The 136,015-nt window shown below is 38.0% G+C and overlaps 5 protein-coding genes across 5 annotated transcripts in view; 2 read left to right on the top strand and 3 right to left on the bottom strand.

Annotated features, from left to right (window-relative positions):
• Nucleotides 1-29,698, top strand: part of LOC140339946 (protein FRA10AC1 homolog) — a 30,775-nt gene extending 1,077 nt beyond the window's left edge. Inside the window, exons 2-14 of the mRNA XM_072424872.1 lie at nucleotides 1,313-1,386; nucleotides 8,181-8,276; nucleotides 8,361-8,406; nucleotides 11,018-11,094; nucleotides 11,776-11,859; nucleotides 14,184-14,268; nucleotides 15,301-15,346; nucleotides 20,792-20,944; nucleotides 23,345-23,431; nucleotides 25,781-25,879; nucleotides 26,737-26,772; nucleotides 28,514-28,604; nucleotides 29,617-29,698. Of these exons, the coding sequence (XP_072280973.1) occupies nucleotides 1,313-1,386; nucleotides 8,181-8,276; nucleotides 8,361-8,406; nucleotides 11,018-11,094; nucleotides 11,776-11,859; nucleotides 14,184-14,268; nucleotides 15,301-15,346; nucleotides 20,792-20,944; nucleotides 23,345-23,431; nucleotides 25,781-25,879; nucleotides 26,737-26,772; nucleotides 28,514-28,604; nucleotides 29,617-29,659 (1,017 nt within the window). The 3' untranslated portion in view covers nucleotides 29,660-29,698. The remainder of the gene's footprint in view (nucleotides 1-1,312; nucleotides 1,387-8,180; nucleotides 8,277-8,360; nucleotides 8,407-11,017; nucleotides 11,095-11,775; nucleotides 11,860-14,183; nucleotides 14,269-15,300; nucleotides 15,347-20,791; nucleotides 20,945-23,344; nucleotides 23,432-25,780; nucleotides 25,880-26,736; nucleotides 26,773-28,513; nucleotides 28,605-29,616) is intronic.
• A 2,608-nt stretch (nucleotides 29,699-32,306) lies between these two features.
• On the bottom strand, nucleotides 32,307-72,620 carry PDE6C (phosphodiesterase 6C). Its single transcript, XM_072424798.1, is given in 22 exon segments — nucleotides 32,307-32,527; nucleotides 39,491-39,647; nucleotides 41,583-41,666; nucleotides 42,909-42,983; nucleotides 45,563-45,626; nucleotides 45,726-45,833; nucleotides 47,490-47,590; nucleotides 48,555-48,642; nucleotides 48,723-48,832; nucleotides 49,284-49,391; nucleotides 50,440-50,586; nucleotides 50,738-50,803; nucleotides 50,889-51,071; nucleotides 51,945-52,004; nucleotides 52,341-52,368; nucleotides 53,067-53,165; nucleotides 53,261-53,325; nucleotides 54,386-54,460; nucleotides 55,382-55,522; nucleotides 56,898-56,987; nucleotides 57,072-57,224; nucleotides 71,946-72,620. Coding segments are annotated over 22 exon segments (2,544 nt in total). The 5' UTR covers nucleotides 72,423-72,620; the 3' UTR covers nucleotides 32,307-32,462.
• Nucleotides 72,621-77,543: 4,923 nt separating this feature from the next.
• On the top strand, nucleotides 77,544-82,641 carry RBP4 (retinol binding protein 4). The gene is made up of 6 exons (XM_072424797.1): nucleotides 77,544-77,694; nucleotides 78,422-78,567; nucleotides 80,180-80,316; nucleotides 80,962-81,068; nucleotides 81,814-82,026; nucleotides 82,374-82,641. Exons 2-6 carry the CDS (start codon nucleotides 78,451-78,453, stop codon nucleotides 82,394-82,396), a joined length of 597 nt encoding a protein of 198 aa, XP_072280898.1. The 5' UTR covers nucleotides 77,544-77,694; nucleotides 78,422-78,450; the 3' UTR covers nucleotides 82,397-82,641.
• FFAR4 (free fatty acid receptor 4) lies at nucleotides 82,403-97,141 on the bottom strand. The gene is made up of 3 exons (XM_072424796.1): nucleotides 96,389-97,141; nucleotides 86,538-86,666; nucleotides 82,403-85,629 (listed from the first exon to the last, which is right to left on the bottom strand). Exons 1-3 carry the CDS (start codon nucleotides 96,911-96,913, stop codon nucleotides 85,237-85,239), a joined length of 1,047 nt encoding a protein of 348 aa, XP_072280897.1. The 5' UTR covers nucleotides 96,914-97,141; the 3' UTR covers nucleotides 82,403-85,236.
• A 13,660-nt stretch (nucleotides 97,142-110,801) lies between these two features.
• CEP55 (centrosomal protein 55) lies at nucleotides 110,802-130,786 on the bottom strand. Its single transcript, XM_072424871.1, has 8 exons — nucleotides 130,678-130,786; nucleotides 129,054-129,232; nucleotides 125,577-125,798; nucleotides 119,067-119,214; nucleotides 117,648-117,958; nucleotides 116,154-116,225; nucleotides 115,663-115,788; nucleotides 110,802-113,742 (listed from the first exon to the last, which is right to left on the bottom strand). Exons 2-8 carry the CDS (start codon nucleotides 129,216-129,218, stop codon nucleotides 113,539-113,541), a joined length of 1,248 nt encoding a protein of 415 aa, XP_072280972.1. The 5' UTR covers nucleotides 129,219-129,232; nucleotides 130,678-130,786; the 3' UTR covers nucleotides 110,802-113,538.
• Nucleotides 130,787-136,015: the final 5,229 nt, after the last annotated feature.

Below are 136,015 nucleotides of genomic sequence, written 5' to 3'. Positions count from 1 at the left end.
TGGTGCCAGCATGCCCTGCCAGGCAGTATACATAGCAGCGATAACCCCCTGGTGCCAGCATGCCCTGCCAGGCAGTATACATAGCAGTGATGACCCCTTGGTGCCAGCATGCTCTGCCAGGTAGTATACAGAGCAAAAATGACCCCCTTGTGCCAGCATGCTCTGCCAGGTAGTATACATAGCAGTGATGACCCCTTGGTGCCAGCATGCCCTGACAGGCAGTATACATAGCAGCGAAAACCCCCTGGTGCCAGCATGTCCTGTCAGGCATTATACATAGCAGTGATACCCCCCTAGTGCCAGCGTGCTCTGTCAAGCAAGCAATGAAACAGAGGAATATGAACTGGCTGATTGATGCCTCTGGATTCTACTGAAATATTTTAGGCAGATTCAAAACAAACAGTCCAGACAAAGTAAACAACAAACATCTTACAGCTAAAAGAATTTTGCATAAAAGAGTGATTAAAAAATGTTGAGTTATATAAAAACACTAAAATAAAAAAATTAGCCCAATGAGGCCAAGGATGTACTAACTTTTCTCCCACAGTATTCTATTACCCTCTTTAAGTCTTTATCTTTTTATTTATAGTAACCATTTGAATAAAAATCTAATGTTTGCCTATTTATGTGTTTAGAACAAGTTAAATAAACAAATTCCTGGGATCTACTTAATTTTTACAATGAATATATTTGTGACATTGTATTGGAGCTGTCCAGTCCTGAACTTTGTAAAGCAAAATTCCACTTACCGCCACAAATGGATAAACATCAGCTAGAGGATTATTATTATTATTATTATTATTAATAAACAGGATTTATATAGCGCCAACATATTACGCAGCGCTGTACATTAAATAGGATTCCAGGTGAATCTCTTTTGAACCCATCTAAAGTCTGGTGCTGTTCCAGGTTGTTTTGCTAGTAGATTTGTACTAATTCATCGCCCTCAGTCCACAAGAACTGAACTGTGGTAAACGTCTTGCACAGAATACAATTTTTGCACAAGTCATTTTTAATGTTAATAGGTTGCATTAAGTAAAGAGCTCATTTAAAATTGTGCATTGCTGGGACATGCATTACAACACAACAAATGATGATACCCCAATGTACTATACAGTAGCACCCTGCACAGCTCACATACCTGTGTGATAGAGAAAACTGGTACAGCGTTTGGACTGCCCCAACATAACTCACATGGCGATGCATAGACATTATTCAACCTTAAAAGTTACTTATTTTAAAAGGATTCCATCAGGGTAGTTGTTACCTGTCATGTTCAAGTCCTTCACAATATTTTATTTTTTTAATGCAGGCACATGGGTATCGAGAATATGATTCGGATTTTAGTGACGAAGAAGAACCAGACAAAAATGCCAAGAGAAAACGGTAATTGGTTATCAGATGTCTATTTTTTATGTTTAATGTCTTCCTGTACAATCCACTATAGTCAGATTACAAGTTCTGATTGCAGTTGAGGTAGAAGATGATTGTACCCATCTTGTATGAGTTTCATGCAGTGTATATTCAATGGGAGGGCCACTTTCTTGATATCAAAATAAATCATACTTCCTCAGAACTTTGACTCACTTATGGTGTATTTGTTGTTCCATTAATGTTTATTCAATGATCTGGTGCACTGTAAAAAAAAAACAGGGTTCTAAAAAACATTTCCTAAGGCAATGGTCCCCAAATTTTCTGACATTGAATAAAATTTTCCCTGGCTGGGTATATGTACAGTTTACACTACTCTGCTATTCTCAGCAGGTCGGCCTCCTGTCAGCACACTAGCTGAGAATAGCAGAGTAGTGTAATGGAGCTGGATTGCTGTCAGGCACCAGAGGTGCTGAGAATGGCAGAAAAGTAAGCCTTACATACATTGCTCTGCCATTCTCAGCAGCTCCTGTGTAAGTAGTGTGAGGAGAGCTGCCCCGCATTCCCGCTGGTTGCGCTCCTGCTGTCACTAGCTTTAGAGCAGTGTAAGTAGGGAATGGTGTCGACTATAATAGATTGTGTCCCACTAATTGCATATCAGAAAGATTCTTGGCTATTGGGTTTGTCATCAGGAGTAAATACTGTCCAACTTTACATGTAAATTAGTAGAGGTAGGTGTGTTGGATAACAGGAATTCTCAGCAGAGAGGCTAAGCATCCCCTAAATACTACTCTAAGCCCAACTGAACCGCCTTAATTTATTACTGAAATAAAGTCAAGCTACATAAACTTATTTTTCCACTTTTTTTATCTGCTAAGTACTCCAGCAAAGCCTGAAAAGGTGATCCTCACAATCCTGAACATTACCAAATTAACAGAACTCCTCAGGGACCTCAGGCAAGCCTGATTATTAGACATTATTGTAATACATACAATGAGGATCCAGTTGGGCATTAGGAACTTTCAGCCATAGGGTCCTGGAATGGATTTCCTAAAAGTCATTTGCTATTTGATAGCAAATGTTTTTAATTCTGAACCAGATCCATTCCAGGTTTGCTGAATCACCCAGCTTCACTGGTGAAAGTGTATTCTCTCCAGCCTTGGAGAGCTTTAATAAATCAGGGCCATAGTCTTTGGATAGAATGAAATTCATTTCCGATATTTATTAAACGTACCTTTGCAGATGAGTGTAACCAGTTAGAATTTGTTGTGCTCTGAGTTTCTTATTAGGGTGTAGTATAAGGCTATACTATGTATTTATAATTTCTTCAGGGCAATAAATGGTGAGGCAACTGAGAAGGGTGGCAGTTAAAGTTGATGTTCAATCTGATAATATTTTGCTTTCCTTTATCCCCCCACCACCACCTCATCAACATGCAAATTATTTTTTTAAACCTTTGGTAAAATTAAAATCTTTTTTATATGACAAATCTTATGATAGACCCAGTAACCTCATGGCTACATCTTTGTCTTCCTGTGCACAATGCTAGCAGATCATGGCTGGTGTTAATGGCCAGAAGGTTGCTGTACATAGCTTTCTGAAAACATCACAGCACCCTGTTTAATGCAGACTGCCCTAGTCCCCTGAAGGGAAAGATGGAGTTCAGATATAAGTAAACTTGTCACTTGCATGAACAAACTACAGGTATGTTTTATAGGCTTGGGTGGTTTTTGTTAAGGGTTTGTTTTTAAATATTTGGTGTTAAAGTAGGGAAATATTTAGGGGTTGTGTAGTTGTCTGTGTTGTGAGGTTTGCACACAAATTAACCATTGACTCCGGGCACTGAGAGAACATTTATCACAGACTATTGGTTCACATGTTACATATGTATTCTAGATCAGTGTCTAAGTAATGTATATAAACAAGACGATCAGCTTGGCAGACACATGTCTAGTATTTTCATACTGCAGTCAGCATTGGCACGCTTCCTATTTCTTTCACAACAGGTTTACTTTGATTAGGACAGATCAGGCTGAAGTTACAGCTCACAGTTCATTTGCCTGATTACAAGAAAATATGAGGAAATCTGTCCTTCAGACAGACTATGTACCTCCTTAATCATTATACCTCCTTAACTTTAAGTAAAAAAACACAAAAACGGGAGATGGCAAAATCTATTTCGCTGTACTAAGGTCAAACAAGCCAAGCCTTAATTTAATACAGTCATATAAATGGGGCCTTTAGAAACCTAAACATATCAAATGAGAGATGAAAAATAGGCTTAATGGGTTTAGTTTGGTCCTCAGTTGTGTTGCTGTCAGTTTGTGTTAAATATTTGGAGCTGAGTCCACACAGACTTTTTAGTCCATCTGTTCCCAGCATCACTCATTAGATCTCTCATCCACATATAATTCACTGCAGGATTCTGTCATCACTTAGAAGGATGAAATACAACAAAATCTATTCTGTAATATTTTTTTCAGAACTGTTCAGTACAACATATGGGTATCATTTTGAATCTACAAAGTGCTGTTTGTGAAATGCACCAGAAAGACAACCTGACATATTACGTTCTAGACTAGCTTGAATGAGCTGAAGCCTAAAAGTTTCTGAAAATGCTAGTTGTCCACCTGTTTAATATCTGACATTATTTTTTATTATTATGATGATAGCTTGTATTTTAATAGCATCAACATATTACGCAGCACAAAGTCATATCACTAACTCTCCCTTAGTGGGCTCACAATCTTTTATCCCTACCATAGTCATTACACAGTCTAAGGCCAATTTTTAAGGGAAAGCCAATTATTCTACCAGCATGTTTTTGGGATGTGGGAAGAAAACCATAGTGTCTGGAGGAGACCCACACAAACACAGGGAAAACATGCAAACTCTGTGCAAATATTGTCCTGGTCTAGTTATAAACCCGGGACCTCAGTGTTGCAAAGGCATTGGGCCTAATTTATTAAAGCTCTCCAAGGCTGGAGAGGATACACTTTCATCAGTGAAGCTGGGTGATCCAGCAAACCTGGAATAGAGTTCTTAAAAGTCATTAGCTATTTGCTAATAAATGTTTTCAATCCTGGACCAGATCCATTCCAGGTTTGCTGTGTCACCCAGCTTCACTGATGAAAGCATATTCTTTCCAGCCTTGGAGAGCTTTAATAAATCAGGCCCACTGAGCGAACCATTTCACCTTCAGTGCTTTCTAAATTGCTGACTTAGATTAAGTAAATAGACCAAGAGTTGTGACTTGCATGCTTTACTCTTGTTGGTATTTATGTTTTCAATTTATAAATGGATTTTGATGGCACCAAATTTCCACAATTTTATCTGCTAGACACCAATTATTCCTAAATACATAATTTATTATACATTTACAAGAAAAAAAATTCTATAGACATAAGATCAGAGTATATAGTTTTTGTTGTTACAAATTCTATTAAAGATAATTTATTAATTTTCCTATTTTCATTTCTTGAAGCGTTACGCAATGCATATTGCTTCTTTAGGAGACATTGGAGACTAAAAAAACAATTGTTTAATCTCTTTCAATCTTATGTCCAACAGTACAATCAATCAATGTGTCTAGAAAACTTTGCAGGATCTTATCCAGATCCTGCACTACATAGCTGAACCCAGCTTACTGCCTTTGTGTAACCTTATTTTTAGTGCTTTTTGAAGAAGTTATACTTCCCCATACATAAGGATCGCTTTGCATTTATGAAAATTAGGAAATTTAAACTCCCTCCGTGGATCTAAGATCCATCCTCAGTCTCCCGTCCTCTCACTCAAGTGCAGTCTGCCAATTGCAAGTATCTTTACTCTTTTTCCTTGGTTTGTGACTCTGAAACTGTTGTAGCCATTGGATAAAAGCGACAGCAAAATATCGATCAATTTCAGAACGAGGTTGGCAGTCTACACAAACATCTCCCATGTGTAGCGAGTCTTAGTAATTATTCACAGGCAATTGAAGCAAGGCATATACTTAAAAAGAATGCTATAAAAGTGGATAATATTTTATGCCGATTTAAAAACACCTTACATACTCTGGAATTAGTAAATTGATCAAAAATCATTTTGAGACCATTTAATTGGACAAAGAAAGGGACCAAGAAGGGATCTTAAAGTGTAAACACAAGTGACAACACATATACGGTATAAACTTGCAGCCACACTAAGTTTTGGGTATTTTTGTTCATACTGCTGTTTATTTATATCAGGATATTTTTACAGATTGGAGACTTAGGTTCTTCAGGTGGCTACGCTTACTTTTAGGGTGTTTTGGAACCCTTCTGTAGCCACCAGAATATTGACATTCCACCCAGGGACTACAGACAGATGTAAAACCACTTTCCCTGTCTGATCTATGAAAGATCTCCAGTAGGATACACATTCATCAGTGAAGCTAGAATAGATCTGGTGCAGGATTCAAAACAATTACCAACAAATAGCAAATTATGTTTAAGAAAGCTATTCTAGGTTTGTTGGATCACCCAGCTTTACTGATGAAAATGTATCATTTCCAGCCTTTGAGAGCTTTAATGAATCAGGCCCAATGAATGAATAGATATGTAATCATGAGGTGGGAAAGGTTCTAAGTGAAATTCATCAAGGCAGTGATGAGGGGGTTTCAGGCTGCCACTGTTCAAATATTAAAAAAAAAAACAGCTTAAACTTAATAATCTTTTAATATATTTGTTTATTGGGCTATGCTTAAATGGTCCTAAATAAAAAAACAGAGGCTTTAGTACTACTTGAGGAAAAACTGTGTACATAAATGTGAAACATGGAAAACATAAATGCTTTTGTGGTGTCAGATCCCTGATGATTTCCTAATTAGGTTTGTGGTTTCTAATGCACCTTGGAGATCTTTCGGCTTGCTTCTGTGAAAGCCTCATAAATAATTTTTGCTTATTGTATCTGTCAATTACGTTAATATGTTTATTCAGTTAGAAAATTAAAATCAGCTTTCTAATTATAGAAAGAAAATAAGATATGGAGAGATTGTTCGTAGGCTAGCTAGCAACAAAGAAAGGAGCTCAGCAAAGTTGTATTCTGCTTTTTTTTGTATCAAAAACATTATTAGAAATTTCTCACAATTGGTAAAGAGCTATTTATACTGAACTAGAAAAAAAAAAGGCCGAAAATATGTGATAATTCTTGTTTTGTCTCGTAATTGCTTCATTTTGGGTTTTGAATTAAGGTGGTGGTAATAAATCCTGTCACTTTCACCTGTGCAACATCTCCAAAATCTTCCCCACCTGTCCCCAGAGACCACCAAACTCCTTGCACACATTCTTATCATCTCTTGTCTGGACTACTGTAACATCCTCCTCTCTGGTATTCCACTAACCTGACTCTCTCCTCTACAATCTATTATGAATCCTGCAGCCAGACTCATCCATCCTTACCACCGCTCCTCGTCTGCTGCATCTCTTTGCAGATCTCTACACTGGCTTCCATTTCACCTGAGAATCAAATTCAAGCTCCTGTGCATTGCCTTCAAATCCCTACACAGTTCTTGTCCCACTTACCTTTCTGCTGCTCTCTTCACTCCTCTAATGACCTACTACTGACTTCCTCAGTTATAACCTAATCACACATACAGCTCCAAGACTTCTCTAGAGCTGGCCCAGCTCTCTAGAATGGTCTTCCTCGTCCCATTCAGCTTCCAACTTTCTTCACATTTAAAAGGGCTCTCAAAACCCATCTTTTCAAACTTCCCTACCCGTCTTCTTCTGTCTCCTAAAATGCCCTATACGTACCCACCACTTCATATTTCCCCCTCCGATTGTATGGTACTTCCCCCACCTCCTAGATTGTAAGCTTTCAGCGCTGGGTCTTCTTCTCCTCCTGTGTCACTGTCAATGGCTGTCTGTCATTTGCAACCCCTATATATTTAAAGTATAGCGCTGCGTAATATGTTGGCGCTCAATAAATCCTGTTTATTACTCAATAATTATAATAATATTGACTTCTGTGTTATTTTTTTACCCACTTTTTGTACAGCAGTGCTACACACAGCTGTTTACACACAGTTCAGATCCATGTATATATTATAAAGCAAAACCCTATTTGCTGCATTTCTGGTGCTATTTACAGGATTTGCATCTGCCAAAAGTGCAGTTTACTTAATAACTAGTCCTAGGTGTGATTGGGACCTTAGTTTGTTGAAGAGCATGATGTCCCTTTTTGTGATGTACTACGGTGCCATTATGCTGGGTGCAATTACCTACTGTTCACATTGAATTTCTAGCACTACCGTGAAGACAACCAGAGCAAAAGTAGGTCTTTAACACTTAGAAAACCACAGTAGTACACCAGGCTTATAGCAGCAGGCTCATACACAACATCCACAATCCCCCCTTTTCCCCTTGTGATTTCTCCTATAGTAAAGACACGCTTTAGGATATACAGTAAATCAGTATCCTAATGCCTCCTATGTGTTATTTTTTCATAATGATGGCTTCAGCACCAAAGGACTGATGTCCCCTGTCTGTTGCTGCCATATTTATTTTGGGTAATCTTTAGACATTATTTATCTGGAAATTTGAATTTTCACAAATAGCCAGATACAATGACCCTAAAGGAGAATCCGGCTGCTATATTATCTCTAGAAGTGCTACCATATAATATGATCAACTAATAATGGTTCCCAGCACAAAGAAATGCCTCCCCAGCCTAAGCACTTGGCATGTTCTAATGCCCCAGATTCAAGAAAACCTATACATTTATTTTTTCACATTTTGGTGGCCTTTGTCTTTGTATCATTCAATATTAACTTATTCCTGCTCGTCCCAATACAGCAGCAAAGAAGATGAAGCCTTGCTTAAGAAACCATTCCAGAAAGAGAGACATGGGAAAGTGGCACACAAGCGGGTTGCAGCAGAGGAATGGGACAGGTAAATATTAGAATTCTTATGTCATGCCATAATAACAGCCCACTCTGTACAAACTAACACGTTTCCTGCTTTATATACAAACAGGGAGGAAGCTCGAAACCGACGATTTCACCTAATATCTATGGATGCCGTATCCTTTGTTTGCCATCCAGTCACATAATTGTTAGTTCCAGTGCATTCATTAAACCTTCTGCAGGCTTTGTTGTGACATGAAATGAAATTGCTATTTATCCTAAACTGCTTTATTTAGGATGTAGAAAGAAACAACTGCACATTCCAAAGACATTTTAGAAAATCAAATTACTGACTAATATGGCAAAAACTTATAGGAATTTAAAAAAGAGTGATTGTGAGACTGGAATACACGGATTACATGTTTTGTGTTTATGCATATGAAAATAAATGTGCACTTAAATTCAGTAATAAATGTTATATTTAGGTATTCCTACATAAAACAATCTAGTCCACATGTCAAACTCCATGGGCCTGATTAAATAAAGTTCTCCAAGGCTGGAGATTGAAAACATTTGCTAGCAAATAGCAAATGACTTTAAAGAAATACATTCCAGGTTTGCTAAATCACCCAGCTTCACTAGTGAAAGTGTATCCTCTCCAGCCTTTAAGAGCTTTAATAAATCAGGCCAATTTTGTGTATATATCAAAATAGATCAGATATGGCTAAGAACACAATCATTGTTCATGGTAGAATATCCTCTGCTTTGAATGAAGGCACTCCAATACAATTGGACAAGGCAATGCACTTTAGCTGTACTGCAGTATTTAGGGTAAGGGTCCTGCATATTGTATGCGCAGCACAACTGTTTTTCCTCTTTATTTCTGTTTCTGCTTTACATGAAATTAAGCATTTGTACCATAAACATTGAGCTTTGTAAATATAAAAACTTCCAATTCCTGCTGCACCCTCAATTTAATATACAGATAATATATATATATGTATATATATATATATATATATATATTATTACTTTGGATCCACACAACCTCTAAAATGGTAGTTTAACTTATTTTGCTTTTTTCCCTTCGTTGTCTGTCTGAAGCCAGTTGAAAGCAGTTGTCATTTTCAGCAATATGAAATGTAAAAATAGCCGTAAAATGTGTTTCTAATTTGTAACATAAAGAAGACATCATATCCTGGTATTAAATAATGCTGTCCAGATCATGATGAGCTCACTGAAGACCGATCATTTTCCCATCCAAATAAACAAGCTAGTTTTGGCGGGATCCACATTTAATTAAAGCTGAGAAAGTTCAGAGGGTTCATCCAACTTTCTATCTTTTGCTTAACAGAGCATTGCAGATTAAGGTTGCCAAACTGTGTGGGCTAAGCACTGCTACCCGTACTATATAACCTGGTGTACTTAGAGTAAACCTGGTATATTGGACATTATTGGTAGTGACAAAATGTACAAACGTTTGACTTTGGTACTGTTATGTTTAACGCTGTATTGGTAAAACTGGACAATGATGAGATAAGTCTAGCATCACGGAGTCAGATTCTAGGGGGTTAAATATTAGGTTACGTTTCATTGTTAAGAACTAAAGTGTAAGGGACTGGCGCTTGTGAACTAAAAATGCGCATGTGCAGAAGTTTGTGAATGCATTTTTTCAGTTCACGGATGCCATATAAGGGCAGGAGATTCACACACACTGCACATTCACAATACTGGAGCGCCCCGTCTGCCAAACGCTTCATACCACTGGATACTTTCTAACAACATGTATCAAACAATCATGGTAATGTATACTTATGCTCACCGCTGAGGTGTCCCTATATGAACATTCTGCAATTCGCAAGTCCCCTGAGGAAGCAGTCAGGTGAAACGTGTCGGGCTACAGGACGTTTATTATATGAATTTACTTGCAATTCTCATAATTAGGGATCCTTTGCACAGTTAAATAGTTCGCTCTTCTCATGAAGTTGTTAATAGGAATGACCAATACTTACCTTCTATAAATATTTGCTACAAAGGAATGTGTATGTTATGTGATTCACTTAAAACACAATCTAATACACTGTTTTTTTGCCATTTAAAAACCCTGCTTTCTCTGAAACAAATATGTATGTGAAGTAACAACAAATCTCTTCAAAAATATTTTATTTCATTGCTGTAAGAAAGAAAAAATAATTTAATTACATAATATACATTGAACTGTCACACAAGAGCCAGTATTTTAACCTTTTTTTTCAAACCCTGTAGTTTTTGAGTGTATTTTTATGTTGAGTCACCTATGGCTTGTCAGTATTTTCTAAAATATAGCTACCCACTTTATTCTGTATTCCTCGATATTCACAAATGATCAACTTTATCCAAATGTATTATCACCAAATAGGCAAGTTGGATAGTATATGTGTTTCTGTAACATAAATACTAGATTCCTAAACTTATCATCTTTACATACCTTTTATTTATAGTTACATAGTACGTCAGGTTGAAAATAGACAAAAGTCCATCCAGTTCAACCACTAGGGAAATAAACATATCCCAGATATAAAACCCCATGGATATAGTTGATCCAGAGAAAGGCAAAAAAAAATCCCTGGTACAATTTGCTCCAACAGGGAGAAAAAATTCCTTCCTGATTCCATGAGGCAACCAGATAGTCCCTGTTATCTTTACTTTAAAACTTTAACACCCAGTTTATGTTTATGTTGTGCTATTTGTCCCACAGAAAAACTATTTTAAAAAAAGTGTTATTTTAATTAACCACAAACATCACAGTTTTCCAGACATCAAAAGTTTGTGAATGACTACATCTTGTATTATGGAGGAAAACTGGAGGACTTCAAACTTCCAAAGTAAGTCTATGAATTTAAAAATGCAACATCTAATGTTACAGATGTGTATTATATAGCTTTGTGTTCTTTGTTTCTTCATATCTTATATCTGAGTTTAGGTTCAAGTGGGTAACCAATTTAGATACTTTTTGACACTTTTTGCAGTGGGTTGATGTTAAAAAAAGTATCAGAACCTCAAAAAAACACAATTAGCATGGGCAAAGTTTAGCACACAAACCCTTAATACTTTTGCCTATGGTAATTAATTAAATATGTTTATTCTGTGACAACTACCATAGCCACTGCACTGTGGTTACATCAGTGTACAGAGGGCTTTCCATGTAGACACCAGCAGCAATAATGATGTCTGGATTGTTTGAGGATTTGCAGCAGCTGCTGATGACAATTACTCTCCTAGAAGTGTTGAGGTTGAAAAGAATAAATGACAAATAAGGAGATAAATGAGCAGGCTAATAGGAACTTGAGTACATGATATTTCCATACATTCTAATGATTTTTTTTTTCACCTAGTGGCAGGGTTGTTTAAAAATAGACATTTACCCTTTTGGTCCTGTCCTTGTATCTGCCCTAATTGTTTCAGAAATTGATATGAATGGACTCTTATAAGCACTCTATTAGTAGTGTTTGTGGGAGATAATACATTTTACCTCTTTGTTCATGATGTGCCCTTTCTGTTGGCAGAGGAGATCGTAAAACAGACTTGGATATCATTCAAGAAAACCACAGATTCCTTTGGCAGGAGGAAGATGAAGAGGAAATGACCTGGTAAATTAACCCTTATGTCAATTTAAAAAAATAGATGTGTCTAAAATTAAACTGAAGGCTACGTTCACTGGAATGAAAACCCAAAAAACATTGATTGAACAAGTATATAGAGGGACTGTATGCAGTTATTTCTCTCTTGACTATTGTACACAGTCACTAATGACATCTTTCATCAATATGTAATCAACACTCATATGTCAAAAGGTGCTCATGCATAGACCTATTTAATTAGCCTGCACTGAACAGAGCGTGAGGTCAATGTACAAATCCTAAACGTTAAAATGATGGTCACTCAAAACATTAAATTGGAACTACTCACTTGAACTTCTCACTTTGGAACTTGGAATGTCTCACTTTGAACTTCTGAGATCCAGGCAGGAGTTTATTGCAGAAAGGGACAGGCGATATCCCTTTTGCAATAAGTGCTTACCTGCCTGCCCTGCATGAGCTGTTAGATTTTGCCGAGCAGCCCATGCGCAGCTTTGATTGCCAGTGTGAAACCTGATGCCGAATGCCGAACTTCCTTGCGCATGTCCAGAATGAGTTACATCATTTCTGCATTGCCAATCAAATTGACTAAAGATTGTCTTCAGGTAGTAGAGAAGAGAGAAGGTGGCATCCTGCAATGAAACGGGGATAAGCGAGTAGTTGAAGGTTTAGTTTTGCTTTAAAACCACCTCTCTCGGTAGGTTCCTTGTATGTTGTTAAAGCAGCTCTGGCACCTCTACATTTAGAGACATGGGCCCTGATTTATTAAAGCTCTCCAAGGCTGGAGAGAATACACTTTGATCAGTGAAGCTGGGTGATCCAGCAAACCTGGAATGGATTTAAAACATTTGCTAGCAAATAGTAAATGATTTATGAAATCCATTCCAGGTTTTCTGGATTACCCAGCTTCACTGAAGAAAGTGTATTCTCTCCAGCCTTGGAGAGCTTTAGTAAATCAGGGCCATGGAATCTACAAGATCACTGTATGTGTTTTGCGGTATATTCCAACAAGTTTGTAGGAAATCCTTTAGGTCACGCTGCATTTTATGATGATTTCTCCTACAGTGCATCCTGCTGCTATCTCTTTCCCAGTAAACAACATGCATGCACCCAGCCATCCACATACTGTCAAATTAATTTATTCGACAGGATAACTTTTTTCTTTGCTCCTTTGCCCAGTACTGATGATCTCAGCCCTATATGCAGCAAGCACTGTGTCTCTCATGGATAGCATTAGCTTCTTTGTGGGATCAGACAGGACAGGCTAGCCTGTCCTCACACTTGCGCTAATGAACCCTGGGCATCCTTGAGTCTGTTGCCAGTTTCCCAGTTGTCCTTATTTGAACCATTTTGGTAAATACCTACCACTGCATACCAGGAACAACACAGAGCTGTTTTATAGATGTTATGACCCAGTCTTTTAGACATTATGTTTGGCAATTGTTGAAGACACTCCTCCTATCCTTGTTTGCCCATTTTTTCTGTTTTCAACCAATCGCCTTAAAGAACTAGCTGTTGCCTTGCTCCCCAATACATCCCTTGCTGTGTGCCATAAGCAATTCTATTTCATTACATATTATTATTTTAATTTCATTTTGCCAAATTATTGTAAACTGAACTCCTCCTGATAATCATACGTGCTTTGAATTTCTGTTATGATATTCATTTTCCTCTTTCTTTAATATTTTGGGCCATTGACTTCAACGAAGTATGGAGATCAAAAGAGTTCAAGATGATTACCAATATGGGAATCATTACTCTTAAACATAGTGTATTGCAGCAAACAAACAAGAGTGACAACTAGTCACCTGGCTTTTTTCAGAATCAGTAATGGTAGCCTATATATATATATTATTTGTTTATTTACTTTAAATATGATTGTACTATAATGGTTACTGTAATATTGCACAACCTTACGAATTTATTTTTAATTTATTATTAATTTGAAGTCATAGACTGAATAGTATACCCTTGTTTCATTGGAGCCTAATCTCAGATAAAGTCTCTGTGTTCCCCAGCTCCTGACCAGAATCTGTTTACACAATACACAGTTATGGTAATTCAATCAACTCAGTCAACAATTCTTCTTTCAGTTAACTAAAAGGAAAATATTGGGTTTAATTTTTTTTCATGCTGACCCAACAGAACAGACTGCATCATAGACATAAAAAGACAGAAATCTAATCACTTTCATAAAAAATTCATGACTTTTCTTACTTAACCTTTTTTTCCTTCTAACATTAATGCCATATAAATGTATTTTCAATGTAAAAGCGGATGGGAAAATTGTCTCACCTCAGCGAAATCAAGAAATTTTCTGTATTCTGTGCTGACAGGGAGAAGAGACTTGCAAAGAAATATTATGATAAACTATTTAAAGAATATTGCATAGCTGATCTCAGCAGATACAAGGAAAACAAGGTTTGTGCAATTGGAAAGCATTTAAATGTAGAAAATGGAAATAATATTTGGTTAGTTGCCATGTGAAGCTCTGTACTGTACTGTATGTGTACTCTATTTGTGCTATACTGCAATCATGTGCTATTTAGGTTTAGGTTTTTGTTGTGTGTTTTTTTTTTTTAACATAGTTGGTAAGTATTTTGTGTGCATTCCAGTTAACTCTTTAAACTGCTATCAGGAATTCAGTGAGTACCACAACTGCTTGAAACTTTAAAGTCTCCAAAAGTTTCAGTATGCTGAAACTATCAGTTTGCATAAATCAATAGTCAGTATTCTGATCTCAGATCATCAGTGAAACAATGGTCATTTTTAAATGCTAGCTGTACACCTTGCTTTTTGCAAAGTCGTTCCACAAGTCGTTTAAAGTAAACTCCAAGCATTAATTTCTATATTCTGTCTTTGGTACCATTAGAAGCCTGGTACTTCGCCAGCCTCTCATTCCTGCAAGCTTTATGCTTTCCATGCCACTGATGCCTCCAAGCTTCTACTTTTTGGTGCTCCTTGGATAACAGGCCTCTGAAGTCATTACATATAATTCAGGACGAGCAGTTCAGCATTGTGCTAAGAATTTTAAAGGTCTGCTTACACTCTGGAGCGTTGGAGGAATAAGGAGAATGCTAATTGCCAGGGTTGCATACCATAACTTAAGTAGTTTTTTAATAGTACCCTAGGTGACAACGATCAGTGAACCTCCACATGCCCCCCTTCCCCCACACACACACACTGCAAGGTGTTACTGCATGTTTTTGTCTTGGTTAACATTTTGACATTTCTCCAAAGTTTAGGTGTATTTAAAAGACAAATCCAGCCACACATTTTTTTTTATAATGGCTTAAAAATAAAATGTTACCATTTGTAACAGTGGGAGCTGTTTTTCTAATTTGTTAGTATGAATTGTTTAGTGTTTGGAAAGCCCTTTTATATGAGTAACAAATACTAGCACTATATAAAATAACTGTTTTGTTTTGTTTTGTTTTTTTTGCATTTTGGCAGTTTGGGTTTCGATGGAGAGTGGAAAAAGAAGTAGTCTCCGGAAAAGGTATTACTATTTTATTTTGGCATAACTGAATCTCTCACCGAATATCCCAAAAGTTCATTCTTATAATAATACAAGTTATGTATTAAAGAAGACACTAAAATATTTCACCCACTCCATGTTGGCTTGGCACCAATCATTCATCATTATCAATTAGTACCAAGTTCAATATTAAAGTTTTTTTTTTTAACTTTTAAACTTGGTCTCCATTTATTAAAAGAAGCCTGACTTCAGGGTAAAGCAGAAGTAAAGTTATGAAAAAAAAATTGCATCAGGTGGGTTTATTGTTGCAGAAGGGACAAGTGATGTCCCCCCTCCTGCAATAAAACACACTTACTTGCCTTATCATTATCTTCATGAAAAAATATGATTCTGGGATTTGCCTGGTATCTCAGCATCACCCAGGTCTGCATGAACTCCTGCATCCATGCATGGGATTTATGTCACCCCGGCCAAGCCATTCAGGATGGCCAAAGATCAGAACCAGGAAAAGGAGTCATGGAGGAAAAGTGTTGGCACCCATGATAAAATGGGGATAGTAAAGTATATTTAAAAATTTGCAATTTAAATAAAAAAATACCTGCCTGATCACAATTTTAACAAGAAAAGGATTGGTTCTGTTTAAGACCTGCCATTTGGCACCCCCTGTCCAATAGCAGTACCTTAGTAATTATTAAAGGTACCCCTTATTATATAAAACAACTTTGGATTTTTTAAAAGCACCCAGAGATAGAGTAGATGTGATGAAGATGAGCATAGTGACATAGTGCTAACAAAAGGGTCCCCACCCTTTGTGCTGTGAATGAAATAACACACACACAAAAACCTAAAGGATCATTAAAAAAAACAAAAAACGAAATGCAACAAAGAACTACCACTTTCTTTACTAATAGGAACTTTTAATAAAATGGTTGCAAACATATTAACAAGGAGTAACAAAAAACACTTTGGATAGTACTATGAGAAAAAAGTACCAAACACCTGCAATAAGTAGAAACGAAAAATGTTCTGCATTGGCAACTAGTAAAAGGGAATGGTTCCTTCTATAGCCAATTGGGTTTCTGTCATATGGAGATGTTGGTTGAGGAGGATGACGATAGACTGGAACAATTTACAATTACCTGGTCCACCTGGGATTGGTTTAGAGAATCTCCCAGATTCCATACATATTTTATTTATTAGTATCCAGGCTTATAATATTAGTGTCCAGGCTTACTAGATGAAACACTACCCCGGTTTTGAGGGTTATTATCTACCTCTTTAAATCTTGTATCGAGTGACATTCCCCATCCCCCCCTCCCCCCTGGGCTGTTTTGTTCTATGTGTTTGTTTTTCTTTTATTTGTTGTCTGAGAATATTGGTTTATACCTTGTGCCATATGCTTCTGCTAGCAGTAATGTAGCTGTTTTTGTACAGGTTTAATATGTGCTATATGGACCCTTTAGGGCTACTAGGCTTCTTGTTATATTTTTCTGGGTATATGCAGCTTTCCGGTTTTATACTTTTGGTAATACGAAGCCTACACTGTTATGTTAAATATGATGTATGCGTTGTATGTTTGATTTTTTGTTATGTATATCTGTTCCTTTTTTTCTGAAAATTCAATAAAGCTGATTGAAACAAAAGGGAATGGTTCGTATTGTATTGCTGGTCCTGGAAGAAAGTACATATCTGGCATCAGTTTTTGTAGGAGAAAAAAATGTTCCTTACTTGCTGATCAGAGAAAGTAATGGGGGGAGAAAATGGCTGCATAAAGGGAAAAAAAGCAACACTTGTGTCTGAGAGAAGACATACCCTGGTACCCAAACAGTAGTCCTACATCTCTGCTTTGCTCTGTAACACTTCTGCAGAATCCAGGACATATAGGTGGTACACCTAAGTGGTATACTATACTTTTGGCATCAGGCCCCTTGGAAACAAGAAGCCAATATTTGGCTTTTGTGCTGCTTTTTTTTTTTAAAGAAAATGACATTGGATCTATTTTACTGTACTGTTGCATGATTCTCCATGTAATTCCATTGTTATAATAATATGAACACCAGAGGGAGCCTCAGTCCACCACAATTTACATTATTACTCTCATATCAACATGGTTGATTAAATAGTTTGTATTTATTTATTTATAGATAATAGACATTTTGTCAGGTTGTTTTGCAGTCTGTTCTATTTGGAAGATTTCTGTTTTGAAGAGTGAAACAGGATAAGAGAATGTTTTCTTCCAATGTGAAAAACATTGTTCATCTTCAGGGATGTCTTCAGGGGTGTAGTGGGGTGAGCACACCGTGCCCTCATTTTTTTTGCCTACAGACCCCTATATAGTGTCTCCCTGCGTGCTCGCCATGGATAGCCTTCACTATTACCTCTGGATGTCTCTGTACCTGTGACATAAATCTTTTGAATATAATTAAGCTGAGACTGCCCTGCAGGTCTTCATTTCACAGTGGCTGCTTTCTTGAAAAAGGTATGGTGAAAGTGGAGGTCACTTGTCATACCATCTTTCCCCACGATATTTTGTAAAGGTCTGTGTGCACATTAGATGCACCAATTTGTAGGTTTTAATTATACCCACACAAAACACCATAAATCAACATTCCACCTCTGTATGAAGTAACTCTTCAGGAACATAAAATTAGAGGTAGGAAAAAGCTTCTGTATGGTAACCTTTGGCTATTTTCACTCTTAGATAGACTTCCCATACCCTGTCACAGGACATCTTTCCTCTGGGTATTCCTCTTCCTTACCCTTGGAAGTCATTGGCTATTTTACATTAACACCCCCACCTCCTTAATAATCTTGGTTGGCATTATCAGTTAGTAGTTAAAAGTCAAATGTTAAACGGGATAAGTGTCTGTCTTGTATAATCAGATTAGACTTCACGTCTTCACGTACAATTGCACAGTGTTAGAAAGCTTTAAGCTTGGCTGAAAAATGCATGGTGCTACCTAACTGCTTGTCTTTGCTAATCACTATTCCCTTCTGAACTGACAACATAATCAAGATACAACACAACAACAACCCTTAATGTAGAAACAAGCTCATGTTTATGAGGTACTTAATGCCCCCTACAATTGGATATGAGTGAGATTTAATACTAGGTATTGTGTATGGTAAAAGAAAATTTAACTTTAAAAAATGGTGAGGCCAATATTTAAGAAAAGGTATATACATAGTTTATACAAGGTTTATAAATAAAAAACCTATAACAAGTAGTAGTATAGCACTGTACTTATTTATATAGCACCCACACATTATCAATAGCCACACCTGTTTAGAAGAAGGACACAGTCTAATGTAGCTGCCATTGTCATATAGGAGTATTTCTGGGGATAGAAAGATCAGTCTTTCTATTGGGCATGTTTGTAAAGTGCTGAATCTGACATTTTTTGTCACCCTATTTATTTATTCTGTTTAAATGAGCCATTCTCTGACTTGTGTGTTTCAACGGGAGTGATTGATTCTCCATCAGGGGATGTTTCTGAGAATATCAGGTTCACTGTTTTATAAATAGACCTCTATAGATCATTTGCATGCAAAAAAATCACCTGCAGAAAGCTTGTGCAAACACATGTTGGGATCTAAACCGAAGACATTTGAGAATAATCACAAAACTGCTAAAGATTCTGCAGCCAAACAGTTTGAGCCAAGGGGGACTTCATTTCTTCATTCCCACCAATAAATTGTGGAAGCTTGCAATCAGCCATAATAAAATAAGGTACTACTGCAGATTTCCCCAAAATGTTAGGGAGCACTTCTAATAGTTTATATGAGTAATAGTGATTTTTTGGGGGGGATTTTCACATTCTCCAATCTGCTCTGAAATATTATTGGTTGCTAATGGCTTTAGAAACTTGCATTTGTAAAACTTTATCCCCATTCTCTATTATTGGGAGGTGTGTCCATGCCGTGCTTGCAGACTTAAGCTGCGTACACACGTGCAATTCTACATGCATCGTGTAGTCCTTTGTCGTTGGAAAGGATCGTGAAAGATCCTTTCCAACGACAAAGGACTACACGATTCATGAACGAGTGCTGTACATACAGCACCGTTCTGCTCTATGGAGAGGGGAGGGGGAGAACGACGGAGCGGCACCCTGCTGCGCGCTCTCCCCCTTCCCTTGCATTAGGATCGCTCATCGTTCATCGTCCGTGGATCCGTCCTGGCGGAGGATGAACGACCTGGGCTGTACAAATTTGACGTGTGTACGCAGCTTAACACTCAGTAAACACTACACACTACAGTACACTGATTAGACACCTGCGCACACAGGGCTGATAATAGCTAATTGGATCCGATGTGTGACGCCATCAACATGATCAACTGTGTCAGCGAGGAGATCTTTTTTTTTTTTTTTTACTGTATGGTGTCGTACACAATCATGTGACTCATACCGTGCATGATCATATGGTGATACAGACTGGCATATGTTGCAGTCATAAAGCTCGCTGGGGGTTCTTGCAGAGCTACCTGTTAGCTGCTTAAGCCGGAGTACTTTTGGGTTAATCTTTCAGGAACCACTGTGATTTCTCCTCTTAATGCAGGATGTGAATCTAACATCTGACAAATACGTGCTAGTGACATTCACACCATTCTTATATGTGCGGTGCCTGCAGGACCCTCATGTTGGGTATTGGTGTATGTAATAAAAACATCTATATTGTTCTTCTGAGCTGCTTGTCTATTTATCTCTGTTAGTTGTAATATTAATTTTGGTAACCTGTTCGAACTCTCAGCACTTTATTTCCTCCCAGTCCCCAATAAAATTTCCTCCTAGTCTCCCAGGCCATTGACAGTTTTATTGACTTTAAAGCTGAATGGGTAGAAGACATGAAAATAATATATAATATATATTATACTTATATTATAATATTATAAGTATAATATAATAAATAACAATATTAAAGCAGATCAGCAGCTTTGAAGATGTTATTCTGTTTTCTTCTGGTGATTATACTGTAAGTGATGTTTCTTGTATTTACAATACATGTGACCTGCTTACAAGAATAAAGTATATAAATGGCTCTTTTTAGCTTCCATTTGGTCTTTAAAATTTACCATTTTAAGGTGTTTTGTAAAAACTGTTCAATTAGTACAAAAATACCTACCGGTAATTCTGCCAGAAGTCCAGTGATCCCGTTACCTATTTGTGTTTTCTTGATATATTGTATTCTTCTATTCTGTATTCTATTAGTTACATTGTTCCTGGTTCTCTTTGAAGATTATGTAATACAGTAGAGTAAGTGAGAATTATCACCCTGGGACAGAATTTTACTTACAGGATCACCAGCTGGAATGAAGGAAGTAAAGAAAAAACTTAAAGAAAACTAATACAGCCTCATATACATGGCTGATGAGCTATAATAAGTTACATGATTGTTTTGAGATGTCGATACACTTCCATGCACTTACACTTTTGCTTCTTTTTATTCCTCCATTTTTTTTCTGATAAGGTCAGTTCTCCTGTGGAAACAAGCGCTGTGATGAGAAGGAAGGTCTGAAAAGCTGGGAGGTGAATTTTGGTTATGTAGAACATGGGGAGAAGAGGAACGCTCTTGTAAAACTGAGTAAGTTATTATTACATTTTATTTACAAAGAGCCTACCTGTTACTAAGTACTGCAAAACAAATAAGGTTTGCAGATGGCAAACCTGCATACAGATACAAACTACAACACAGGTGGGGAAAGGACCCTGTCCAACAGATCTTACAATCTAAGAGGTAAGTTTCACTATCCATCACTTTCAGATCTTCCAATCTGGAGCTGATGAAGCTGGCCACACTCATAAGTTTCCTATATTTGTAAACACATTCACTACCATTGCGTATAAGCTTTACCATGTTAATGCAATTTTAAAATTCATTTTATTTTTTTTAATCAGCCACTTTCCTTAAATAATACCTGGTGATCCTTTCAGGTCCTTCTGCACACACCTTCTGTTTTAGGGTGTCTCTGTCAGGGTTCTTGATGATACAAATGCAACTTCAACACGGCTTTCTCGTGCATGGTCCAAGTTGTCACTATCTGGAATGCAAAACTTAGAAATGCCATATACATGGCTGAAAGTGGCTTTACCCATGAGATTTATCAAAGGATGACGAGAGTGAAAAGAGTAAACCAGAGTTGTTCTAGGAAAGCCTCTTCATTCCTTATTACTATTTTCTTAACCTCTATTTCATCAAATGTCTAATTTGACATTACTCAGTCGTGGTATTGAACTTCATGACTCCATGACTTGTCTATACTGCATCCATAGCTACATAAAATGCATACAGTGCAGCACTGGAGGAGCCATCTGCTTTCATTAAACTCGGCTTCACCTGTAAAAACAAGATTCCCTTGGAGGAGGCATTTGTTCCCCTGCTGTTCCTCCACTGCTTTCTAAAACAGTATAGATTGGCATTCTACCAAATCTGTTGGATGCCTAGCCTGCTTTTAAATGTAAGGTTAAATGTAAGTTTACATTTACACTCCCCTGTCCAAAACAATTTTTGTTTCATTCTTTTGTGTAGGTAGGTTTTAAGTAAATGTAAATATAATACCAAGCTGCTAAAACACTGTATTCTAAACAGTTGCATGTTTGTTTGTTTTTTGCTTGAGTATAATGTTTATCTTTTGAAGGTTTTCATTGCCCAGGGAAGAATTTCTGATTGGATATGATTGCAGTATTCAAAATAAATTTCCTTTTAATGTAAAAAAACAAAGCATTACATTCAGTTTGTTCAGTGTCTAACCTGAGATTTGTGTCTTGCACTTTATAATTGAGAAACATACACTACAATGGGAAGTTCTAGCAAAATTCTTGAGAATTCAATCTGAAAGCTTTCTGGAATAAAGATGATGAAAGATGGCTGTTATGGTAATGCAGACACATTTCCCTGCTGGTTATATTAACCTTAGCTTCTATTCTTCTATTAACTAACATTTCGACACTGTGGCCTTGCCTGTGTTGAAATGTGCAGAAACAGAAAAGATAATGTTCTATAATAAAACATTAAAAATATTTTAGAACTTGAATTTGATGAACCTAAATTTAATGCAAACTTCTGTTTCTCTAAAGTGTCTGTAATGCTTTCCGTATATTTCGTTACACCAAAAATGAGTTTGCATTTGCACCCAAACAACTCATAATTTTGATGCTCCTTTTTTTCACTTCAAATTCATTAAAGTATATAGAACTTTGAAGGGGAAACCAACCCCAAAGTATCACCCGTGTTAGTGGGCCTACTGGTGTGTTAAAAAACATTTTTTAATACTCTGGAATACCTGTACAGAACTGCTTTACATGCTGTGTTATTTTTGTGTTTCGGTATTCTAATATACGTTGAACGTATATATTGGATCCTCTCCAAGTCAGTAAGGTTTTGAGGCTGATGTTTGGCAACTCAAACCTTCAGCTCCCTCCACAGATTTTCTATGGGATTAAAGTCTGGAGACTGGCTAGGCCACTCCAGGACCTTCATGTTCTTCTTCTTGAGCCACTTCTTTGTTGCTTTAGCCGTGTGTTTTGGGTCATTGTCATGCTGGGATACCCATCCACAACCCATTTTCAATGCCCTGGCTGAGGGAAAATGGTGCTTGCCCAAGATATGACGGTACATGGCCCCATCCATTGTCCCTTCAATGCAGTGATGGTTTCCTGTCCCCTTAGCAGAAAAACACCCCCAAAGCATAATGTGTCCACCTCCATGTTTGACGGTGGGGATGGAGTTCTTGGGGTCATAGGCAGCATTCCTCCTCCTTCAAACACAGCAAATTGAGATGATGCCAAAGAGCTCAATTTTGGTCCCATTTGACCACAACACTTTCAACCAGTTCTCTTCTGGATCATTCAGATGTTCATTGGCAAACTGCAGACGGGCCTGTACATGTGCTGTGTTGAGCAGGGGGACCTTGCAGGCTCTGCAGGATTTCAGGCCTTCACAGCGCAGTGTGTTACTAATTGTTTTCTTGGTGACTATGGTCCCAGCTGCCTTCAGATCTTTGAGATTGTTCCCCCCGTGTAGTTCTGGGCAGCTTCGTCACTGTTGCAATGATCAATGCAACTCCACGAGGGGAGATCTTGCAAGAAGCCCCAGATCGAGGGGGATTGAGTTATTTTGTGTTTGATAAATTTGTGAATTATTTGCGCCAACTGTTGTCACCTTCTCACCAAGCTGGTTGGCAGCAGTCCAGCCTTGTGTAGGCCTACAATCTTGTCCCTGACATCCTTAGACAGCTCTTTGGTCTTGGTCATGGTGGCTAGTTTGGATTCTGATTGATTGATTGCTTCTGTGGACAGTTGTCTTATATACAGGTACTGTAACAAGCTTGGATTAGGAGCACTCCGTTACAGAGGGTTCTCCTAATCTCAGCTCATTACCTGCATAAAAGGAAGACACCTGGGAGCCTGAAATCTTGCTGTTTGAAAGGGAATCAAATACTTATTTCACTCATTACAATGCACATCAAGCTCTGACTTGTGAGCACTGGATTTTTGAGGGTTCTTTTGTTGTTATTCTGTCTCTCACTCCTACAATAAACCTACCATTACAATTATAGACTGGTAATTTCATTGTCTGAGGGCAAACGTACAAAATCAGCAGGGGATCAAATACTTATTTCCCTCACCGTAGCTGCACAAAGCAGAAACACTGTTCCTCATATGTTAAACTTATATTAGAATACTGAGACACAGACTGCAAAAATAACATAGCATGTAAAGCAGTTCTGTGCAGGTATTCCAGAGTATTAAAACAATTATAAACAATTATAAACTGGTCATTTTTTGTCAGAGGGCAAACGTACAAAATCAGTAGAGGATCAAATATTTCTTTCGATCACTGTAGATAGGTCTAGTCCAACAGTTTGGTTACAAGTTATTTTAAGGGTCAGTTTTTAAAGGGATGGTAACATCTCACCTCAAACTACTTTATTAGGATATTTTCCCTGGAATTAACCTGGCAGCATCTGAAATACAAAACACCCAGTTTGGGATTGGATATCAAAATATTTGGCCTTTGGCTCTGTCTTATGGACTTCTTTGAAATGAAAAGACCTTTCTATATTTTTATTTTGATTTAAAAGAGTTCAGTACTTTGTTTGGGCCCAAATTAATGCATAAATATGGTACTGGCTATATAGTAGTTGCCTACCATGCACAATCTCCAATCAGTGTAGAAGACTGTTCAATCAAATTGTATTGTATATTTTCAAGTCAAGGGTAATTGTACAGTCAGATTTTTTGTGTTTGGGCAGCTTTACACAACCAAGGTAATGATGTTCTCTTATTAATAAGTCGATGATGTGTCAGTGTATACAAAGGATTTGTTTATCCTATACATGTAAACCCTGTTGACCTTGAATGTCTATATATTTCTTCACTCCAGTACAAACAATTTTCTCTTTTTTTTTTGTCCAGGATTTTTTAACGATAAAGTATCTTTTACTGTGGTAGAAGGCCTTATGCAGAAAGGTGTCACATGGCTTCTAAGCTTTAGGCACCTGAGATTTTATAATGCAACTCAGACCTAAAATGAGCTTAACTTTCACAAAGGTCATGTAAAAAGGGTTGGGGGAGGCTCTCCTGTCAGCTCTGCCTTCAAAACTAGTTAAAAACTGTAGACATTTACCTTTTGCTTTTTCTTTTTTTTTTAAAGACCCCATCACACTACTTATGAAGCAGTGCTTTACATTTACTAATGGGACCCATTTACGCACATTGCATTAAGGATACTCATGGCTAGCAATGCGTTAAATCTAAAATGTGTATAACATTTATTTTACCTCCTGGGTGCCATTAATGATAAGTTCACAAAAAGTTTTAAAACAAATCTTGTTTTTCCCTTTCTACATCCCTCCACAGTGTCTTTAGAAAGCTTTGTATATGATTGTGTGATCTTCGTCATGGACTCATTGCTGGATCTCTATGCTGCTATGTGTTTACCTCTCTGTATGTGGTGCAGGTTGTTGCTGCAGGCATCACATACGGACAGGGCCTCGTGTCTCCAGTTTAGTAACAGCAAGAACCTAAAACCCTGGTATATACTTTACAGTCCTATTATTATTGTTTGTTATCAGTGGAATAAAAAATGTTGCTAAGCCCTAATCATACCCATTTAGCTGTCCACACTGTGAATTAAATCCACACAAATGAATGTTGTGTGATTAACCTGTCCCAGGAAAATTGTTCCTATTCAATTGTGTTATTGAAAATTACTTGCTTCAGATTCACTACTTTAAGAAAGTAATTTCCCATCTGAATGGCACATCCAAAGCCAAAAAAGCTGTTCACTTTGTTTTTATTACCATATTAGTAATGCTTTAAATGGACACGTAAAGTTGAAGTTGTGGCATGTTGGTCTGCAAGTGTGCTACTTACAGTAACAAAAAAAAAGGAAGGAAGTGTTCATTATCTATTTGATTTTAGCACTTCCTCATTCTGAGTATATCCATATAAGAAGGAGCTTGCCATTTTCTATATGAATGTATATGTGTATATATAATCTTGAAATATCCACTGCCTGAGTTAACTAAGCCAATGGCTAGGGGCCTTATATTAGGTAAGTACTGCAGTAATTATTGTAACAAGGTATTAAATTATCTGGTGAGCAGCTTCTCCCTTAAGTCGTGTCAGAAGACATCTTGTGGTTGTTAAAAAAATGTTGATTCAGAAGGCTTCAATTGATGGCCTTCATAAAGCAATGAAAATAACTAAGAAGATTGCTGAAACTACTTATTTTGGGTTAAGGACTTTCCAATGCAATGATTAGACCTGGAAATGTAGTGATGAACCATCTGCTCCAGGTAGAGATGTAGTTGTGAAACAAATATTGAATGATCATTGTCTGAGATCATTTAAACCTTTTAGTGAAATCAAACTGAAAAAATCAACAGTAGAACTCATGGCTATGTTTAATAGTGAAACTAAGGACACCTCCACATGCAAAAAGAAGAAGGTACGGGGCCTAAACAACTGTGTAGTCTTAAGAAAAGCACTCATCAGTGAGGCTCAGGCAACTTGCCTGTCCCATTTTTTAATTTATTGGGACTAAGTTTCTATGCATTGTGCGGACATGTGTTGTAAAAAAAGAAGCTCCTATTTGTTCTTGAGCATGTCAACTACGAATTTATACGCTGACAATGCATAACAACACATTGTGTACTGTAATGCAAAGGTGTAGGTATTGAGCCAACTCTAAGAATAGCACCATATGCCTATAGTTTCCTTAAGGTAACAAGTACTCTTTGAACAAATCCTAGTGCCCTGTATACTTCAAGAACTCGTACTTCTCCATAAGAACAATCTAGGTAATACTATTTCCAAGGCATTCCGTGCCTTATCAGAAAAATGAAACTGATCTTTCACATATCAAAATGTTTACTTGTAAAGAATTCTGAGATATGTCTTTTCTTTCAGATAAATCACACAGACACGAGGACTCCAGTGAAGAAGGTAATTAGTTATGTTTTAGCAGTAGAAAAGAGAGGAATTCAGAAATTTTCAGCAGATTTATTCAGTATATGATGTATACAATTTATCCAGAATAGTTCACATGGAAGAAGTGAAACAGAGTTCCTCCAGATGGACACTGTTCCTCATGTCATGCAGCACAGATCAGTGTTGGCCAACCTTTTGTACGTTAGGGATCAATTATTTCACAGACTCCTGACTGCATGCACGGGGAGCCGTGTGTCACTCAAAGGGGAAGAAACTTCCCGCAGAGTGACGTCATGATGCCAGAACTCACCCACCACCCTGAGCCTGTGATCCATACGGGAGACATGGTCCGCGGCTCTAGCACTTCCCCAGTGGGATCCTTCTCCTGGTTGGCAACAGCTGATATAAATTGTGTTAGGGGAATGTTTTCTGGTGTCTAACACCTTCCTCATTGGCTTTGGTTGCGACCAGCAAATAAAACCATAGGTTATTGTTATTAATGCCCTGCCTTTCCCCTCCATGTTCCACACAGTAAAAAAAAAATACATTCACTACAATATCACAAATCAGCACTGACAGATACTTCCCAACTTCTTTAGTATTCAGAATTGCATCCACCAGAGGATACTGATGTATGATGTATGCTGCTGCCCATAACATTCACTTATTTTTTTATTTTTTGTAAATGAGACATCACTAGTTGCTCCTCATTGTTCTAGCATTCTTTCCCCCAGTTTTACAGCCTTAATATGTATTGTTCTCTTTTGAGAAGCTGCACTAATAAAAAAGAATACATATACATACATATATTTACTTTGTACCTGTAAAAGGATTTGCGATTCTGTAGAGCCAGTCTTATGATTTGCACAAGTCTGACTCACTGCAAAGCTCAGGTATCTGACATGCTTATTTGCTGGTTTAGCAATGCACCTTCCTCTGGTATCTGTTTGCTTCCAGGCTTGACAATAAATCAATATTATGACTGTTCCCTTATTAATAAACTTGAACCAGGATGTAGTAAAGAATCAGAATGTACATATGTTTGCCTTTTCATGTTTTGTGTTGGAGCATACACAGGTGAATGACCTGTTCCCCTTTCCCTCACATTGCACGTCTGTAGATTGTCCACTGATGCTAAAAATCCATTTTAAGAAGAAAGAAAGAGAGAGAATGTCACATACTCCATCATAATCCAAAGCACTGGGTGTTAGTGGGTTGGGGAGTGTAAGCTTTCAGGAGAACCTGTTACTTTGTCCTAAATGGACAGATTTCATTCAAGAATATTGCTTTTTTTTCACTCCTTATAAATAGCTCTATTGTGTCCTTATTAGACATCCAGGCCTTGTCATCGCAGACACCAGTGAACAATGAGAGATATAGGTGAAGGTTCAGTTTATAAACCACTGATACAAAAATGAAAGGGGCCAACATAATCACAATCAGTGTCAGCCAGTGTCAGAGGTAATATTGTTAACATAATAAACTCCCCGATCTGTGCCTTTCCATAAATATTCAAGTGGGTGAATATGCTGGTACTGGCAAAAAGAACAGATGAAGTATTTAGAATGTAGCTTCATGTTTGTTCTCTGTTTTACGATGGACATAGTCCTGAGTCCTCAGTTAGCTCATAGGTCATTGCCTGAAAGATTAAAGGATTCACATCACTGCCAACAAGGAAGCTTAAAATTTAACCAGGGTTGTGAATCTCCTCTACTTGTATCTTTTTATTGATATATTTATACGCTTTGCTCTGCAGATACGGATAGTGATAAGGAAGATGGTAATGATGAATTAGCCAATAGCGAGTTCTGGAAAGGTCCTCAACAAGAACCGGATGAAAAAACACGGTCAGTCAATATGAATTATGGAGATAATGGTATTTTTTACACATGTCATTTCTAATATATAATCAGGGCTTGGCAAATCCCATAAGCCAGGCTGACTATATTGCAGCTGTCAGCTGACTTTTTGCATTATTTTCTGTTGTCTTCCAAGGATTTACAATCATTTATTCAGCCTTGTATCTGTTATAGGCAGTATCTGTTACAGGCAATATCAGGACTAAAGTTTAAAGTGTGTGAAGTCCATTTCTATTAGTTTTGGCTACAATTGGGTAGAGTTCAAGAAACTGGAAAGCGTGTCAAAATCCATCGGTTAGTTTAAGCATTCTTACTGGAATCTGTAGTTCCATTTTCAAGCATTCAGCGATTCATCTGCTGCCTGAAAAATTACTTGATCTTAAAGAGTGGGCACTGTAATATTCTCTCCCAATGTGTTTGAAGAACTTACTGTCAATCATGTAATCATTGTGTGGAGTGATTCTGGCCATGGCTCTTCTCACAGCTTCATGACTAATGCTGTGGGAAGATAGGTTTAATTGACAAGGGGCAGGTTCAGGAAGTCACCTCCTGGTTTGAAAAACTCAGAGTAAATTTATGGGTGTTGAAATTTTCGGAATAGGATCAGACTGCTATAAATGAAAGCATACACGTACCTTTAAAAATCCTCCTAAGTTCAGGTTAACATCCCCATCAATTTAATTTTTGCTGTCTGTATCCTATTGGAACGATTTACCTTTCTGTTATGAAGATGCAACAGGATCAAGAGACTTTGTCTACAAAGTGAGGAGAATTCCCCTTTTAGACAGCTGTGACCAAGTAAGGCTTTTCCATTGGAAGTTTCACTTTCTGTCCTAGTCACAGGACAAATAAAGAGGGTGAATCTCCCTAGCAGAGACACAGACATCAACACAAACCAGCCATGAGTCCTAATCCTTTTCTTTTCTTTCCAAAAATAAAGCAAAGTATACACTTTAATTTTACATATTTAATTTGACTTTATATTTATTTTCTCTTTCAGGGAAGAAGAGTTTGATGAATATTTTCAAGATATGTTTCTGTAAATATGCCAAGAATTGTAATAAATACTATGTTTTGTATAATTTTCCACTTCTTTTTTCTAATATGCATTTGAATGGTTGAAAATGAATGAATCTCATTTTTCTCATACACATAAAAAAACAGATACAAAGTGGTATCATATGTAACACCCATTTCTTGCAAAGTAGCTTGTGTTTTACGGCACAAGACTTGGAATTGCTTAAAGCTTCCTGATTACTTTTTGCCAGTGTTTGTATGTACTGTCCTGTGTTTTTCTGGGCCCTCTTGCCTCTTTTAGGATTCAAGATTTCAGGATAGTGAATGAAAGCAGATAGAGAAACATCTATCCCCATGTTCATCACAATAAGGTCTGCATGGTCTAATAGGATGTGCCTGCATGTGAAAACTATTGAGTTTAAAGTATTATCACACATGCTAGGGTGAAGAGAATAATTATAATTTTTTTTTTCAAATGTGTGTTAGGTTCACACATTTTTTATTTTACATATTGTATTTATAGAAAGCAAAACTTCACCTTTTAACATGGATTTAAAAAAAAACACAGTGTAAGTGTGTGTATCAAACCATAGCTGCATAAATGTAAAAGAAATGTATGCCAACGGTTGCAGTGAAAACTGTTTCAGGTCTGCTGCAACCTGAGTTATAGTATCTAAAAGTATGTGAAGGGGGAAGTACTTTATCACATCACATTATCACATTAAAAGACAGTGTACCAGGATCTGTAGAGTTACTAATATACATATTATTCATTCTTTAGTTATTATGACAGTAGGTGAAGATGTTTATCATAGGAGCAGGGGCTTCTACCTGGCTGCAATTTGCAGGGTATTGTGTGACACAGACAACAAGCATCTACTTCAGGATAACATGAGGTTAATTCTTTTACATCTTGAAAGCTCTGTAAAAGCCAAATCCAATATACAAAAAGCAGCTTATGTTTATGTAACTCGTCTGGCCTGGCTTCTTCACAGTCTTTCTTCTCTAGGTGATAAAAACAATGCTGCAGAAACTCCACAGAAATGTCTTAAACTATTATATTAGTTATACAAGAATGGTAGGTGTACCACAGAATAAGCCTTTCCAAGAGGAGTGGCTCAAGTTGCTTTTTTATTATTGAAGATATAGACAAAGGTGTGATTGAGGCAAGGATTGTGGAAGGAATATAGGCAAATATTAGCATTACTTTTCCAGAAAAATTAAGGTAACAGCTGGTATATGGTTCCAAGAGTTGCTTTGATATTTGTTTTGTTTAGTTAACACTTGTTGTAAGCTTTTAAGCACTGGGAAAGAAAAGCAACAGTCAGCTTTTATTCCGCACTATACTATTTTTAATCTTCCATTCTTACTGCATATAACATATGCTTCAATGCAGTTCCCAGGGAGCAGCTTATTTCAACAGACATTTGTTGGTACTTTTTGGTAATTAGTTTAGTAGTCCCCATGAAATCATAAAATCTCTTATTCTATGCAATTAAAATATAAATTAGCACACAACTTTCATCTCTAGGGCTCCATTTACCCCCTGTTAAGTCATGCCTTTAGAATGAATGGGTCACCACTTTGCCAGAAACTGGACCAAAGATTGTTATTTTTTGGGCTACTTTCAACCCCTTTAGAGTCTTCAGCTGTTAAAAAATCTTAATGTAATGAGGTATCTGCACTTTTTATGGCATTTTGCAGCTTAGTGCAGGATATACAGGTCAGCCAAATTATTAGGAACCATCTGCCTAATATTACCACTAATATACCACTTCTGCCTCCAAAGCAGATTTGTCAAGGCATGGACTCCACATGACCTCTTAAGCTGCCCTTCGGGTATCTGTCACCAAGTCGTTAGCAGCATATCCAATAAGTCACACTGCTTTCACCATCCTGTCTCAAGACCTGCTGCCATATCTTTCCCAGGTAAATGATGCACTGGACCATAAACTTGATCAAAAAGGAAACAATTCAGCAAACCAGGCTCCTTTCATTGGTTCAAGGTTCCGTTCTGACCATTACATGGCTGTTGTAGATAATTTCAGAAATTACCAGGGCACTATGTGTTCTTACACTTTTCTTGACCAAAGTTTTTTCAGCAGTTGTCCATCCATGAACCACTTTTTTGTAGATCCTGACCAATGCATACCAGTAACATTCCACAAGACCTCCCGTTTCTGACCCAGTCATCTTTAATCATCACAGTTTGGCCCTTCAGATCATTCAGATTCATAGGCTTTCCAATTTTTACTGCCAATGCATCTCTTTCAAGATTTGATTTTGCTTGCTGCTGAATGAAGCTTTGAAAAAGTGTAATCTTTTTCTAGATGAAAGTAGGTGTGATTTTCAATGGTCATTATATATATTTAGGATCATATTATTGTTGTTTAACTCATTTGCCCTTTTCCACGACTGCCATCGAGTAAGGTTGTTCAGGTGCAGAGATAGATATGAATAGTTCTGTATACTCTGTAAAGTGCTGTATATTTTGTTGATGCTATAAAAATACAGTAAGCAAATAACATAGCATAATACCACCTTTCTTTTTCAAATATCTCCAGACTCTGGCTGCTCTTGACTTTTTTACCCTTTTATCTGTGAATATAAAAATCTTTAAACAGCAATATGCTTTTCAAGCAGATCATAATAGATCATAAGTGACAAGCACCATGTTTATAGCCAAGTTTTTATTAGCATTGACATCCAATAGATCAAATTGACTGTTCAACACTATGCTCTATTCTAATTCCTTTTGTTTGGGATCAGGATAGTGTTTCAAAGCTTTCGTCTTCAACCCAGCTCCTCCCGGAATGCTCATTTATTTTTCTACAAAACTGTACACGTTTTTGATTTGTTTTGGTCTCCATTCTCTGGTTCAACCTTTTCTTTATCTACAAAAGAAAACAGAAGACGAATGTGAGACGGGGGATATGCTTGTTAAGTCAGTGTGACAGCTGTTTATAGCAGTTCTAGTACTTCTCTCTGTGATTTTTGACAGGTTTGAGAAATATGTGCCCATTTGGGATGAGGAGCATGGCTTACATTCAGCATTCCATTTCACCCCAATGATGCTTGGTAGTGTTAAAGTCACTGATGGAGTTCCTCAATATCAAACTAATCAAGTTATGTCTTTATGAAGGTGCACAGTCTTGTTGAACCTAAAAATGTTTTGGTTCCATTAGTACCCTTTATTAATATATATATATATATATATATATATATATATATATATATATATATATAGCCTGGCAGACTTCTATTACAAAGTGTTTCTTCAATTATTGCTTTTTTTCAATGCTTATTCTCAGATTTTGAATAATAATAATAAAAATACAATACTGGGACAAGTGGACAATTTGGTGTACTTGGTGTGTGTGTGTGTGTGTGTGTGTGTGTGTAAGCTGTCTATATACTATTTGTGTGTGTGTAAACTGTCTATATACTACATGGGTGCCAATTAAATTCAGATTGAATTTTAGATTACTAATCCAGGTCGAGCTTGAATAAATTTTGTGGTTGTGGTCTAATGTTTCTTAGGATTGATATGTTGATATATCACTTGTAAATGATCTAAATACCTATTAGTAAGTAAACTGGGGAGATAACAAATCTGCCCCTTAGCCTACGCTGTAACATACAGGAATCCTCCTCAATGGCCAAAATGGTTTTAAATTAATTAATGAAATTGAAAATGTACCATTTTCCATTTGTAACTGTTCTTCAAATGGCAATGCAAAGGTGTTATCCAAGGTAATCCAGTCTAATCTATCACTAACTTGCTTATGTGAGGTTTAAAACTGAATCTCAATATCCATGTAGTAGAATGTTTGGAATGTATGTGCTACAAATACCAGCAGCAAATTTAATACTTTTCGCTTATATTAGAACCTATTTCCTCCCTTTCCCCCCATCCTCCACATGCTCATTACTCCATCAATATGATAAGCTGCCTCCATGTGAAAGTATGTGATGCAAGTGGGGTAGACAGGATTCTAAGCACCAGAACTTTGCCTGTGCAGAACAGCCAACATTTGGCCATAGCAGATACAAATGAGAAATAACCAATGTGCATGCAAAGAGTTGTGGACTCTTCTGGTCCACTCTTTCATAATCAGAACATTTAATTCAGGCACTACAATTTGAACTGATAAATTCTAGGTGCAGAGAGTACTTTAGATTATTTTTCAAAGTAACTTTTAAAAATGCAAGCTTTCATATGTACATGTTGGGCTTCTTTATTATGTATTATACAAATCAGAGAGTTCGGCTATGCACACACGTTCAATAATCTTTCATGATCCTTTCCAACAACAAAAGAGTGAATGAACGCTGTGCATATAGAACCATTCTGCTCTATGGAGAGGGAGGGGGCAGAACAAAGGAGCGGCACCCGCTGTGCTCTCTCCCCTGCACTTGTATTACGATCATTTGACGTTTGTGAATCTGCCATGGCGGATCTACGAACAACGTCGGAGGAGCGTTGTACACACGCCAGATTCTTGTCCAATACTAGCCCTTAAGTGATTATTAGATGAGAATCATCTGAAGTGTGTATGTAGCCGAAGTCAGGTTTATCACTTAAACTACAAACATTGTTTATTAACCAATAGCGTGCATGATACAAACCTCTACTACTGAAAATCTCATCTACTGCCATCAAAGACTAAATACCAACAATGACATTCATAGAAAACCATGATTACAATGTGGCACTGTGTTTACAATGTCTATGTTCTGCCAGGAACAGGTCTATTGAGGTTAAAGTGACCTGGTCAGCTTGATATTGCCACAAAGTAAGATGGCTGGTGTGTTGAAAGAACATTTTGCTTCTTTCAAAATAGCTTTTCCATTGATATTTTAATTTTGTCTCACCAGTAAACCTATTCATATAGCTCAAACTTGAGCAGAATGAAAAATTTTATAGGCAACATTTAGAAGTGGTAATTGTGTCTAAAAGATTTATTGTTTGCCTTAAATACCAGGAAGTTTTCTGTCATTTTTAAAAGGAATTTAATTGGTCCTAAGCTCTTGTGCCTCTACAGCAGGGGTAGGCAAACTCAGGCCTTTAGGCCAGATACAGCCTAGCCAGTAGTCCGTTTTGGCACCCCTGGTTGATCCGGCCGGCAGGGGTCGACAACCTGTGGCTCCGGAGCCGCATGCGGGGATACGGGGTAAGGGGACATTCGCTCTCCTTCGTATGCATTGCGGAGGAGAGAGATTTCCCTTCAGGGGCATTCCTGTTGGGGGGCGGAGCCATCAGCACGGGACTCAAGAGAAAGTCCGGCCTAGTGTGCCTTCCTGACCTCCTAACATGGCCTAGTAGCCAAAAAAATTTGCTGACCCCTGCTCTACAGCCTCGTAGCTGTATATTTGCTGTGTGCTGCCTCTGACTGCTTGTCTCAGGAGATTTGGAGTGAGATTTGGTGAAGTCACTACTGATCTGTTCACTGTTCTTGACCTGACATAAAAAAGCAAAACCATTGATGTGCCAACCTGGTTTGTTGTAGAAAATGTTGTGCAAGGAACTAAAAAAACATTTTTAATTCAATATTCACCTGACCTTACCTTTCTCCACTGCAGTTACAGCAATATAGTTTGGTCATTGACTTTTTAGTCATTGACCCTTCTGAATGTATTAGATGCCTGGTCACAATCATTCACCATGGTCCTTTCCCCTGATCCCCACTACATTAGAAGGCTTAGCAGGAATGTAGGAGGAAGCAACCTAATGGCGTACACAGGTATCCAATTAACACAGAAGTGTTATATGTCAAAGGATGGTATGTACCTGGGCTGCCAAAGAAGAAGAAGAATACAGCCCCTTCTTTTGCAAAACTTCAACATTGGGAGTTGTTGCAAAAAATTGGTTGCCTAAAATGTACTGTGCAAGTCTTTTCAAACACAAAGTTTTTGTATGTTCATCTTTGAAACAGATATGTAGCTAATCATGCTTTCAAGGAGAACATACTCCTTGTAAAGTCCTCTGTAAAGTCACATTCTTCAGATTTTAATGCCTGTAGTTGGCCATCAAGTCTACAAGCTGGAAGTGGAAATATCTCAGGAATGAAGACAAAGTAATGGTATGTAGATATTTATGATTTAGAGAACACACAATACCTTTAATCCATCTAGACTTTAGGTACAAACATTTCTATTTTCTATGTTTGGGTGGTTTGGCTGTTTAAAAGCAGACTCTTCTGTTTTATTTACGCAACAATTACAAATTATTGGCAACCATTCTGATTGTAGGGAAGTGCCAGTTTAGGAAAGTTGTAATCTGGTTGGTTACCCCGGTTAACCCACATATTATTTATATCAATACAAGCCTCTTGAAACAGAGGAGAGGCTTATGGCTGTAATCTAGTAATTTACACTCTGATTGATATATAAAATGTGCAGCAGTCTGTGAATCTGGAAAAAAATTGTTTCTTGACTATAAACTTGCTCGTATAACTCAAAGACAATATTTTTATTTTTTTCTTGAAGACCTCATCAATTATTTGACAAACAGGTAAACACTTTATGAAAGATTTGTGAAGGAATTTAGGTGGCGCACAGGTATATTCATGCACAGTCATGTGTGTTGTCAGTAGGAGGCATTGCTTGAACTCCTAGAGATATGGAAGTGTTTTGATTCTGTTATCTGACATTTGATCACTGCATGCAAACAAATGTAACACCAGCAGCCTGGACTTTGATTTGCTTTGATGAGGTGACCTTAGTTTATACCACCAGTTATCTAACCAACCAAATTCATCACCTCTTCTAAAGATGAAGCATATATCTATCAACCATAAACCAGATTGCTCATATTGTGGTTCTGTTTTAGTTAACTGACACACTCATTAAAATGCACAGTACTTATGATCCTACCATTAAAATACCCAGTATGGGTGAAATAAAATTGGAGTCATCAGAAGCAGCAATCTAGGCAAAGGGACAGATTCATTGCGGTATAAGAAATATACCGTATTTTTCGGCGTATAAGACGCACTTTTTCTTCCCCAAAACTGGGGGGGAAAAGTGGGTGCGTCCTATACAGCGAATGCAGGTTTAAAAAATAATTAAAACCGGTAACATACTTACCCGATACCGCGATCCCGCGATCCTGCGTGCTTCTCGTCTTCTCTCCTCTCCTCCTGGCTGCAGCGCGTGTCTCCGCCTTCCTGCAGACCCAGCGAGGAGAAGCCTGCACACGCGATCCCGGAAGCAAGCTGGGAGAGCAAGCGTGCCCCCGCGATCCCGGAAGCAAGCCGGCGGAGAGAAACGGACCGGTAAGTGGGAAGGGATGATCAGCAGGGGATAAATAGGCACAGACTGGGGAATTTATCCTCTTCTGATCACTCTGTGCCAATTTATCCCCTTCTGATCGCCCTGTGCCAATTCAACCCCTTCTGATCACTCTCAGCAAGGGGTTGAATTGGCACAGGGTGATCAGAAGGGGATAAATTGGCACAGAGTGATCAAAAGGGGATAAATTGGCACAGGGTGATCAGCAGGGGATAAATTGGCACAGAGTGATCAGAAGGGGATAAATTGGCACAGGGTGATCAGAAGGGAAATATAAATTGGCACAGGGTGATCAGAAGGGGAATAATCTTTCAGAATCTTTTTTTTCTAGATTTTCCTCCTTTAAAATTGGGTGCGTCTTATATGCCGGAGCGTCTTATACGCCGAAAAATACGGTATTTTTACTTGCTACACCAATGCTTTCATCTGCCACTTTTATTACAAACATAGCCAAACACCAAGCCCAGTCTGCCACAACAAGAGTGTAATTCTTACTTTTTAAACCCCCTAGCGTTCTAATTCCTTCCAAATTTCCATGCAAAAAGTGTAACATTTTTTTGCATGGAAATTTTTTTTTACATTGTAGGCTATTCTTAGGCATTCTTAGGCATAACGCACCGAAATACGGTATGTCCAATATTTGTATTCGTAGCATATATATTATATATATATTTATATATATATTATATGAAAATGTCTTTGTATTGGACTCAATACAGCTATTTTGTATTGAATCCAATACGAAAATATTTGAATTTCCCGACGATCCTCCCGCACGAACTGACGCGTGCACCGACGTCATTGGGAAACCCCGGAGAACGTCTCTGCTTTGCGCAGCTAAAGATCAAAGAAGACAGACATGTCCTCTGGACCTGCGAGGACCAGCAGAACGACAACAGAGCAAGGTAAGTGTTTTTCTTTTTTAGGTTAAAGCTATCCCGAGTGTGAATTGGGATTACCGCTATTTGCAAGTAAAATCCACCCCAAGTCACACTCGGGAATACTGCTAGGGGGGTTAAGCAACCCGAAATTTATACGCGTGTCTTGGGAGCTCCACAGAGTAAGAAAACGTATTTTTTTCCAATACGGGCAGAGTACACATTCTCATTCATGATCATGCCACTTTATTCCCTTGCTTCATAGAACATCACAGCAATCACTGAACTTACTATGCAGATACCAACTTTTTCTAACTCAGTGTTTGCATAGGCTTTGGCATGTCCTCATTTTCAGAGACAATTTCTGTGATTAATTTCTTAGACACTGTCTCATGAGAGGTGTTAGAGGAACCCTACATACTCCTTTCATACAATACAATACAATTTTCATCCAAAGTTTGGATTTTGTATGGTTTCCTATTAGAGCACCACAAGAGTCTCAGGTTTGATATTATTATTCCATCAATCCTTAGCCCCTCTGTTCAGCATAAACCAAAGAAAATACCTAGTACTTCTGGGTATGGAGAAGAGTTTGGGTCAGTCAGTGCTCATGCCTGTTCTAGAATAATCATGCTTTCTCACACTGTTGACTCTTTGGAGGAAGCCATGATTGTCACACTAGGTTGCTCTGATTTAGGCTACAAGCTTATCTTCACTTCTTCATTTTCTTTTTCTTTTAAAGGGGAGGGAAGTTTAGTTCAAAATGTTTTTTAACCTGGAAAAAAAATAGTTCCCCAAATGAGGTCAACAATCTGCAATGATCTACAGAAATCTCCAATTGGTTCCATTTTCTAAAACTGGGGCCAAGAAAAAAAGCATGAAAATGGCTTTCACGCAGCACACTGCTGCAATCCTTTATTGGAAACCACCCATTATCACCAGGCAGGTGGATAGCTAGGATCACAGAAGATTGTGGGCACCAACTAAGGAAAAGATATACAAGAGAAAAACTGAACCTGTTCATGACAAATTGTGGGCAGAGCTAAATAATATATGATAATCCAGGTACAGTGCCCTTAGTGTCTCTGCTCATAAGACCCCTATTGGAGGGCCCACAGATAGTGTGCCCACCTATAAAGTCTTTTTATAGCACCCGCAGTTAGTGTCCCTGCATAGTTCACCCTGTTGTGACTCTCCTTATAGTGCCCGCTGTTTGCACCAGGTCTTCCTCATATATCTACTCTGCTCCGTGCTCATGATCCCAGCATTGATGTTCCATGATCCCAGTGGATTGATGAACAACATCAGAGACTGCTTTACACATGCTGGATTTTTCCCAGAAATAATCACAATCGTTTGTTACACATGACTACGTAGCTTTAGACAATACAAGTGCACAATACGCACCCAATATGAAAAATGTTGCAGTGGTTGTATTTTCCTAACAATGTTTTATGTCTCTGTATATTTTAGACAAAGTATATAGTGACATAAATGCTGATTTCATTATCTTTTGGTGGAGTAACACTGAATATACTGTATCAGGTTTGTATGAATATCTACTGTACTGGTCCACATAAATTATTCTGATCTGACTGACAGTTGGAATGCGAAAGTTTAATATTGATTGAATAGTTTTCATGAATTCTGCTCTATGCAGTGTATATTGACAGTATAATACATTACCTTTCTTTACCCCTACATCGTTTTCATGCTGTTTGTTCTGTTCTTCTAAAGCTTTCATCTTCTCATCATAAACATCTGCTTGTGACTTCCACTGAACTCTGTTGTTGTTAAGCCCGTCAAACATTGGCGTAATTTCTTTATGAAACCGTGAAAATTCCTAAAAAATAACATTTCATTATATATCATGGTAAAACCAATAATAAAATAACAAGGATTTGTATTGGAGCTTGAACTGCATATATAGAGTGGTTGGTATCTAGAGGGGGCCAAGCTACTACCTTATAGTAAACCAGAGGGATAGCTCAATTGGTAAAGCTGTACAGCAGCTGGTCTGCAGGACTGCTGGTGTCTGGTAGGGCCATGCCAATGATAATGGCTCAGCTTTAGTAATTAATGTAATGTTAAAATATAAATATAAATTAAATGTATTTATGCCATCCATTCCTAACCTCAGCCATGTAATTGCAAAATGCAGACTTCCTGACACCAAATATGGGATTTTGTCAGTAGAGCAGAGAGGTTCAACAGATTTTACAATCATCATTTGCAGCATCGCAATCCTTCATAATTGGATTACCGGTAAGTCGTTTGTGATGTCTAGATAAAAATGCTGAAGTATCTCCTACAATGGAAAAACATGAAGACGCATCTTGGAGAGCTGCAAAACATCCTCAACATTTTAAAAACAAGTCCAGGTAAAGTGGAACTAAATTCCAACTTTGAACTTTTGCGATTCAGGTATGTGGTTATTGCAGAAAGGGTCAGGTGATATCCCTTCTGCAATAACTGCTTATACCTGCCTGAACACAGTTTGGGCAGCTCAGTGTTGGTTGCCAGGAAAACACAGCAATGCCAGCTTCCCTGTATGTTGTAATAAAAAAATTGGGAGATAGGCCATCACACCATAGCCAATTGAGATGGCTGAAGATCCTCTTCAGGATACGAATAAGAAGGAAGATGGGGGTACCCTGTGAGGGAACTGGGATAGGTGAGTAATCACAGCTTAAGTTCCACTTGTGACTACTTCTAAATAAACGAGAACCTTAACAGATTTTAAGCCACAAAACTTACCTGAAAACAGAATATTTTCACAAAAATGTTGGTGAAATTAACCAACCAATTAACCAACATGGATATTCTTTTCTCCTAGTACAGCAGGATTCTTCCTAGGTGCCTCCTCGCCTCCTGCTACACTTTACTTTACTAATTCAAAAAACAGGGTGAGCCAATACAACTGCCAGGCAGACGTAGTGTAAGAATTCAGGCAGCTTTTCTCCCAAGCACCTTTTAAACATTCACAACTATCTCATTGGGACTGATTTATTAAAGCTCTCCATGGCTGGAGTAGATACACCTGGAATGGATTTCTTAAATGCTATATACTATTTCATAGCAAATGTTTTCAATCCTGGACCAGATCTATTCCAGGTTTGCTGGATCAACTTGGCTTCACTGATAAAAGTATCTTCTCCAGTCTTGAAGAGCTTTAAGAAATCAGGCCCATTGGGTTGACATAAAACCTGCATGTGTTAATACATTGCACAGTATAGCATAATACATTGGTGCATTGGTAATAATTTGAATAGCACTACAATGCAGAATAGAAAAACACACCTGCACTATTAAAGCACCACATTGCAAAAATGTGAATGGCTGTCATGTTGTGGTGCAATTTGATCAAAAATAGATTGGTATTTTTTTTTCATGCATTGCATGCCAGGCCTATGGCTTGCCAGTTCAAAGTGAATGAAATGTCTTAACACAGCCTGCGTCAATGTACTACCATGTGTTATAATGCATACAGAGAGGTGTATTGAGAACATTTGTGAATTGCTGCCTGAAATCTATATGTATTAAGGGGACCATCAATTCTGGGCAAAGGCACTCTCTTTATCAATTATTCATTGCACTTGTCCTTTATCTTTAGCTGAATCCTTCTTATGGATACACCTTTTTTTCTACTGCTAATCCTCCTCCAAATTGTGGCCACAACATATTACATTTCTTCATGTTCAGTGTTCTTAGGTTTGAATTATTTTGTCTCTCTATTGTTTATTATTGTATTGATTGTATTAGACTTTAAAGAACTCACCTTATACACAAATGTACATACAAAGTCAATAAATCCAACTTGAAGCTTAGGAAGTTCTTCACCTTTGTTTCTGTCCATCATTGGCTGAAGAAGAAAAATAAAAAAAGTTTAAATTTGCCCATCCTTATAAATCCAGTAATATATGTAACATTAGGGTTTTAAAAACGGTACTCTGGACATAATAACACTTACTTTATTGATGGAGTTCCACAACTCTCTCCCCCAAAATCAGGGTCCCTTAACACATGCCTTCTTCTGAAAGCCACAAATCTTCTTGTTTACATGCCAGGCATAGTACATGAATATCTGTACTCCCAGGTTACTCATAGTCTATACCCTCTAGATCTAATACACCCAGTGCCAGCGTTGTGCCCCCATCTGACTCCCTGGACATGGGATGCAACTTCAGCACTAGCAACATTGAAAGGTTCATCAGCAAGGCTGAAAAGTTTCTTCCAGTGAAGACATTTTTAACCACTGAAGACATTATCTCCTGATTACCTTTTAATCTCCCTCCTTGGACACACATAGAAAAGAAAAATTATTTCCCTCCTCTAGAGTGGTAAAGCTCAACCATGGATACAAAAAAGGCAATAAGAATTTGACAAAGACTTGGTCCTTTCTTACAATTTTAAAAAGTACATTATTGTGGTTCCTCTGGAGAGACCTCCCCTTATTTCTGATCCTGGTGTCACCCATTTGTGCAATAAAAAAAGTTGCAAACTTACTGTGTGAACTTTTTTAGCTGACTGTTTGTCTCTCAGATAGGCAGCCCAATGGCCAAATGAACGAGCACACATGGCAGCCTGACAACCCTGCTGCTATTTGCTAGGCAGTGCTTTAGTGTTGTCAGGCCTGCAACAGGAGTGCTATTGCTGGCAGGATAGATAGGATAGGTAGGTCACTGGGAAATGAGGATGCGAAAGGGTGAAAAGGCAATAATAAACTATTTACAGGTTTAAGTAAATGGTAGGAAATGTCCAAAAGTACAACAACAAACCAGGTTTAAACAAATGGTAGGAAATATCCAAAAGTACAAAATGAATGTTGACAGGTCTAGCCTAAAACAGCTGTATACAATGAGTCCTGAGGTCAAACATACATATATAAATAATTTGGGTTTACACTTATGAATTAAAATTAATAGAATAAAAAATTATGGAAATAAATTTAAAAATCATTCCACCAATTGGGAATAGATGTTTGGAATCTCTCTGCTATAATTCTTCCAATCTATATTGGATCTCTTGTTTCATTTTTCTCTCACATACAAAGCCCAAAACAAACAAAATCCTAAAACATAATACAATAAAATATGATTCTTACAATAGGCTGCTGCTGAAGCACCGTCCTCTCCAAGTCTCCTTGTTCCCAAAATTCATTAGCAACCATAAGAGCTACCTAAACATAAAACTTTGTTATTCATTCATGAAAATATGCAAAAATAGCAAACAAGAATACTTTTTTTGTTGTTGCTACCTGCATTCATGTTTCATAATTTAGCAATTTTTAACAGCCTTTGGGTTTATGTACACTTTAAGGCAAACTTTCTAAGAAATATGTATCAACTAGTGTTGGTGTTCGAATTCAGGTTGTCCTTTTATTCAACCCGAATATGGCTGTTCGAATTCAAATAGACCCGGAACTTTGCAAATTCGTGTTTAAAAATGTGTTAAAAAAGAGGCTTTAATGTTAAAGTATTTTGTTGAATGTGTGTGATTTGTGTTTCTAACTTTTATTTTTTTACAGGTTATCCCACAATGACAGGATGATTCCCACAGCTGCACAGGCGTGGGAATCCTCCTATCAGTGTGGGATCCCCAGGCACTAAAGGTTAAATGAGGACAAGTCCCCCCATTCATTACCTTTAGTACTCTGTGACTGGCTCAGAAAAGGTAAACCCTGATGACAGCTCAAGCCTCATCGAGATTTTCCTTTCTCCAGCCAATCACAGAGCACTAGAGGTGAATTGTCCCCACTAGAGCACTTGTCCCCATTTAGCCTCTCCTGTGTTCTTGGATAGAGAATATCTTTACAATAGTTACACGGAGCTGTCAGCTCTGCTCCCCTTATTGCTCTTGCAGTTATACCAAGTCCAGAAAAATAACCTGAATTTTCCCCTCATTGACTTTAATGGTGTTCAAATTCGATGTTCAATCACCCGAAAAATATGCCCTAATCCATTGGATTGGTGTTGAAACGGAATATGGGAATATCAAACCAACCTTGTATCCACCAAGCTATTGTTTCAATAATGTTTGAAAATTCCTTTTACATGCCCGTTTTTGTTTGTTTTAATCACAGTCACATGACTGCCTGGTTACCTTCTTATCATTAGCTACAAAGGATGGACCAGAAAATCACAAGCCACTTTGGTGTCTATTTTACTCCGCAGGTTATAGTCATTATGGGGAGGAAGCAGACGGCTTCTTACAAAAACATCATAGTCTGCCCCAAAGCAGAAATCAGGATGCAAACTGGCAGGATCACCAGGTATACTTATTAGTGGCTTCTATGCATAGTAAACACAAGTGTACAAATCACAAGAAGATTTTGACTGGAACTGAAATTTAAAACTATAATATACCTTCATTTAAATATGTGTTTTATCTGGGGAGAATGGAAATTATTTATGTACACTGGCAGCAGAGCAGTTTTTGTAGTTAAAGAAAGATTAGTCCGCCTGAGGGTAATCACTGGCTGGTGCAAACTGCTTTGATCTACCTTTTATTAAAAAAGAAAGCATACTGCAGCATTTGCAAGTCCTTTTTGAAATCCCAGAGTTGGGACCCAACAGAATTTCTCCACCATTGGTACAACTTGCTCCTGTATACATGTGGGCTGGGATGCGACACATGCCAGTTCTTCCTCTATGGTTTCTCTCATTTTATTGCTTTGAGCAGTTACTAGCCATCAGTGCCTAAAGCAGTCTTTCTCAACCTTTTTAACATAGGAGGACCCTTGAAATAACTTTTGGGACTTCAGGGAACCCCTACTATACTTACTATATTAGTGTGGTGCTCAGTGGGAAGAATGTCTCTTACATTGCTGGTGAGTGGGATGAAGCCAAAAACTTTCTACAATAGCCAAAAACATCTTTGGGTCAAGTTGAGAGACACAAATTGCTTATTGCTCAAGAAATCTCTAGCAACCTCTGGAGCAGTGGTCACTAACCTTTTGGAGGTCACGGACCACTTGATTTACGGACTCCAGACCACGCATGCATGGGGAGCTGTGTGTCACTCAAAGTGGAAGAAACTTCCCCCATAGTGATATCATTATGCCAGAACCCACCCACTCTCCCATCACAGGCTCAGACCTCCAGAGACACAACCCACCCACTGCTCTGATCCTGTCATTCATATGGGGGACATGGGCCATGGCTCTGGCTGGTACGCTCCCCAGCGGGGTCTTTTTCCTGACCCCACTGGGGAGTACACCGGCCAGAGCCATAGAGCACCAAAATTTTCTCGCTGCCAACTGGTGAAGGACCCGGCTTGGGGGGGGGCACCGGCCAGAGCAGCGGACCACGTCTGCCATATGCATCACAGGCTCTGGACACAACCTGCCCACTCTTTCATCACAGGTCAGAGCCTGCGATGGGAGAATTGGCGGGTTCTGGCATAATAACGTTACTCTGGGGGAAGTTTCTTCCCTTTTTAGTAACACAGGACTCCCCGTGCATAGGTGGTCCAGAGTCCATGAGATTAGACAAGCTCCAAAAGGCTGGGGACTATTGGTATCCATCTGTTCCATCAGGAAGAGAGAACGGTGTCTGACATGAGATGGAACCCTCCAAAAAGAGCTCATTTTTTTGGTTTAAAAAATAAATAAATACATGATTGGCCTCACATAGACACAGAGGCAATAAGAATGATTTATGTACAATCTGTTCTAATTAGATTTTGTGCCGGATGCCAAAATGTCTGTAATGAGATTTTTTTTTAACATTCTTCATAAAGATGGCTTGCTGCACCCACCTTACTCTGCACCTCCCATGGCTTAGTGATAGCAGACAAGTCACATCCCGTCATCATCATGGCCCTGCAGTAAAACAAATACATTAAATTCCTATACAAACTACAGAGCTGAAATATCCTCTTTTTTTTTTTTTTGCTTCGGTCGTTTGATTGTTGAACTCACATGATTATCTCTTTTTTCGTTGGATCAGCGATAATATATTTTATCACTTCTTCTTCTGATTGCATCTGTTCAGCTGCATCAACAATTTTTTGAAACATAGTTCTTTTCCTGTGAATCAAACAGACTGAAGCCTCATTATATTCAACCTAAATTGTGAGTTACAAGTCAAAGAAAGTTATTCTCAGTACAGTTATTGCAAATAATATGCAGGAAATCTTTGGAAGTTTTTTTGACTGGTGTTCATGTTTACTGCTTCACTGAAGTTTTGTAGGTTGTCAGTGGGGTGTATTGTGGGCCATCACCTTCCCCATGTTGCTGATATCACTGCTCAGTTCTTCTCTGTTCTTAAAAGACCCGGGCAATAGAAACTGGCTACATCCTTTAGGCAGTGACATGGAAACCCACCGTAAGAAAACCGAGGGAGAGATAAGAGCCGGCAATGGAACTTCCCATGACTATGGTTTTTTTTTCAGTTTTCAGTTATTGGATTGATGGATTGATGGATTAATGGACTACATGACTCAAAGCATGGTCACAATTAATGTCCAGGCTCTCATAAAGGTTGTAGATGAGCATCCAGAGTGACAAGTCCCTAGCAGACTACAGTGAAGCTTGTAAAAACAGCAAGCCATGCAGAAAGCCACTTGTGTCTGAGATTGGACCTAACTATCTTCAAATGGCAAAAATGATTAAAGTAGGAAAAATGGGCACTCAGAGTAGGTGTAGTGGTAGTAGAGTATTATGCTTTAAAAAAGTATTTCCACTTTTAAAAACTGCAATATCCACTAACAATGGCATGTGAATGCAAAGTGTGCTTTCAATGAAGAAAAACTTTTAATGGAAAATGTATTAATAAGTTGTACTGGAGTACACCATCCAACAAGCAGAGAACCCAGAATATGGTTAACCACATGTATCCATTGTTATCCAACATTGTAAATTCTTTGGCTGGCTGGCTGGCATTGTAATGACTGCCTGGCAGTTAGATGTCGTAACTCATGTAGAACTCAAAAAATATATTTAACAAGAATTGTGTTTTAAATTAGTTTGATTTTTTTGGAGAAGGAGAATTGTAATCACCCCAGAAACACATGCCAGCTTCTATGGATCCCATTTCTACGCAGAATACTTTGACCAACAATCTATTTGTTTTTTTCCATTAAAACATATTTTACCTGTTCTTTGGTAGATGCCTGTAATTTACAAATGTCAAATAATTTCTCCAGATCAGATAGTAGAGTGGTAAGGATCTTTTTGAAACCTGCTAGCTAACACCTTTTTGTCTGATGCAGAAGCAGTAAATTATATTTGGCAGATGTGACAGAGTTAAATGATCCATAATGTTATTCAGGTACTCTACTGGTGGAATATCTGGGTCTGCACCCCTACTGTATTGAGGGGTTCCAACTCTCTCTGCTTGATATTTTCATTATTTTTTTATAATAAGCCAGATGTTCAACCCAGCAAGACTGAACTGTCTCAAAGGGCCTGAACTAATAAAAGTCTCCAATACTGGAGGAAATAGACAATCATAAGGATAATCTGGGTAATCCAGCAAACCCGGAATAGATCTGGTATATTCATCCAAATTCATTCAAAGTTTGCATTAGCAGCATTCAGGATCTGCAAGGCTTTTTAATAAAACTGACAAGAATTTTATAGCATTGGAATATCATTCATTCCATTCATTTATCAGAACATCAATGATGAAAATATCTGCTAATGTGTGACTACAATCATTTTTGTGTGATGACATGCACTCACTTGAAATATAATGCCAGATCTGTTGCTATGATTGCCACCTCAAATAAATGAATCACATTTTCAAACTGCCTTTTGTTGAGATTCTGGAAGATGTTTAAAGACTGAAAGACAAAAATGAGCTCATGTTATATTAGTGACACCTAACCAGGGTGACACTTCACCTAATGGATATTATAGAAAAAAGTAAAAGGACTCAATTTTAGAGAAGACATATATGGTACACAAACAATCTTTACATTTTTACTTTTTAGTACATTTTAAAAATGTAATTAAAAGTCAAGCTCACGTCAAATGTTTTTTCGTTAACTTGATTGGGATACTATACATTTTTTAGTAGAAACCAAGGTCCCCCTTTCCCAAATGCCATTGAAAACCACATCTCAATGAATAATCTGGTCTTTGTTCTTACAGCTTGCAACCTACCTCTCTCCCAGATGCTCTTACCCCTTCTTTGTAGTTCAGTAGGTAAGCACATACCACATATGAGTCATATTATTTAAAACATTTGGCATTGGATACATAAGAGCACCGCTTGGCATATTGGGGGTAAATAAAGTCAACTTTGGGACCCACCAGTTACAGTAGGAGAAGTGGCAAGATACAGGCTTTACACAATACCCCATCTCAGATCAGTGTTTCCTGGTTTATATTTGGGATGGTTTATTCTTGAGTAATTATAGTATAAACTTTGTTTTTTGTTTTTTGTTGCTGTATGTGCCCCTGTTTCTAAGATATTCTTTCTTTCCATACCAGAACTGAAACAGCAATAAGATGATGAGTTGTAATTGATGTTGTACCAATGGGGACACAGACAGCAATGTAAAATGAGGTAATAATAAAGTAGTAGAGTTTATAATGCTTCTCTACAATTTATAAGCAAGAAAACAATAATTCTTGCTTATAAATTCAATAAACTCAATAAGTTCAAGATTATTTCTTTCTTTAAAAAATGTGTTCCAACATCAATTTTTCTATTTGACATTAATATTTGTTCATATTTGAATATTTAAAATATGCTACTATTGTAGCTCTCTTAACACCTATTTGACTGTTGATTTCACTTACCTCATCTTCTAAGAGTGTCTTGCTGAACTCTAAATGGTGCCTCTCTAGGATTGAAGACCCATGTAGCTTGGCTAGAGAAGCTTGGGATCTGGAGACAAATGTACATGTTATATACAGTATGAATTATGCAATTGATGGACCACAGATTATGTGAATGTGATCACTTACTTCAGTTGGTACAAATTGTTGGTCCCTCTGTGGTCAATATCATGACAGAATGCAGCTGCCACCATGGCGAAGGCTTCCAGATCAGAATAATATTTCTTGAGTTTACCTGTCTTTGGAAAATGAATGGACAATTTATTAGGCATGTTCGAGAAACAGGTAGATGCCAATAAATTGGACCAAGAATACTGAAGAATTGTACTGCTGTAGAGAATGGCCTCGGAAACAGTGAATATACTCTTTGAGGTCATGACAATGGGGCGTCTCAGAGTGTTTAAGGTAAACATCTATCCCTGTGGCTCTTGTCTTTCCCTGGAGAATGTGAGCAAACCCTTTGTTTTTTTATGCTTAAGTAATGTCCAATACAATTCTCAATGAACTATGACTGTACTGTGAAAACATTGGGTAAATTGTTGGCACTATAAAAAAAAATTATAATAATACCAGTTTTCAAAATTGTTTATAATACATACATACTGGCAGGGCAGGGTCAAATTTTAAACAATACAAATCTCGGGAAATTGTTTTATGCATACAAATCCACTGTAATTAAAATGTGCATACCATTAGCAGTGTGAACATGGTTTGTCCAACATTGAATCCATGCCTCCAGTTGTGATAGGTGATATCTCGATACCCTTTCCTTACGGTGTACATCCATCTTGTTAAAACCTAATTAGGACAATTGAGATTGAGATATGGGTTTAGGTTGATTGGTGATGATGTGTAGCTGACTCATGGTTTGAAAGAAACATTAACAAATAGCTATCCTGCACCCAAATCAAAAAAGAACAGCTAAAGTCTGCCTTTATAATGTTGTGGCCAGAAGGCAGAGGAACAAAGGGGGTGGGGGGGGGGGAGCACAGGGAAGGAACTCAGGGTATCACCATTAAAGCAGTGGCTAAAACAATGGCACGTAGTCTACTACAGATCATGATGCTAGCCCTCAGGGGTGGATAAACCAAAAGAACAGAAGTGGCCAACTCCAGTTATTGATGGTCTAGATCAGCTGTAGCCAGCCGGTGGTCTGCAAAAAAATGTTGGTGGTCCACGGCTCTGGCCAGTGCGCCCCCCCCAACATGGTCAGGAGAAGCACTGCTGGGGAGGCTCACCAGCCAGAGCCGTGGACCACGTCTCACAAACAGATTGCAGGCTCAGGCCGGTGGGCAGGTTGTGTCCCTAGATACAATCCACCAACTCTCCCATCTCAGGGTCAGACCTGCAATGGGAGAGTGGGCGGGTTCTGACATCATGATGTCACTCTGGGGGAAGTTTCGTCCCCTTTGAGTGACACACGGCTCCTCGCACATGCGTGGTCCATGCATTTAGTGGTCTGTACGTCCAAAACCGTTGGCGACCACTGGTCTAGACCAGTGTTTCTAAACCAGGGTTCCTTTAGCTATGAGAAATTTTTATCCCACCGGTCAGTTTAACTGACACCCTGACACAATCTGGGGTGACATTTTTCCCATTCACCAGCATTGTAAGAGACATTCTTCCCAATTACCACCACACTAATATACTATGAGTTGTGGATATGGTAATTATAGTAGGGGTTTCCTAGGGACCTGAAAGTTATTCCAAGAGTTCCATCAAGGTCGAGTAACGCTAGTCTAGATCAATGCACTAACTAGTATCTCTTTAACAGACAGCAGTAAATTTAGGAAGGTATGGTATTATTTACTTGTACCAAAACCGACAGTGATGTGGGAATACTTACATCCACAGGCACCTTAAACTTTTCAATGACTTTAAGATCAACAAATAGCCTGATGCCACTCTTAATAAGTTCATGTTCCGTCACCGGGAAGTCACTGAAGTGAAATTCATAGAGTTCTAGAGCTGCTGTATCCGGCAGTTCTTCAATCTGTGTAAAGAATGACAAAGAACGATCCAATTACATGTTCACTAAAGTCAAGGTTGTAGACACGCAGAAAAGCAGAATTTATTGAAAGCAGCTTAAAAAACGAAGTTTACTTTAAAACCGGAATGTATTTCTTATAAAGTAATATACATACCAATAATTTTTTAAGTTCACTATCACCACATTCATCTAAATTCTTGTTTAATTTCTCATTGGTTTTCTATAAAAAAGAGAAAATGTGCTTTTGGTTGGACATAGCATAGCAATCATAGCACTCAGGTATCTTCTAAATTTACAATAGTTACCAAGATAGTCTGAAGCTCTTTCGGCGTGCATTTCATCTGGTACATCAGCATCTCTTGGGCAATATCCTTTCTGTTCTGGAGTTTGTTCATTTTCTCATAAGTGTCAGTGTTTAGGGACGACCAGCCCAGGAACTGTGTCAGGGCCTGGAACAGAGAGGAAGATGTTGTCATGTATGGTCAGGTCTAAGGTCACCGTATTGCTTTATTCCAATGGGATTGATAGGCTATACCTCAAATACCATTTCCATATTACAGCTGAAGTGTTTCTTCATTAATTAAGCCAAAAAGCAACTCAAAAAGTTTAATTGTATATAAAGTACCTACTAGAAAGATGACTGCACCACCATATGGGTATACTGTATTTGTTGAGGTGGCCATTGTTACTTAAACAAAAAGTGAGGTGAAGGTAAATATATTTGAATGTAGAACTCTATTCTGATGACTACTGCTGAAGAGAGGATGTTCACTCACTAAAGAGAGATTTTTATCTCTAAAATGAAAATTAAACATGAAATTAAAATGGAAATCTGATAGAAAATGGACAGAAAAAACATGAAAGACAATTTAACCAATGTAGACTCTTTCCAAAAAGAAATGGCCCATATAAACAGGGATGATATGATTAGCTAAAGTAGTAATCTGTCCAGAGAAGGCTTACACAGGCAACTTATGTGTATTGCCTGGTTATTGAGAGATATTGTAGATTTCTGAATTGCAGTTTCAGAACAAGAATGAATCAAAGACAGCACAGTTGATCCACATACTTATTCTTAGACTCCACATAGTGGCAATTAATCTAGCAGGATTAAATAAAACCCCAATCAAGCATAAATGATTGGTATTATGTTCTTCTGTATACTACTTGTGTATCTTTTACTATTGGCAGCCATTTGTAGTATTTCAGAGTATTTAATTGTTCTCTAGTATGGTGAGTCTCCTGACACATAGACCTCTACATTCATGTACCATCAAAGTGTTTCTGAAAATTATATAGTCAAGATAAAGTGGTTTAATATTTGACTGAATCGGAATAGGCAGTTTTGCACATTTTTGCACTTATACATGCTGTATTTCTTTAAATGCAATCATGGAAGGGCTGGAAACATTTTCTATTGGCTAGTACTAAACAGATATGTTGGGCTGGTGGCCCTAAGTGGCGATCCCTCACCATTTAGACATCATTCAAGCAGGAAAAGTTGAAGACAGCTGTTTACATCTTTACATCTACATACCCCCTGGTAAAATCTATAATCATACAGTGGAGCACAACCCACATCAGACATGTAATGGGAGAGTGGGCGGGTTCTGGCATCATGACATCGCTCTGGGGGAAGCTTGAGTGACACATGGCTCCTTGCGCATGCACGGTCCGGAGTCCATGTATTTAGTGGTCCGTGAGCGTCAAAAGACTGGGACCACTGCTTTAGAAAATGCATCTTTTACCAGGTCCACCCATAACTGTGTTACAGGCACACTTTGCCTAGTACATTCATTTTTGCCCATGGATATTTTCTACAATTAAAAGGCCTATTGGTTGTACAGGCCAAAGGTTCCAGACAGCATCTGATATAAATCCTAATGACCTACAGAAAATTACAAAAATCCACAAAATCTGGGATATATAATCATTATATATATATACATACATACAGGTAGTCCTCGAGTTACATACGATATACGGTAGAGACTGCAGGTTTGTTCTTAAGTTGAATTTGTATGTAAGTCAGAACAGGTACATTATTTTAATAAATGCAATTAGGACATATGTTTGTCTCAACATATTATTAGGCAGTGTGGTGGCAGTTATTGTATAAAATCCTCACTGTGAGTAAATCACAAACAAACAAAAAAAAATCTTTATGGAGCCTTGACATTCATTACCATCTGGAGCATGTGTGCTTTGATATGCAAAAAGAAACAACTGCAGAGTTTGTCTCAGTCAAGAGGTTGCAGAACAGATCACCCACATCCTCAGCTGTGTTTAGCAAAAGATTTCTTCTGCAAGTCATGCAAACCGCCCCCTCCCCCAAATCAAGCCTCCATCCTGCACACGAGCAGCAGGGAAGCCCCATTCGTATCTAGGAGTCATCCATATATATATATATATATATATATATATATATATATATATATATATATATATATATATATTAAGAAGAATGGAAAAACTACTAAAACCTTGAAAAAAAAAAAAAAAAAAATCAACATACAAATCCATTTTCAGCAACGTAAGTTGGCAGCCCACTCACGAGGGACCAGTGATCTTCAGGAGGTGTTCTAGGTGAACAACACAAAGCAAATTAGGCTGGAGGAATCAGACAACTATATATTGGTTATTTATTTAAAAGTTTAAAAGTGTAGTTATATCTTACGGGATGACTTTAATTTCTTCTTTTCCATGCAAAATATAATCAATAATCTTGTAAAATATAATTTCCTGAAGAAAAAAAAAGACATCTGTTATTGACTCCTAATCACAGATAACTTAATATCTAAACCTATATCTAGGCAAAAACTTTTTGACTTTCTGTCAAGTTTTTATTGCTGTCAGTGACCCCATTGAGGAGAATAACCTTTTGATCTAGAATAAAAATGAGAAGAAATCATTTTATCCCCAGAATAGGAAGTAAAATTGGAAATTTCTTCTTACTTTATGTTTCTCTCCGAAACAGGAAATAAAAGGTAATATCCTAAATGGTACACAGACAGCAAAAGAAAGTAATCTGGCAAGGGCTTTAACCTTTCTATTTTCAAACCTTTTATTGAAAGCTAAAAAACACTACTTTGGCTGAACTCCAAGCAAAGCAATGGTTTGTAGCTTTGGACAGACAGCAACAAAAATGTTGTTTTATCTGCCATTTTGTTTCAGTTGGAGAGACATTCTCTCATTTCCTTTTCTGTAACAACTATGGCAGGAAGTGACACAGACAGCAAAAATAAAAGATCTACCCCCCACTGCCTTCACCCATCTATAAACGTGAAAACATTTGTTGTATTGCTGTCTAAACTTTCCTTAGAGGCTGATAGATGATCAGAAAGTCATAAATTTTAGACAGACATTCTAAAAATAAATTGCTTCCTAGAAAGCGTACATGCATGTAGTTTATTGAATTTTATTCATGTCAATTGTCTGTGACATTACGGTCTGTGAAACGCGTTGAGGCTGTTTTTATGACATATGAGAAATAGAGAATAAAAAATGATTGATGTTTTTTTTTCTTTTTTTGTATATGGATTGAATTTAAGACGTTGATTGTTTTACTTTTTTTTTTTAAAAAAAACTTGCTATGTTCTTAGTAAGTTATTTGTATAGTCTTGAAAAGTTTTCCTTTCTCTGTCTTTTACAACATAATGAATTATTGGTATGTGACATTTATTAAACAGGGTTTGATAGAGTAGAACATGCAGAAAAAATATATCTATTTAGAGTGGAAAACACTTTTAAAAATACAAAACACCCCAAAATAATACAAATGTACAAGGAAGGCCTTACAAACCCTTCCATCTGGAGTCTTTGGTCCTTTGTAAGGCGGCACTTCTCCAAGCTTGATTGGCCATTCTTCATAAAACTCCTAAACGACAGAGGAAGAATAAATGGAATAAGAATTTTGCAATAATGGAGCACATATTATCTGTATTTCCTGATAACAATGTGAGTCATTTTGAAAAAGTAATACAAAGTTTTTGTTTACATCTGCTGTAAAAAGTACAAGTGAAAGATGGAGATGGAAATTTAACCCTAAATATAGAAGTGTTTATATCAGTTAGGGCACAAATTCTATTGTCTCTTTAATGTAACCCTATCAATGTTGCAGGTGTATTTATTAAGGACATTGTATTATTATTGTTTCTAATTAGTGCTTATAAATCAAAGACTTACACTTTGATGTGCACATCTCAGTCCCGGTGAACCTTTTTCTAGGTACAATTTGTTACTTTTTACCCCTCATTACCATTTATTTGTTTTATAATAACCTTCTTATGCTTTTTCCTTTACATATTTTTTTGCTGATGATCTTTAAATAACTTAACTTTGTCACTCTTTGGATTAGAAAAATATTCCTGGTGCCTTCTGAAAAAAGACAAATTGCTGAATACAAAGTGGGTTATATTCATATATAATATGTCAATGGGGAAAAGTGCCTTAAAAACAATAGATTTTTTTATGATGAGAAAAAAGGTGATCAGAGAAAGCTTTTCAGCCCATTTGATCACTATAGCTCCTCTAGTTCAGGGATGTGGCAGTGTATTTTGATATCTTCACCTTGAGTGCCATTAAACCTTCTCCTTGAGCTTGACCAAACACTTCTGTTCATTTCTATCTATAATGTAGCATAATAAACCTGTTTAGGTATACAGTAAGTACATATATTTTAATTTTTACTTTGCACCAAGCTGGTTTTACACATTTCCCTTTTTTTGTCTGTAGTTATCTTGTCTTCACACATTTGTGTGTGTGTGTGACAGCAACTGAAATCACACAAGACAGTTACCTTTTCTTTCGTCATGTCCAACAACCCCACAGAATAACGGTCACAATTCAAGTAAATCCTGACAGTATATAGAGCTTTGTGAAACTGACGCTCAATGTCTGTTAGTTCTTCAAAAACCTTGTTAGCGCTCCAAAGTAGTATCTGTGAAGAGGAAATTGTAAGGTTATAGCTAAAACGAGCTAAAACGAGCCAAAACGAAAACTTATTTATAAGGATATATTCCCTATTTTTTCACCTAGTGACCTATTAACTAAAACACTTTTTGTCCCTTTTGTCTACATTCCAGTTCTTCAGTGTTTTTATCGAGGCTCCCAGAGTCATGGGGTCTGATACAGCAAACCTGGAATGGATCTGGTTCAGGATTCAAAATATTTGCTAGCAAATGACTTTGACAATATCCATTCCAGGTTTGTTGGATCACCCAGCTTCACTGATGAAAGTGTATCCTCTCTAGTCTTGGAGAGCTTTATTGAATCAGGTCCATGGCTGCTTCTCAGGCTTGACATCTAACAAGCTTTCATTTGTTCATCTCCATTACATTGTGGATTGAGGGGACTACCGTGTTTCCCCGAAAGTAAGACCTACCCCGAAAATAAGACCTAGCACTTTTCCCCCAACCTGCCCTAATATAAGACCTACCCCGAAAATAAGACCTAGTAGAAAAAAATAAAAATAAAAAAAAAATAAAAGCAAACATAAATTAAAATATATATATATATATATATATATATATATATATTTATAAATGTATAGGGTATGTTCATGACAAATTAGGACATGACTTCTTAACCAAGATTCCATGGAACTCTGGGGTTCCTTCGGATGTTGCTAGGGGTTCCTTGAACAATGAGTAATTTGTGCCTCAGAGGTCAAATTAAGTGACTCCGATGATCTTTTAGGGTGGCAATTCTTCTCAAAAGGCCAGCAATGTAATTGACATTTCTTCTACTAACCCCAATGTTAATGTACTGTGAGCTGTGGATATATATATATATATATATATATATACATACATAGTATGCAGGTATTCCCCAAGGCACGGGGTTCTTCATGTTAAAAAGGAAGTCAAGGCTGCATTAGAATATGGAAAAAAGTTGATTGGATAAGCCAAACCAACCTCAGCATTTTAGGATAATGCCAGTCATGTATTATAACCACTATTAGACCTATTGTAAACCTATCATTTAAATGACCATGTATAAAGTCATTTTTTTTTTAAAGTCCTGCCTAAATAATGTTTTGGGTCAAAGAAGAAGGCAACAAGATTGGTGGAATCACCTACTACCAACTACCAACCTACTACCAACTTTTATCTCAGGCGCTCTAATTGCAAGATATCCTAACCATCTACCTTCTCTGTCTTTGATCATAACCAATGTAAAACCATAAAGCCCTCAACCAATCCCATATGTTAAAATCTGTTTTACAAACTCTACCCTTCAATTTAGAAGAGTGTACCATACCTAAATTATGACATTCTAACAAAAAGTTTATTTCTTTAAAGCAGATGTCTTACCTGACTTTTTCTTAATTCGATATTGTAAAGGTAGTTCACATGATTATGTTTAAGGACCATAGATATAAAATTCAGATATTTGGTAAATACCTGGAAAATAATACAAGAATTACATTTTTGGGTTATATTAACTGGCATGTTGAAGTTTCTATTGTTTTTTTTGCACTCGGTTACCTCTTCATCCTCCTTGGAGAAGGATGGTTCGTTTTCTTTGTTGACAGCCATTATAACCCCTAAAACTTCTTTTCCATATAAGATCGGGGTAGCCAGTAGATTGTTGGTACAACAGCCCATTTGCTGGTCTGCAAAGTCAGAGAAGTGTGTATTCTGTGTAGGACAAAAAGAAATGTGAAACTATCTATTACTACAAAGTAGCTCTTAACTAAAATCAACCACCCCAGAGGTGGAATGAAAGCAAATCTCACAAACAATGTTCTCTCTAGTAGAGAGTCTTCACAGAAGAGTAATGTCTGGTATTGTAATGAAATGAAAACCAACTTCATACCAGAACCATTATAACACCTAAAACCTAAAAACCACTAATACCACATTTCCATATGTTCTCCAGAGTGTTTGTGGTAATTCTGGACATTGATGTATTTGCAATAGCCCTTTGAACCATTTTCTATGCAGAAAGCAACTTTGTTATGTAAAACGAGTCGGAAAACGCTATTGCTCTAAGAAGGTATAAGGAGACCATGGATAATTATTGTTCATGATGGTTAATATATATGTGATGCTGAAATGTATTTTTGAAGATATGTTGGTTAAACGGCTTAGTAACAGAATGTACATGGCCTTCTTTGCAATGCAAAAATATTTTTTAACATTCTATTTTAAAATGAGATGAACAAAATAGAAGAGATACAGGTTTTCCCATTTTAAAGTAAAGCATAGTTAATTTAGTCTTTGGTGACATAAAAAGTCCCAAAAATTTGTCTTTTCTAAATACATTCTTATTAGGGGATGTACATACTATGAAAAATAAAGGAAGTGGTTTGTATGAACATAACTTGTAATACGCTAAATAGGAATCCCTTTGCAAATGACCACAATCCTTCAGTAAGGTAGAAAGGAAGATAATGGAAAAGTAAGGTAAAACTGGTCATTGATTTCATTGTCAGCTCAGAACCAGTGACATGTGTCAGAAATATGAATATCCAATTTTTATTATAACAATCTATGCTTGTTTTGCTTTCAATTCTTTGTATGAGCCTGACACTTTATCTGAAGTGTCAAAACAACACTGAAGTCTGAAACCCGAATATATTGTGCCAGAACACTTGAGACTACTTATCGATGTCAAGCTACTGGCTGGAATTCTCAATAGACATTTTAAAGTCTCAGGAACGTGAATAAAATTGTGAACTTTAGCATTAATATCCTGCAAATTAGCAATTTAACATTTGCAGGCCTTGTCCTTTCTCCAAAAAGGAAGGAACAGCAAATCAATGAGTTCATCTCTCATCTTGCCCCACCAGACTTTGAGGGGTAAAATTAGTTAGTTGGTTACCAAATGATTTGTTATAAAAAATATAGTGCACTAAATATGTACTAGAGGGAGGTTCAGAATAGGATAAACTATTCCAACATTTATACAAGAAGATGTAAGAAAGTGAATTTAAAAGCCGTTGAATTCCCACACATTATAATATGAAAATATAGTAACATACCACAGCATTTATGTAAATAGGCACATTTCATAGTCTTTTATACAATATGACATACAGGTATTCCTCTTTTTTTAAATTACCGACCACCTGCAACGACCAGCTCTCTGATGACTATAGTGTACAGCCACGCAGCATCTCCCCTTTAGTCTTTTATGTTCCTTGTTTAATGAGGAAGTCGCTGGAATGGAACCTAGTCGTTAAGTGAGGAGTATCTGTATAGTGACAGACTTGCACAAAATGGCATGCAGAATACTATTATAAAAAAATAAAAGGCAATGTTCTGCATCTCCATCCATCATTTCCATCATTCTCCATAGCTGTCTAGATCTTCCTCTATTCTCACTGTACACCAATGTTTTTTAAACTTTTTTGATTGAAAGTTTTAGGGCTCATAGTAAATGTTGGTTTTCATCCTTGGTATCAATTAGTATTATAGCTTTTTTTTTTAAAGACCTTCAGATCTTTTAGATGTACCGTTGCACACTCTTACATTGGAAACCTACATCACAAAGCCACAATGTGATTTAAACAATTAAAACATTGCATTCTGGTATAATATACCTCCTGGGGCATACATAGGTATCAATTTTGACTGCTTTTAAGTACAGGCCAACTATGTAGATTGGCACCTGCTGTAATAATACATAATCAATTGGCATTCTACTCTTTTTACAGAGTTATTTAGACCACACATTGTTTTCTCTACAAAAGATTCATACCTTCAGGGCTCTGGTTCCTCAAACACCCCAACTAGATGTAAGACACCCCATTCCCATCTTCCTGAAGTAGCCCAAACCAACACACAAGTACATTAAACATTAAAGAACACATAAGATAAACCCATAATACAAAATAAACACAAAAACACATAATAAAACCCACAACAATTATGAAAACTTAGATGCGAAGACAAGGTTGTGGGTTAGTTGGGGAAGGACGTCAGCTTTTATTTTTCAGATCTACAATATGAAAGAGGAAATTAAACCTACATAGAAATAATTCACCTCTACTTCTGTTATGTAAAATTTGGGATTTCCTATAACTTTCTGTCCTGGTTACAATCATGGTACACAAAGAGGAAGCAAGTCAATCCAGAATAAACAGACAGCGAGACCTCGAGATCAAGCAATCCAGCAGGTGACACCTCGGCAGCCACACAAACATTTGCACTATAGGACTGGTTCCTTAAGACAGTTGGTGGCAGTGAGCAGTACTTGTACAAGGAGATGTTACCATGTCTCCCGAGAGGTGTTTTCTGGTATAAGGAAGCAGTAAATGCACCAACAACCTCGCCTTATGTGCCAATCCAATGAATACAATGGCATTTTGTGGTAAAGGTGGTGATGGTGTAACTAGGGTGGACGGCAATAGGTGTCTAGAGCACCAAAATAACCAGAAATAGACTGGATGTCAGACACCATATAATGAGACTACTGGTTTAGGAGACAGAGCCCCTGATTCATCAATGAAATCCGCGATGCGCGACCGATAATCCGATTTTGCTTGATGAATCAGGGGCAGAGTCTGTAATGTAAGATATCATAATAACTATAAAGTTATATTATTATAGAATTATAGATTGTCTTTCCCTGTGGTATAAGACAGTAGCCTTATTTTCCTGCACACTGTGACCACACAACAAGTATTAAAAGCTATAGCAGATATTGGGAGCCCACCTTATTTCCTATCTGATGGAAGACAAGGACCTCTTAAATGGTGAGTTCTTTCAGGAAGGGTCCTCTTCCTGTGTCATTGTCTGTATCTGTCAGACATTTGAATTTCCCATTTAATGTACAGCATGTAATATGTTGCCACTTTATAAATACAGTTTAATATTAATAATAATCTGTACTGCCATGACCCCCACCTCTCTTCAGTTATACAATCCAGCAATGCTTCTTTGGTATATATAGTGTGTGAGAGGCAGCACCATGATTTCATCTAAACTGTCCTTGCTGTATGACACAGGAAGAGGACCCTTCCTGAAAGAACTCACCATTTAAGAGGTCAGTGTCTTCCATCAGATAGGAAATAAGGTGGGCTCCCAATATCTGCTATAGCTTCTAATACTTGTTGTGTGGTCACAGTGTGCAGGAAAATAAGGCTACTGTCTTATACCACAGGGAAAGACAATCTATAATTCTATAATAATATAACTTTATCAGTAGAGTTAAAGGAACAGGTATACACAAATCTTGCTATTTTCTGAAAAAATTCAAGCTCGAGTCTGCCTACTAAATCAAAAGACAAAAAAAAACTCCTGAGAGGTAAGTTGAGGGAATCTGAAAAAGTTCAGATTTACATATAATATCACCTGCCTACTTTTCTTGATTTAGGATTCGTTTTGACAAAACCACACAAACAAAACACTGAACAAAACCTTGGCTAATGCATTTTTCATCAGATAAATGTAAATAACCTCACAAAAATGTAGGAGTGTACTAAAACATCATATATATGTTATGCTGCATCATTTAGCACTAGCTGGTTAAACTATCTCACCACAAGCTTTTTAGATTTCAGATTGCAAACACTAAACTTCCGAAGGGTCATATGATCTGAAACACCCATAATGCAACCGGTAGGCTTAAGGGAACTCAATAGCCTGTTCCTTACCTAAAATAACAATATAATAATAAATAAACAATAATATAAAGTTTGATATTTAATGAAGGTCCCATTTTAGGACCACATACCATAACCAAGAAGTTCAATATAAGCAAAAGAGCCAGAGAACAGGGATAAGACTATAGCAGAACATCTATGTTCCATAGTATGTAAATACTACTTACACGATCAGAAATCATCTCAATTATTAATAAATGGATTTGCTGCATTTCATAGGATTATCTTGTTATCAGATTTCATAGGGAATATTCATTAATTAGTTTAATATCCCAGGATTTAAATGTATTACATTAGGACAAATCATTTATTTACTACCTGCATTAATGATGTGGGTGGTTCCTAGAGTAATTCCAGTAGATATACAAGATATAATTATTGTAAATGGTTTCAAATATGTACATTATGTAAATGCAAAAAAAAAAGCAAAAAGCTGGAATCAGGAAATTTGCATTCAGAGAACTTTTTAGTAGTGATAACAGAAAACCTGTCCTGGGGACAACGGCCCAATAGATTTGACTCAGTATTTGGAGAAATGTTTGGTTATTCTCTTAATTCTTTCATATTTTGCAAGACATTGTTGACACCATTATCAGTTTGTATTGTTGCCTGTGGTTTCTTTAAGGAGGTGCCTTTTCTTTTCTTGTCAATGCAGTGAGCTGGAAAGGAAGTAAGAGAACATCTCCAGGAACACTGGCAGCAATAAAAGCTTGGGGCTTCTAGCTTTCTTCTTCTATTCTACCAAAAATGTCTTCCCATTGCTGTTTGTTGGAGATTTCCTCTCACTCCCCACTCTACTAAGGTTGTTGTTACTGGCAGGGCAAGAGAAGGATCTTCTCATTTTTATACATATATTTTTTAGCCCTATAACACTATAAAGAAGGAAATATACACAAGTGCACTATATATTCCCTTGAACAAGCAGCCTTCAGATCATTTTAAGCAAAGCAATTACTTTATGAATCATCATAACTTTTTCCTATTTATTCTTTTATTGCAAATCGCACCTACACATGAAATAAAAAAAAACATTGGAAATTAAATGTTTTTGGTTCATTTTGTCTGTAATGCCCTGGGCTCCTTCCCAAATGCCTGGAGGAGGTGGAACCTTTCAATTGGCAGGATTCTCTCAGGATTCAGAAGACTGCAGCGGCATGATAACCTCACAACAAGGGGACAGACTGGATTTTAACTCTTCCCAAATTTAAGGTATGTATGTATTTAATGCCTTCAATTTCTGTCAGAGGTGGCACAACTCACCATACTGAGCAATAACAATCACATGTCCGTCAGCCCCCGTCTTTATATGAACAAAAAAACTTTGTTTACCTTTACAAAACTAAAATGAAAATTTTAAGTAGCCTTCTACTTTTATATAGAAAATGCCCAATGAGGGCCCATTGACACACAATACAGTAGTATTGTAATAACACACTGCAACAATGTGTTGGTGCAATATGGTGCTGCTCATTGTGAATTGTACTCCAACATACAATAACAATCCACATGTACTGCAAAGCAATGTAGCATAACGAATAGTGTCTTTTGCGTTGTGCGGCAAAACAATTGCAGACTGTACCATAAAGAAACATAACTGACGGAAATGCATATGTTTAAGTGCAATATGTTGCCATGTGCGTTCATTGTAATTAGAGTTGTACTTTCACTGTTGGCAGGCAAAGTCATGTTTTACATTTGCTAGGACATTACAATAACGTCTGCTTTGAATAAAGGCTTGCAATATTGGAGAAGAGAACTTAATTCCATTACTTACCACATCCTGTTTTTACTTTTATCATGATAGCCAAATGAACTAAGTATGTGCAAATGTGGTAAAGCCTTCCCAGTTGCAATGTTCTATGCCTAGGCCAAACAGAACTAGAAATACATTCCTGGATATCACAAACAGGTAGTTTCTAAGCATTTGAAGAACTATAATTCCCAGTAAGTTAAGAAGTTAGCAGCGCAGCTGAGGGTTTTAGTTCCTTACTGGCAGGCCAGAAATTCTTCATACATAGTTTAAGTGAATATTACTTCTTTGACATTATACGTGCACAGATTATACTTGATCTTTTCCCCGTAATCAGCCTTATGCACTTAGAAGGATTATCTGCAGATCACCATAGGCTGGAAGGTCTAAATAAGACAAGGACTTCCATCCACAATGATATCAGCTATAAGATGCTGAATGCAACCTTTGTGCAGCAGAGCTATAGACATGGATGTCTTATAAAAAGCAAGAGTTAAATTGAAGAGTTACTTAATGCACTTTTTATTTAGCCTTCATTCAGATTGTATGTCTTTTGTGCATGGCTTGTAGGTTCATTCAGCCTTTATTCAGTTTGCAGACCATTTTTGTAGGGCTTTATGTTACAAATATCTAATAAAATACAAATGAATACAAAATGTATACTTCTCCCCGTGTTTGCGAGGGTTTCCTCCGGGTACTCTGGTTTCCTCCCACATTCTAGAAACATGCAGTTAGGTTAGTTGGCTACCTCCCAAAATTGACCATAGACTGTAGTAATGACAAATGACTATGGTAGGGACATTATATTGTGAGTCCCTTTGAGGGACATCTAGTGACATGACTATGGACTTTGTAAAGCACTGTGTAATATGTCAGAGCTATATAAATACTGTGTAATATTTCTGACCTTTTATGATAGCCAACAGAAACTAGCAAGGACAATACTACAGTATATTACATTGTCAAAAATCCTAAAGCTAATGATGAGCAGAAACTAAAAGTGGAACATGTGGTGAAGTAAAGGATGACCTTCAGCACATACAACAATGAACTGATATAATGTAGGTCAAATGTCATATTAGTCATATGAATAGTGGGGGGTGTATAAAACTGTTGGTGGTAACTGTTTGGTATTTCAGGGGAAAGGTTCTAAAAACAATATGCAAAAATTACAGATTTTATTTTATTTAGTAGCTTATATCAAACACTTTGGAGGTTCAAAAGGCCTCCTTCGTCAGGACATAAAAGTAGAATGACATAGAGAATAATGACACTTATACTGGACTATAATGATTCAAACAATCCTGAAAGTAATATGATCTCCTTATTATGTTAGTACATCTTTTTTTTTATACAGGGTTGGACTGGAGGCCTGGGGCCAACAGAAGAAATGAAAAGAAGAGTCCACCAGAACCTATAGTTTTCCTGGTGCAGTAGCATATTTTTTGTAAGGCAACAAAGGCCAGTGACCTCCCTAAGGGCATCAGAAAAACTAATTTTGGGGGAACTTGACCAGGGCTTTTTCAAATTCAATAATATGCAGCATACTAGTAACATAGGGTACACAAAGAAGTCCTGTCCTTCCAGGGCTAAAGACAGCCTTAGGGAAACATTAGCAGGATAAGCCTTCTTATGAATAACAATATGCCCACAATTTCCAAATATATAATCCATAAGGAGGTTTCCCACTTTTTAAAGACATTACATTCCCCACCAATGGCAAAAAAACACTTACAAAAAGTTTACAAAAGTTTCCTAGAGTGAGAAAACTTAAGCCACCTGTGTCATATAATATGCATGTAAGTAAAGCATTTTCCCACAGGGATCCTCATAAGGCACCATCTTCAATGCATGCCCTTAGCCTAGAGCAGAGGTAGGCAAACTCCGGCCTTTAGGCCGGATACTGCCTAGCCAGTATTCCAGGGCAGCCTAACGCCCCCCTAGTTATTTATTGTGAGATCCGGCAAAATTGATTTGTCACGTTATCGCGAGTTCCCGCGATATCATCGATATTATCGAGTTCCTGCACAGTAACCCCAATTACTATGTCTAAAGAGCAGAAGCAACACGCAGCTACCAGTCTCCGGAAGGTTTACCTGGAATGTTGTGTCTTCAACTCTGAATGGACTGACTAATTATTCTTTGTCCAATGTGGCAACAAAGTGTGCTAGTGTGTGTGTGTTTAGTGTGCAACAACACCAACAGCACTTTCAAGCGGTTTTCAAGCATTTCGATGCCAAGCACGCGCACACGTTTGGAGACTTCACCGTAGATGAGCGGAAGACTGAGTCTGCTCGCTTGCAGTCACAGTTGAAAAAAACCTTTCCTTAGACACCTTGTTTCTTCTGGCCTAGTGTGCCTTCTTGACCTCTTGATATGGCCTAATAGTCTAAAAAGTTTGCCAACCCCTAGCCTAGAGCATTAGTTTTAACCACCATAGGGCTCCCAATCATAAACTTTTACAAAAAACTTTTGTAATGCTCATAGTTGTTTATGGTACAGACCACCACTCCATCAAATTAATTTACCAAAATAGAATTGCCCAAACTTTGGCTGTTATATGCAACCACCAAAATCTTTAAAAATTAATTGTCCAACTCCAGCTACTGAAGGCAAGGATGCACTCATATTTTAGTATTTTGACTGTTCTTTAGAAGCTCTTAGAACTTACTTTAGATCACAAATATCTCAAGTATGATTGGCGAGTATATTCTGCTCATTCTACTAAATACTAGTTACTAGAAAGACTACAGCAGTGGTGCTTGGCCCAATGCTTACACATAGGCTGTTGACTAAAGCAGTGTTCCCCAACATTTTTAACATGGAGGAACTCTTGAAATAACTTTAAGGGTTTCAGGGAACCTCTTCTATATTTATTATATTAACCATGCACAGTATATTAGTGTGTCTTGAAAGTGTGTCTTAAAGTCTTGAAAGATCATTTTATCTTATTGTAATGGAGCAGAAGAGATGTGCAAATTAGTGAGGGGGCAATATGATGGAACGGTTGCATTGCCTATATTAAAAAACCACAAAAAAAAAACTGGTTATTTTTTTTGAAGGTCAATAAAGTTCTAGTTATTTATTGACCTTGAAGTTAGAACCAATTCAGTTTTTTGCCTAGATTACACTTTAAGGTCCGAAATACAAGTCACTTTGTACAGGGGACATTTATTTTTTGATGGATACAGGCTCTCATTTTTAGGTTGCACAATACTCTTTGAGAATTTAGACTTTGGTGCCCCCTCACCTTTGTATACACAATCCTTAAGCACAATGAACACCATTTACATTAACCAGTTTTAGTGTATTCATTTTTTAGTTTTTGTTACTGGAAATATTGGAAGAAACAGGCATTAGCTTCAACCTCACAGAGCAAACACTGACTGATGGCTAATAATAAAATTGGAAGAGATCCATCACTAAAGCTGCACTGCTCTACCTTCTACCAGCTAATGACCACCAACCTATTCATTGTAATGCTCTGGCACTTTACTCACTACCTCTCCATGCCTGCTATCCCTGGTCATAATTATGTATTTGTGATAAGGCCTCCCCACTAATACCCTAGCAATGGAGGCAAGTTTAGCACTCACCCCTGCAGGAGCAGCTGAATTCATCCACTCAAAACCTGCACACAGTAACAAATGTATTTGAAGGCAACAGGCCCTAAAAGGATGAATGGGTAATGTGCAGTGAATAAATATACTTCAAGGGATTGGCATCCAAAGGCAGTGGGACAGTTCCAAGCATAAAGTTCAGCTTTAGGGCCCTTGCTATATATTTATAAGGCAAAACAATCTTCCTTGCAGGGTTTGGTGTCTGCAAAGGAACAGTCTATAAACAAAATGTACAGCCTCATGGCAGGCTTCTAAACTAATGCTTCTCTTCCACAGAAAATCTAACTCCCAGCCTCTGATGCTTAGCACTAGGTGTGCTAAATAGACTTCTGGTCTTTAGGAAAATGTGGGACCCGGATTTAAGAATCTGCCCACTTTGTTCTTGCAGATTTTTTAAAAAACAGGTTCTCTGCAGGCAAATCATTGCTGGTTTAACCTTAGGTGTAGTATCTAAGATATCAAGATCCCATATAGAGTCCACCCAGCACTTTATTTAGTAACACCAGCGACCTTTTTGTTATATATATATATATATATATATATATATGCATATATACATATAACAAAGGTGTTTGCTACTCTTTAACAACAATACAAACAGCCATTAAAAGTAATAAAATGCAACAAATAAACCATAGATTACAAAAAAACCATAACAATCTATATTACAGCTAGATGTCTACACTCACTGGCCTGTGGTACTACAAGTCCAAGTGTGCCTTTTGGTGGGGCCCTGTCACTAACACTCCTAAAAGGGAGTATTTGAAATCCACAGGGAAATGGGTTACAATGATGGAGTTATATAACCCAACACAACCTCATTTCCTAGAGAAGAGATGTGTTCAGTGGTATATGGAGAAACAATTGTGCTACACTTGTAGTCCAGTAACATTAGAATTAATCAAATCTAAGATGTATTGCCACCAAATACTGCATGGGCCACCTAAAGACACCTCATTGTGGGAGGATAAGCCAGCAAGGTGTCACTTCTGTTCAGGCCTGCGGTATAATTACATGGGATGGTTGTGCCAGATGCACTATGAAGCCAATGATGTGCTTCATATGAAATTGTAGAATATATGAATATACATGAACATTTGTCTCCTGCTGTCTTTCACCAATATACTTTATTTATTATAATTGTAAAGTCTCCTAGAGAAATAAACTTGTTGCAACCTGTTGCAATGTTCTGTTTTTCTTTCCTAGAATTCAGGATGAAAACATGTTTTAAGCCTGCAAGCCCTTGCAGCTTGTTTAAGTAAAGTCATAAAAATAAACTCACGCTGTCCTGTGCCATGACTTTAAATTACATACAGTCCTGACACAAGAACAGCAAGAGGCCACTATAAAAGCAAACACATCATGGCGTATTGTGCAGCCATGTCACTGCTCTTCAATTTACTGATTGCTGGTTCAATGGGTTCCTTTGACTTTAATTCTATGTCACAACAGATGTGGCTAGCCATGATGGTTGAACAGCTTTATCCTCTTTCAGAGTATTCTTGTCCTGGAAAATAAGTTAGTTCTCACTGTTTTTCTGGGTCAGTAACATCCTTAGAACCGCCATGGCAGGCGGTAAAAACAGTGGACCGAGTAAGAATACAAAGATGGAAAGGAAGAACTAACTTCACAACTTGCATTCACAGACAATAACTGTGCCCTAGATTCTTTTGCACTAAATAGTTGATGTATTTAATGCTAAAGGAGGTAAGAAGGACATTTATGCATCAATAACTGGGACATATATATAGTAAAATCTAACAAGGACATATATATATATATATATATATATATATATATACATATAGAAAAATCCTATTTAGAACTATGTAGTAAAAGGAATCTTCCTGATTGGATACAAATCTGAATAGTTTGTCCTGGAAGGCACACCTATTAAATTGTGTTGGTAAATCTAAAGATTCCAGCTGTTACTGTGAATTTTTTTTTTGTTTCTTCTGTGTCCCTTTAGGGAGAAATCCCATTACTTCCTGTCCCAAAAACAAGAGCCTCTCTATAAATTGAGGTTGAAATCTCCTCTTATTGTCACAATGAAAGGTGTTTCTGCCAGAAGGTTTTCAGACACTTCCTCCAACTCTGGTGAAAAAAGTACAATTTTTATTCCCCATCACAATTTCTACCAATGAAAATGGTGATCAGAACAAATGAGGAGGGACAATTTCTTAAGCAAAGTTTAAAAAAAAAACAATAACTGTACCACACTATCACAAATTGACAAAAAATTGAAGTAGATTGGTTTTTGAACCCGACAGCACAGTTCTTGATGATGTCACTATGATGCACCATGATGCAATGATATGCTTCATAGTTACAATTTAAAATGATTATTATGCTCCAATCATGGGTACACTGCAAAAAAACTCTTCTATCCCCCAGGATGCTGAATGCTACTCCAGCTTGTACTCCTTATTCTGTCTGCTGACTCCTGAAGGGGAACATACACTTTCATCAGTGAAGCTGGGTGATCCAGCAAACCTGAATGGATTTCCTTAAACTCATTAGCTATTTGTTAGCAAATGTTTGCAATTCTGGACCAGATCTATTACAGGTTTGCTGGATCTCCCAGCTTCACAGATGAAAGTATGTCCTCTCCAGCGTTGGAGAGCTTTAATAAGTCAGGACCTTAGTAAGAACTTGAGAGAACCCAAAAGACTTATTTCTGGAACAGTTTTCATATGGACTTCCAGGGACCATCTCTTAAAAAATTCAAAGCCTTAAACAACACGGACATAGATATATTAGTCTTCTTTTACAGCTTAGGCTTTGTTTGGAAAGCTTACTATAGCAATAGCATTACTTTAAGAGTGAGAAAAGCTTGTTCTTTTTTTTTTTGTTAAAAGTACCACTTAGCAACCACATTTTTTTATGATCTAAAAAGATCTATTATGTTTCCTTTGGTTAAAATGCTTATCATAAGTTCAATGATACCTCCTCTATACACCAGAATTTTTCCAGAAATGTTAAGATCTGCTACCTATATTGTACGTAACATTGTAACAATGTATAATAAATAAATAATACAATTTTTTAGAGGTTTATATTTCCAACCAAAACTGAGGTACAAAAAGAAACAGAAGACCCAAGAACATAGATCTAATAGAAGGATATATACATACTGTGGGAGATTGGCTTAAATGCATTACCTGCAGAGAGGTCATTTAAATTTCAGGGCACTCTGCCCATGTTTATTGGTCAAACCAGCAACATAAAATAGACAAAATCCAGAGCTTTCCCTTGCAGGGGATCAAAATCATCATTGCATGAATGGAAAACACAAATTTTAGCTTCCTGGCTCTCTTTCACAAATGTTCTTCAGAGATTTTGGTCTGACTTCGGGAGGCCTCCTAGGCTCTTCCAGCATACAGGCTGCACGTAGTCTGCCCACCTGAGCCACCTGGCCTTAGGCTCCAACACCCTCTTGTCTCAAAGAAGGGTGTCTTTTTATAATCAGTGGCCAGGTGCGCAAGAGGCAATTTCTGTCCTAGACAGGGGATGGAATACCTAGTCCACTCATTCCTTACAGAACACTCTGAACTGGATCCCAAATAGTCTCAAATAAAATGCTCCAAATCTGTAGCAATACAGTTATGCATGGTGCCAAATATCCTCTGAATTTGGCGTCATATGTTTCTGTGTACTACAATATATATATATATATATATATATATATATATATATCACAACATGCATTCTTTGTGATGACTCTTCTCCCAGTGAACTATATCGTTGCATATATAAGGAAGATGATATTTATACAGATGGTATGTCATTGTACAACTCTTTTCCTGCTCTTTGAACTACCAATGACATCATGGAACATGGAAAACATCCTCCATAAACGTAATTCTTCCCTTAAGCACATCTAACTACTTCTTCCTCCCAGTCATTAATTTATAGAGACAGTTTTCCCTACTACAAACCTGATTTCAGATTGCAGCTAGTGCACAGGGTCCTGATATGAAGCCATATTTTGGGCTGATTTAAAAGAAATGACTTTTGGAAGAATGGCTAAAAAATACTTTTGTATATTTATGTTTTTGTGCTGGTTATTGATAAGTCAAGTACCCTGCATTGTTTTTTTTTACATCTCAGTTATGTATGCCACCCTCCCCTCCATTGACATTACGAGTGACAATGTTTTTTGGCAGTGACTGTGGTACAGAGATATCTCTGTCCTCATAACACCCTCAGTACTCTGAAATAAAGACCACAACTAATCGATAGTGAACATTTTGTGACAGACTGTAAACAACAAGGTATAAAGTATAACCCACAGGGGCCTGGTGGAGAATTTAAACCAGGACCTCTAATATTTGATACAAAGTGATTTATTGATTCATTCAGCCTTTGAGGTGTTTACTATTTACAAGCTCCAATAGCAGATTACAAAGCAGAACATCATTATAAAGAAAATACACCATTTAAAGGAAAGAAAATATCATGCTTGGGCCTACTCATCTCATGGGTCCTGAAGCAGTGATCACCATTGTAGTTCTTGTATTGGCAACATAAAAAGGTTCATAAGGTTTACAAAGCATATAATGCAATTTCACAATATAATCCTCATTTTATTATCCTATCTTGTGTTAACACAATATATATTGAGAACACATACACAGTCAGACTGACTTAATTTAAAGTTAAACTTAAAGTGTAGTAAACCTTCCGGTGACTGCAGGTATTGACAGCTAAATAGGATTTTTTCAAATTTGCCTTTTGCAAAACTTTACAGAATGAGCTTAACATTGGATAATACATTTATGTACCATGAACCTGAAGGTATTTAAAGGTAATATTCTGTGAAGATAAATTGCAAAATACCTTATGTACGTTAGGTAAAGGTTGTGTTGGCCAAGTGTCCTATTGCCCTAATTGACTGAAAAAAAAACAAAGTGAAAGGGGAATCATCTGAACTCTAATGCCTGCGATCTGATGCAGGAATTATATAAAATGATGGCAGAGCAACTGGGCAGCTGTAATACCAAATAACATTGGGTCTGTGGCTCCTTGGGGGAAGTTCTTATCTTTGTTACCTAATCTAATAACAGGATAGTTATGGTAACAGAACATTTCAAACCCACAGCTATAACTTGAAGAACTGCAAGTACGGTAGTTGATGATTTAGATTTTGTCCATAGAAGTGTAGCTTTTCCAACAGAAAGATCTGTATTTTTTTCTATCACAGTACGGTACACAGATAAGTGCATTCTTTCTATAAAAATATATGGTTCTATCATCACATTAGCAAGCCCTTCACTAAAAACTTTTCTATGAACAAGCAATTTTCCCTTTTGTAAGTGAAGCAACTATAACAGAGATTCTTTCCAATCATTTCTGATTTTGTCCGAGACTGACCACCTACCTTTTTCACATCAGGTACATTCAGGGTCTTCTTTGTGTGAGCCACCCATCCCACAATACCAATATCTAAAGGAAAAACCATTTCTCCTTCTGGAGACACCAAATTATCTTCAAATTTTGAGTTCTTGGTGACATTGAGGAGTCTAGAAGCCATCTCTGGTGTCCCGTTCCGAGATCTGTATATGAAAAAACTACAATAGCTAGCTTTAAGGACAAGTGCTAGCCTTTGGAGGACTAAATGGATGGCTTTTTCAATGTTACTGTAATCTTCTGTCTGCCTCAACACCTCCAACAAAATGTCGGCTTCTTCCAGTTTTGCCAGTTCTTGGAATGAAGCTCCATCTTTGATGTCCTCCGGTTTGTGGTTAAACAAAGATAACACAGCTTCACTTCTTAACCTCCTATCAAAGTATTCCTTGGCAAACTGATGATTATTTTCCAAGAATTTTTCCACATCTTCTTTTTTCAAATCCCCCATCTTCTTCTTGATAAATTCTCAACAAAGCATGACAGTTACAATTAGAATATTCAATTATCGGCCACAAACCTCAAAGCATATTGGTCATTCTGCCCACTATCTTCTATACATGGGTGCATGCTTTTTGAGAGCTTAAAAAAAACTGGCCAAGCCTCTTGAAGTCTGACAGAAGGCACTGGCTTAGTGTCTTCTTAGTGTGGGATTCTGAAGATGGCTAATTAAACAGATGTCAGAACACTAAACCTTTGGTGTGCTTTTAGCTCCTAAATCCCAGAACAATGATTTTAGACAGATCAATTTTTAGATCACAGTTCAACTCCTATGTAAGATTGCCATGTAAAACGTGCATCTTGTTTTCAGTCATTGTTTAATTCAAGAGTTAGGTAGGTGGGGTTCCACTGCTGACTTAGGTGTTTGTGAATGGAAGACGTAATCACATATTAGAAAGCCAAATCCTTTCACAGAAGGAGGTTAATTGATAATTAAGACCTACATTTTCCTTTGTACAAGACCATTGGTTTAACCACATCTACTACATGTGAATTCACAACTGTTCCTTTTACCAGGTCACTAAAACAGTTAGTGCAAGCTGTTGACAAGACACAAAATCAGCAATGTATATGTAAGATATAAAGTAATATACCTGTTCATGATGCAACATGTTTTGTTGTTTCTCAAAGGGAACCTTTCCTACCTGATCAGAATTTAAAGCCTCAATTCTTTTTATGGTCCTGTACACCTGCATGTTATGATTTGTGACATACTTGTCTGTCGGTGTTGCCCATCTAACACTGCTGGCAGAATTGAGTAACAACCATTTTCTCATCATATGTATCCTCAGGTATATTTAAAATGTAAAAGAACACAAGGAGTGCATAGGATCAGCCCGTTACTGACAGCTTATTTCTGACAGTCATTGACTTATACTGGTTGACTTTTAGACTATACAGTTATATCTAGACAATCTGCAAAATATTCATATTTTTCCTTTAACCTACTATTACGACTAGTACTTGTTTGATGCTAAATGGCCCACCAGTTTGTTTTTTATTCTAAAACCAAGGCTCATAAAGAACGCACAAAGTTTTACATTTGTACCATTTCAAGTGCCATTCAAACGTAAGATCCAAAAACTGTAAGGGAAAATGCTAACCACTCTGCCACCATGCTGCCCACTATATCACCATCCTTAGAGTGCTTTGATTAGAAACAACCACTGTGATGTGATGGACTTTGCGGTCAGGCATAAAACAGAGAGTACACCTAAACAACATAATTTATTTTTACATTTGTTATTATTTTGGCTTTTATTTAAATTTTTAGTATTGTAAATTTTGTACTCTGCTGACTTTGATGCCCTGCAGAATCCAAAAAATAGCTGTAAAGAGTGGCTACAATATTTATTTAAGAAAAAATGTTTATGATTTGAGCTAAATTAGTGGCTAAATTAGATGTTAGTGTAGGTTAAATTCAAAATCTAAATTTATCCATGGGAATGTAAACCCAATCAAATCTCAATGATTTTTGGACAATATTTTGCTTCCAAACAGCAAATAGAAAAAACAACAAAGTACAAAATGGCCAAACCTGTATATAGCTCTCCTTATATGATAATATATAGCAATTCTTGGGTGTACGTTTCCAGTGAACGATAACAGTACAACATACAAAGGCAGTTAGGCCATTGTGCATCTCCTAATTGGTGTCAACAGTGTGGATGAATACCCTTCTTACCCCCATAAAGACTTAATGAACTTGGTGTGAATGAACTCGAGTTGCCCTGACCTCATCCCTACGGAACAACTTTTGGATAAATTGGAACATCACTTGCAAGCCAAATCTTCTCATCCAGCGTCATAGCTCCACAAACGCTCTGGTAAATATATAGACATAGATTCCCACACGAACACATTTATAATTTTGTGGAAAGTCTTCCAGAATATTGGAAGCTGCTAAAGCCACGAGGGAGGAGGGTGCAAATTTATATATGAATGCCAAGGATTTTGGAAGAAGTGTCCAGCAAGCCCACAAAGTGAGATGTCCAGGTTTCTACAAACACTTATCTATATTGTTTATGTGTGTAGATAACCATTAACATAATATAATTAATAACAGACAGCAGCTCTAGTATTTCCAAATGACAAAAAGGTCCCCTCACTGTGTTTATTAATATGTTGACTATATGACAGAGATAAACATAGGTGTCCCCAAGTGTTCATGTTACCAAAAAAATAATTAGTAATGAGTATAATTAATAATGAGTAGTAAATCATTATAGCAATAGCTGGATGAAAAACTGAAACAATATTTAACTATAAGCCCTGTTTGCACTATTTAATTCTTATTTTGTGGTCTGCTACAAATATGGTGCTTGCTTGTTGACCTATTCCTAAAATGATTACATCCTTACAAATGAGCATGTACCATAATGTAGTGGGATAATACAAGGTCCACATCATACAAGGGCTAGTCATTTGTATGTGATACTGATGAGAGATGATCTTTGTATTCCCTCTGTGTACATTTTAACACACACCATTTTTTGGAAAATGTTTAACAAAAAGCAGATGAACGGCTTAGATCATGATGAAACAGAGAAGCAAATATTGACACTGAGGCACCATGAGGTGCCTGGGCCCTAAGGTAAACATTTTATGTTTCTTTTTTTTTTACATAGAAATCATGAAAGAGCTTTGATAACTAGACACAAAAGCTTTCTTACAGCACACCGAGATACAAAGCTTTAACAGTATGTTGTTTATATTCATAGCGGATTTGGACATTTGGAAATCGCCAAAATCATAGAAAAAATTAAATCAGAAGTAAAATAAAAAATAAAAAACCCACCTTTACTTCTGTAGATCCATTGATCTCTCCAGAAGTTTCCTAGATCAGCGGTCACCAACCGGAAAATTTTGGTGGTCCATTGCTCTGGCCGGCGCGTCCCCCCAGTGGGGTCTTTCTCCTGAGCCCTCTGGGGGGCGCACCGGCCAGAGCGGCGGAGCATGTCTCCTGTATGGATTGCAGGCTCAGGGCAGTGGGCAGGTTCTGGGCAGGTTCTGGCATCATGATGTCACTATGGGAGAAGTTCTTCCCTTTTGAGTGACACACGGCTCCCCGCGCATGCACAATCCAGAGCCTGTCAGTTTAGTGGTCTGTAGGTCCAAAAGGGTTGGCGACAACTGTTCTAGAACAATGCCCACATTGTCCTGGAATACACGTTCGTCCTGGCATGGAGGAAGTGCCGCCATCTTCTTTTTTTTTTCCCCTTCTGCCTACGTCAACAGATCTTGCACTGAACAGGCAAGATCGAGTGACGTAGCCTGCGTTAGATAGGAAAACAAATTCTACATTTAAGTACACTATGGTGACTGGGTTGATGGTAAAGTCTTTATAAAAGCATATCATTGTATCTGAAAGTGGATTGTGGATTTTGATAGTGGATTGTGAACCGTCTAAAGCAGTGTTTGTCAGGTAAAGTTACATGGGGTTACACGGCTCTCCAGACGTTTCAGGGAGTTCCTTGAGCAATGAGCAATTCTGTTGTGCAAACAAAAAAAGCCACCAGGACCAAGGAAAATACACTTTATGTGGCTGTCCTACTAAAAATCTCCTGGTGACTTTTTATTTGTTTTAAAAACTGTTATTATTGAAACATTTTAGGCATATACATTGTAACACATAGAGGAATATAAAAGAAGAAGGAAAAAAGTTACTTCTCAAGTTACAAAGAAAATCGTACAACATGTTCATGAAGTCAGAGCCAAACAAAAAATATAGTCCTTACCTATGGAGCCCATAGGTATGCAAGAAAACAGCTTTTAAATATGTCAACAGCGTGTGAGTATACAGACAAGAGAAGCAGGGCTGTTTGTCCCAATCAGAAATTGGGGAGAACCAGATAACAACATAATGTCACAAAACTACCTGGAGAAGTGAGAAAGAAATGACAGAAAGATACAGAACAAAGATAAAGAGGTACATATGGGGATAGGGTGGGCAAGTGGGAAGTAATGAGAGAAACATAAGGTAGAATGGGGACTGGGGGGAAAGGTAATATGTTCTCCACCAGGGCCCGCCCTTGATGGTCAGATCCTGAGAGTAAGCTGGTGGGCCAAAAAAATTAAACAACTTTCTACAACGAAGAGAGACTTTGAGCATGGTCCAAGTAATGGAATATTGTCCTTGAAGATCCGCTGCGCTTTGTATTTTATGTGATCTAATTCTTTTACCCATTACCCAGAATAACCCCCCCCCCAGACACCACTAGAAAACGATTATAGCCTTCTTGGCAGACCTCGCCGACCCAGGGATTATGGAAAGGAGTGTAATGGTCAGTGAATTAAATATAATTTCTACAAGTGAAGAGAGGAAAGAAATGACAGGCTTTTTGTCAGTATAGTGCAAAAACAATTATGGTTTATTAACACGTACTCTAAACCTAGGTACAACATAGACCTTCTATGCTAAAAACCTGGGTTATACATCATAGTACCTAACTTTCAAGTTACAAGTTCAATCTTGTATTAGTTGTAGACATAAAAAGCAATTGATTGTGGGTCTCATGCCCTGACGCGTTTTGCCAGTAAGGCTTCTTCAGGGGATTGGGGAGATCACAGAAATGGATAAATAATAACAATAGATAGTGCAATTAAAGTTAAAGAAAGAGGTACCAGGGGAATAACCACGCCACGCCAGGGGAATAGCCACAATTGGACTATGTTGAGATCCTTCATTCAGTGAAAGTTCTTTGGTGGCATGTATGTGTTATATGCAATGATTTTATACCAGCATAGAACTATCTGGTGAAAATCTTAACATGAAATGATGAAATATGGATAAAAGCTTCGGCTCTGTACAGAAAAACATTAATCACTTTAACAGGACTGTACATGAATTGAGCGTGTGTGCCCTCCTGAAGAGCTGGCCTCTAGCCAGACACCTCCAAACCACAGACGAATTTTCTAAAATCACAAATATCTTTTGGCAAATCCCTTACCTCTGGGAGTACACAGTGTCATATTTTCTTTCCTCATGAGATTGCTGTAGGGGGTTTTCACAGAGTGATGGGCTATGGGTTAAAGTGCACAGTTTGATGTTATGCAAGTTTGTTGAAGTGGGCCACTATCCAGTTGGGACTGGATATATTGGCAGCTGAAAACATAGTTTTTTTTTACATTTGTACTGAGTTACGAAACCTGCGAGGCTGTATATAAAGCTCTCAGACACAGCATTCCAGGGTTTCTTACATCTGGGAGCAGCTGGATTTTCTGTAAGACCATCTTCTTCTCTATTAACTACTCACTGGACCTACTTCAGCTACTGGCTCTTTTCACAATCATTGCTATCGGCCGTTGGGTTTTATAGATGATGCGCCATAAAATATTTACTGCACATTTTAATGCATAATATTAGAAAAAAACTTTTGTTAGTTATCTAATATAGTAGAACTTGTATTTATTGCTATTTGTAATATTTAGGACTTTGTTTTTTCATTGTTTCAATATTATGAAATAGATAACATTTTTATTGGCTATCACTAAAATAACGGTTCTGCTGCTGCTATTATTGCTTGGAATATCATAAGTAAAATATTTTTGGCATATGTAAATGTGGATAAAAGCATTTATTGGTATTGTTACATGTTAATATGGAGCTTGCCATAATATATATATATATATATATATATATATATAGCTAGCATGATCAGAGGTACAATATGTGGAACATTATAACATAATGACAATGACGATGTTGTAATGCATACCAAATATCCAATAGATATTCCTATTTGTTGTAATTTGTTATGGTGCTTTCCATATTAAGATTTTTTACAATGATGTATTTTAAAACTCAAACTTTTCTACAATGGCTTTTTCTTATATACTTTTTACCATTAATATTTTTTATTTTTAAATAATTTTTATACAAATTTTTTTTATTTTATTTTCAAATGGTTATGAGCATTAAATAAGTATTTTCTTTATTTGTTTTCTCAGTTTTCCTAGAGCTGGTCGTGCTCTAGAAGATGGAACTCAAAATCTTTGGGCTCCTTGTTGCCCTGTTCTGCTTTGGAAGATCTTCAGCAGACAGAGACTGCCGTGTGGGCAACTTTAAAGTGGTGGAAAATTTTGACAAACTGAGGGTAAGTCATCTTCTTTTAACTATACCTGTGATTTATTGTTTTTGGCGTTTCATTTATCTTATTGGCCTTTTCTAAACTAGAGGTCCCAGGCATGCAATCCAATTTTATCATCTAATGATCCAACTTTAAAAACATTGCTAAATATTTGCAGTATGTTATTGCACATTTAACTTCACTGTTCTTTAAACTACTTTATTAAATAAACTGCCAAGAATGTAGATAAACCAGGGTGGTAAATCATGCAAACCCACTGCAAACTGCAAATCAAAAATAATTAACAGAATCAATTTATAATTAAGCAGTTTTAACATGTGCTGCTGTCAATTATATAATCTGTTTTCCAATCAGAAAAGTGCTGGGTGCAGTTAGTGCACTGAAGCTTTTTACCTCCATGGAAATACAAGATTAGAGATAAAAATTAAACTTTAAATTAATCCATTTTTTTATTTTTGTATCTCATTGCTTGTTCGTGTTCATACTTGTTCATTAAAACAGCAATCAAGCAACACAACCGTTTGTACACAGAAAATAAATGATCTTTTATTACTATACCAAAATAACGTGATTGGCTGCTAGAAGCAGTTGAATATTACACATCAACACTCTTTGTATATAGATTTACACATCTTTCTAAAAATCAATGTCCATTGGTGGTCAGTAATTTTTTTTTTTTTTTTGTGTGTATATTATGTATATATATATATATATATATATATATATATATATATATATATATATATATATATATATATATTTGTTTTGTATTCTTTACATGATTATTTCACAAATTTATATAAATATATATATATATATATATATATATATATTTAAAAAAATAAAAACAGACATGCCAGTGTATAGTTTTTAAAAGTTACATGTTTATAAACTGATACTATATATTTTTGTTTACATATAATATGCTTTAATTTGCTAATATATATTTAAAATGTTTTTAAATATTCAAAATCCACAACAAGATTCAAAGGGCTCTAATTATAAAACAGGGAATGCTACATTCCCTCAAACATTTCCCAATGTCTGCATATAACAAGCTAGAGGTTAAAGAGGTATATCCCTCCTATAAACTATTCATCAGTGTAATCTGATCTTTCCTAAACTGATTATTTCCCATTTGAGTACACTTTCACTCACATATTCTTTTTATTAGAGATTGCCACGTACTGTCTGCAAAGTTGTAATATTCATATGCAGTATTTCATAGCAACCAGAATAAAAAGAAAAGCAAAAATCAACAGGAGAATATGGAGATCATCTGCAATTAGAAGTAGTTCAAAGGAACCAATCACATGTCATGTTTTATTTCCTAAGACTAAAACTAATTGGTTGTGATGGATTACCGCACTCAAAAATAAACCTATCTGAGAAAAGATCCAAAGCCACTTTCATGGGGAGAGGTCAAGCTGGTTCCAATCAATAACAATTGTTTTGCATCCTACCCCTTGTCCTCGGCTTCACCATGGAGCACCAAACCCAATCCAGCAAATGCCAGCACTCAAAACCATTTTATTATATTGTACGTAACATGATACAAGAAGATAAACTGAGATAATTATTGGCAAACCTATTTCATCCTAAATTTACTGTTTTTCAGTATTCTGGAACCTGGTACGCAGTAGCCAAGAAGGACCCAGATGGCCTTTTCCTTTATGATGATATCGTGGCCAACTTTAACGTTGGTGAGGATGGCAAAATGACAGCCACAGCCAGAGGAAGAGTCTTTTTATTGGGGTAAGATATGTTTCTTTTATCATAGCACACCAGCTAGCAGGTATTTCTCTTTTTTTTTTATTTTGTTCACTTCTTGTTCAAATTCTGTACACAAGGCACTGTTCAGTTCTAATAGAGAGGGGAAGATAAAAAGGAGGCACCCCGCTGAGTCCTACTATTCAGGAAAATACAGATGTTATCCCTGGTTGGTTATTTATTGGTCCTTCCTCAGGGACTGCTGTACAATTGCTAGAAGAGTGTAGGCAGAATGACCTATAACAAGACCTATAAGTTTTATTTAACTGTAGACCAGAAAATTTGGTCTCTTGCCAAGGCTGTGCTCAGGGGTGTGTAAAGTAAAACACCTTTTTATGGGTAAGACAGCTTGCATATATGTATTTCATCTTAAACAGTGTTTGTTTAGCATGAGTTAAGTTTATAGTTAGATAGTAAGTAAACATCAAGTCCATCAAGTTCAACCAAAATTGCAACCTCAAAGACCACCACAACCACAAAGAAAATGAATAAACATTCAGAAAACCTGTGTATTCTAAACAGAACCCTATACTCAACGTTATGTGCAAATCCAGAGGAAGGGGAAAAAAACTATAAAGCAGAAGTTTAATTTGCTCAGTTTTAATGTTGTAATCTGTGCTTTGTTTTTAGTACCATTGAAGTCTGTGCTGACATGGTGGGAATCTTCCAGGACACAGAAGAGCCTGGTAAATTCATTATGAAATACTATGGGCTGGCATCATACCTTGAAAAAGGAGGTAAGTAATATATAATCTGCACATTATTGGATAAGGTAATCAAAATGCATAAAAGCAATTATTATTTTTGTCTTTTTTTTATTACTATTATTAATATTATTATCATTATTCTTACTATTTTTATTATTATTTGGATCCTAGCCTTAAAACCCATTGATCCGCCATTTAGGGACTCAAATATTATCTTCCTATTGTCCTAGCATCCCAAAGCCCACATAAGTGTGATGGAGACTTATAGTCTAAATCTTTATTGAGCCCACATGTATTAATTTTCCAATACTCAATACCCAATCTTGCACTGTATAACTATATTCTAAAAAATGTAATAGATGTGCCAAAAAAAGTATATACTTTTTTTTTTATCACAAATGGATCAATAAATGCATCTACTTTTCAATATGGTGACATCCATGACAAAGTTTTACTTTGAAATACGTTCCAATAAATTGCTGACATGTCATTATATACAAAAACTATAGTTTTTTTTAAAAAACAGTTCCTTTAATATTACAAAGTGACTTATGGACGCCTGAGTGGTGCTATGAAGTCATCAGTATATTGCAGGCAACAGGGGAGAATTGCCTCAGTCTCCTCTCTCCCATAGATCAGATTGGAACATTGTAACTTTGTAAGAAATTAGAAGGTAGGAGGCAGCATCAGACGTTTGTGAACACTGTATCTACAAAATGATTTACTTGATTGTCTGTAATGTTATACTAATAAAAATCTTCCACTTATTGTGCAGTTGATAATCACTGGGTGGTAGACACGGATTACGATAACTACGCCATCGTCTACTCATGCCGCGAGATGGGTGATAATGGAGAGTGTTTAGATGATTACTCCTTTATCTTCTCCCGAGACCGTAATGGTCTTACTCCAGAGATACAGAGACTTGTCAGGAGAAGGCAGACGGAGTTGTGCTTGGACAGAAAATACAGAATTGTCCCACAAAATGGTAAGAATAATTTACAATTATTAAAAAATATCTGTCTTTTAGTCAGTTGATGTAAAATATGCATAAGACTATTTTATAATTACGATTTTTGTCCTGAAGATGGAGCTCTAGTCTACTTTTATTGTTGTCCAGGCTAATCAGAACTGATTTGCTGATAAAAAAACTTCCATGTCTTAATTTTTTGTTGGAAAATGCAGTTTTGCTAAAAGCCGAATTTGGTTGCTCTGGGACAATACAATTCTGTTTTCACACAGTGAAACTACAACCATTTGTCAGTAGCCCAGTATCAGACGCATACAAGCCAATCTATTTTCTGTGACTAATCTTCTAATCTTGTCTAATTACAGGTGCCTGCAATGTAGTTTTTTAACTTCACAATTACAAGAAAGAAGCAACCTGAAACACCTTATTTTATATCAATACAACTTTAATAGCCCTTGGATCTGTGGCACCAAATGGATCAATGATAGCACCAATGTACATATTTTATACAAAGTTTAATTGTATGATGTTTAAAGCACTTCAGAAAGCAATCTGATGGCACCTTTCATTATGTCAGTGATTTCTGTTTCCAGGAAATAAAACAATAAAAATATACATAAATATAAATATAAATCCATACATTGTATTTATTCTTTATAGTACCAATGTTTTTTTTTCCATACATACTTTAAATGACCTGAAATTGCAATCTTTTATTTGACTTTATATAATAAATGCTATAATACAGTTTATAGGTGAGACATTAAATAACAATTTACAGGCATTTTACAGAATTGTAGACAACTGCTAGTCTAACCAGCAAATATGACAGCTTTACCAAAATCAGAAAACTGATGACCTAACATTATCTGAGTTCTATGTGTTACATTAAGCCAGATTCCACCGAGCACCTTGCAAGTGTAATGGAGGTGATTGGGTTTTTTACTATCTTATCCTATCTTCTTGCTGTATTGCCAATCAGATTATATTAGGAAGCTAGCAGTGGGTGTGATGGAGATGATATATTCTGATAAATAAATAGGAAGGCAAATGGGGGTTTCCAGATTACTACGAGAAGAGAGAGAGCAGTGTACCATCCACAGATCCCTTAATATTGAAACATGCCATACATCATGATCTTCACAAGTTCCTGGTGTGATGGCCCTGACACACACCCAAAATCCCTCAATGCAAAGTGGATGTCTATGCATCAGCTGCTGTAACACTACTTTGTTCACTTCTAGGAGCTGGAAGTTATAGAGTACAACAATTAAACCATATACACATATATATATAAATATAGCTAATCTGATCCAGGATACAGGGGTTACCCCAGAAGTTCCACAGGCTATTGCAAATTGTATTTCTATTTGATGGTTCCTTCATTGTTCCAAAGCCAAAGCAATTTAGCAGAGCCATTGGCATGACACTGGAGATCTTTTTTTAAAGGTGGCATTCTGACGGACATTGAAGGGAATTATTCCAAGTGACCATAACCATAAAGGACATTTTTCTAAATGATCACCATGATAAGGGGCATTCTTCTAACTCCACTACCACTTTAATAGGCAAAATCTAACACTACTATAATGGGAATTCCAACAACTAACCACTACTACAGGTGTATATTTTCCAACTAAACATCACTGTAAGTAACATTCTTCCATATGAATACCACCATAAAGGGAATTCTTACAACTGACCATCATCATAAAGAGATCTCCTATAAATAGACCATTGTTTCTTAGTGAATTCATTTTAGCAAGGGTTCCTGTGGACCTGGAAATATTTGTCTCCTATGTTTGAAAAAAGATGCACTAGATTATGGAAGTGGAGCACTTTATTTTATATCCATGTAAGAAAATTGTAACAAGGAAAATCAGAGTTCTTTTGCAGAGCCTTCAATGACAAACATGTAGTATGATCTCTGGCAGTAGGTAACTAAATATAGGTCCTTCTGATACAGAGACCAGCAAAATGTAACAAAACGGCAGGGCCAAGAAAAAGCCTGCAAAATTAGTAAGAAGGATAAGTAGATGAATATAATTATAAAAACTAAAATATATACCAACTGTGATAAAGATGGGAAAAGGCAAATTTTAATTGCATTACACATTATAGAATAGAAATATTTTATTTGGTACATCTGTTCCAGTGTCAACTGCCTTAAATCAGATTTGTTCTTGGCACAATTTTTTGGTTGATGAGACCAAAGCTAGAAAATACCTGTAATATATAAGTGGAAACTCCGCTACAGCCACCAATAGTAATACTCACAAATCAGATGGTACAGATGAACCTACATCACTTGTAATTAAAATAGACAATATGCTGTAAGATAAAGTAAGGGTCAGTCAGACAATGTGAATACTGCAGATTCAAGTAAACCTTTACTTTGTCTGGTCAGGACCCCTGTTTAGGAGAGGAAACTGGGCAATGGCCTGGGGCCCCCACATTCCTCAAGGCCCCAGTTGACAGGGGTTGTTGGAATGTGGGGTAGTTGGGCCCTTACTCCATATTAGCCCAGGACCCTATTTTTTCTAGAAACCATCTGTTTCTGGTGAGTCAGTCAACCCATAGATGTTTATTGCCAGTAGTAATAAAGAACATTCATGGTATAGCACATCAAAACATGAAACGGAGCCTGTATACAACTGTTTAAACAAATATGACTGTCCCATGTGTTTAAATACTACAAATATAATTTAAGACCTGTTACCAATGTAAACAACTTGAAAGAAAAAACACAAACGTAAAATCAAGTATTATAAAAAAAAGCTTACATGCAGTGTTTCTCCTTTCTATAACTGATTTTTTTGTCTTGTAATGTGTCTTTGAACCTGCTCGAAAATGTGATTACTCCGGAAAGAGTCAATTCTCTAACAAAGCCCCTTACCTCCTTTCATGCCATAGTCCTCTCTTCTCCAAAGTACACAGGCATCCCCAAACCCCAATATAATCTTAGGATCTTTCTATTGGCTATGATAGGCAACCCCAGTGGCCAATAGGTATACTTTTAGTTCACTCCCAATGCGCTAAGCTCGATTGCATGTATGTATTAGGATGCCATAATACATAAAATAATGAAAATCATTGTAAAACTAGCAACAAAATACATTATTCAAAGCAAAAAATATGCCTGCTGGTGAGGTTCCATGTTGTTCTGTTGTGATCAATTTCATATCACAGTCAGCCAGGTGATAACTGTCACCTGAAATTACCATCCTACTATTTACTCTCTCCAGTACCATTTTGATTTTCATTTTTTTTGGTTGTAGTCTCTGTATCTGTGTTTTCCTCTGAGTTGCAGCAGAACACAATTTGCCACCATTTTTGCCGGCATAAGTTAATGTTGTACAAAATTGGGTTCACTATGGAGTTACAGAACGTGAATAAAAAAATCCAAAAGAAGCATGTAGGTGAAAGATTGAAGTCGTCATTAAGATTCTGAATAAGAATGAGTAGGACGATGATGAATGCAGGTGTCCACATCACAAAGAACGAAATCATCAAAATGAAAAGGGTCCGAAAAAGTTTGAAGTCACGCTGAGAAACTTGAATTTGGTGGTTTTCAGAATAAGCTGTACTGCTGATCATCCTCTGCCTCATGTCCTTTGTTATCTGTAAAAAGCAAAACGATTTGAACATTAAGCAAGCCTTCCATTAAACACAGAACCTCTGTTTTTCCGTTAGCCCTCCAGGGGCCTGGAATGAAGGCAGATCTTACATTTTTATTACATAATAAAAAAATCAAATATGCACCTTGACCCAAGCCTCCAATCCTTCCTGAAATGATGTAAGAGTGCTGTATTGCTCCATGTGGAATCAGCTCATTGCAGGTGTACATCTTTGCTTAATTTTAAATGCCCAGGAGGCAGAGGTGAGGCTTGCAGACATCAGAAGCCAGGATTGGGGTTAGTATTTCATTTTTTCAATTTTTTTTTGCAGCTACATTTGTTTGAGGGAGCGGTCAGGACTTCATTTGCATAGAAAGTCCACCCTACAACATGGGATGGATCCATTCTAAATGGATTTGTTGACATATTAACACAACAGTGTGTTATAGTTGGAAAGATCCCCTCCACTCTATACCTTTGTACCAAAACTTGAAATGGTAATTTGCTTCTACAGGACCTCTGTAAGGAGTAATTTAACGAATTAAACTGTAGGCAGTTCTATGCTATGTCACTAGGTAAAATCCAAAAACCAAAAAAAACAGGACTGGATGAAGATGTTGGGAAAGGAAGTTTACATGAGCTATACAAGAATAAAATATTTAGCAAAATCCTGACACAGGTAGAGGTCCTAAAACCTATGATTAGCCTATCCTAGTTTTTAAATACAAAAATGATGGGAACATCCAGTCCATATACTTAGATATTCATCAATGTTATAGCAATTTAATCTTTATGTTGAAACAGTCATACACTGTCAAAATTCCATCCAGGTATCAAAAGAGAATTCCATAGGCTGACACTCAAATCTCCTAAAGCAGGAAGGAATATGAATGACATGTTGTATGTAAATACCTTATAAATCTTTGTATAGCTGACAACAATGCTCAAGCCGGGGATCAGAAAATCCAGAAGAATAAATGAGATGTCCCATGAGATTTCTTCTGCAACGGTAGGCCAGATTAGCGTACAGATCATTAACTCCTAGTTGGTAGAAACCAATAAATTACAAAAATTTTAAAATTATTAAAACAAAATAAAAATGAAAAACAAATTATGAAATCTTTAAAATTGAAGCATTACAGGAGATGTGTTCTATTAATAAAGATGACCAGGTGACCTCTATCTAATCCAGAGAAAGCTTAGAAGAGTCACATTATCAATACATTCTCACTTCTTTTCAATACCAGAGTGGAGTTTCCTGGTAAAGGGAAGCATGTGAGAATGTTAAAGTGCTAAATGCAGCCTAAACACAACTGGACACGTGGCATCATGACTGCATCAAGCAGTGATATTATCCACCCAGTTATCCTCTGATACCATTTCACACCAAACTTTGTCCATAGTAGACACCTGTAACAGGTAAGGGGTGAGAGACAATGGAAAGGTGAGTATATCTTGCTTTGAATGGGAAAGGTAACTCAGTCTCTTTAATGCACCAGACTGGCCAAGACCTGAGAAGGGTGAGCAGTCACCCCTGGTATCACTTTCATAAATAAAGGGTATATTCCTGTAAGGTATAGAACATTCCTGCAAACACCTAACAATAAATGTACCTTTTTGTTATAGAGTAATATATACCTCTAAAAAAGTAAAGGCAAAAGTCCACGGTGTCAAAGGTAGAACAGGGTTTTTATTTGCATTTGGTATTCATTTTCATTTGTCCTTTAATTGTCCTTTGGCATCCTTTATCTCATTTCCCCCATTTAATGTACAGTGCTGCATAGTATGTTGACGCTATATAAATCAATTTAATCAATGAATTATTTAATATTAATATACATTTTCACCAGAGTGAAAATAGCACAGGTTGCCACCCACATACTGAATTCTAAACATACAGCTAAGTAGACAGTAAAAAAACATATACATGGACTATCAAATACATTATAGTCACACAGAATTGTAATAAATTCCCCAGTAAGAAAGGTTGGTGACTATGCTCTGCTAAAGTTAAGCTCTATAGCTTGGTCACCAAGTAGACCTCATTCTGTGACTGGACAAGGAAGGAGAAACAGCAAACTAGTAATGTAATCAATCTACTCCTCTTGTAGGTGTTTGTATTGAAGATTGGCAAAACAAAGTGTGGCTTTTCTGATTCTAGTCTGATTGCTTGTATGCATTGTGAGGATTATCACCAAATGGCAGGCTGGCAACGAGGTGACAATGTCTCTTTATGGTTTTTGCCCATAAATTTTATCAGGAAAAAAAGGCACACAATCAAAAACAGTCTTCCCTTGCCGGGGTAGTGTGAGCAAAATACAAAAATAAAAACAAAAGAATAGCCTCCTGGCTAGCAAAACCAATCTTTGAAGCTGGCCTCCAAACCAGCGCTTCTCCTTTTAAAGGTACAAAACCCAGAGCAAACTTGTTCACACAGTCATAGCCACTGCTCCTTAGCACCGGGTGTGCTAGATAGGCTTGTGGGCATCAGAAGAACATGGGGCCTGGAATTGGGAATTTGCCCCACCATACTTGCAGATTCCCAGTAAAACCAGCCCCAGAACAGAAATTTAAAGAATGAGCAGGGAGACCTAGAGGACCTGCTGGTTTCACCAGTAGCCATATCTGAGATGCTGTGATCCCACATATCGCTCATCCAACACTTTGCCTAGTAACACAAGCGACCTCTTTGTACCTGTATGACTGCATATATATATATATACCGGAGGGTATTGGCAACACAAATTTAGGTAATCATGCTAGCTCTATCTGAAAACACATTTAATGATTTATTTCTCGGATAAATACCTATCTGATATACAGTATCTATCTAGAGTTTCATTTAAACCACCTAAAAAATTGAAGCAGCATATCTCAGTGAACTGGACCTTAAAGGGAAGCTGTGCAGTTATTCCTTCACAAATGTGGCCACATGCCGGCCAATGCAAGCAATGTATGGGCAGAAGGAGTCATAAAGCCGTTGGGGGTGTTTGATGAAGGAGCTTCCATTGAATGAATATTGGCAGTTGGTAAGTACCTAAAATTGCATGAGAACGACTAACAAACCACCCAGGAATAGCCAGTCAGAGCAAGTCCTAAGACCAGTTTATATGCAGAAAGTATATACCATAGTTTAATTGTTATGTGCTACAAGGAAAGCTAGAAAAGGAGTGAGCCACCATAGAAGTTATCAAAACTTGTTGTATTGTTCTAAATAATATTCTTCACCACCATCTGGGAAACAGAAACTTGAAGAGTGTTTGATATTTTGCAATAATATTTATTTCGCATATCTCTCCAGAAGCGATCATTGTGGTCTGGAAAACTAGAAAAGAAGCCTGTCAAGCGTGATAATGAGTTTACAGGAATGAAAAGTAACTGAATAGCAGGGTGATTGCTAGGTGCCATACTGGTATTCATGTGTGTTGTGGTTACAGAGATGTTTGCCCACAGCTAAAACTTTGTTTTGGAAGTCATTTGACCAGCAATGCCCTCGGTGCCCTAATAACAAACATAACCAAAATAGCAAATATTCACCTGACTCATTCTGAATCTGTCTGGTTCACTTCACCATTACTAATAAAAACATTAGTTCCCTTTCCTCATTTTTTTCAATATTCCATAGACAGGTTTTTACAATAGCTTAAAATGTAATCTTCTAAAATGCATATGAAGAAGTATGAAGGTTCTGTTTTAGTCAGTTTTTAGCTGAAACCAGCTGACAACAGAGGGTGTATAATAAAGAGACCCTGTTACGATTCCCTACGCAGGGGATAAAACAGAACTCATCATCTCCCCCCCTCAAATTCCAAATCTCCCCCTGACTGTTAACAACACTGTTATTCGCCCCTCCCCTCAGGCACGTTGTCTGGGTGTCAACTTTGACTCTGCCCTCCCATTTATCCCCCATATTCAGAACATTTCCAGGTCCTGTCACTTTCACCTACGCAACATCATCAAAATCCACCCCTACCTGTCCCCTGAGACCACCAAACTCCTTGTACATGCTTTTATCATCTCTCGTCTGGACTACTGTAACATCCTTCTCGCTGGTATTCCACTAACATGACTCTCTCCTCTATAATCTATTATGAATGCTGCAGCCAGACTCATCCATCCTTCCCTCCGCTCCTCTTCCGCTGCATCTCTTTCTAGTTCTCTTTATTGGCTTCCCTTTCACCTTAGAATCAAATTTATCTACTGTGCTTTGCCTTCAAATCCCTCCACAGTTGTTCCTTTCTGACTTGGTAAAAAAAATACTCCCCCAGCTGCTCTTTCTGACTTCCTCACTCATAACCTCATCACACGCACGGCTCCAAGACTTTTCTAGAGCTGCCCTGACTCTCTGGAATGGTCTCCTTTGTCCTATTTGGCTTGCTCCTACTTTCTGCTCAATTAAAAGAGCACTCAAAACACATTTTTTCCTACCCATCTTCTTCTTTCTTTTGAAACCATCACTACTTCCCACCTCTACATATCTCCCATCCTATTGTGTGTAAATTCCCCCACCTCCTAGATTGTAAGCTCTTCGAGGCAGTGTCCTCTCCTTCTGTGTCACTGTCTGTATTCGTCTGTCATTTGCAACCCCTATTTAATGTACAGCGCTGCGTAATATGTTGGCCCTATATAAATCCTGTTTATTATTATTATTAATAATATTAATAATATTTAATAATAATAATGTAGGAAGATAAAAACACACTATATGGCTAGAAGTGTAAGGATAACTGACCATCATGCTTACAATATGGTCAAAGTATGTAAATGTCCCTTCTTGTTAATGAGTTCAGTGGTTTGCAGTAAATTAATGATTATGCTACACTCTACAAGGACATTTTAGGCAGTTGTGCACTTTTAGTCTCATGATAATTTTTTTTAACAAAGCATTTCTAAACACCTTTGGTTTGCACTAAAGCAGATTTTGAACCATGTCTTCCTATCTAACATTACTACCTGACCTGGGGAGGTTCAATGCCTATGGTTTTGGAATGGGACGTCCAGCAAGCTCATATTGGTAGGATGGTCACGTGCCTACAAACTCAGGACATATAGTCTACCAGGTAAAGTACTCACTAATAATGTCTCACTAATAGTTTCTTTGAGAACTTTGTTTGCCCCCTGTGCTATAAATAGATTTTTTTTTAACAGCCTTGGACATGTTTTAAAATATTGGAGGTTGTGTGTGCCATGGAGATCGAGCTGTTCTCCTTTCCTATCCTTGATATGGTTCGAACAGTGGTCATGGAAGCCTCATATGATTAATACAACAACAAGAGAGTTTATCTTAGGTTGTAAAAAATAACATATGATTTAATATTAGTTTGTTTTATTTATTCTTTTTAGTAAAGCAGCAATTATAGTGCAATAAACCAAAATGAAATCCGGCATGTGACATGCTTGCCCTATTTCTGGCATAAAATTAGTTTCAGAGTGCATGATGTATGAACAGGAATCAGGATAGAAAGGGAAAAGTAATCTTTCACTAAGTACATCAGTAGATCCATTTTATGTCTTCATCTTTTTAATCCCTATACAATTCCAGGTAATAATTGAGCATACGGCTTGTTTACAAATGCACTTAAGCTGAGACATAGGCTGGAGGTGGAGAGAGGTCAATCCATAACACACGATAGGAAAGAGGAAGCATAAATGGGAAACATGAGTTTTAAAGAGATGAAAAACTTTACTTAAAGTAGAACTTCGGATAGGGTAGTAGTGCCACAGAGCTGATTTTCACCAGTCAGCCAGCCATGCCATCACCAACATCATCATATACAATGCAGTAGCAGAGGTCCTGTATTGTGCTTAAAGATATCAAGTGGCCTCTAGTTTACATTCTTGCTTGACTAAACAAGCATTTTACCTTTATTACTGGGAGAGGGAGCCATAAATGTATTTTATTTAATGGCCATTTAAATGTATATAGGTAAAGTTCGCAATAAAAAGTTGATCAATTCTTTTTTTAGTTTTTAGAGGGTGTTTTTTTTTTAGGTCTGAGCCTGCGATGGGAGAGTGGGCAGGTTGTGTCCAGAGATACAACCTGCCCACCACCTGAGCCTGAGATCCGTACAGGGGACATGGTCTTCGGCTCTGACCGCTGCTTCCTCCCAAGTAGGGTCCTTCTCATGACCCCACTCAGGAGTGCACTGGCCGGACCACCAAAATTTTCTCTACCGGTTGACAACCGCTCATTTAAAGTACTTTAGTTGATTTCATTAAGGGACATGTCTATGATAGCTTAAATGTATATTTCACCTATGAATGAACCTATCACCTTAAAAAACCACCATGAGCAGTGTTAGACCTGCTAGACTATCATAAGGGAGGATGTCATTCTCAATGACAACGGAAAAAAGTATCAAAGAAGTACAGGCAATGTGAAAAGGAGGTCATTGAAGGCACATTGGAGACATTGTCACTATGCTTTTCATGGGTAAAATAGCGCCATGAAAACATTAGTGGCCAAATAGTGTACTGCAGTCCCTGTATTGAAAATGCCATCTGAAATTCATGCGGGGAAACTGATGGAACCGGATTACCGATGGCTGGATTTTCGATTGTCAACCTGTGTTTTAAATGCCTATTTGAAGTTTTTTTCTATCTCTACTCATCATATTCCCTTTATGTAGTTGCCCTAGGAGAAAATGTTGCTGGGAGTGAGAGCTATATGTTGTGCTGAGGCTCCTCAGACCATTTTCATGAGTACACAAGAAAGGCATTTACAGGTAAACAGCACAAAATATATCCTTTAGGAAGATTTTTTTTGTTTAAATGGATGATCTGGAGTGAGGATATCTTTAAATAATAAAAATAAAATATATTGAAATACAACATGTGTGCTGTTATTGACTGGAACTACACCCTTTCCATTTTTTAATGCCCATTTCAGGTAAAGTAACAGTTTGTGTAAGTAGGCAAATGTTTATTTTCCATTTTATGGTCCTTTTCCCATGCAAGTGACCTTTCAATTGATTTATACAGAAGATGTTATCACTCTGGTTAGGAGGGAACTGATTAAGAGACGTAAATGGTTAGAGCACAGTATATCCTTGTATATTGGTGTTACCGGACATTGTGAAATGCAGAAAGCTCTGTGACAAAAGTGTACAATAAATGAGCCCAAAACCAACACATTTTGTATGAGTCATGCTAATCTTGCAGACCAGTAAATGGATTTATGTGTGGTATGTACTGGGAGGGCAACTGCCTTGAGAGCAAACAGACCTGAAAAGGAGAACCCCAAGTTGTGTGTGACTTGGCACAATCAGTGGTATTTTAGTGCTTACTCCTATCAGTGTGTGTGTCTTGTTTCCTGATTGTTTGCATGCACATCCAAGTTATATCATGTGTTCATAGGTTTAACCCTTACGGTATTATTGTTGATGGAGAAAAAGTTATGGATAAAAGTTTAGAGATGTTTCATTGTTAGATTGAGTCAATTAATCTTGTATCTCCTGTTGAGCAGTGAGATCTTCCTGTTATGGTTCTCCTGTTCAACTTATGAATCTTTATACCAAGCAAGTCTTAGCACGTAGAGAGCAATAGGAAAAAAGCTCATATGGGTAGCAATGTGGCATTGGCAGATAATATAATTGGGGTTTGACTGGGAATAAACCTAAAGCAGCCAATACAGTGAGTAATTTAAGTGTAATCCAAGTGAGTCCAAAACAATGGAGCCGGTCATATTTCAGTTAAGGATTATTCATCTGGCACCAAACTAGAAAGAGATTTCGGGTAGGAATAATTATAGGACCAAATCGCCTTTATAGATGCCTTTTAGACATCCACCAATCCCAATGCTGCTAAATATTTACCTGAATTCCAACTATTAGATATTAGATCTAACTATTAAATTAGATCTTTACTGTGCTTCTCTCTAACACAAAGCAGTTCCCTTTAGAACAGCCCTGACCAGGCGCACCACTATCCATTTATGTACTTTTGTTACATAGTGTCTTGAAAAGTGTTAGGAACTGGTTGGTCTATACAACTCTGAGAAAATTATTTGGAAAGTGATCCAGTCAAGCAGAGTTCAGGTAACAATTAGCAAACATCAAGAACAGCTTAAGTTGAGGACTTTGTGGAGCAAAAGCTTTTCATTCAGAATCACTTATTGGAGCACCACTACAAGGGCCAATGTCTCATGAAAAGGGTTGTGTCATATTAATGGTAAATCCTACTCTTCTCCTAGAAAAGATAGCCATACATTACCAATATTTTACTAAATGTTTGCTTTGATTCATACAAATATGTGGTCACTGTTGGATGGGTCTCTATTTAACCATTTTTAATGTGATTTCAGCTATCTTTGTGTTTATATATTTTACTCAGCCCTAGAACAAGGGGAAGAACTGGAAGATACCTTTGCCAACCCACTAAATAACATTTTCTTAAAGCAAAAGTTAACCTTAAATGAATGACTGCTGGAAGTTTTGGTCTTGGTACCCATCACTTTCACATACAGAAATGCACAACAATTATTCTGGTTATCCCACAACTGGCCTAAAGATGCCTGAAGATACCTGAATTCAAAATATATACATTTTTTAATATTTAGGTATATTTAGGGATGAATACTAAAATGAGAAGCGGTAATTAAAGTGAGATAGACTTTATGTTATGAAAAAAAGCTTATCACAACATTCACCACAAAATATTTCAAAATTAGCCCACTTCTACAGAGACTGAAATATGTTATATGTATGCATCTTTGTTGTGTTTTATTTGTGGCAGCTGGTATGCAAAAAGAGACAAAGTTACATTGTAGGTCAGGTTGAAGAAGGACATAAGTCCCTCAAGTTGACAGTTGGAGTTATTTTTTAGGAATGGTACACACTTGTGCCTGCTTGAAGGCCATGAATAAACTTTATATATAAATTTTTAGGTTCGTTTCTGTGAAATGTTTAATTTTGCTTGCTGCTGGCAGTTTAATGACCTATAATTCACACTAATTCAGGCCACATTGCTTTGTATTATGTCTTAATTGTGGGTTGCTACACAAAGTTTTCTGTATCGTGACTGCATTATGCTCCTACAGTGCAAGATTAGTCATGAGACAATCCTATAAAATTGACTGAGGTAATGGATGATCACACTGTAACTAAAAGAGAAAGAAGACGATGTAGTTAACTGCCAGAATTATCAATGGTCTTATTGAAAGGTGTTCATCTTAACTTTAGGAAGAATTAAAAAAATAGTCCATTACATATAGAGTTAAATCTGTCACGGTTATAATGGTTACCAATGGGACAGAAAGAGATAGAATACCCAAAATACTATTGTTGTGGTAGCAGTAAAATTGTTCAATAAGGAAAGTGCTTCTCCTAGCAGCTGTAAAAGTTGCCATTCTCCATTATTTTGGGTAGATTTCTTCTCCCTTCCTGTCTTGGCAAAAATTAAAGTCAAATCTCTACAATGGGAACGCCAAACTCTAAAGGAAAATCCAACCCATTCCAGTCTAGCCTAAACAAAAATATTTTGAACATTGTTCTGCTTTAAAAAATGTTCTGATATAACAGGATAAAAGGTTACACGTTTTTTTTTTTCTGTTTAAACTACTACAATGTTAATTGTTTCACATGCATTTCCTTGTTTTGTACCATTGCCTGGTAGATTTGGTTCTTTCAGATATAAGATCTATTTCCACTTTAACTTCTTTGAAACATATGGCCCAACATTCTTATCAAGCACACTTTGCTATGTTGCCTAACTCATAGTTGACTTGATAACTGCTGCAAGCTGTCCAGAACCTGAAGAAGCAAGACAACCCAAACCATATTTCCATCATCATGCTTCAAAGATGGTATAGGATTCTCACAAAACACTTTTTTTTGCTGTACGCCAATGAAGTCAGCTGTTGCAGTGAATAAACAGCTCTATCTTTAAATCATTAGTACACAATATATTGTTTCAAAGGTTCTGCTATTTGCCTATATAATCCATGGCAAACCTCTGCTCCAACGTTCGTTTTGGACAGCAAAGACATTTTCCTGGCTAACCTCCCATGTCGGTATAACTGGTACAATCTCTTTCTAACAGTATATGCATGATACCAACTGTTAAGAGTTACCTGCAGATCCTATGATATCATTGTGGCAGATTTAGAACTTATTTTACCATTACACAGACTTAGCTGGGCTGTCTATTCCTATATAAATTACTTACCATAATGGTCACTTTATTTTGATTATATTTTTTTGATGGAGTTCTAACTATCTGGTGATCTTTTTATTTGTTTTACTAGACTCATATGTATTTACAACCATGTTTTTAGAGTCTTGGATAGCTTTTGATCCTGCATCAGTAACAAAAAGGAACAACAGACCTTCCATACTTAAGGTTTAAATGACTAACAAGACTAGCAACAAAATTGTTTTGCATGTGTTAACCCCTAGCTAGCTCTAGCTGAATGCTAACCCTAGAGGAGCTGAAGTGATGCTAGGTAAGTTCTTTTTATTGGCATCTATTCTGGAGCAGCTGATTCTATTTCCATGGGTTTGATGGTAAATGTACTTATTTACGCTGGGAAATCTGCATTTTTATTAATTTAGGTTGTCAATGTAATGTTTTATTTGTTGATTTATTATACCTTGATTCAGAGGCACTGTAGGAATAAAAATCCAATGTTTGCTTGTTCAAATATGGTTAAAAAAAACTAAGTTTCAATGACATGTATTTATTTTTTCTCAAAACTGTATATAATACAACCTAAAAGGGTGGGTAATTTTTATATGTCAAAACACAAAAGATAAAAATTGACCTACCTTGCCATTGACTGTTTCTTTAATCACTTTGAAGAATAAGCACAGGGGTAAGGCTGTCATGGCGGAGAACACCCAGATTATCAACAGTCCCAACACTACTACCTTCACATTACATGTGGTTGTCTGTGTTACCTTCATGATACAAATCATCCTCTCCAGACTAACAGCAGACAAGGAGATCAGGATGACACAGCCGCTAAGGCAGATGATATAGAAAAGCATGTGGCACACAAAATCACCTAGGATCCAATTTTCCATCCAGCGGACAACCAGGATAAAAGGAATCATGCTGATGAAAAGTAAATCGGAGAAGAAAAGGTTCAAGACAAAACAATTGGAGGTGACCAGTCTCTTCTTTCGAATCAGCAACACTATTGCACAGACATTTGCGAGGCAGGAAAATATAAAGACCAAAGTCATGAAAATGGTCTCCACCACTTTCACCCCCAATGGTTTGTTAAATTCAGAGAAGAAAGTAAAGTGGGTATGGTTACCATTTTTGTACGAAATGAACAGCTGCTCCATTGTCTTCCTAAAAATCCATTATAAAAAATCTAACATGGAGACTAGGTTTGTCCAAATGGCAGAACAAGTCAAGAGAGTTGATCAGAATCCACAAAGATCCATCAAAAGCCAACAGCAGCAGCAGCAGCATAGAAAGCCATCCACTTACTGATATGAAACAAGGAAGTCACACAGCATTCTTGTAAATATCCACCCATCCAAAACAAAGACGAGGTGTTGCGTTTTATGATCTGTCCACTTCCACTACTAAATAATAGCAATGTTTAATTTACTTACACAATCAGCAATATTTGCTGACTGCAAATAAAGCATTCTTATAAACTGCCTTGAATTTCTGTAATAAAACTACTCAAGATGAAGTGATACTGTATTTCCTATACTGATCTTGTGCTAGTTCCTGATAAATGCTAAGGGAAAAAAAGATAACATCTTTGTACATGTAATGTGGTATCACAATGTTCCATTCATGTAAAAAAAAAGGCAACATAAATTTTGCAGATGAAAAGTCATTTTTAGTAACTACCTGTAAAATGTTGTGTGAGCAGTTCAAGCTTTGATGGGAGAATACTAATAGAATAATGGATATGATCTGGTTACATGCAACATATTTTTTTCTCTTTTTTAATTATATGTGCAAAAAATGTCAAGTTTTATTATCTAAAGAAGCAATACAAAGATACATCAATATACAATATCATAGATAAAACAGACATGGTTTACATAAACAGTTATCAGTGAAGTCTGATCCAGCAAAAATGAAGAACAGCAATTAGGGGGCAGAGAGAAGCTCCAATATTGAAGGTCAGCAAGTCCAACATGAGAAGGAAGAACAAAAAAAGGAAGAACATTGCTCTTCCCAATTTGCAAGGGTGCTCCAACCCCAAAGGAAACTGTGGATTTCCATTCCAAGGAAAAAAAAAGGTGTGGGATGGGGGGAGATTTTGAAAGATTGAGTTAGCTGTAAAAGTAGGATGAGAACAAACCTTCATTGATTTGGCCTCCAGCCACCAAGGTAATGCATGTAAGGAAATATTAAAAAATGTTTGTTCTATTCCCACAGTGAAATATTATAAAATGTTTGTTCTATTCCCACAGTGAAGTTAGGAGGATTAGCACATTGGAGGACACCATGGGGCTTTGCTTGTCTGTTTATTGTCTGAGGGACAAGCATAACTCAAATAGCTTCAATTCAGCATAAAAAAGTAGCTTAATCCAGCAAAACAAAATTAGGCTTTCTACAGCAAACACCTCCCAGGATTGGACCTGATACTTACAAGTATCAAGTGTTGCAGTCTCAAAAAGTCTTTATGTCCAAAACAGCATGGAGCTGCGCAGTCCGTCCTGCTTCTTTCAGCTTTCTGTCTGCATTCACACTGAGACTCACTCTGCCCACGTACTCCCTGACAGCCCCAGACATACCTGTCAGGTAAGTTGGAAATCCTTGGCTGTACTGCAGTGGGATAGCAAGGCCCACCCAGATCCTTCCCTCCTACTCAAGAGTCCAGGCCCTGTTATAACTATAATAAATGGCCACAGCAGGTCACCAAACCTAATTCCAAGACTATTTTGCAGTACAAAACCTCTTTTCAGAGGGACCAGGACCTAAAGAAGGGAGAAATATGTCTATAATCAAGGAACCAGCCCTAGCGTCCTGTACACCAGTGGTCCACAACTTTTTGAGGCTTGTGGACCACAAAATGCACAGACTCCGCACCGCGCATGCACAGCGAGTCGTATGTCACTCAGAGGGGAAGAAACTTCCCCCCATAGTGACATTATACCAGAACCAGCCCACTCTCCCCTCACAGGTCTAAAATCTGTGATAGGAGAGTGGGCAGGTTGTGTCCAGAGACAAAACCTGCCCACTGCTCTGAGCCCGCGATGTCTCCGGAGACGAGGTCCGCAGCTCTGGCCGGTGCACCCCCCAAGCAGGGTCCTTTTCCTGACCCCGCTGCTGGGTGCACCGGCCAGAGCCGCAGCCAAGCCTGTCAGACGGTAGGGTTGGGGACACCTGCTGTACACCACCTACTGCTTCTAATTTAATTCTAAGTGGAACAAATCCACGATCCTGCAAAGATTGATAGCAAGATAACATTTGTGTAAATCTGGAACATCAAAACATTGCCCAGCGTATAATCTTGAATTATATGTGTGAGAAGTGGGACATCATACTTAGTGGTCTCTTTTTTTAGCAATGAATCAGACATTCATTGAAACATTCCTTGGTGGAGAAATAATTACTGTCATTGAAACACAGGGACATGGAAGATTCTCCAGAGAATGTTTTGGTGAATGTCAGATTCACTGCTTTATAAATAGACCTCTTACAACGATATACATCGTTTAACATAGCAATTTAAGAGCACAAGACATTTTTTTTTTTATAAAGGAGTTAGAATTAATGATGCGGGAACTATAGGTGAGGGAAAATCCAAAGTTTGCCGTTGTCACTAGTACAGTAGCACATGTTCCAGTGATGACTATCGAAGAGGGAATTTCCCTAATTTTGGAGATAAAATCTTTTACTTCCTGTTGTGAAAAGGGAGTGAAAAGATGTCTATCGTACTCCACAACAGAAAAAAACATCCCACAAGGTAAACAGTTTTTAACTCTGTCCATAATTTGCAACAATGTGGACTAAGTTTTAGTTTAAAAATACTGTCGTGCGGGGCGTGGCCGACTGATGGCGGAGGAAGACGCGTTGTAGCCTAGCTCCGCGATCTGTAAGGGGACACAGCCGTTTCTGCAGCGCTGCAGCGCCTATTAACCAGCCTCCATGGGTCCCAAACTCAAGGGGAACCAGAAGGGACGATCCGGTGAGGAAACACCGGCACCTAAGGTTGTCCCCGCGATCTTCCAGTCCGGTTTTAAGGCCGCGGCCGACCAGGCCTCAATTTAATGCAGGATCCGGACCAGGTCCGCGGTATGACGCGGACCGGCGTCCTCCTAAGCTTGCAGCACCAGCCATGGAACCTGCAGTCACCCATCCAGCCCACACAGAAGAAGCCTCTACAGAGCAGGTATTTGACTCCCCTGCTTTTACCCAATCGAGCTCCAGTGCTTTATCCTGCCCTGATGATTGTTCTAGGCCCCTATTCACCCAGGAGAGGGATGATGATACTTGGGACTGGAAGGCCCACCTCAGAGCACTACCTACCCGCTCTGACTTAGATCATAGTATTGGGAGATTGGAAGCGAGTTGTAAAACGGAGTTTCATCATATTCAACAATCCCTACAACAGGTATCTAATGCTACCACTGTACTCCAGAATACTTGTTCAGAACTCTCTTCGCGCACGACTACGCACAACGCCATTTTAGAGCGCCAAGCGGCACAAATTAATACGCTCTTTCTGATGCAGGATGATGTCGAAAACCGTAACAGGCGCAACAATATACGCATCCGTGGGCTACCAGAGACGGTACCTAATGCTGAGTTATACAATACTGCATACGCCATTTTTGCCAAACTTTTGGCGATCCCCCCAGATGTGGACATTGAAATAGATAGAGTGCATAGAACCCTGGGCCCTCGTGGGAGAGACCCTCAGCGACCTAGAGATGTGATTTGCCGTGTCCATTTCTACAGGACCAAAGAGGACATCATAAAAAAAGCAAGCGCTACTGAAAATCTTGAATATGCTGGAGCCCGCATACAGTTGTTACCAGATTTGTCCAAACATACCCTAGACCTGCGGAGAGCGGTGAGACCTATATTGGATGTGCTTCGTGAACGGAACATCCCCTATCGCTGGGGATACCCTTTTCATTTAATCGCTAGATACGGCAGTAGAAATCATTTTTTCAGAGGTCCAGAGGACTTACCCCAATTTTTGAGAGATCTTCGGCTTCCTGATATCCAGCTGGCTGAGTGGCCTACGGTGCCTTTATCCCTACCTATTGGAGGACCCGCTCGATTGAATCAACGCACTACCTTATCAACTACCTCGCCTGTTCGCCCGCGAAGCCCTGGACAAGCGACAATCTCTTCTCCATCTGCGTCGGCTGATCACCCTTAAATGATTCTTCGGGAATGGTTGGATGACTAGATGTCTACACCACAGTTTGCTTTTTTTTTTAGACCCGGTAGACTGTTGCTCAATGTCCTAATACGTACTTATCCTCCCTACCGCTCCATGTTCTTGCTGTATTGCCTTTCGCCCAAGAGACTGCCTTACTAGGAAGTTTTACCTGGTTCCCTGGTTGGGTAATGTATGGCACTCCTATATTATGTGGGGGAACCTTTCTGTTATGACGCATTTTTATACCCTGGCAGATATACTTGTACACAGAGTTTTTTGTTAGTAGCATGCCCCCTAAGGGCAGATCGTTTGTTGCTAGGTCCTGCTAATATTATCTGTTTTGCTCCCAATATGGTGTTACATTGGCTCACCTTGATCTTCCTGTTGTAATGCTCTAGCAGATATACTGATATGCTGTGTTTATTTGTTACAGTTATATCTGGGTCCCTGATGACCCAGTATTTATTGGGTCTTCCCCTCACATAGATCTATCCTGGGGTCCTAGTTGGCCTACTACAATACTGGCTTCTCCCCCGAACAGATCCATTTGTATTTTAGTGACTCTTCCCCCTGTCACTCGGCTATATGACCCCGCATAGGAGTACCGCCGGTTTAGGCGGCGAATAAGGAAGTTCCTTATATTTTACCTAGTTTCCCCTAGACGCCTGGGAACTAGCCCCTCCCAGCCGTCAGTTCCCTTGTTCCCTAATTTCCCCCCCCCCCCCCCCCTTTTTTTCCCACCCGACTGGCTTTGTTAGTAATCTTCTGCCTTTACTCTGTGGAAATACTTGAGATACTCTGCATTTCTTTATAACAAATATGGTTTCTGATCAGTCGAACATCCCTAGAGGTTTGAAAATACGTTCCCTTAATGCCAAAGGACTTAATAGCCCTAACAAGAGATCCCAACTTTTATACGGCCAACATAAGGCTAGAGTACATATTTTGTTGCTTCAAGAAACACACTTTTGCTCTCGAGGGATCCCCTCGTTGCAAAACCGCTACTACACTACTTGGATCCATAGCTCCAACCCAGATGGTAAAACCAAGGGGGTTTCGATAGCCTTCCACAAGACTATCCCAGTTCAGGTACTGGACACCTGCGTGGACCCGCAAGGAAGATATGTTATTGCTAAAATCTCCTTGTGGGAAAAGAAATATACGGTAGCTTCGTTATACTCTCCAAATCATCAACCAACTACAGCGGCTGTCCAGTTCCTGAATAAAATTGCTATTTTTGCTGAGGGCACCTTGATAATCGGTGGAGACTTTAACTTCCCCCTCGACCCTAGAGTAGACACCTCCACAGGTCGATCCTCTGTCTCTTACTCCAAATTAAACGCATTCAAGGCTAAACTAAATGATCTTCAATTGCTTGATGTATGGCGGGCCTTGCACCCTGGCGACAAAGATTATACATTTTATTCCAACCCCCATTGCACCTACTCCAGAATTGATTACATCTTCATTAGCCGTAGGCTTTTAGATTGGCACCCGGATGCTAGTATTGACAGCTGCCCGTGGTCTGATCATGCCTCGGTAACACTAACCCTTCAAATTCCCTTGATAGGTCCACAGGAATGGACATGGAAATGTAACGATTCTCTGTTTAGGGACTCAGTGTGTGAACGAGCAGTTGTAGATGCTATAAAAAATTTCCTGAAAGATCATGAGGAAGATGAGACCCCGCTGCCGTTTCAGTGGGAAGCTCTTAAAGCAGTTCTCAGGGGGGTCCTGATCCAACAGGGATCTAGACTTAAAAAAATTAGATCCCAAGAGATTGCCCGTACGCTTGACAATATTGTACAGCTAGAAAGATTACATAAACGCAACATATCTCCAGATGTATTTATCGACCTCACATCCGCCAGAAGGCGTTTATTGGAGTTGTATGATTTTGCACACCAAAAATACAGAGATAAATATCGCAAATCATTCTACCAATTTGGGGAAAAATGCGGCCGATTATTGGCTAGGGGACTTCACCCGCGGTCTTACGCTATGTACGTCCCTCACATCAGAAATAACAAGGGCAATACTACGGCCTTCCCTCGAGAGATTCTATCGGAGTTTTGCCAATACTATTCTGGTCTGTATAATATTCAAGCTGTACCTCATACCCCCACCTCCCTTTTTGACTATATAAATTCCACTGCATTACCGGAATTAGATTCGGAAATATCCGCTAGTATGGAATCTACCTTTACAGTAGAAGAGGTATCTGCGGTAATTAAAAACACCCCAGCTGGTAAAAGCCCTGGTCCGGATGGGTATACACCCAAGTTCTACAAGTTATCTAGTGAACTCCTGGCCCCGTTTATGGCTAGAGTGTTTTCATCTATCTCAGGAGAATCCTCCTTCCCTCCTCAAAGTTTGGAAGCGCACATTACTGTTATCCCCAAACCAGGTAAGGACCATTCCCTTTGCCCAAATTACAGACCAATCTCTTTAATTAATGTGGATGTTAAATTGTTTTCTAAACTGATAGCCAATCGACTATCTCGACACTTGCCGACTTTGATTCATACAGATCAAGTTGGTTTTATTAATGGAAGGGAAGCCAGAGATAATACACTGAAAACTATTTTACTCACCCACGCAGCCAAAATAACCAAAACTCCTATGTGTCTGCTTTCTGTTGACGCAGAAAAGGCGTTTGATGGAGTTATGCACCATTCATTACGCCAGATTGGTTTGGGCCCACGGATGTTAGCTAGGATAGCCACCCTATACTCGTCCCCTACGGCCCGGGTGCGGGTCAATGGAGGATTGTCAATCCATTCTCTATTACAAATGGCACTAGGCAAGGGTGTCCATTGTCCCCTCTATTATATGCCATAGTGATGGAACACCTCGCGGTGGCGTTGAGGTCAAACCCGCACGTGCATGGGATTCAGATTGGGGAACATCACTATAAAATGTCATTATTTGCTGACGATTTATTATTGTATGTGCCATCCCTGCTGTCTTGGAGGAATTTGAGAAATTTGGGGTTCTAAGTAATTTCAAAGTGAATTTTGATAAATCCGAAATACTCAATGTCTCCCTCAGTCCTGTCCAGGTTCAATACCTCAGAGACCATACATCTTTCTGGCATTGCAATGATAAACTCAAATATTTGGGAATTTTTATTTCTGATGATCCAACTAAATTATTTAAATATAATTATGATCCACTGCTCAGTAAATTGAAGATAGAGTTGGCTAGATACGATCTACTCCCTCTTTCATGGTTTGCCAGAATCAACACTCTTAAAATGGACACTTTGCCCAAGTTGCTATATATCTTTCAAACGGTCCCGATATATTTGCCTCCGGCCTTTTTTAGTAAGCTACAGTTGCTCTGAAGGAGATTTTTGTGGAAATCAAGACGCCCCAGATTAGCTTTTCGGTACATCACTAGACCTAAAAATTACGGCGGAGTTGGGGTCCCTGACCTCAGATCTTACTACAGAGCGGCCTTACTAACTCGAGTTGTTGACTGGTTCCACAATGGTGAGAGGAAAAGTTGGGTGTCCCTGGAAAATGTTTTGTCCCCAATTGATCTTCGATCTATACTCTGGGTAAACAGGTCTAGATTGCAAAGCCACTCTCCTTTACCGGGTATCACTATAGATCTTCTAAGAGAATGGGACAATCTCCTTAAATCAGATAGTGTGTCCTCTCTAATGGGTCCTATGACTCCTCTATTTGATAACCCCTCTTTCCCACCGGCCCTACATGCTAAAAAGTTTCTCTCTGTAAGACCCAAGAGACTAATTTTAAAATTTTATCTAGATGGTATTTATGTCCCTCTGATATCCATCGTATGTTCCCCTCCCAGTCTGATAGATGCTGGCGTTGCCACTCACATCGAGGTACAATGCTACACATATGGTGGGACTGCCCCAATATTTGTGAGCTGTGGTCCCAAGTGGGGGATATCTATAACAGTGTGTCCGGATCTGACTTGAGGATCACTCCTCAGATAGCCCTGCTATCCATCCTTCCAGGGTCTCTAAAGGCTAACAAGAAAGATGTGTTGAGACATTTTCTAGCGGCCGCTAGATCAATTATTCCTAGAAAATGGAAACAGACTATAGCACCCTCCTTGACAGATTGGTTTACAGAACTAGAAAAGATACAGCATCTGGAAAGGCTTGTAGCGGAGGATGACAACAAATGGGAACAATATAAGCTGATTTGGTCCGCTTGGGATTGGTACAAGGATTCCACCCAATTCAAGGTTCTCTGGCAAGGTTCTCATTGAAGCAATGATGAAGCTCCAGGTGTTTTGTCTTGGTGTATGGCAGATGGATAGTGCAGTTGTATGCGAGGCCAGTCGGGCGCTCCCCTCCCCCCCATCTCTCCCTTAATTGTTCTTTGTCCCCCCCCCTTCCTGGGCTACCTTGTTAGATATACCCTTCTCCCTTCCCCTTCTGTTGAATTACTTTTGCACCAGTGCCTTGTTGAAATGCTCCTCCGGTATACCCGGGGGCGATCCTGTTATTTGACTCACTAGACTCCCTGAGGGGGGTTTTTTTCCTTCTGTCTATCAGGGGCGGTTAAATGTTATGTTTATTTTATTCTGAGCCTCATCTACCCCGTTGTCTTGCACTTACGGATGTATTTTGTATGAATCAGCACTGCCGCATATTTAGTGTTATATTTATAATTGTAAAACATTATTGTTAATTTTTCTAAAGATTGTTCATGTTGGACCAGAGGTTGTGCTGGCCCTTCCTTTCTTTATATTTCTGTATGTGGTATTACCTCACCTGTTTTATATTATTCTATGTAAAACTCAATAAAACTGATTGAAACAAAAATACTGTCGTGCAAAAGATCACTTAAGTTGAAAAAAAAATGCTAAAAACATGACGTAAAACGGCATGTCAAACTTGTTGATCTTTATCAAGGTTTGGCTAGGTTGCTTTTCACATTGCTAAATCTTTCTTCACGTGAAATTTCTTCATTAAATGATTGTATGTATGTAACAAAAACTAATATTACATAAGATCTACAAAACTCAATGCACCACTTAAAACAACTACATCCATTCTTTACCCGTAACTGAACCTTTAAATCTCTTACCCTCAAACTGAGCCCCTAAATCCTTACCTTTCATTTCCACCAAATCCTTAAAGGCGGCTGTTCTGCAGGTAAACGATAACCTTGCATGTCTTACTAACTGCGGGAATAAATGTATAAAACTCTCTTTACTCATCAACATCTTTGGCAACTTCATGCTCCATGCTTGTGTCTTCTGTCTTTCTGTTTACTAAACATGGGGTCTTTCTTGGGGTGTCCACTGCCTGCATGATATAGTCACATCCATATGCAGCACTAGGGTCCAAATGTTGGGCAGGACACTATCTGCATGGAGCACAATATGGATTACCTGGAAGTATGTTTTCCCCTTGTTTGTGTGGGTCCCTCTGGTTACTTTGGTTTCCTTCCACATCCCAAATACATCCAGGTAGGTTAATTGTCTTTCCCTGAAAATTGGCCTTAGACTGTGTTAACAACTATGGTACCGCCCATAGACTATGACCCCCTAAGAGGGAGAGTAGTGACGAGTATGGACTTTGTAAAGTGGTGTGTAATATATCGGCACTATAGAAAAAGTTAATATTACCAATATTTATCCTTCTTGTGGGTGCAGTTGCCATATTGAAGAGCTCTAGGTATCCAGTTTCTGATAGCTAATCCCTGCTGAGTGCTATGGTTCGTCCTGTTGCCCTATGTCATTACTGTGTCCAGTAGTAACATAGCAGTTAGTAGGAGATAAAAAAAAGTGCAGAAGGGGTCATGTTATTTGACACACATAGAAGTGTCAGATAGAAGCAGTCTAAAGCTGCGTACACACTTCCAATTTTTATCGTTCAAAATGAACGACGAACGAACGACGAACGATCGATTGGGCAAAAATCGTTCGTAAAAAAAGTAACCAACGACGCCGACGAACGAGGAAAGTCGTTGGAAACGAACGACCGGACCGGCGGATCGGATTGGACGACGATCGTTGACCATCGTTCGTGTGTACGATCGTTCGTTGATCGTCCATGGGCTGAGCATGCGTGACGAACGAACGTTCGTTCACTTCCTGTCGTGCACGTCACTCCCTCTATCGCTCAAACGTATCTATAAATCGTATCTATTGTGTGTACAATATCTACGAACGATCGTGTCGTTATCTCTATGTGCAGGATCGGTGCTATACGATCGTTCGTCGTTCGTTTAACAACGATAATAATTGGAAGTGTGTACGTAGCTTACGATTGCAAAGATTAAACACACCACTCACTGGAAGAATAACTATAAACCTGTTCCTTTTGTAGGGCATTTTTGTAAACATGGCAAAAAGTTCACTTTTATCTAATCCTAAATGGCAGCTTCAACCCTGTGAAGAAACCTTAACATAACCCCTTATCTAAAACCTTTATTTCCCAGGTAAAACGGAGATGAATGATGCCAAAACCTCACAACCTCCCAATACTCCTATCTATACTCATACATGTGGAAACTGATTGGCATTGATCTCGGTTCCCACTGATATCAGTTCCCAAATATTACACTATGTATATATATCTATCTATATATATATAGATATACATACATAGTGTAATATTTGGGCAACCAGGAGCAGTGCATCACTTGGAAACAGCTGTTCAGTCCAAAACAGAGTTGCTTATTAAACTCAAAAAAGTAGTTTTTAGCACAAAGCAAATTCATACTTTGGTTTTCTTCAGAAGTGTTTTACAGTTAAAAGATTGGGAGCAAGATTGAAAGGACCTCTGTAGCAAATCCTGGCTGATGGAACAGTGAGTGACAGTGTGGGGCTTTAATATTTAAAACTTTTACCTTTTATTTCCATACTTCTGAGGAAAACCAAATTATGAATTTGCTTTGTGCTAAAAACTACTTTTTTGAGTCTAATCATATTCTAACAAGTAGCCCAATATCCAAAGTCAAAACAATTTTTTTGTTGGATAGAGTAGTGAGGAGGTATAACCCTTGTCAGGTTTTTATTGCTGTCTGTAACCCTGATAGAAAAATTAATTATCTCCACTTGCCCTTGGGACCACTGTCACCAGGGATGAAAATGAGGGAAAATCCAAAATGAGTTATCACTAGATCCAAAGGGGAAAGGTTTCTCTATAGCAGTCTGTCATTCTCGAACCAACACAGAGGGAACTGTTAAAAAGGGTGAGAGGAGAATGATTTTTATATAGCTGGTCAGTGGGAAGAATGTCGTCATTCCACATAGCCAAAAAGATAATTGGTGACACTTAAACTGACCAGAGAAGGCCAAATTGCTCAAGGAATCCCTAAGCAAACTCTGGAGGAACCCTGGTTGAGAAACACTATAGAATAAATATGGCAAAAAAACATGATGTGGCTCTAACCATTCCTTGCTCTATCCAATATGTTTTGACTTAAGATATGCAATAACAACTAGTTGCTGTAAACTATAGCTGCAAATGACATCACTGGAATTATTAAAATGATGAATTTTGATTGGTTGTCCTGTCTGATTAAACAACGCACACACTCGATGCACTTTTTACGGTTTCACTGGAAAAACAGTGTGGTTTTTATGAGGAAGAGACAATTCATTTTAAGGTTGCTGCTGACAGTAAAACAGTTCCTGTAAGCACACCTAATGGTCACGAGAGTCAACAATTTCAAAACAGGAAAAAGTAACATCACTTATAAATGTTATGATTCTATTGAATTATCTATAACTCCAAAACTCCTAAAACCATTTACAACCCAACTGCCCAACCTTTGGCCAGAGGGGAAGAGGAGCACTTTTTGAATGGTCCTTAAAACCCCCTGTAGAGAATAGTCTGGGTTTTTCGTACATAGCTACTTACTAAAGTAATTGAAGGAAAAAGTATATTTAGACTTGGCTTCCAGTAGGTAAAATAGTGTTAGTTTATTTTACACCATCTTAGGGTACATACACATCAGATGATTGTCACCTGAGACAAACAGTTGTGCTCATCTTGGACAAACGTTGGACATGTGTATACAGTTGCTTAATGTCATTCATCAACCTGGCCATTCATTCGGGGATAACCACTGTGGTTCCTATGGATTAGAGCACAGCCGGGTACCACTCTCTCGTCCCCCCTTCCCTCTCTATAGAACAGAATGGTGCTGCGTGTACAGTGCTTGTTTGTTTGTATCTTGCTTTAAAATGTTGTTTTCATGAGTGACCTGACGCCTATACAGCACTTTACTCTATTTAGTGCTAGTTTATGTTTTTATTATGGATGTCGCTGAGAAAGTTTTTTGGGGAAGATTTATCTGTAAGGTTACTGTGGACAAACAACTGTCTGATTCATTCATCCACATCACACTGTTTCCACAAATCCTGGTCTATTTGTTTAATGGCAAATTGTAGTCCTCCTATAAAGTTCTCTTTGGGCAGTTCCTGGCACTCTTGCCCTGTGGTTTAAATTGTGGAAATTTCTGATTGCAGATGCAGGCACCAACTGTTGTAGGAATTACCTGCAACATAGGTTGGGGGTCCTAGCAGTCATTTACAATCTGTGCCACTTGTGCATTAATATCCTCAGATTGGAATGACATAGAACAATTCGGTGACCTTTAAAACCCCTAAAATCATCCACAACCTTCTCTTTAAGGACCTTGGAGAGATTTTCAGATCTTGGTATGGTGACATCACAATTTTAATAGCAAAAAGAACACCAGTCCCTAGCTATTGGAGGTTTAAATAAGGTTCCATCAACATATTCCCAAAGGAAGTTTCTATTACTGGCACCTAATCTGGAAAAATTGATTCTAATTTATTTTTTTATTTATGGTGGGAAAGGCAGGGTTTTCTTGATTTAGATTATGCCAATTGAGCATTTCAAAATGCACAATAAAAGCTGCAACAATTCACATGCTTGATGTAGTTATTGGAGGACTTGCAGCAGCATCTAGACCTTTCCACACCCTGTCTGTTCCAGGCCTACCCTCTTTCATTCACTGGATTCATTTGCATTGCAAGTGCTCTCCTGGAAGATGAAAAATAGGTAAGTAAAAGACTCATTGTGCTGCCAGTTTCAGACTGCAAACTTTTTTTTGGTATGGGTATTTCTGTGCATGAATGGTTTACAGACAAAATCTGTAGTATTAGATAATACAAACCAAAGATGGCCTTGGCATCTACATACAAGGCAGAAATTATAGATGAGCCTAAACTGTTCTGTACTATTCTGTACCTAGTTATGGCTTAATATTTAAGCAAAGCGACCAATTTGATGCTAAGACTTGGAATGATCAGGAAATAAAATACACTTATGATTGCTTTTCAATAAAGCTTGTTTTTCTTTGCACATGGCTGAGTGTTAAAAGTAAACACAGCTACAGGTCATTCACTAACATTTACTTGGCAAGAGGAATCTCCACTCCTTTAGTACAAGACATTTTATATTAAAAACCTTGAAGAAGACAGTTACTGTACTGGAACCAAAATGTCAGACAATGTAAAACAAAGACAAATAACAATGACCATTGTGGACAAACTTCATTTTTTCTTTAGGCCTTGGCAAAATGGTGCTAAATATATTTGGTATTTTTTGACCCAGTGCCAGAGTCTCCCCATCCCTCAACACACATGTGCTTTAGTTCCTCAACCATAATGGTTGGTTTCCCAGGTTTTTGGAGGGTTGTCACTGCTGTGGGTTTGCATACATTAAACGGATTATGATGGCATATGTTTTGAAACTAGAAAAAGTGTGCTATATCACTCACCTTTAATTCTGTGCTTGATCAAACTAGGCTACGTGTACACACATCACAAACACATCCACGACCTATAACTTAGGTAAATCAGCCCCAATGTCTAAATAGCAAGAGAAATGCACAACATGGTTTATACAAGTTTATTCAGTTTCCTTCATATATCATATAGAAAAACAAATCAATCTTTTAAAGAAAACTGACTGGACATTTCAAATATATTACTGGCTCTGATAATCAAAATAAAAAATAGTAAAAACACAAACTCTAAAAGCCATGGCACAAAGAGTTAATAAGCAAAGAAAAGTGCAATTTGATAGTTAAGACAAGCATGGACACCCTGTGGCCCTCCAGCTGCTGATGAAGACAAGCTGGGACTTTGTTCCTAGAAAAGTAGAACAGAGGTTGCACAATCCAGAGGTAAACATGTTCAGCAGTTCTTTACAAAAAAAAAAATATAGAATCACATAAGGTTGTCTAGAAAGTATTTGAAAGTTGAGCCATCTCTCTCCTAAAAACAAATCTCGATTTTATATTCAGTGTTTTGACAGAAAAACATTAAAAAAGGAACCATGCATTTTTATTGGAGTGAATATAAATCTTGTGTGCTAAAGTGAACCTGACCGGGTCTAAAATGGTCCGCAAGTACCTATGAAGGTGAAAGTCTTAAAAATGGTAGAGCCCTCTGGATTCTAGGTCCAGGCTAGGGGTATACATAAAACACTAGGTTAATGCCCTATTCTTTTTTGGGACCAAAACCCATCATGGGATTTACTGGGCAATGGGTGCTCAACTATTAGATATTTAAAATACAGGTCTTGGCTTAGCATGAGGATGGAATGATGGTGTGGGACTGGATTCCAACTTTGGCAGGAGTCCAGGCCCTTTGTAGAGACTGTGGATCCACAGTCATTGATTTCAAGATGAATGCAGTTACCCACAGTCAACATCAAGTGTCTGTACCTCAGCACTAGTACTTTAGGTGCATTTTATGGGCCAGGTTATGTTCATTTTTATACCATCCAATGCTTTGCTCATTGTTCATTAATTCCAGAGAGTATTACAATTTTACATGCAAGGCAAAATAGGCCACCCCATAGAGGTCTATCCCTGCTAAAATACAGAAGTATGAATCTATATGTAGTTAGAGATTGAGCATTTCAAATAAATGGATGCGCTGCAACTACATTCAAGTACAATTCTGCAAGGGCAGAAAGGTAGATGAAATAGGAACAGACTATAGGATGGGTAGGAGTGTTTTTTGTGCTGTTCCTATACAAATGTAAACACCAGCATAAAAAGTAAGACAATTGACCTTATTCTTTAACAGGAATTCCTAATCTAACATGAAGTTACTCAGACCAACCAATCAGAATCTATCTATGTACTTGTCTGACCTAAGCATAGTGGATTTTTTTTGGCTGCTGTATGCTACTGCATTTGACATTTTAATAAAGTAATATAAGAGCTCCTCAACATGCAAGCAAAGCACCAGCTACGGCTGTACAGAGGAGCAGATAATTCAGTGAGAATGACATTACTACACTGGGATAATACCTTAATAAGGTTCATTTTTACAACTTCAGTGCACCAAAAGAACACAATTTATTTTTACACCTAATTACAAATAATTCTAGCAGTTTAATAACCCGGATAACTCATTCCAGCAATTACAAATTGCAGCTTCAGGCCCTGTCAGTTTACGAATATAAAAATAATACAAGTTATAGAATTTATAACTCATCACAAGATCAAGAAAAGTTGCCAGATTTCTATAGATTCCCCGATAAAATGTGCATAAATAGCTTTGTATTTTAAGCTGTATGTGTATTATATACAAAGGATTTTGTGGAATATTAGTTTGAAACATAGGTGAAAAGAGTGATTTGCATTTGTAAACCCTAAAAAGAACAGTTTTTTACTCCTCAATAAATAGGCTCATGTAAATATATTTTAGATGAGTTGATAAGTAATAAACTATTTCCTATAGATGTACATGGTGTCAGATATAATTATTTATGATACATCCAGGCTAACCTTACTGCCAAGTAATGATGATTACTGGTTGTGCTTTACTGCTAATTTTTTTTTTTTGAAGCCGTCAGTTCAGACGGATTTAAAAATAATATATTCCAAGAAACTATTGACATGTGATACAATTGTCAGCCAATGACTCTCATAACTTCTAGCGGTACTAAAGGCTTGACCCAACATTCTAAAGCCATGAACAGAAGCTCATTAACTGCCATTCAAAAACAATTACAGGTGACAGTAGGAAAAAACAAATGCAAACAGACAGGCTGGTCTGCTTAGGCCAAGCAGCCATTTTTTTTATAAGTATGGTAGGGAGCAGTGGGAGACTTCAATAGTCTTTATTAGTAATCTGGCACCACACATTGCTAAACACCATTGTGGACATTTGTACTGATGCTCTATTGTCTGTTGAGATAGAAAACTATTATCTGTATGAGCCTTAAGGTGGCACTTCATTTGGACATGTTGGAAGCTATAACAGTTTCAATTAGGAGAAAGCTGACAGACGTTTACCAGTTTTACCCCAATTCATTCAGCTGGTTAAAACTTTATAGCTGTTTTATCCAACCTTACCAGCTTTAAAAGTGTGCAAAAAGTCTTTAGACATTTGTTAAGACTAAACAAGTAATATCACACATAAGAGTGTTTTTGTACCTACAACCTACAAAAGTTCTATTTTATGGATTGCAATGCATGGCAGAAACAGCCTCCAATGACCTTAGGAAATACAATAAAACACACAAAATATTACCGTTGCATTGTTTGTAAAAAAAAAGAAAAATGGAGTGTAATACAACAAATCTCCAGGTATAGCATTCATTGGATCTGTTGCTCAACTAGTACAGACGTCAATGTGGGCCAGGAGGTCACGGTGCTGGCTGGTGGGGTACATGGCTTGACATCGTGGACACTCTAGGAAACTTTCATCAAGAAGATTTTTGGGTTTTGGAGAAGGATATTTCTCTCGCATGGATAGTTTGTCGTCAAACTCAGATACAAAATTGCCAGATGAATCAACAAAATAAATATCACGTTTCTGTAAAAGACAAAAAAAAAAAATGTGGATTTAAAATGCTATCAGAAGGTTACTTTTATCCTTTTGTATTCTCTGTGTGGCAGTAGGGTCAAGCATCACATCCCAGAATACTATAATACACGGTCCTGTAGTGCCCAAAGTAAGTAAAACCATGAAACTTCAAGCAACACAAACATCTCTCGTTTGCTGCATGTTGTAGTCATAGAATAAAACTCCATCTTAAATGATAAAGAAGCAACTTGATTGCTTACTAACAGGAAAGGCCACCGATATGCCACACAGTCATGCTTTCTCTGGCTGCACATAAACATTAGATGGAGATCTTATGACATACATGGATATTCAAATCCCTGCATGGTTGGTTCTGCTCTAGGACAGATTTTCTAATTTGTCCCGTTGATTGTACCCTGGACACAAAACCTTTGGTCACATTTGAGAACATCAATACCCTTCATAATGGTTCTACGCAAAGAAAACATTTCATAATTACTCTTTCAGCAGCCCACATTACAGACCTCTGCTGTATTGAAGAGAAACGTCTGGCAAAAAAAAAAAATTAAACATGTGTCCCATTTCGGACACCCTGTTGCACTTGTGTGATCAAATCCACAAGGCCCACATCACTGTTTTGTAGTAATAAAGTGTCCAATGAGAGGAACCATAGCAAACAAAAGTGAACCTAAAGTGCAAGATTCTGCATAATCTTCAGCCAGTGATTTTTCTTTTACTACAGCAAAATCAGCTGAATAGTAAACAGAAGAGTTCTTCTGCGTATAAAGGTCTTCTTTGCAGGCAAAACTTTATTTTACACATAAATATCTGCAACATAATTGGTGTAAGCCTGCTCAAGCCTTTAGATACATATGTTTAAGTTCAAAAGCAACGTATAAGATGTATATAAGTGTTTTATTTGTCTTTCTGTAAAAGTAGCAAAAACATCTCCGTTGAAGCAGTGTGATCAGTGTGATAACAAAAATAACAAAACAATTTTGTGATAACAAAATATTTTGTACATCAACATAATAAAACAGGAAAGTGCCTTGTTAGGGGGGGCCATGTGTCCTCTAAAGTAGGGCCCATGACCCCCTTGTTTGATAATCCCTCGTTTGCACCTGCAATGCACGCAAAAAAATTTCTATCCTGGACGACTGAGGATCATAGGCAGTTATGCAGTGTACTGCAGAATGGGAGGGCTCCACCCCTCTCCTCTTTGGACGCCAGGGTGCAGCAGATGCCGAACGCATGGCTAATATATATCCAATTATCTTCTTTTATAGCACAATTTCTAGCTTCCTATCCCACACAAAGGAGCTTTACGGAATTCGAAAAATTACTACGGTCTGAAAATAGGCCGATCCATGTTATTTCCCAGGTTTACGAGATACTGATCAGAATATATGCTAATAAGGCTCCCACCTACACAAGATATTGGGATAAAGAATTGGGGGTAGTTATTTCCCCACTAGAGTGGGAAAAGGCTTTTGTTCTGACCCATAAGATGGCTCTTCCCTGTAAGGCCCAAGAGACCAATTATAAAATCCTCTCCAGGTGGTATTTATGTCTTACGGACATCCATCGTATCTCTTCTTCGATCTCGGGTTATTCGAGTTATTAGTTTCCTAATAGTTGCTATGGTTTCTCACTCAGGCAATAAAAATTGTTTGATTTGGGGTGTTTCCTTCTTGGGTTACCTCCCAACCCCTATATGCTTTTCCCTGTGGTTGACCCCATTTTATTTTAAGTAGTAATATGTCAATGTAAAATGTCACTTTTTGTACAATGTGTTATTGCAAGGAAGGGCTGAGAGCCCCCGTGTTTATGCATGTGCCATTTTCTGTACCTGTTCTGTTATGTTATTAATATTCAATAAAAAAGGATTGAAACAAAACAGGAAAGTGCTGTGTGAGAATCTAGACTTACCCCCGGCTCAAGCTTTGTTATCTGTTCCCGCGTCTTTCTTAGTTCCTTCAGAACTTTATTCAGCTGGTACTGAACATTACTTCTGTCAATCTTCTCATTTTCCAGGTCGGAGGTGCACCTCTGGATCTATTCAGACAAGAAACCACAAAGTAATCTGATAAACTATTCTCTGTAATATTGTTTTACATAAAACACACACTACAAAATGTATACATACATATAAATGTATACCCGAAACAATAAAGGCTGTAGAGGGAGTAAAACACAAATTATGTCACAAGTTCAGCTACAAAGACTAAGGAATATTTGTGTAATGGTAAATAATAAATAGGAATTTTAATGTGTGTGACCTTATCATACATTTTAAATCCAGCTAAGAAATTAAATCTAATGCAGTGCTATAGTACACCATCCCTTATGTTAGTCAAATTTACATAAAATAATAGGTAAACTTTATTTTGTGAAAACTTGCAGACGACTGGATCCTCTACCTGCTGCTCCAAGACGACTATCTTCTGCTGGTCTTCTTGCTGCCTCAGCAAGGAGCTGTGCATCTTCTCAATCTAGGAAACAGTAATACATTTTTGATTAAATCTCACTTTAGTCAAAGGAACCAAAAAATCATAAAAAAAGGTGAAAATATTCTCACAGTGAACCAAAGCTGAAAAAATATAAATACGGTATATATATATATATATATATATATATATACACTTTTTTGACTAACTTCTACCCTGTGATTCGGTGTCACAGTCGCCAGCTATATGATGATACCTCATTTGCACTGGGGGAACATTTATTAAAACAGTTTTGTTTGCAGTTGCTAATATACTTTTTTGCGTTTCTAATTCAAATACAAATTTTAACGTTCGATTAAAGAAAGGTTTTTGAGGTAATAATTTTAGGTTGTATTACAGATGCAGCCCAAGTCAGAAATTATCCTCATTGACAGCCAACAAAAAAGACTGATCAAGAAACAAGCTCAAGATATTGAAAGCATGACCCCATCCTCATCTTTTCAGTGTCTAAATAGAACCTACTAATGGTTTTTGGTGTGATACTGGATGTCACAGAGGAGTCATGGAAACTAAAGTATCCAGTGCCCATGGCAGAGCCACGGTGTACCAGGGTGTAGGTTTGCTGCATAGGAGCAAGCAATCCTGCACAGCCCCAATCTGCTCAGTGCTTGCACTGCAGTGCTGAATCTGCAGATTTATTAGGTTCATTCAGTATCTGGCTGCTGCAGGCAAATGCTACATGTATAGTGTAACATATTGCACAAGGCAGCGGTAACTGCACCACAACCTCACCACCAGTTTCTCAGCCTGGGTTCCGTGAAATCCTAGGGTTCCTCCAGGGGTTGCTAAGGGTTCCTTGAGTAAAAAAGAGTTTGTGCCTGTCTGATCAGTTTAAATGACCTACTATGGTCTTTTGACTATCTGTAAGGGGGATATTCTTCCCACTTACCACTATGCTAATATACTGTGAGCTGTGCATATAGTAATTATAACATGGGTTCCCCTGAAGACGTGAAAGTTAATTGAAGGTTTACCCCATGGTAAAGAGGTTAAGAAAGGTTGGCTGAATGTTTAAGTTCACATTTTTGCAAGTTCATTTAAGCAGTTTTATTGTTAAAAAATTCTTGCAAATAATTAAATACAACATGGCAGAATTGTTTTTGATTTTGTCCTTTAGTGTTTAAATCAGCCCTGTTTTAAATTAGGGTGACTTGTATGTGATATGCATAAAATTAAAATTTTCTTATCGATCATCAAATGTTTGGCAGGATGGGAACCCTGTTGTTTCAGATAATTGCCAGCATAAAGCATCAACTATTCACATATATTGCCACTTTATTTGTAGTTTTTTTCCTGTAGAAATGTATTACCTGAGCAAATATAGAATTATTAACAAAGACTCAAATTAATAACATCCAACACCCCTATATTTTCCAGATGTAAAATGTAAAAATAAAGTCTGTATACCTGAGTAGACAGTTCAGAGTTTTTCCGCTTCTCATCATCATACATTTCCCGATACACGTCCAATTCTCTCCTTAGTCTCTGCATTTTGTCCTTTAGATGCCTGCGGTCATCATCCCGCTGCTGCCGCTCAGTCTCACTCACAGATTTCAGGGCAGTTGACAAATCTGTAACCTCTTTGTTCTTCTCCTCAAGTTTCTTTCTCATTTCAGAGAGTTCTGAATTTAACTGTGCTGTAATCTGGCGTTCTCCTTCAAGATCTTTTTTAGCAGCCATGAGAAGCCGGTCATAATATTTCTGTTTATCATCCTTAGCTTCAACAAAGATATTACAAAAAGGTATTACAAATTGTTTGGTGGCTAAAAAGAAACTCAAAACCCTGTTTTAGATTATATATATATATGCACATTATACATATGCAGACCAGACACATCCCTGGCAGTGAAACAACTTACAAAAATGTAATATGACAATATAGTAAATAAGAACAACATTCAGGTAGTCTCCAAGTTACATACGAGATGGGGACTGTAGGTTTGTTCTGAAATTGAATTTGTATGTAAGTCAGAACAGATACATTATTTTAATTAATGCAATTAGGACAGATGTTTGTCTAAACATATTATTAGGCAGCATGGTATCAGTTATTATAAAAAATCCTGACTCTAAACTAATCACAAAGCATAAAAAAACAAATAAATAAAATAAAACACTTTATGGAGCCTAGACATTCAATAATGTTTGGAGAAAGCTGTGCTTTGATATGCAAAAAAGAAACAACTGCAGAGTTTTCCTTGGTGATTAAAGAGTTACAAGATGTTACAGATCACCCACAATCTCAGTTGTGTTTAGCTGAGATTGTGTTTAGTTATTTCTTCTGCAAGTCATGCATGCAAACTGCCCCTCCCCCCTTGAAGCCCCAGTACTGCACATGAGGGAGCAGGGAAGCCCCATTGGTATCTGAGAGGCGTCCGTATGTCACATGTCCTTAACACGGGGACTACCTGTAATGGCAATAAAATAGTCAATGAGACAGATTTAATAAAGCTCAGTTAAGCTGGGTGATCCACCAAACCTGAAATGGATCTGGTCCAGGATGGAAAACAAGCAAATGACTTAGGAAATTAATTCCAGGTTTGCTGGATCACCCAGCTTCACTGATGAAAGTGTATTCTCTCCAGCCTTGGAGAGCTTTAATTCATCAGCCCCAATGTGTACTATTACATCTATACTATTACCCTAATTAAAATAAAATTTAAAAAAAAAACATTAAGTGATGCCCTAGTGATGAACAGAACATTTGGCATTTCATTCTATGATAATTGTTGAACTGTTCATGGTGCAAAAATCATAAAATTTGACATTCACGTTTTAATATCTTGTCTTCTTGTTAGTAATACATAAAGAAAACATGCACCACACCATCACAGCTGATTTCCTTAGTTTGCTGTTCGCTTTGCTTTGTGTTGGCCACCTGCTGCTCCAGATCAAAAATTCGAGCCATCAGACCCTGGACATATGTCTCTCGTTGCTGGTCATACACCAACCACTGTTGGTTCTTCTCTAGAGCCTGAAAAACACAGAGAAATGTTAACATAAACCAGTTCAGTAAAGTAAGAACCCTTTCTCCTTAGATGGCCATTTTCATGTAAACTGCATGCCTGCCAACCACCAGACATTGCAATCCCCAAGTACTCCAATTAAAGCCAGAAGTAGCAGTGCACTAAAGAAAAAAAATGACTTCTGCAGGCTGTGAATAGCATCTGGCAAAATTGTTAAATGCTTCAAATCTGGCACCCTCACAGAAACATACGAAATAGAAGAACAGGGGATCCTTTTCTTAAAAAGGGTGACAAAAAAAATTATACAATAAAAAATAAAGTTTTTTTAGTAAAACATCACATAAGTTACATTATTGTTGAAACTCATAACCAAGCACACTATTTTGGATAAGCGGATCTTGGCAACACTTTGCTAGTACCAACACATGTATCACAACTTTCTTTTTTTTTCACGTACACTACACAAAAATTTCATACTGAAAACTGGGCAATACTAGTTTGTTTGATGTGATCAAATAACCCATCACCAAAGGAAATCCCAGGAATCCCTGAAAAGTATAAAGTATGCAAATAGGACCGTCATCCCACAAAGCAATGTCTGGTCTCAACAACTATTAGATATCAGGCATATCTGAGCAGAATTATTGCTGGGGCCAGACATCTGCATGATGAAAATACTCTGGTTTGGGAGCTTCCAGAGCAGCCTGCAGTGACAGATTCAATAGCAAGTCATACTGAACAATAGTGGGCTTCACCTTGTACTTATTTATGGAATTTCTTTTCCCTCAACCTAGGAAGAAAGGTTTAACATAAGCACACAAGACAGTCGTACGGCATTTCTTGTAAAAGAAAGGAATACTATTCAGGAGCAACAAATAATTACACCCAATTCCTTCTATCTCAAGTAAAGTCCAAGTTTTGTACAAAAGAAATCCAAAAGTGGAATGAAAGCATGAAACATTAAAACTATTCCCACTCAGTATAATTTTAGAAATATTTGAACAACAGATCAACTTTTCTTTGTCTCCATCCTAGACAGACAGTCTTAGGGGCAGACACTAAATGTTTTATGGTAGGCCACACACTGCATATATAGCGTTTATGTCACTAGCAAAAATAGGCAGATGCTTTATTTACACTTGTTTGTACATTTTAAAAGTGCGACAACAAATAGATTATGATCAAAATGTTATCAGTTTTTGTTTTTGCAGGTTTAAAGCTATGATTTCACAAACTTTATCAGAAATCTGAATAATACATTCTGTACATTTTTTTTAAAAACATATCCAATATGCATTCAGCTGCAGGGATGTTTATGGGATTTATCTCCTGGTGGTGGGAATACCCACCTATGGGGCTGTACTGCCCATGTGCAATTGCTTTGCAGGTAGATGGAAACAAACACAGTGTTCTCCCCAGCTCCTTTTAGCCGGGTGCACCACCCAGCACTTTGCAGTAATCACCCAGCGGTGTTTGAGTGGTCACTGAAGAGATGGGTCACAATACAGGGGCTGTACATCCGTCTACAATTTTTTCCCACACGACTCAAAAAAATTTCTGGGTTGAGCACTGAAACATATGACACCAGCCCTTCTGATGTCACTAAGTAGAAATATATGAAGTCTGAAATCTATAAGGGTGAGGTTAGGTTTAGCGGTGGTAGGGTCAGAATAGGTACAGAAGCTCCTTAAAGAGATTATATATATAAAACTGCAAGGGTTTTTGTGTACCTACATCCCTGCTTATCTGAATAGCCAGGCACAGCTAATGTAATACTTTATATTCAGATTTACAATAGAGGGAGGCAGAATATATGCAGTACAAATTCATAAAAATATGCAACAGCAAGCATGTGAAATGTAGATGAAATTTGGCCCATGAAAGTACACTAGTCTCGCTATTCACTGTGTAGTCATTTCTTGTAAGTATTATTATTATTATTATTATTATTATTATTAATATTATTATTAAAAGTACAAGCAAAAACATTCAGCCAGCTTTTAATGCTATGAAGCAAATTCTGCAAATGTGTGAAAGCCATGAGGTCCATTCAGCTAACCTTTACTTAAACTCCCTGTAGGCTATTTAAGCAAATTTAAGCAAAATGCCTGAAAAATTAGTGGGCCTGATTTCTAGGGACAGTAACTTTTTCATAGCTTATGACCAGCCTATCACACCTCCAAGGAAGGATTTGGGCCATGAGAATTGTCTTTGTACTGATGCATTTATGCACTAGCTGTTTTGCATGAGAGTGGCAGACAGAAGGCTAAAATGTGAAGCTTTGAAACAACTCTCTTGTGTTAAAAACAAGAAAAATTTACAAATGAACCTAGATGAAAACCTAAAGTGCTGACCAGTAATGTTGTGTTCAATGCATTAATTTCTAAGTAACCCTAACTGGAACAAATAAAAACAAAAGTTCATGTGATCTAGCCATAAAGGCAGATGGTCTGCAAAGACAAAACTATTTAGGATTCATGACATTTTATCACAGTATATTACAGCAGGTGGGTAAAGACCAATAGATATTTAAAATAAAACCAATGTAGTGCGCTGCTGACCATAAACAAGCATAGCAATACTCATGTCTAGCACAGACATTCTAGGTTTATGAATCAAAATGATCAGCAACTAGAATTTTCAGAGGAAGTCAGTGGCAACCTACATACTTCTCTGAGTAAAAGCTGACCTGCCAATTTTTAAACTAGGGACGAGCATGAAAAAACAGCAATGGCTTACCTGGAGCATAACAAGAGTACACTGTACAGCAGGACACATATTGGTAAATTCTGGTCTATTTGAAGGCTTCTTATCATTAATACTACCATGGCTAAATATCGCCATCTTGTGGCCACAAAGGAGACTGCAAGAATGTGTGCATCAGTGTGAAAATTATATAACACCCCTTTACTTCTTGAATAGGAAAAGAAAATGACAGGAAAGAGATTAAGGATTTATTTAGATGTTGGACTTGAAAAGCAGAAAATGGTTCATTGATACCGGAATCGATAAGCACCCCTCTTTGCAAACCAGAAGTTTGAACCTCCTCCAACCCTCAGGAACCCACACAATGTATGCAGAGCACCCAGAAGCCATAATGGCTTCAGGCTACACTGGGGAGGAGGCGATATGACCAGAGAGAGGAGGAAGTGGACAGGGAGCCCAGCAACATAAGGCTCAGTCTCTCCTCTCTGCATGTTCCTGCAAAGGCGACAAGGGGAGGAGGAAAGCAGTGGTAGAAAAAGCAGTAACAAAGTGTAGTGTCTGGGGTGCTGAGGTAGCGTCAGGGATCCTGGAAAGCAGAAAAGTTCAGACTGGGGTGGGGGTGTTCAGTGATAGGGATGCAGAGTGACTGTGAGATGTAATGTAAGGGTGCGAAGACCTGGGGTATATGAGGCAGATATTCAGTAGAACTCTATAGACTTCTATGGGGTTCTACTAGGATTGTGTCAGAAAATACCTGAACCCTGCATTTATTGACAAGTATCAACGTAGCCATAATAAGAATAAGAAGAATAAGAACCATACAGAGTTTTGGAGGAAAACAGAACAACATCTTTTGGTTAACACCACACTGAATAGGTCCTTGCTAACTCAACATATAAAAATCTCACGCCCTGGAACTCCTCAACTTGTTATCATATCAACTTGTTTTGTAAATAGGTACATGAATATTTGGAAAAAAAAATTCAGTGCTTTCTAACTGGAAGTCAAGGAAGGAGTGACCAGGGTAAATGATATTCAATATATGGAGGAGCTTGTGAGTGCAGGGAACCCTTCTACACGTAGACCTGAACGTACCTGGTATTATTGGGACAAATTCAAGACCACTGCAGATTATTTGCGACTGCTCCGCCCTTTACCTTGAGATTAAGGCGCCTCCACTGTTTATCAAGCCCCACCCCCCTCCGACCCCCTTTTTTTTTTTTTTTTTTTAGGTCCCTTGCCAGCCCCTTCTCCCTTCCCCCTTTTTTTTCCCTCCTCTATTTCTTTCTTTTCTCTCTTTTTCTTTATTTCTTAATATAAAAGCAGCAACCAGTGAAACCCAATAGAAGATTGCTTACTGCTATACCGGGAATGTTATTGTGTGCGTATAAATTTTTTTTTCCCTCTTCCATTTGTTTTTACGTGGCATGCTATCTGTTTTCTCTAAATTATTAGATATGTTTATTTCTATAACACTGTATGCCCTTTCATGTTTTTGTTTGATGTTGTTGTTTGTATATACTGGTTTGAGTTATGCAACTGTCTGTTTTTATTGGTTGCTAATAAAAAATAGAAAATAAAAAAAAAAGGGAAGGAGAACCCCTTAGAAAATTTCAGGAGATCTCTTATGGACAAGTCTAGAAGTAGGTAAAGTGTTAGGGAATCGCTCAGTTCTTCCACTGACATAAAATCTCCTATTACTATCCTCCCCAGCATCCGGCAATCCCCCACCAGTAGCTTAGGATACACAATGAATCCGTGTCTTATCCTTTGCAGTCCCTGCAAAACTTCATCCAGTATTGCTCACTCCTTTTTTAATAACTCCTCAAGACTTAAATTCACTAATGTAACACATCTTGGTCTACTACTAAATTTATCAAGTCTTTTGTTATATTTAGGGTAAAGGACCTTCTGATCTTGTCAGAAATCTTTTTAGGTGTTAACTTACTGTGCTGCACTCTTCATTACATTATTCCCAGCTAGCTCTGTGGAATACAGAATCCTCCTTCTTATGGAGAGGAGAAGATGGGGAGGTCTCACAACCAGGGGAGCAACCTAGGCTCACCCTTCAAAATATGCAATACAATGAGTGAGAATTTTCACACTAGGAAAGAAAGCAAGTTACTGGCAGGATCACCTGTAGGACTAGTTTAAATGAAATGTCTTTTTGTACTATGATTGGGAGCTTTTAATATTTTTAAACAAGCAGTATTTGGCTCTTTTACGTTTTGTAGATAGATTTTTATCTATCTACAAAGTTCTAGTTTTGTGTTATATGGTATCACAGCTTGGTACAGCTGGCATACATCAGTGTTGCAGAAATTTAGGTTGCTGTGATATATGTATAGATCCAATGTCTGAAAAGATTTCGGAAGGTATAAAGTAAAAAATCAAGAAGCCATCTCTAGCTGTTGCAAATGTACTACTACTCAAAACACACACATATCTAAAACTGATGGCAGACTAGCAAATCTGGAGTAGGATTATAAAAAAGATAAAATAAAACAAAGCTTTTATTATAAATGTAATTCAGGTGTAGGATCCTCCTAATATAGATTCACAGGTATTCCCCGGGTTACACATGAGATAAAGACTGTAGGTTTGTTCCTAAATTGAATTTGTATGTAAGTCAGAGCAAATACATGTGTTTAATAAATGCAATTAGGACAGATGTTTGTCTCAACATATTATTAGGCAGCGTGGTGTCAGTTACTGTATAAATTCCTCACTGTAAGTTAATCAAAAAGAAAAAAAAATAAATAAATAAATAAAAACAACGTTATGGAGCCTAGACATTCATTACCTTCTGGAGCAAGTTGTGCTTTGATATACAAGAAGAAACAACTGCAGAGTTTGTCATTAAAAGTGACAAGAGCTTGCAGAATAGCAAGACTTCTACTGCAAGTTATACAAACCCCCCCTACCCCTATCAAGCCTCTGTCCTGCACACAAACAAGCAGGGAAGCCCCGTTCGTATCTAGGCGTCATCTGTATGTCGGATGTCCTGAACTCGGGGACTACCTGTAACTGAATGTAAATGTTCACCAAGTGAAAAATCTTTCAGGCTCAAAATCACTGGGAAACTCTACAATCTCATTAGAGAGCGGTTGTTTTGGGAAACCTCCGCCTTGTCTTAGATCGACATTTTCTGCCATTTAAAGAGGACCTGAAATTTTGTCAGCTGCCACATCAGAGGATGTCAGCTGTCATTTTTGACCTGGTTCTAATAAATACTTTTTGCCTGGTTGGTGTTCTGATCCTTTGCAGTTATTACCTTTTAAATCACTGACTCAGTTACAGTGTTCAGCTAATTGTCACACAGTTATCTGCATTATTGTTTTAGGTGTAACTGACAGCAAAGAATCAGATTTACATCCAGGCAAATACCATTCTGTAGGATGAGTTCAGCAATTGCAGTTCAGATCACCTCTCAGTAACAGGTCCACATTAACAGGATTCTTTTAGGTGCGTACAGATTAATTGACTGGTTTCTGCAAATGCTGTTCATACAGTAAACTTGCATATTACATAAGAACTTTATCTGATAATCTCTTGATGGGTTTGTTTAGTCTGCCCTTCACACAATGCTCTGGAATGTGCAGGTGACATTGTAATCTACACATGCAGAAACAACGCACTGTTGTCACATAACATCTGACGGTACCTGGCCATTCTGTGGTTCCCTGGTCTTAGCCTGAACTATACGAGGTGGAACTTCTGGGATCTGTTTGCGAAGCTCACTGGAAAGGTTGGCTATTTTTCTGGCTTCAGCATCTGCGGCTTGCACCAGCCCTTTATTCTTGGCATTCAGGGCATCATTACGACTCTGGATGGCTTCGCCTTCTTGACTGGTTTTCACCTTTTGTGTTTCTAGGTCAAGTATTTTCTATGAAGACACAATTCAATGCAATCTTCAGATGGATCTCAAAATTTCCAGAAATGCAGCAGGTAGCAATCACAAGACACCAATACCACAGCTTTAAAAGGGTAAACAAACAGTGCTTGGCCTTCAACTCCTTTTATCTATACCTAAAACAGACCTATCAATACATCTTTTACATGGTGGATTTCATATATACTTATTTTATTACTTTTTTCTTTCATACAATTCCTGCACCTTTCTTTCAATAAACCTCCCACCCCCTCTGTCTATAAACAGAGGTCTCCTCCCCCTCTGTCTATAAACAGAGGTCTCCTCCCCCTCTGTCTATAAACAGAGGTCTCCTCCCCCTCTNCCCCCTCTGTCTATAAACAGAGGTCTCCTCCCCCTCTGTCTATAAACAGAGGTCTCCTCCCCCTCTGTCTATAAACAGAGGTCTCCTCCCCCTCTGTCTTTACCTCTCTACCTCCTCTGCAGTGGTAAAGATTGAAAAGGAAACTCTCCCAGGATACTTGCATTACATATCCCAGGAGGCTGTGGGCTTCTTCTTCGCATGCGTCAAATGCATCAACAAGGGCTTTCCTGTTATGTTAAAAAAAAAAAAAAGTTGATCTCACACATGCACAGTGCGAGTTTGGGTAAAGTGAAGAAGAACCCTGAAGAAAGAAGTTGGCAGGGCTGGACCGAATGGCATATGCCGGAAAGGAGGAGGAAGCCAAGACTGAGTGGGACAGTTTGTGGATAGATGGAGGACTTTAGTATGTGAATGTTTTTTTTGTAAACGTTCAACTTTAATAAACTGTGTACCTAGAGGCTCCTATTGGCTGTCTGTAATGAGCTATTCTGCATATGTGAATTTAATGCTAATGAGTGAATTTTTCCCAAATTTCCAAGAATAGTGAAATCAGTTTGCTGAAAATGTTGTGATTGGCTGTGCGTCTATCTATCCACATCTTGTTTAAAGCAGACCTATTACCACAATTTTTACTTCATATAGAAAGGTATTCAACCTTTTTATATAAATTAAAAAAAGAGTTTTGTTTGCTTTTGTTTTCTCAATTGCTGTCTATACTGAATGGGAGCACAGAGCCTACTGAGATCTGTACATCACAAACTCCAAGAGACTTCAGGCTGCTCTTTCCTTGTATGCCCAATCTTGGGCATGTGCAGAAGGGACTCTTCAGTTATTGAAAAAAGAAAACTTCAGATATCATGTACACGCACTTTTATTTTAATTTTTTTTTAAATATAGCAGCATATGTTACTTTGCTCTCATGCCTGTGCAGTACAAGATTAGATGACATAGGCAGAAGATACAAGAAGGAAAAAACGGCAGCGCCCAGTGCTACATCCGCACTGGGATGAAACAGGAAACCAGGACGATGCGGGACTGTATAGAAGACAGCTCCAAAGGGATCTGCAGAAGTAAAGGTAAGCAACATTTTTTTTATTTTCACTTTAGTTCAGCTTTACCCTCCAAAGCCACATCATTTAAATACTAGTAATTTGCATCTCTCACCTCACTAAAACCTACCCAGGCACATTGTAAATACAGGGGGTCCATATACAAGTCCGGATGTTGTTGTCGACCAAAGAAATTTTATTTCTGTCCATCTTGTCTTAAGATTTACACAGTGCATGGTAGAACTTTACTGCAGTCATACAACACAACTAGGTCATCACCCTGCCTGTGATTGTCCAGTGAAAGAACAGCAACGGACTGACAGGGATATCCTTCCGCTTTCTCCTCCTGTTAAGTGTGTTACCAGTCAATGCACGAATGAAAAACACCCAACTGTACCAAATACTGTCCTCCCCTCTACCAGTTTTTTTGTTTGATGTATATCGGATTAAAAGAAGCTGAAAGCAAGCCAAAAGTATTGAACTGAATTTGAAGTAGTAATAAATACATAACTGTATTCATTAGCGTTTTGTGGCATCTGCCTGCAGTTCTTTGCCTAAAGATAACATCCAATGCCTTAAAGCGGAACTAAATTCAAAACAAAAATCACACTTACCTTTAATCCCGCAGATATTTTGATCCGTCAAGAAGTTTATTTGTTTGGGTCACGCATCGTCCCAGTATCTGCCGACATTTTCTTCTCTCCTCGGGCGATTTAGATGGGAAAACAAGATTGCTGATCTCACTGCACATGCATGAGATCCGCAATTTTTCCTTCCATTAATGATAGAGCTCCTTTTGCGCATGCCCAAGATGCATCTGCTTACCCTGGCCTCGCGTCCCCAACGTTCACACGCCGGGGATGTAGATGGCGCCCAGCATTTGTAAAACCAGCATCGCCAGGGGAAGCAGATTTTGGGCATCGCTGGAGGACATTGCGGGAACGTGGAGACTAGGTAAGGTTTGAAACTCCCTGGCAATTCCACACCAAGTGTGGATCAGTGTTACCGCTTTTGGTATGGATAATTCTCCGAGCCACACTCGGGATTACTGTTAGGGAGGTTAAATAGGGTCTACCCTTTTACGTAAAGTAAACATTTTGAGATTAGGTCCACTTAGTAAGTAAGGGTTACAGAACCTTCCAATATACTAGCTAGTAGTATTAGACCACATGTTGTGGATTTGTTTATGTATTGCTAAAACATCTATCAGCTTTGCTACTTCATCAGTTCTATCAGTGTAAGGGAAATAATCCCATTCTTGGTGTCAGGAAGTCTGCATAAGTGAAGAGAGATATGTTGAAGCCAACGCACCTGTTCAGACTTCCTGACACCAAGGATGGAATTGTGTAAGTAGAACAGGGTGGCTCAACAAATTTCAAACCTCCTGGACTTGGCCAGTCAGACGTATCACCTTCCATGGTAATTGGATTATGGAGTTTGTGCTGTGTGGATAGAAATGCTGTGGGGTATTTTCTACACTGCTAGAAGTGATGGAACATCCTTGGTGTCAGGAAGTCTGCATAAGTGAAGAGAGATATGTTGAAGCCAACGCACCTGTTCAGACTTCCTGACACCAAGGATGGAATTGTGTAAGTAGAACAGGGTGGCTCAACAAATTTCAAACCTCCTGGACTTGGCCAGTCAGACGTATCACCTTCCATGGTAATTGGATTATGGAGTTTGTGCTGTGTGGATAGAAATGCTGTGGGGTATTTTCTACACTGCTAGAAGTGATGGAACATCTTCATCATTACAGAAAATAAGTCCAGCCATCCAATGACCGGGATAAATGAGAACCTTCACACACATCCAATGAGCCGGTTATGTGACCACACAGATGGCAGAATGTTGTATTACCTCCAGCAGCCGGTTCCTCTCCGTTTCAGACATCTTTGATTTGGACGATTCTTCCAGTTTCTTTCGTAAAGCAGCATTTTCTTTCTTCAGTTTTTCCAGGTCGGGGTCTCCTTTTGGCCCGGGGGATTTTAGACCCAGCTTGGTTGTCAGGATTTTGGAGGTCATATTTGTATTAATTTCTAATGAGAGGAAACAAATGTTAACATGATAAAAAAGACTGATATTTCTATATGTTTTATGGTTCCTTAACGCTGTGGTCGCCATACTTTTTGGACCCACGGACTACTAAATATACCGGCTCTGGACCGTGCATGCGCATGGAACCGGGGGTCACTCAAAGGGGAAGAAACTTTTCCCCCGGAGTGATATCATGATGCCAGAACCCTCCCACTCCACCATCACAGGTCTTAATCTGTCCAGAGACACAACCCGCCCACTGCCCTGAGTCTGCGATTTATACGGGAGACATGGTCCACGGCTCTGGTCGGTGCACCCCCCCAGCGGGGTCCTCCTTCTGACCCCGCAGTGGGAACGCCATGGCCAGAGCCACAGACCACCAGTTGGCAAATGCTGCCTTAATGGATCCAAAAGAGAAAAATTCATATTGCAGTTACTAGTCCTTAAATCGACCCAATCAGCACATATTTCATTATTAGACTGCATTTATATAGAGGGAACATATTACACAGCACTGTACATTTACTTTATAAAAAAGGGTAGATAATACTTTATTATAAAGTTTAAAATAAAAAGAGAAGGGAGGGCCCCCTTCTTCTGTCTTTACACAGAACTGAATTGAATCCGAAGGCTGCGCAGAAGTAAAAGTCTGTTTTTCTTGTTTGTTTAAAGTTCTGCTTTCAAGGTGGTGACTGCATTATTATTTCTATTCCTATTTGGTGATCCTGCCAGTAAAACACTTCCTGCCCCAGTGATATTTACACAGGTAGGGAGGAGGCAGTGTGCTCACCACTTTCCTAATGTACATAACCAGGGCCACTTCTAGCAGTACCTCTCCCATGGCTTCCCATAGGGACTGAATGCGAAGGAATGAGGATTAGCTGGCTAAGTTTCCTCATCACAGCAGTGTCACATAGATTAATATTATTAAACAGGATTTATATAGCACCAACATATTACGCAGCGCTGTACATTAAATAGATGTAAGAACCTGATTTGCTTTCCGTTTTAATGTAGGGCTCAGATTGCAAGAAAGAGGAGCAGCACAGGGAGCCAATCAGTTGTACTCATGTGGCAAAAAGTGAAATGCTGATAGGAGGAGAGAGCAGATGACAGATTATTAGTTTGCTGATTCTTTTTTTGCTGTCCTGGTAAAGGAAGGGACAAGGCATGTAAAGAAATACAAGATTGGGATTGTTGTGCTGGATTGAGGGGGCACTTGGGGGGAGGGGGCAGTTATATTGCCCCCCCCCCCCCTGTGAATTACCCCACCCACGTGCACTTTTCCTTGCCAGTCACATTCACTTGCTGGCTGTAGATTCACCACAAACCCTCTGCAGCATTGGATACACTCACAAGGAAAGTGTTCACACAGAAACCTTATAATATACAACTCCTTTTATACTCAGACAACCACATGACCTCTGGTACCGGCCCGGTAACTCACCCTCAGCCTCCTCTCAGCAGGGCGAACAGGTCACCTGTCAGAACCCCACCCAGCCGCACTGACACCTCCTAGGAAAACCCATAACAATAATAAGCCCTCCACTTCCGGGACGTTTGAAAACCGCGCCGCGCCTACGCTGCGTACGTAACACAGCGCTCACGCTATTGGTCACTGTTCAGAAATTCTGTCCCCGTTTTGACGCCATTTTCTTGGAGTTCACCTGCAATATCTCCCTTGAACACTAGAGAGCAGTATGTTGCGTGGCCTGTGTCTGCTTTGCAGTTAATGTGAATGCAAAGAAAAGAAGTCAGGGGACACAGACCAATCAAAGATGGTAAAGTTTCCAGGCTTTACCTTAATCTAATAAATTTATACATTGGTGTTCTTCTGTCCTTGTTGCTTCCTATACCACTGGCATTAGGACAGAAATGTTTGTTTAGGATAGAGTTGGTAAGAGTTAGAAAACTTCAGGTTTGTAATTCTGTGTCCCCAATAAAGATATCCCTTACATTATGGAAATTCTCTGATGGGGACACAAAGATCTGAATGGTTTCATACATTTCATATGGAGAATAGGATAGCCAGGAGAGCTCTTATATAATGTGGTTACCAAGCCTCATGTGTTAAACTAACAAAAAATAGGTAGAAAAATGGGAGGGAGGAAGAAGAATGAGGAAAGGAGGCTTTATTGAGCAACAAAAATAAAATATTTACTTTATTCCATAGACAGTTCATAGCACTGACTAACAAATCTAAACTAGTGTCATATAAAGTACATGTAAATCAGAACCAATGTGGTAGAGTATTACCAAATTCCAGTGTTTTTTTTTTAAACCTGTTTTGTTATTATTATTACTATGTTAATATTATAAACTGATTGCAGATCCTTATTATGTTGATATAGTTTAAGTCTCAAATATCCCCTGAGGAAGCCAAAAAGCAAACGTGTTGGGAATACAGAGACAACTTGGAATTTGTAAATACTCCACCACCTTGGTTCTGATTTACATGTACTTTATGACATTAGTTGAGATCTGTTAGTCAGTGCTGTGAACTGTCTATGGAAATAGGTAAATACTTTATTTTTGTTGCCCAATAAAGCCTCCTTTCCTCATCCTTCTTCTTCTCTCCTTTTTTTCTACCTCTTTTTTGTTAATTCAGAAATTTTATAAATGTTCTCCCCCATAAGAAATGACAAAGTTGGAAGGACAACATGTGTCAAATTTAGTGTTCCCAGTCCTTTGCATTATATGTGTGCAGTAACCCCTATAATTGTGTCAGCTTTCTCCTTCAAAAAATTTCAATTTTTTTTTGTCCTCCCCTTACTTTGTCCTATATTTCCATGAACTATGCCCCGGCTGCCCAGTGCCCCTGTTTATGCCCCTATTCTGGAGAAAGAACCGCACTGCACCCACAACCACAAGGATAACCATGTGCAAAACACATTAGTTTGAGATGTGGTTTGCAGTTTGCTATGGAGCAGCTTACTGTACAGTTTTCCACCACAAATGTTAAAGCGGCCCCAAACAACATACAATATGGTACACCCGGGCTCTCATGTGGCCAGCAAATAGGTAATGATCTGTAGAACTAATGATAGATGGTGCAGAGCTTTGTGTAGATAGGAAAAAGCAGTATAGAGGAAGGATGGAGTGGAAAAGATACAAAGTAAGAAAAAGATACAAAGTATAAATCTTCTGATCCTCCAAGAACAGAGCTGGTAGGCTGCCACCTCTCACTGACAGCTCTCAGTAACATTGTATTCAAAGCCCAAAATAGAAAATACAATTTGAGATTACTGGCCTATCACAGAAAATGAAAATACCAGCCGGTGGTGACCCTATGGTGTATATATACTGTATATAGGTGCTGCCAGTGCAGATGTCTGATTTTCCTAACATAGGAAGGGCTGACATACAACGTCCATCATAGTAACTTGTTCTTCCAGGTATTAGGCACATCCTGCTTTGTTCCCAGGAACTGAACATTTCCCTAATCCCGGCCTAATTCACTTATGGCCAGAGAGGTCACAGGTGATGGAATGCATTCTCTTATCTACATCATAAGTAAATATAATCATTCCCATTTGCTCATGGGCAGTCATAATGTTATCTCTCCTAATAATGGATTTTATATGTACATACCGTAGTTATTCAGTCAGCATGGCCGGATAAAAGGCACGTGACCATTGAATTCACCAGAAGGAAACACTCCTATCTGTTGTGGTTTTATGACGCCACGATCACCTTCCTGTGACCAATTACCACCTGACATATCAGTATTGGACATTTAAAGTATTGTGTACAGTTATCAGGGACCCATTTAGGATATAGAAAACTGGGCAAGCCCCTAACCTTCTCCAGGAACCCTATCGATGGGATAACAGGGTGAACTATAATGCTGTGGATTTTGGGCCCTCGCTTCATATTCTTATCATTTTATATTAAGCACGACCCTGCCAAACTCTGCAGCTGACAGATCCCTTCCTTTCTCAATAATCCAGATTCTACATTGTGTCATTATTACTATTTCTATTTACCAATGTGACATCCCTCGTATTACGATCATTACTCATCACAATTTTCTGAACAAACGTTCTCCACCAAGTCCCCTGAAGAAGCCAGTCAAGCGAAACACGTCAAAATACAAGACGTTTCTCCGTTAATACTTTACTAGGGATATTTTTGTCTAGTACATTGGTCTATCTCCCTTTGTCTATTGGGAGTGACCAAATGGAATATTATGTTTTATGTGAAGTATGTATGCAATATTGATTGCTTCTTAGCTATCTTCTGTTTTTTCTACTATAATAAAGCTGTGCTTAGTTGTGAACTACAGATTGAAAAGAACAAAAAAGATGGGCTTTTCCGGCAGTATAATCACAATTTTACTTATTATGGGTATAATCTGTACATGATTAATACCTGATGATCTAGACACATATAGCGTACATGGCCTTGGGCACTATACAGCAATTACTACTGCACCACATACAGGTTTCAGCACAATTTGCTGATGATATAGATGTCCATTACATAGTTACAGCCGTCTAAGGACCCTACGCGTTTCGCCACAATGGGCTTCTTCAGGGGTAAGTAGCAACAGGCTGTATAAAATATCTTGACAATCTTGATGGAAATGAAATCTTTTAGGAAATGTTCAAGATATATGCAGATCCTGGTGTGCTGAGTTTCAAGGAGTATAAATAACAAGTAGCTGGAATGAGCAGGTGGTTAGTCTCCACTCCCCTCCTGTCAATGGCTTCAGCTGTGGTGTGTTGTCCATCAGTACTGAGGATCTGTATAACTCATTGTTTTTTTTTAATTCAGTAACTAGGTAAAGCAAATATTCTTTTACTATAATGTATGCGTATTCTTACTTTATCAGTAACAATAATCTTTCTTATAGTTCTTTCAGTAATCCAGTAAACAATATCTCCACTCCAGGAGTTTCCTGTAAAAATGACCACTCACTGCTGTTCCCTCCCCTTGTACAGAGTGAGTGGTCTTGTATCCACCCCGTGCAGTTTTTAAGAGGCTGTCTGTAGTCAGGGGTGTAGCTGTATAAAAAGAAGAAGGGGCACGGTTCATTCCCGCCCCACTACACCCCTGCCTAGTTGTCATTTAAAGGGGAAGAAACTTCTCCCAGAGTGACGTCATGATACTAGAACCCGCCCACTCTCCCATCGCAGGTCTGAGCCCGAAACAACCCGCTCAACTCCCTTAGCCTGCAATTCTATATGGGGGACAAGGCCTGGCTGGTGCGCCCCCTCCCCCCAGGTCCTTCTCCTAACCCCGGGGGGGGGGGGGGGGCAGACCTGCCAGGGCCTTGGAATACCAAAGAACTCTTTGCAAAATAAAAGTGGGCACTCCTTTCTCCAAAAAAGTGAGGGCACGGCGTTCCCTCCCATGCACACCCCACTACACCCCTGTCCATAGTAAGAAGATCTGCTAAGCTGCACCAAAAGCTCTTTGTTCCGCAACCTATGAACACAATGATAATGAGGTCACCACTACTTTTACAAGGTAATGTTTCGGGGCACACAAAAAAAAGTGGTATGTTTTATGGTTATTTAATATATTCAAATTAAAGTTTTTGTGCCTGGAGTTCATCTTTAACCGAGTCTTGTTTGCCAGTAGGGGTGTTTATCAGTAATGGTGCTTACCTTTTATTATTATTAAATTATTATTAAACAGGATTTATATAGCGCCAACATATTACGCAGCGCTGTACATTAAATAGGGGGCTTACCTTCTACTCTAAACAAGTTAAAGAACATGGCATGCTGGGATAGTTAGAGAGAGAAGAACCTTCCTCGTCCTGCTCACATTATTCAATCATTCAATGTATTATGGGGTTCAGGTAAGGTAGTGTAACATGCGTCTTAGCATTCTATAGTAAATAAATCACCCCAGCACTACATGTACATCTGCAACATTGCGCTTTGTCATTAAAGAAATAGGAAAAAAGGAAAAGAAAAACTGGTGAATTTATGCCAGTACTGAGGTTGGCAGGTTTCCTTTGGAAAGAAAGGAGGTGTAAAGAATTCAGAAGAATTAGGATATCACTGGACTGCATGGAATTTATTATGTGTATGTATTATGTATGTGTGTGTGTATTGTATTATATACATTATTCTTTGTGTGTTTTAAGATACAGGTAGAAGTTCCTCCTAACAAATCCAACCACCTAATTAATGTTCCTTGTCACCACGTTCCACCTAAAAGTATAAAATATTTCTCCTGTAGGAAGGGTTCAGCAAGAGGAGCCAAGGGCTGTTTGCCCACAGGCTCCAGTAACATGTACAGGGTAAAGTATAAGAATCCATCGCTGCACCCAACACCAGTTATTTCCCCAGCCCCCCAACAAACTTCCATAAATAATGCACTCCACATTTTTCTGCTGGAAATACCTGGCCACGGCAGCCCTTTTATTTTAAACCAATATTTTTGCAACATGAAATTATTTTAACCAACTCCATTTTTAACGGAAATAATTTTAACCACAACATCTTCTGTAAGTCCATGAAAATCTCCAAAATTCCTGCTCCATTCTCCATTTGTCTCTGCTCCACCGCTAGGCCCCCAGGCGCTCGTACACCGCCACGAGGACAGTTATTGGTTCTCCCCTCTTCCGAAAACATAGCCTCCACAACAACCGCATGTTATGCAAGGCAAAACCTCTTTCCCCCCCAAAAACGAAACCTTTTGGGTTCTAACTCCCCTACATTACCCATTACCCGACTCTAATTTTCATGGACCCCGAAGAAAAAACGCTTCCCAGCTGCCATGACAAAGGTAAAAACCCCTTAATAGGGAGGGAGGGTGGGGATGCTTTC

The sequence above is a fragment of the Pyxicephalus adspersus genome, chromosome 10, assembly GCF_032062135.1.
Source record: "Pyxicephalus adspersus chromosome 10, UCB_Pads_2.0, whole genome shotgun sequence".
Classification (NCBI taxonomy): Eukaryota; Metazoa; Chordata; class Amphibia; order Anura; family Pyxicephalidae; genus Pyxicephalus; species Pyxicephalus adspersus.
The sequence above is the reverse complement of the archived record's forward strand: the minus strand, read 5'-3'. Positions and strand labels throughout refer to the sequence as shown.

Bases quoted from the DNA above. Each gene is read 5' to 3' on its own strand.
- RBP4 (XM_072424797.1), top strand. From the start codon at position 78,451: ATGGAACTCAAAATCTTTGGGCTCCTTGTTGCCCTGTTCTGCTTTGGA. The intron at 78,568-80,179 runs GTAAGTCATCTT...ACTGTTTTTCAG, and splicing joins AAAATTTTGACAAACTGAGG to TATTCTGGAACCTGGTACGC. The intron at 80,317-80,961 runs GTAAGATATGTT...CTTTGTTTTTAG, and splicing joins GGAAGAGTCTTTTTATTGGG to TACCATTGAAGTCTGTGCTG.
- FFAR4 (XM_072424796.1), bottom strand. From the start codon at position 96,913: ATGGAGCAGCTGTTCATTTCGTACAAAAATGGTAACCATACCCACTTT. The intron at 86,667-96,388 runs GTAGGTCAATTT...TCTACCAACTAG, and splicing joins AAGAAACAGTCAATGGCAAG to GAGTTAATGATCTGTACGCT. The intron at 85,630-86,537 runs GTATTTACATAC...TGCTTTTTACAG, and splicing joins GCTATACAAAGATTTATAAG to ATAACAAAGGACATGAGGCA.
- CEP55 (XM_072424871.1), bottom strand. From the start codon at position 129,218: ATGACCTCCAAAATCCTGACAACCAAGCTGGGTCTAAAATCCCCCGGG. The intron at 119,215-125,576 runs GTACCGTCAGAT...TGTGTTTTTCAG, and splicing joins GGGAACCACAGAATGGCCAG to GCTCTAGAGAAGAACCAACA. The intron at 117,959-119,066 runs GTGTGGTGCATG...TCTTTGTTGAAG, and splicing joins TAAGGAAATCAGCTGTGATG to CTAAGGATGATAAACAGAAA.